The 128,416-nt window shown below is 41.4% G+C and overlaps 1 protein-coding gene across 3 annotated transcripts; it reads right to left on the bottom strand.

The window, feature by feature from the left end:
• Nucleotides 1–16,452: 16,452 nt before the first annotated feature.
• LOC122550650 (interleukin-1 receptor type 1-like) lies at nt 16,453–77,079 on the bottom strand. Of its 3 annotated transcripts, none has more exons than XM_043691723.2 (11): nt 77,069–77,079; nt 60,703–60,788; nt 52,285–52,540; nt 42,584–42,767; nt 32,286–32,457; nt 31,395–31,460; nt 27,751–27,877; nt 27,497–27,642; nt 24,731–24,874; nt 24,466–24,627; nt 16,453–17,260 (listed from the first exon to the last, which is right to left on the bottom strand). In XM_043691723.2, exons 2-11 carry the CDS (start codon nt 60,782–60,784, stop codon nt 16,935–16,937), a joined length of 1,665 nt encoding a protein of 554 aa, XP_043547658.1. In that variant the 5' UTR covers nt 60,785–60,788; nt 77,069–77,079; the 3' UTR covers nt 16,453–16,934. The 3 variants fall into 3 exon arrangements, with proteins under 3 accessions (XP_043547658.1, XP_087844243.1, XP_043547663.1); XM_043691728.2 differs by having other exon boundaries at nt 17,095–17,260; nt 24,731–24,810; XM_087988117.1 differs by lacking the exon at nt 27,497–27,642 and having other exon boundaries at nt 24,731–24,810.
• Between the last annotated feature and the right edge of the window lie 51,337 nt (nt 77,080–128,416).

Below are 128,416 nucleotides of genomic sequence, written 5' to 3'. Positions count from 1 at the left end.
GTGATGGAACTAGTCCTCCTGGGAGCAGATACGGCAGAGGCAGAGAAATCGGGAATACGGGATGGCATTTTTGCAAGAGGTAGGGTGGGAAGAGGTGTAATCCAGGTCGCTGTGGGAGTCGGTGGGTTTGTAAAAAATGTCAGTGTCAAGTCGGTCGTCATTAATGGAGATCGAGAGGTCCAGGAAGGGGAGGGAAGTGTCGGAGATGATCCAGGTAAATTTAAGGTCAGGGTGGATTGTGTTGGTGAAGTTGATGAATTGCTCAACCTCCTCGCGGGAGCACAAGGCCGCCGCTCCCTCACCACCAGACATCTGGAGGAAGAACGCCTCATCTTCCGCCTCGGAACACTTCAGCCCCAGGGCATTAATGTGGACTTCAACAGTTTCCTCATTTCCCCTTCCCCCACCTCACCCTAGTTCCAAACTTCCAGCTCAGCACTGTCCCCATGACTTGTCCTACCTGCCTATCTTCTTTTCCACCTATCCACTCCACCCTCCTCCCTGATCTATCAACTTCATCCCTTCCCCCACTCACCTATTGTACTCTATGCTACTTTCTCCCCATCCCCACCCTCCTCTAGCTTATCTCTCCACGCTTCAGGCTCTCTGCCTTTATTCCTGATGAAGGGCTTTTGCCCGAAACATCAATTTTACTGCTCCTCGGATGCTGCCTGAACTGCAGTGCTCTTCCAGCACCACTAATCCAGAATCTGGTTTCCAGCATCTGCAGTCATTGTTTTTACCAGCCTGTGACCAGTGGAGTGCCCCAAGGATTGATGCTGGGTCCATTACTTTTCGTCATTTATGTAATTGATTTGGACATGAGCATAAGAGATATAGTTAGTAAGTTTGCAGATGACACCAAAATTGGTGGTGTAGTGGACAGCGAAGAAGGTGACCTCAGAATACAATGGGATCTAAATCAGATGGACCAATGGGCTGAGGAGTGGCAGATGGAGTTTAACTTAGATAAATGCGAGATACTGCATTCAGTAAAAGCAAATCTGAGCAGGACTTATACATTTAATGGTAAGGTCCTAGGGAGTGTTGCTGAAAAATAGTCCTTGGAGTGCAGGTTCATAGTTCCTTGAAAGTAGTGTCACAGGTAGATAGGACATTGAAGATGGCGTTTGGTATGCTTTCCTTTATTGGTCAGAGTATTGAGTCCAGGAGTTGGGAGGTCATGTTGTGGCTGTATACAAGACATTGTTTAGGCCACTTTTGGAATATTGCATGCAATTCTGGTCTCCTTCCTATCGGAAAGATGTTGTTAAACTTGAAAGGGCTCAGAAAAGATTTACAAGGATGTTGCCAGAGTAGGAGGATTTGAGCTACAGCGAGAGGCTGAACAGGCTGGGGCTGTTTTCCCTGGAGCGTCGGAGGCTGAGGGGTGACCTCATAGAGTTTTATAAAATCATGAGATGAATGGATAGGATAGACAAGGTCTTTTCCCTGGGTTGGAGAGCCCAGACTAAAGGGCATAGGTTGAGGGTGAGAGGGTAATGAATTAAAAGGGACCTAATGGACAACTTTTTCATGCAGAGGGTGGTGCGTGTATGGAATGAGCTGCCAGAGGAAGTGGTGAAGGCTGGTACAATTGCAACATTTAAAAGGCATCTGGATGGGTATATGAATAGGAAGGGTTTGGAGGGATATGGGCCAAGTGCTGGCAAGTGGGACTAGAGTAATTTGGGAGATCTGGTCGACATGGACGAGTTGGAATGAAGCATCTGTTTCTGTGCTGTACATCTCCAAGATTCTAGTACTCTATTCTAAGTACAAAACTGGCATTTTCAGAGCAGCAGTGGCTCTATTCACAATATATAAATCGCTTCAATAAACTGAATGAACTTCTTACATTAGCCTACATGCAGGATTCATTAACTGACAGATGGTACAATAATGGGTTAGAACCCCAAAATACTACTGGGTTTTCAGTCCACATTTGCAAAATATGTTTTTTTATTGAAAGAGAACTGTCACAAGCCAAGATAACTGCAATGAGGCCATTCTAGACAGTGGAAAAGTACATCTGTCGAGAGTATCAGTATCTCTGCAAAGCAATCCTGCTTGCAACGAGTGCAATGCACAAAAGAGTAAAGCAGCTAAGAATGGAAGTACCAGCTAAAAGAGATTACATGCATCTAACCCCATCACTATGCTACTAATCTTTTATCCATCATATTATGCTCTTAACCTTGAAATCTAAAGCCACTATCTGGAGATCATCCTGTTTATCAGTGGCAAATGTTTTTCCCCGTAACGATTTAGTTTATAAAGTGTGTGTACCGCCTTATATAGTATAGAGGTGAGATGAGAGAGTCTGTCCTTGACACCAAGGCAGCATTTGACTGAGTGTGGCTTCAAGGAACCTTAGAAAAACTGGAGAAACTAGGAATCATAGAATCATACAGCACAGAAACAGACCCTTCAGTACAACTTGTCTACACTGACCAGACACCCTAATTTGATCTAGTCCCACCTGCCAGCATTTGGCCCTAATCTCTCTAAATCCTTTCTATTCATATACCCATCCAGACGCCTTTTAAATGTTGTAATTAGACCCATTTCCTCTGCCAGCTCATCCCATACCTGGACCCCTTAGGTTGTTCTAAATTTTCCCCCCCTCACCTTAAACTTATGCCCTCTAGTTTTGGACTGGGAGAAGAGGAGAAGGCCAAGATGTAGCATTTGTCTTGCATTTCTGGATAGAGATGGATGAAAATGCTCCAGTTTTGACTTTTGCATTGATGTGGTGGGCTACATCATTAGTAATGAGGTATTTGAGAAACCTCCACTTAATTGCTTTATTGTTTCCCATCATTCATGACTAGATGGAACATGATTAGTCTAAACATTATGGCACAAACAGGGAACACAGGGGGCTAACACATTGAACATATTATCTGGCTGACACCAATTGTTACAGTTAACCTGAGAATGTAACTTTTAAAAAGTTCTGTGATTTACATATGAAAGAAATGAAACTATCATGGTCAGTCTAACAGATGAAAGACTCAACAAACAATCAAGGTATTTTTCAATTTATAATTTCAGTTACATCACACCATAAACTTTTGCTATAAATTCTGTGTCTTACAATTGTGTACTCCACAACCACCTGATGAAGGAGCGACGCTCCAGAAGCTAGTGCTTCCAATTAAACCTGTTGGACTACAACCTGGTGTTGTGTGATTTTTAACTTAAATAAAAAAGAAATCCAGCAAGGGATGTAGAGTGCTACAAATGTGCAAAATTGTCTATTTTACACATCCCACCATTTTGAAAGATTGGATAAGAAAGGGAGAAATCTTTAAAGTGACAGCAAATTCAAGAGCTCGTAAAACTGCAAGATCAGGAGAAATAAATTGGGGCAAAATAATCATTCCAAAGATAAATATTGGAGTGCCAAACTGGAAGTGAACAGACACTCGATACATTTTAAACGAGGTTCAGGAACTGGATTGTCAGCATTATCAGATCAATTTAAATGACTTAAACAATTAAAATTATAGCCATGAAGTTGCCAAGTCCTGGAGAAATATCATTAAAAGGAAAAGGTCAATTTGAGATGAAACTCAGGAAAAAGGAAAGAGAAACCAGTAAGACAGAATCCACAGGAGCTAAAAATGTAGCTATGTCATCCTCACCAAACTATATGCTCACATAAACAGTGGGAATAAGCACCACACAGTTGTTGTGGAGACCAAGCCCCCCCCCCACCACATTGGTGATACTCTTTATTGTATTGAGTAGCAACACCTCTGTGCTAATTGGGATAACTGTTGAACAGATCGAGCAAATCAAGACTGGGATAACATGGTGCCTAAGTGGTTAGCACTGCTACCTCACAGCACTAGGGACCTGGGTTTGATTCCAGCCTTGGGTGATTTTTGTTTGGAGTTTGCACATTCTCCCTGGGTTTCCTCTGGGTGCTCCAATTCCATCCCACAGTCCAAAGATGTGCAAGTTAGGTGAATTGGACATGCTAAATTGCCCATACCATAGTGTTCAGAGATGTGTAGCTTAGGTACATTAGTTGGGGTAAAAGTAGAGTAATGGGTTTGGGTGGGATACTCTTCGCTGGGTTGGTGTGGACCTGCTGGGCTGAAGGGCCTGTTTCCACACTATTGGGATTCTATGAGGTGCTGTCAGCTATCAGCAGCTGTAGTATTGCATTCAACCAAAATTTGCAATCTCAGATTGCTCCCAGCATATCAGTGGAAAGCTCGTGCAGAAGCTTTTGCAAGCAATATCAGTCAGAAGTTCTGCATGGACAATTCATTTTATCCTCCTCCTGAGATCCCCTGCATCACAGATGTCAGCCTTCAACCATTTTCATTGATTCAACGTGATAGCACAGAATCTCCATTCAGCCCTTACTGTCTGCAATAGTTCTCTGAGCATTTAAACTTAGTGCCAATCTTCCATCTTTTCCCCATAACCCCGCACATTGTTTCACACTTACTGTATTATCTGATGTCTTATGGAATACCTTATTTGAACCTGCCTCCATCACACTTCTCAGCAGGTATGTCAGACCGTAAGTATTTGTTCTGTAATAGCTATCAATAGCTGAAGGCACTGAACCCTCCAAAGGCTATGGGCCCTGATAATATTTCAGCAATAGTGCTGAAGACTTGTGCTCTTGCCATGCCCATAGCCAGGCAGTTCCAGTAAAGGTAAAATGTTGACATCCACTTGGCAATGTGGAAAATTGCCCAGTAGCGTTAACAGTATGATGGAAGGTATCGTCAACAGTGCAGTCAAGTGGCACTTACTCAATATTAACCTACTCACTGATGCTTATTTTGGGTTCTTCCAGGCCCACTCAGTTCCTGACCTCATTACAGACTTGTTTCAAGCAAGGACAAAAGCTCTAAAACCAAGTGGGGAGTGAGTATGACTGTAGCTAACATCAAGTCAATATTTAACAGAGTGCAGTATGAAAGAGCACAAGCAAAACTGAAGTCAATCAGAATCCGAGGTAAATATCTCCATTGTTTGGACTTTTTTTCCTATAGAAAGGAAGATGGTTGTGGTTGTTGGAGCTCAAACATTTCAGCCACAGTCAACAAGCGTGGCGTTAGAAAAGCAGCATTTGGCACCACACATTTTGACTCTGACGTCCAGCATCTGCAGTCCTCACTCTTTCCTAATTTCATCCTCAGAACATCACAGCAGGCATTCATCAGGATTGAGTCCAGAACCCAACTGTCTCAAAAAGGAGAGAATCCAAAACATTATCCTTTGACATTCAATGCTTTCCTATTGCTGAATCCTCCACGATCAAATCCAGGGGATTATCATTGACTAGAATTTGAACTGGATTGGCCATATAAATACAATGGCTACAAGTGCAAGTCAGAGGTTAGGACCACTTTGGCAAGTAGCTACTCCTGAATCATCAAAGCCTATCTACCAAGAATATAAGGCATTGTAATGGAATATTCTGCATTTGTGCAGATGAGTGTAGTTGCAACAGTACTCAAGAAGTGCAAAACCATCCAGGAAAAACCCCTTCAACAGTCACTCCCTCTTATCTACTAAGCAGCAGAACATGTTTAAAGCTAAATTAAACTGTGAGATTGATAAGACTGCAAATACATTGCCAATTTTAAAAAGTGTTGTCAGACTTAGCTAAATTGAAAACAGAATATCACATCAGCCTACAGGAGAATCAATCTGTTTATACGTGATGAGCAAAGTGGCTCACCCTCTCTTGAACAAAGTTAAGAAGAATTTAAGAAGATAAGGAAAGGAGTAATTTTATAGGTTACAATGGCAAGTAGATGGTGTTCAGATTGGTTACAATTTGAGAAGAATCTCAAACCCGTGAATTAGCTCAGTCAACCAAATGTGGGTCTGGTTAGATTCACCCAATGGCCTCAGAGATGAAAATCTAGCAAAACTAGCCAAGAGTGCCCTATTCACTAAGCTGCATCTTAATAATGGACTTGGGTACTTTCTTCCAGCTGAAAATTCAAAGATGTTAACTATTTTTAATACACCTTATCTTTCAGAAAGGCAACCATTGCAGATTCTTTTCAGATAACAATTCCCGCATATTGGTAGGACTTAACAGGGCAATATGCCACATGGATTTTATTGATACTTGGATATACAAAAGAAGAGCACGACCAAAGAGTCAGAACAGTGAGGAAAGTCTTACAGGATGCAAATCACTCAATAGAATCTGCTCAACGCTTAGGATTCTTGACTTTGCATTATCAGATAACAGTTCACAGTTTACAAAAGGATAGTTTAAAACATTCACAGGTGAATATGATCTCAATTAAGATACTGGTTCATCTTACTATCCTCAAGGAAATAGAGAAGCTAAGCTACAAAATCAAACCATGAAAGCTTCATTGTAGAAAAATCAAGATTTGATTTTCCACTTTATGCTACTGACTTTCACTACAAAGAATGTATTATCAATATTAATCACTGACAACACAACTTATATCTTTCTTTTAGATGTTGAAATCTCACATTACTGAGAATGACCACAAGAATGAAACAACTTCAGGAGGAGCAAAGGGTCAAACAGGTGTGACCATTTAGGAAAACATGTAAAACATAAGAGTTACCAGAGTTGCCGTCTGTGTCAATAGAATTAGAATTAAATTTTATTGTCATGTGTACTCAAGCACAAAAATGCAGAAATTCAAAGCAAAACAACTTGTAACAGGATGATTTAAAATGGGGATTTATACTGCCTTTCTCAATTATTATCTGCTTCATAAATACTGCTATTCTGATGCTATTGCTCTTTTATATAGTGACCTTTACTCAAGTCATCAGTTTACATGTACTAATGGGATTAAGGGAGGTAACTGTTAGGCTGATTGGTCGCACCAATCCTTCACTATTCAAAAACAAAAACAGAAATAGCTGGAGAACCAAGAAGGTCTGGTAGTATCTCTAGAACATAGAACATTTTAGCAAAATACAGGCCCTTCGGACCTCAATAATGTGCCAACCTGTGGAACCAATCTGAAGCCCATCTATCCAACACTATTCCATTTTCATCCGTATGTTTATCCAATGACCATTTAAATGCCCTTAAAGTTGGTGAGTCTATTACTGTTACAGACAATGTGCTCCATATCTGTATTACTCTCTGTGTAAAGAAAGTACCTCTGGCATCTGCCCTATATCTATCAATCTGTGGAGAGAAAGCAGAGGCAGTGGCCCCTTTGAAAACTCAGTATTCACATACTGTGGAATAAGGTCAGGGCTGCATTACCAGATAGCTGACCTGCATCCTTAAAATAATGCCTAAAGGTATGTATTTTTCAGCTTACTTATTTGATTCTAATCTGCCTTCTATTTATCAAAACCTTTTTCAAATCTTTGCAATTAAAATAAATATTCCCCACGCATTTCCACAATTACCACCCACATTTCTTGCATAGTTATTTGTTGTTTCTATATTAAAATGTTGTAGTTTACTTCCATCAATATCAATTGGGATATATTTTTCAATATGTTTGGAATACTCAAAAAAAAAGTTTAAAATTCAGGATGTCGGCATCACTAGCTTAAACATTTATTGTTTGTCTGTAATTGCCCTTGAGATATTGATGAGCGACCCTTTTTAACCATTGTAGTCTATGTAATGCTACAGAATTGTAAAGAAAGGAGTTTCAGAATTTTGTATTCATGGCAATGAAGAAACAGATATAGTTCCAAGTCAGGATGACGCATGGCTTGCAGAGGAGCTTTCAGGTGTTGGTGCATCATGCGTCTGCTGTCCTTATCCTTCTAGAAGTTTTGGAAGGCACTGCCTTGGTGCTGTACGCCTTGTCGATTGTACATATCGGTCTAACTATGTATTAGTAATGGAGAGAGTGAATATTTATGATGGTGGATGCTGTGTTAATCAAGTGGCCTGCTTTGTCCTCAAGGCCATCTAAGGTCATATCCACGGTAACCTACATCTAAAACGAAGCCACTGAAGAAAAAGACATCTGATACTGATTAAAAGAATGATATTCTGATTGTGACTTTAGATTTCAAATTTAAAAGCTGCATTATCAGCATTATGCTGAATGTATGATCAACAGCAAGATAATGAGATTAGATTTTTTTTAAGCAAATGTTTTGCAATTTTTTTACATTACTCTAGTTGCAAAGTGGATTGGTTTCTAGAGAAACGGAAGCTCTAGACAGATGTACTTTTCCACTGTCCAGATCTTACTGCAAGGGAATTACCTATCTTTGTGACATTGCTTCGCGGTAAGTTTTCTGTGTTTATATATAGCCCAGTTTACTGTCAATAATTAAAACTGAATGATGCAATATCTACTTTAATAACAAGTGTTTATAATAGTTCACGTCTGTCAATTACAGACACTTTTCTTTTACAACTGCCTTTTCTTTTGAGATTCCATGATAGTTCAAAGAAGCAAATACTTCCTTCTGTGGGTTGTTACAATGCATCTTATGGATGGTACACATTGCTGCCACTGTGTGTCCATGCTGAAAGGAAATCAATGTTGAGTGCGATGGGTGGGATGCAATCGAGTGGGATGACATCAATCAACGATGTCATCCGTTGTGATTGTTGTTGGAACTACACTCATCAACACACATGCCGCAGTATTCTAATGCATTTCTATCTTGTGCCTTATCAATGGTGGCTAGGTAATGGGGAGACAGATGAGTTGCTTGCCATAGAATTCCCAATCGCTAACCTGCTCTTGTAACCATAGTATTTGTATGGCTAGTCCAGTTTAATTTTACATCAGTCGTGTCCCCCAGGTTGTAGATAGTGAGAGAATTCAGTATTGGTAATGCCATTGAATGTTCAAGAGGCAATTGTTGGATTCTTTGAGGAGAAAGTGAGGTCTGCAGATGCTGGAGATCAGAGCTGAAAATGTGTTGCTGGAAAAACACAGCAGGTCAGGCAGCATCCAGGGAACAGGAGAATCGACGTTTCGGGCATAAGCCCTTCTTCAGGAATCCTGAAGGGCTTATGCCCGAAACGTCGATTCTCCTGTTCCCTGGATGCTGCCTGACCTGCTGCGCTTTTCCAGCAACACATTTTCAGCTCAATTGTTGGATTCTGTCTTGTCACAGTTATTGTTTGCTATTTGCATGGTGTGAATGTTACCTTGCCATACCTTCATCAAGGAAGCTTTTTTTCTGAGAATGTAGCTTGCCAAGCATCATTCTGGTATTGTTCAAATCTTACTGCACATAGACATGGACTGCTTCAGTATCTTTGGAGTCCTGAATGATATTAAACATTGTGCAATCATCAGTGAAAGTCCCCCTTCTGACCTTATGATGGAGGGAAGGTTATTGTTGAAGCATCCGAAGGTGGTTGGCCTCGGACACTACCCTGAGGACCTCCTGCAGAGAGGTCCTAGAGCTAATATAGCAGACCTTCAATAACCACTCTGTGCTAGGTATGACACAAATCAACAAAGAACTTCTTCCCTTCAATTCTCACAGTAAACAAACATCATGTGTTTCAACCAAACAACCCTCAACTATCAGGGTCACGAATGCTCCCATATATGACACATTTCTATCACTGTATCCCTGGACATTCTCAATCAGTGGCAGGAATGTGCCTCACTTTTCTGCAGGTCAAGAGACAATCCAATTACTACTTTGACATTCAATGGTGCTATCATCACTGAAGTTCCCTACTATCAATATCCCGGGGGATGCCATTGATCAGAAACTGATCTGAACTAGCCATAAAACTTCTGTTTTATAAATGCAAAATACTGGCTCCAAGGCACAAGATGTTTGCCTGTGCACAAATTGGACAGGCAGCAGCAGTACACTGTAAAGTGAGTGAGTTGAGGGATATATGGACAGTGTGGGAATAGTGAAGCAGGCTTATGGGGCTAAATGGCTTAGTCCAGCTACAATTATTTATGTCCCTAAATATTTAGAACTATGAAATATTCCTATGAAACTACCTGGGCAAACACCTTTCCTCTATCTACCCAGTTGACCCCTGCGAGAATATTCTAAGTTTGAAATATCATCTTTTGTCAGGACAGCTGCAGAGGCCATGATTTAGGCATGGACAACAGCGAACACATAACACTCGAAGCTCCTGACAAGCACCCAGCACACAGTTTCTCAGGAGATAAACCATTTTATTTCATGTGTTCCACATTTCAAGTAGAGGTCTATTTTGTACCTCTGCCTTCTCACTTACATGTAGTATCCATTTTCCGTTTGCTGTTCACTAATTATGATGGTGAATATTGATTAATTTAAATCTAATGTGATGCCATGTCATATATTTTGAATGAAGAGTCACTTTGTAATTCTGCACTTTGTTTTCTTCTCTTCCCAGGGCAGCTTAAGGCAACTGCATTAGTTCAGATGCAGCTTTGGCTGAGAGAGGTTAGTACAATTAAGTAATGCATTCCCCATGATGTTAATCTTTATATCACATGTTCAGTAGATAACTTTTTTTCCTGACTGAGTTACTACATTTTTTCACAGACTTAGTGGTTTTGTACGTTACTTTTCAAGAAAGATACTTGATTCTATTTGCACAATTTAATCCTTTTGATAAACTTCACATGACACCAAAATTAGAGCTGCTGTTCATCTCTATGATCATTACAAAGATTAAAGCAAATAAAATCAGCTTTTGGGCATTATGACTCTATTCAAAATGCATAAAAAGGGCATTGGATCAGATCTGAATCAAGCTCAATTGTTAAGTTTCCAAGCTATTAATTCCAATTAGTATCTACCTATCCTAGCAAAACTAACTTATTTATCTATATTCCAACACTACTTTTCTTAAATGATAAAAGCTTATAAAATCATGAGGGGCATGGATAGGGTAAATAACCAAGGTCTTTTTTTTCCCTGGGTAGGGGATTGTAATCTGATTTTACTCACAATAATCTTCCAGCCTTTTGGTAATCTAGAATTTATCTACCTCTGTCTTACAAACTATTTAGAGGCTCTGCATCCACTACGTGTTCAGAAAGAGAATTCCAAAGCATCTTAACCCCTAGGAGAAAAATAAAGTTTCCCATTTGATTTAAATGGATACCCCCTTATTTTTAAATGGTGGCCACTAATTCTAGATTCTCCCACGACAATATTTCTTTGAATATCCCACCAAGTCAAGTCCCCTTGGATTATATGTATCAGTTAAATCACTCTGGACTCTTCTAAACTCCTGAGGATGCAGGCCAAGCCTGCTTCGCCTTTCTTCACAAGCATTCCTGGTACTGGTTTATAAACCTTCTCTGTACATTTTCCCAATGCATTAACATTCTTCTGTAAGTATGGTGACCAGTACTGCACATAGCACACTGATACCGGACGGTGGTTCTTACAGTGGATATTAAAGTATAAACTCAACACAGTCTGTTTACATAAAAATACAAGTTTATTTTACATGCATAGAGGAAATACGTGTATTCTAGTCAGCCCCTGCTGAGCTCTCCATCTTCATTCTTCACAAATAACAAGTTTGTACAGTTTTTATACAATTACTTAGCCCATTTTGGCTAGACATTTCTTGGATCATACTGCTATAAAGTCGGAAGGTCTTACTGTAATGTTCAAAGTCCTGGAGACCACGTCTGGAGAACGGAGACTAATTTTGGTCCCTTTATTTAAGGAAAGATATAATTTCATTGGTGGCACTTTGAAGAAAGTTAACTAGGATGATACCTGGTATGGAGAGGTATATGGGTTGGGACTTTCTTCACTGGAACTTAGAAAAATGAGAGGTAATCAGGTAGGATTCTTAAGGGGCTTGATGGGCAAATGCTGAAACATTTCTCCTCTTAGGAGAGTGTAGGACCAGAAGGCATAGTCTCAGAATAAAGGGGTGTCAATTTAATGAACTTCAACTTTCAAGAGGTTTGAGAATCTTTGGAGCTCCTTGCCACGGGGGGGGGGGGGGGGGGGGGGGGGGGGGGCAGAGTCCTCATGTATATCTAAGGAGGAGATAGATTCCTAATCAATAGGGGAATCAAAGGTTATGGGAAAAGGGCAGGAAAGTGAATGCGAGGAATGTTGGATCAGCGATGAACCTACTGAATGATGGAACAGGCTCAAGGGGCAAATGGCCTAATTCTGTTCCTGTTTTCTATTGTCTTACACAATTTATTTTTGGTGGACACACTCCCCAACATGTCCCAGATCACATACGTGCACATATCAGATCATATTCCTTTAATTGCTGAGCACTGCAATTTCTAGCAGAAGTGTTGCAATATTCCCCCAACATTGCTTCTACCAATGCTCATTCTAACTACAGCCTTGAAAATGTGACCTTTCATGTTTACTCTAGCGAACAAATAGTCAGTTTATTAACCCAAACACACTAATGCTATCCTTTAATCCTTACAGTCTGAATTTGTAGTTTGGCACATCTGCCCCACTTCACCCTGATCAACATATTTATTTTTACAAGCTCACCAGTACCACTAGCAGGTTTGTTAAGGTATATACGAATAAATTTTACTGTTGCCATGTTTCCAATGCAGGTGTGTCAGTCAATGTGCAAAATGTATTGAATACAGGAACAGCTGTATTGAACTATTCAATAACTATATCAATGTGGATAATACAACACTACAAGGAAACAAATCTGCATTCTGAAGTCTTTTACCTAGAGTATATATTTGGTATGAATAGACAATATGCATGTGATATCAGAGAGAATCTGACTGATTGACTATGTACACCAAATGAATACTTTCTTCATAACAAATTAACTTGGAGGGCATAAGTAAAAATGATTTTGTTTTATTACTGTCACACGTACCAAGGTACAGTGAAAATGCTGTCTTACATGCTTTACAGGCAGATCATACTATATAAGGGCATCAGGGTAACAGAACAGAGACTAGACACAATGTTACAGCTACTGAGAAGATGCAGAGATCAACATGAATATTAAAGACATCCAATCAAAAGTCTGATAACAGTGGGGAAGAAGCGGTTCTTAAATCTGTTTGCACTTGTACACAAACTTTTATATCTTTGTGGAAGATAGAGTATAACTGGAAGAGAGTATAACTGGAGTGGAAGGGATCTTTGATTAGGTTTGTTGCTTTCCCAATGTACCAAGAAGCATAGATGGAGTCAATGGATGGGTTTGCATTATGGACTGGTACTGTTAAATTAGATGGTAAATGGAAAATATCTCCACTTGAAAAATGAAGAACTGCTATAATACTGTTTTGTTTGAAGTACTACATATACAGTAGTTAATTTGTATTAAAACACCAAGTATTGTAATCAAGAATGCAATTCCACATTATAAAGCTGCCATAGACCCAGAGGATTGCTCTCTTATTAGAGAGACAACTGGTGGTAGTTTAACCAGAGGGTGATCACACCTCAGACAAGGGGCAGGGTTAAGAAGGTGGGACCTTCATGATAACCTCAGCTGATGCAAGAATTGCTCTGCACTACAAACCATTGCTCAGCCAATGACAGTTTGTGTGTGTGTGTGTTTGGGGGGTGGGGGGTTACCTCAATTGACTAGATGGCTGGTTTGTGATGCAGAGTGATGCCATCAACACAGATTCATTTCTCACACTGGCTGAGGTCACCATGAAGATCCCACCTTCTCAATTTTGCTCATCACATGAGATGTAGGAGAAAGTGAGGACTGCAGATGCTGGAGATCAGAGTCACAAAGTGTGGTGCTGGAAAAGCACAGCCAGTCACGCAGCATCCAAGGAGCAGGAGAATTAATGTTTCAAGCCCTTCATCAGGAATGAGATGTAGTGACCCTTAGGTTAAACCATCACCAGGGGTCTCACTCTAATGAGAGGGGAGCTCTATGGTCTTCTGGAAATTTTTATCTTCTAACAGCTAAAAACTGAACAACCCTACCAAACTGCACATTACACGATAACAATTTGAAACTAGTAATGAATAGTAAAGTTGCTGAGCTAAAATTCTGTGCATAGCCTGCCAGTGACATCCTAGTGTCACATCAGTATGACTGAACCTTGGAATACCACTAGACATTTCAGTTGGAAGTGTTGTGTAGGCTGCCTAGTCAGAGTCAACTATTGGGACCATCCCTTAAATATGCTATGACAATGGTGAAATAGGCAGAGATCTAAAAAGAAATTCATATACATATTACAACTCAAAGTCAGGATCTCAAGACCAAAAGATGAGTCATATTGGATTCAAAAGATTAACTCAATTTCATCACAGATGTTGGCAGACTTGCTGAGTTTCTTCAATACCGCTTTTATTCATCAGACGGGCACCTTTCTAACCTCTACAACAGTCAGTTTATCTCCTTTCAATGTGTACACCATGCTCTATATCTGGAAACTACAACCACACATGAGTAATGATCTTGTTTGGTTACCACTTCAGCACTTTACTTCCGCTGAATTCAGAAGTCAGTGAAACATCATGTAATGTTCCTGACATAATTCCTAAGAGACAAACAGAAGCGTATCAGAAGGATGGCACATAGGACTCCGCTTATTCTAGTTCCTATTTATGCTAGAACAATTTAGTAAAAAATTAATAAAAGGAGCCACAAAATAAGAAGTGCAGAGGTATCTAGAAGACATGATGTACAGTTATTAAACACAGTTTCATCCCATTACATCATCCAGATTCACTTTCAAGGCTTTGATACATTTTAAAAACATTTTTATTAAGCACGTTTACTTTAGATTTATACTAAGTAGGGATCCATTCAAATAAAAGCAGAGTAATCATCAAAACAACTAAATCTCCAGGAAACTTTTCTTAATCCATAAGTCATCATCTTATTTCACATAAATTGTCACTACTTTGTGCTTTGTCATAGTTAACTTTTAACAGTTAAGCTGAGCATTTTTAGGATTTGGGTAGGATTTTAATTCCATAATAATGTCTCAAAAACATCAAATAATCAAGGGAAAAGGGGGAGATGATATAAATACAATAACGCACCGTGGCAAAAAAGTACTAGAGAAGCTAACAGGACTGAAAGCCAATAAGTCCTCTGGACCTGATGAGACGCATCCTAGGATATTAAAGTAGCTATAGAGACAGTGGATGTGTGGTAGCAATCTTCCAAGAATTCATAACAGCCTTAGTTAAAAAGCAGGCCTGTTGTTGGGACAATGTTAGGGTCTATTATAAACGATGTAACAGTACAGCATTTAAAAATGCATGAGTTAATCAAGCACAGTCAGCGTGGCTTCACAAAGGAGGAATCATATCTGACAAATTTTCTGGAATTTTCAAAGAGGTAATATGGAAGATAGATGATAGAACCAGTAGTTGTAATATGTTTTGATTTCCAGAAGACATTTGAAAAGGTACCACACATTATGCCACATAAGAAGAACCCATGTTGTTTCACATAATATACTGGCACAAATAGAGGATTGGCTAACTAATAGAAGTGTTGGGATTGGGGGGGCATTTTCAGGGTGCCAACCTGTAACTAGTGGAGTGCCACAATAATCATTGCTGAAGTCGCAATTATTTACTGTGTATGTTAAATAACTTGTATGAGGAAAATGAATGCACTGTATTTAAATTTGCAGATGACAATAAGAGGTAGGTAGGCAACTTTTTAAAATTACAGCATCTGCCCCAGGGATATACTCAGTTAAATGAGTAGCAAAAACTTGGCAGATGGAATATAATGTCACAACATGTAAGGTTTTACACTTTGACAGGAAGAATGGAGGAACTTAATATTAGCTAAATGGAGAAAGACTGCAGCACAGCATGATTTAGGAGTCTTCATGCATAAATCATAAAAAGCTAGCATACAGGTTCAGCAGGGAATGTTAACTTTATTCAAAAGGGAATGGAGTATAAAAGTAGGGATATTTTGTTAAAACTGTACAAGGCACTTGTCAGACCACACTTAGAATACTGTGTGCAGTTCTGCACTCTTTTTCTGAGGAAAGCTATACTGGCATTGGAGGTAATGCAGAGAAAGTTCACTCAGTTATGGAGTCCCGGGTATGGAGAGATTGCTTTCTGAGAGATTGAGTCAGTTGGTGCTATACTCACTGAAGTTTAGAAGAATGAGAGGCGACCTGATTGAAACATAAGATTCTCAAGGAGGTTGACAAGGTAGATGCTGAGAGGTTGTTTCTCCTTGTCAGAAAATTTAAGACCAGATAACATAATCTCAAAGTTAGGGGTTGCCAGTTATAACAGAGAAGGAATTTCTTCTCCTGGAGTGTAGTGAAATTCCTTACCATTGACAACTGCCAAGGCAGGGTCATTAAGTATATTCAAGGCTGAGATTGAAAGCTTTTTAATCAGCAAGGGTATCAAGGGTTACAGCGAAAAGATACGTGAGTGGATTTGAGGACTATCAAATCAGCCATGATCTCATTGAAGGCAGAGCAGACTCAACAGCCTGAATTGTCTACTTCTGCCATTACATTTTATGGTCCTGAAGTTCTTCATTTTATAAATAATTGCACAGAACAAACAAAACTTCCAACAGAGGATTATTTACTTCAACTTTATTTAAAATAAATTGAACATTGTATTATTTTATAAATCTATTTTTGGAATGCATTACCTTACAAAATTGTATTACCTTTATGTTTATATGTGTTTACGAATCATTTGTGGATAATCCTGTATGCATTACACAGTTGTAAACTAGCATAAGGAAGCACCAGTTTAAAATAAACCACTTTTAAATCTGCATTGCAAATAATTAAAAGAAAGACTTTGGCTTCCTTAACAGGTTAATGGGGTTGGTTACCTTGAGGCTATTAAGATTGCAAACAGATTTCCATGAGCTTTCAAAGTTACAATGGGAAAGGACCTGAAGAAATTCATCCAGTGTTCAAAAACACCCCGGCTGCAGTTTACACTATTACCCAATGTACGATACCCAAATATCTGCACTTTCTTGAAAGATGAAATGCTATTTAATGCATTTCTAACGTCTGGTAATACTCAGTTTTACAACAAGATCACGAAGACCTTCGTGGCATTTTGTATCGCACTTGTTTCCAGAATTTTGAGTTTAATGATGGCGATTCTTTTTTCCATTCACTGCTTGTCCACTTAATCGCTCCTTTCTTTTGTATAATATGTCTAAGTGATTCTGGAAGGTCACTGTAATTATCGTGATAATCCAACTCAATCAGAATCACTTCTATTTGATTAGATATCAATGCATCATGCAATCCAACTTGCTGTTCAAACATGGTGCACAGTTGTTTATCAACGGATTTTGCCATCAAAATAATCAGTCTTCTACTGTCTTTGATGTTTGATTTTACTTTTTCAATGTAATCTAAAAAGAACAAAAAAAATGGAGAAAACATAAGATGAACAAATCAAAACAGCTGAAAAATTGCATTCTGGGATGCCAATGATACACTTGGCTTTTTGCCTCCCACAATAATGGTGATCAGACTGCATAGGTTGGGGAGACATTAATTGCATGGGCTAAGCGGACACCACTGCATTGCAGATAAAATATAGGCAGTCACCAGACTATAGAAAGAAATCCATTGATCTTTCCTTGCTCCATTCCCCTTCACATTCTATTGCATAACCAAATTTAAAATCTTTAAAAACTTGCAGGTAACCATTATCCACCTTATAAATACTATGGCTACAAGAGGAGGTCGGATACTGGTTATTCTGCAGTGAGTGAATCACATTCCGCCTTACCAAAGTCATTCTGCGCCCTGCAAGATACAAGTCATGGAATACACTCCATTGGCCTGAATGACTGCCAATCCAACAACACAAAATATCCAATACCATTTAAGAAGCAGCAACCTCTCTGATAAGCGTGCCTTATACATTTGTTCCTTTTCCATTAGGTGCATGGCAGGAGCAGTGCTACAAGATTCATCACAATATCTCAACATTAATTTCTTTGGTGGTACCTTCCAAACCTGAATTTGTTATGACTTAGAAGCACCAGGGTAGCTGGCATTTGCAAGCCCAATCACCTCCAAGCCCACCTCTGAAGTTACACATTATCCTGACATGCAAGTATAGCCCCATTCTTCTGTGACCACCAGCTCAAATTCCTGAAGTTCCTTACCAAACAGCTGTTCAGGCCAGCCTAAACCAAACAGATCACAGCAAGTAAAAATGCAAGGTCCACATCACTCTTCACAAGGCCATTGACTGATGATTAATTACTCACCTTATTAGCAATGCCCATACTCAACAGAGCAACTTAATTCTAAGTCTGGATACTGTATGGGTGAGCATGTGTCTCATGGATGAGACAAGTTTGAAGTGTCAGCAGGTGAGTTACTTGTCACTGAGATCCCAGCCTCTGACATAACCTAAAAAAATGCTCTCTCATATTTTATTTTCCTCTAAAAGAAAGTGAGCACTGCAGATGCTGGAATCAGAGTCAAAGAGTGTGGTGCAGGAAAAGCACAGCCAGTCAGGCAGCATCCGAGGAGCAGGAGAATCAACATTTCAGGCATAAGCCCTTCATCAGGAATGAGGTTTGTGAGCCAAGACAGCTGGGAGATAAACGGGAAAGGGGTGGGGCTGGGTCAAGGTAGCTGGGAATGTGATAGAACATAGAACATAGAAGAATACAGCGCAGTACAGGCCCTTTGGCCCTCGATGTTGCGCCGATGCAAGCCCACCTAACCTATACTAACCCACTATCCTCCATATACCTATCCAATGCCCGCTTAAATGCCCATAAAGAGGGAGAGTCCACCACTGCTACTGGCAGGGCATTCCATGAACTTACGACTCGCTGAGTGAAGAACCTACCCCTAACTTCAGTCCTATATCTACCCCCCCTTAATTTAAAGCTATGCCCCCTTGTAATACCCGACTCCATACGCGGGAAAAGGTTCACACTGTCAACCCTATCTAACCCCCTAATCATCTTGTACACCTCAATCAAGTCACCCCTAAACCTTCCTTTCTCTAATGAAAACAGCCCCAAGTGTCTCAGTCTTTCCTCATACGATCTTCCTTCCATACCAGGCAACATCCTGGTAAACCTCCTCTGCACCCGTTCCAGTGCCTCCACATCCTTCCTATAGTATGGCGACCAAAACTGCACACAATATTCCAGATGCGGCCGCACCAGAGTCTTATACAACTGCATCATGACCTCAGGACTCCGGAACTCAATTCCTCTACCAATAAAAGCCAGTACGCCATATGCCTTCCTCACCACACTATTTACCTGGGTGGCAACTTTCAGAGATCTGTGTACATGGACACCAAGATCCCTCTGCTCATCCACACTACCAAGTATCCGACCATTAGCCCAGTACCCCATCTTTTTGTTATTCTTCCCAAAGTGAATCACCTCACACTTAGCTACATTGAATTCCATTTGCCACCTTTCTGCCCAGCTCTGCAGCTTCTCTATATCCTGCTGTAACCTGCCACATCCTTCCTCACTGTCAACAACTCCTCCGACTTTCGTATCATCCGCAAACTTGCTCACCCAACCTTCTAACCCCTCTTCCAGGTCATTTATAAAAATGACAAACAGCAATGGTCCCAAAACAGATCCTTGCGGAACACCGCTAGTGACGGCACTCCATGAAGAAACTTTGCCATCAACTACTACCCCCTGTCTTCTTCCATCCAGCCAATTCCTAATCCAAACCTCCAACTCACCCTCAATGCCATATCTCCGTATTTTCTGCAGTAGCCTACCATGGGGAACCTTATCAAACGCCTTACTAAAATCCATATATACCACATCTACCGCTTTCCCCTCATCAACCTCCTTCGTCACCTTTTCAAAGAATTCAATAAGGTTTGTGAGGCACGACCTGCCCTTCACAAAACCATGCTGACTATCCTTGATCACATTATTCCTATCCAGATGTGCATAAATCCTATCCCTTACAATTCTCTCTAAGACTTTGCCCACAACAGAAGTGAGACTCACCGGCCTATAGTTACTAGGGTTATCCCTACTCCCCTTTTTGAACAATGGGGGGGGTGTGGGGGGATGGGGGGGATGGGGGGTGTGTGGGGGGGGTGTGGGGGGTGGGTGGGGGTGTGTGGGGGGGGTGGGGGGGTGGGGGTTGGGGGGGTGGAGGTGGGGGGGGTGGGGGTGGGGGGGGGGGGTGGGTGGGTGAAGGGGGGGGTGGGGGGGGACCCAGGGAGATAGTGAGGAAAGAGATCGATCTGAGATGGGTACAGCTGAGAACAGAAGTGAGTCAAACAGTCAGGGCAGGCAGGGACAAGGTGGACTAACAAATTAAAGTGCATTTATTTCAATGCAAGGGGCCTAACAGGGAAGGCAGATGAACCCAGGGCATGGTTAGGAACATGGGACTGGGATATCATAGCAATTACAGAAACATGGCTCAGGGACGGGCAGGACTGGCAGCTTAATGTTCCAGGATACAAATGTTACAGGAAGGATAGAAAGGGAGGCAAAAGAGGAGGGGGAGTGGCATTTTTGATAGTATTACAGCTGTGCTGAGGGAGGATATTCCCGGAAATACATCAGGGAAGTTATGTGGGTGGAACCAAGAAATAAGAAAGGGATGATCACCTTATTGGGATTGTACCATTGACCCCCGAATAGTCAGAGGGAAATTGAGAAACAAATTTGTAAGGAGATCTCAGCTATCTGTAAGAATAATAGGGTAGTTATGGTAGGGGATTTTAACTTTCCAAACATCGACTGGGACTGTCATAGTGTTAAAGGTTTAGATGGAGAGGAATTTGTTAAGTGTGTACAAGACAACTTCCTGATTCAGTATGTGGACGTACCTACTAGAGAAGGTGCAAAACTTGACCCACTTCTTGGGGAATAAGGCAGGGCAGGTGACTGAGGTGTCAGTGGGGGAGCACTTTGGGGACAGCGACCATAATTCTATTCGTTTTAAAATAGTGATAGAAAAGGATACACCAGATCTAAAAGTTGAAGTTCTAAATTGGAGAAAGGCCAATTTTGACAGTATTAGGCAAGAACTTTCGAAAGCTGATTGGAAGCAGATGTTCGCAGGGATGGCTGGAAAATGGGAAGCCTTCAGAAATGAGATAACAAGAATCCAGAGAAAGTATATTCCTGTCAGGGTGAAAGGGAAGGCTGGTAGGTATCGCGAATGCTGGATGACTAAAGAAATAGAGGGTTTGGTTAAGAAAAAGAAGGAAGCATATGTCAGGTATAGACATGATAGATCGAGTGAATCCTTAGAAGAGTATAAAGGAAGTAGGAGTACACTTAAGAGGGAAATCACGAGGGCAAAGTGGGGACATGAGAGAGCTTTGGCAAATAGAATTAAGGAGAATCCAAAGGGTTTTTACAAATAAATTAAGGACAAAAGGGTAACGAGGGAGAGAATAAGGCCCCACAAAGATGGCCTTTGTGTGGAGCCATAGAAAATGGGGGAGATATTAAATTAATATTTTGCATCAGTATTTACTGTGGAAAAGGATATGGAAGAAATAGACTGTAGGGAAATAGATGGTGACATCTTGCAAAATGTCCAGATTACAGAGGAGGAAGTGCTGGATGTCTTGAAACGGTTAAAGATGGATAAATCCCCAAGACCTGATCAGGTGTACCCGAGAACTCTGTGGGAAGCTAGAGAAGTGATTGCTGGGCCTCTTGCTGAGATATTTGTATCATCGATAGTCACAGGTGAGGTGCCGGAAGACTGGAGGTTGTCAAATGTGGTTTAAGAAGGGCAGTAAAGACAAGCCAGGGAACTATAAACCAGTGAGCCTGACCTCAGTGGTGGGCAAGTTGTTGGAGGGAATCCTGAGGGACAGGATATACATGTATTTAGAAAGGCAAGGACTGATTAAGGATAGTCAACATAGCTTTGTGCGTGGGAAATCATGTCTCACAAACTTGATTGAGTTTTTTGAATTAGTAACAAAGAAGATTGATGAGGGCAGAGCAGTAGATGTGATCTTTATAGACTTCAGTAAGGCGTTCGACAAGGTTCCCCATGGGAGACTGATTAGCAAGGTTAGATCTCATGGAATACAGGGAGAACTAGCCATTTGGATACAGAACTGGCTCAAAGGTAGATGACAGAGGGGGTAGTGGAGCGTTGTTTTTTTAGACTGGAGGCCTGTGACGAATGGAGTGCCACAAGGATCGGTGCAGGGCCCTCTACTTTTTGTCAATTACATAAATGATTTGGATGCGAGCATAAGAGATACAGTTAGTAAGTTTGCAGATGACACCAAAATTGGAGGTATAGTGGACAGCAAAGAGGGTTACCTCAGATTACAACAGGATCTGGACCAGATGGGCCAATGGGCTGAGAAGTGGCAGATGGAGTTTAATTCAGATAAATGTGAGGTGCTGCAGCTTGGGAAAACAAATCTTAGCAGGACTTATACACTTCATGGTAAGGTCTTAGGGAGTGTTGCTGAACAAAGAGACCTTGGAGTGCAGGTTCATAGCTCCTTGAAAGTGGAGTCGCAGGTAGATAGGATAGTGAAGAAGGCATTTGGTATGCTTTCCTTTATTGGTCAGAGTATTGAGTACAGGAGTTGGGAGATCATGTAGCAGCTGTATAGGACATTGGTTAGGCCATTGTTGGAATACTGCGTGCAATTCTGGTCTCCTTCATATCGGAAAGATGTTGTGAAACTTGAAAGGGTTCAGAAAAGATTTACAAGGATGTTGCCAGGGTTGGAGGATTTGAGCTACAGGGAGAGGTTGAACAGGCTGGGGCTGTTTTCCCTGTAGCGTTGAAGGCTGACCTTATAGAGGTTTACAAAATTATGAGGGGCATGGATAGAATAAATAGACAAATTCTTTTCCCTGAGGTCGGGGAGTCCAGAATTAGAGGGCATAGGTTTAGGGTGAGAGGAGAAAGATATAAAAGAGACCTAAGGGGCAACCTTTTCATGCAGAGGGTGGTAAGTGTATGGAATGAGCTGCCATAGGAAGTGGTGGAGGCTGGTACAATTGCAACATTTAAGAGGCATGGGATGGGTATATGAATAGGAAGGGTTTGGAGGGATATGGGCCGGGTGCTGGCAGGTGGGACTAGATTGGGTTGGGATATCTGGTTGGCGTGGACAGATTGGACCGAAGGGTCTGTTTCCATGCTGTACATCTCTATAACTGGTCATCCCCCAGAATAGAAGTACAGCTAATGTTAACAATATTGTTTCTTTTTTACCCCCCAAACATGTGTCTGGTATTGGTTCATCAAAGTAATTGCAGCTCAACCTACATTGCTGCTGCCTTCCACCTGTTGCAGGTACTTTGACGGAAGGAAGTGAATGATTTTGACTCAGCAGTCATAAGGGAAGAGCAACTTAGTTCTAAGTCTGGATACTGTGTGGCTGAACGTGTGTCTCATGGATGAGACAGGTTTGATGTGTCACTTGTCACCGAGATCCCAGCCTCTGACATACCCTTGTTGTCACAGTGTTTATATTACTTGTCCAGGTCAGTTATGAGTCATTGATAATTCTGAGTGTGTTGAGAGTGAAAGCATTCAGTGATTGCCATTGAATATCAAAGGGAGATGGTTGGGTGTTCTCTTAGCGGAGATGGTTATTGATTAACACTTCAGTGACAAATAATATTTATGCTGATGTTGACCACATCTTGCTGCATATGAATATTGAATGCTTCCATTTCTAAGCAAATACAAATGGCACTGAACAATCATTAGCGACCATGCAAAATTCTGACCTCTTGATGGAAGTGAGGTTATTGACAAAGCCGCTGAAGATGGTTAGGCCTAGGACACTAACCTAAGCATTGCCTGCAGTAATACCCTGGGACTGTGATGACTGAACTCCAAAAACCAAAGTCATCTTTTGTGTTTGGCATGACTCTAAATAATGGGGAATTTCCCCCAATTTCTATTGAATTCAGTTTGACTAGGACACTTGAAGTCATACTTGGTTAAATGTTATGTTAATGGCAATGGCTCTGACTCTGACTCACTCCACTCTGGAGTTAAGCTCTGCTGTCAATGTTTGGACCAAAGTTATAATGAGATTAGGAGCTGAATGATCTTGGCCAAAGAGAAGTTGAGTGTCAAGGAGCAGGGAGTTCCTTTGTTTCTTGATAGTGTCGTTGACTACCCCTTTCCATCATTTTGAAGATGTTCAAGAGTAGACTCATAGGGTATTAAATTGGCTAAGTTGGTGTTCTTGTGGCCAGAACATAACTGGACAATTTCCACTATTGCTGGACGGTGTCAATGTTATGGCTGAAATGAAACAGCTTGGCTAGTGGCATGGCTGGTTCTGGAACAGAAGTCTTCAGTACCATATAGTTCTGAAGAAATCATATTAGACTCAAACGTTAACTCTGTTTTTCTCTCTACAGAGGTCCTGCTGAGTTTCTCCAGCAGTCTGCAAGTTTGTTTCAATACTATTGCTGGAATGGTGTCAGAACCTATGACCTTTGCTGCAACCAGTGCCAGCCATTTTTTGATCTCATACAGTGATTGGAATTGGCTGAAACAGTCCTATATATTTACTTTCTTTGCAAATGTGAGAATTGAGGACCACTGAGCCTTATGAGTCACACTTCAACACTCTCACCTTCTCCAGGTAGATCATCTCTTCCAGGTATAAACAATTTATATCCACACTGGCATTCCAAAACTTGAGGAAGTAAATCCATAACAAAGACAAGGATATTGGTACAGTATGATGAACACGAGCTTTGTGGATAGATGATATAAGCATCGTAACTCTTACCATCTACAAAAGAACAAAGCATTAGTATAATTTACAGAATATAACAATTCATTTGGAAAATGTTTCACTCAATTTTCTCTAAGCTTTCATTTGAATGTGCACTTACCATTTTGAGAGTATTTTGCAGGAAAGGTATCACGGTACCAGAGCACAATAGTAATCTTGAAAAACTTGTAAATGCATCCGCTGATGAATAAAACACACGCAAAAATGCCAAATACAACTACTATCTCCTTTGTGAAATCTGGAGCTGAACATACATAAAACATACTTTTATTTAGAAATTCCTAATAAGGATATGCATTTGCACCATTCTAGGAGTATTATTACAAAAACAAAACTGGACATTAATTTCACCCCATCATCATACAAAGTGCAGAGAAAAACAACAATGGTGATAATTTAATAGGCCAACAAACTTATATCTTTGCTGTGACATTTGAAGATTTATTCAATGCTTTTTAATCCATCAGAAATAGATATTGTAAAGCTGTTTCATTTCCAGTCATGACTAAAACAGAATTTTCACTGTAAGAGATACAGGATTGGTATATTATTACAAGGAGAATTAAGTATAAAAATAGGAGATGATGCAGCTGCAGTAGTAGGTACAGTATTGGTCAACCTGTTAAAGGAAGGATGTGAACATATGGGAAGTAGTTCAGGGAAGGTTTACCAGACTAATGCTGAGATTGACAGAGTTGTTTAATCAAGGAAGGTTGAAGAGGCTAGGCTTCTCCTGCTGGAGTTTCGAAGAGTAAAAGATTGTCGGCAGGGTACATGTGAAGAGAATGTTTCCTCTTATGATGGGAGAAACCTAGAACTAGAGGTCTATGTTAAAAATAAGGAGGCACCCATTTAAATTAGAGATGAGGCAATTTTGTTTTGCCCCAGAGGGTCATGAGTCTTTGAAGCCCTCTTCCTGAAATGGCAGTGAAAGCACAGTCTTTGAATATTTTAAAGGCAGAAATGGACAAACATTAGTCACAAAGATGTACGGCATGGAAACGGGCCTTTTGGTTCAACTTGTCCATGCTGAACAGAAATCCTAAATTAATCTAGTCCCATTTGCCAGCATTTGGCCCATATCCCTCTTAACCTTTCATTTTCATGAACCCATTCAGATGCCTTTTCAATGTTGGAATTGTACCAGCCTCCACCACTTCCTCTGGCAGCTCATTCTAGATACCCACAATCCTTTGCATGAAAAAGTTGCCCCTTAGGTCCCTTTTAAGTCTTTCCCCTCTCACATTAAACCTGTGCTCTCTGATTTTGGTCTCCCATACCCTGAGAAAAAGACCTTGGCTATTTACCCTATTTATGCCTCAGGATTTTATAAACTCTAAAGGTCACCTCTCAGCCTCCAACGTTCCAGGAAAAATAGCCCCAGCCTATTCAGCCTCTCCCTATAGTTCAAACTCTCCAACCCCAGCAACATCCTTATAAATCTTTTCTGCACCCTTTCAAGTTTAACAATATCTTTCCTAGAGTAGGGAGACCAGAATTAAAAACAGTATTCCAAAAGCGGCCTAACCAATTTCCTGTATAGATGCAACATGACATCACAATTCCTATACTCAATGCACTGACCAATAAAGGCAAGTGTACCAAACACCACCTTCACTACCCTGTGTGGGATCGTGTTCAAAATCAGTCAGTGGCGAAAATAGCCTCTTTTATTCAGCAATCACAGGACAAGTTCGAGGCAGCAACAGAATCCCAAAATACAGTTCTTACAAGCACCCCTTTATACTGTACACAGTTCTTATTAAAATTCCATTACTATGGTGTTACATTTTTATCTATAGTATAAAAAGGTTTGAAGGGCTTCTGTCCTGGGAGACAGGAGATGAGTTAAAACATGTGCTAAGTGCTGGCTGTTACCGATGAGATTAAGGGTGCCTATCCGGTCTGCTTTCATAATTAAGAGGTGTTTAAGTTAGTAAATGTTGGCTAAAAATACTAGACCTATATGCTCTAAATAAGTTATAAATTGTACCTAATAAAAGAATAAAGGACATTAAACTAATTACCTCAGCTGTGTTGTGAGATTTATTTACTATTTGTCGGTGTGAGTTTCATTCATTCACGCAATTTTACATAAGCGTTGCTTTGACAGTTTATTAAAGGGATAACAGCCCAGTTAAAAGGTATTTAGCAAGTACATATCAGATTAACTCAATATGCTTCAAGATAATGAAATGCTGATAATGAAAACAGAATTTCGGGGTACAACAGGGTTAGGCAGAAATGCATTTAAATTATGCCTTTAACAATCTCGAGGATGTCATGAAAGAAATAACAGACACTGTGCCAGAGCAATCCGGAGGTCCAAATAAACATTTAATCAAAGTGGTGGATTTTATGAAAGATTTTAAAGATGATATAATGATTGAGGGCAGGAATTCCAGTAAGAGGAGCCAAGACATTTAAAATACAAACACTAATTGTGGCAATAAGCAATCCAGAGGAATGAAGATATTAAGTGACTTGGTGACCTTTGGAACATGTTACATGTCCCTTTCAGTGGCATCAGATAAACACACACAATCAGTTTATATCCCACAGTTGTTAAGGCCTTTTTCTTCTAAAATGTTCACTGAGTAACTCACTTGCACTAGTCCAACATTATCAAAAAAAGTGATAATCACAAATAATTTTACAGTTAGGGTAGCTGACAGACAAATCTGATTATTGTATCATGGTTGCCAACTATAAATCAATCTTCAATATTGATTAGTAAAAAAGCAAGGCAAGTTCGTCAATAAAAAAATCATACATGCAAGTTACCAGAAGTCCTGTATCAGGAACAGAAAGATCCCAAAGACTGAAGACAATTGCCATTTCTATAATGTTATAATGAATTACTTGCCTGATTTTCTAAATTGAACTGTTGCTATTTGATACCCCAAACCATTTCTGGCAACACATGTAAGTGCTTCATTATAATACTCTTCCTTGAAATTAGGAAGAACTATGTTTGAGATATGATAGTTGCCTTGATCTTTGCTCTTCTGACTAGAAATAAAAAGTACATGCATTAGCCAAACGAAACAAGTTGTTGTTAGTATGTTTTCATGAAAATTATACGCTCATGTAAATCCTGATAAAATAACAACTGCATACCTGTATTCAACATGATAGTCACTGAAATAGTCTTCAATAAACGTATTATTTATTAGCCAATAAATTAATGTTATGGAAGGATCACAATATCCCGTATACGCTGTGCAAGATAAGTTCAATTTTGATCCTGCACAAACAAAACACAAACATTCTTATTCACCACAATGAAAAGTTGGAACTGCATCAATGTCAAAAACATCTTGACCTGAACAAAGTTGGACAAAATTATCTCAGAGAAAAATCTACATTCTATTAAATAGAGGACATTGCAACTCATGAATAGAGTAAAGTTTGGAATTCTAATGAGGAAGAGATTGAAATATGGTTACAGGTTATAACACTAACGTTTGCATACATCTCCTTCACATAAAATGTTGATCATTTGCTCCACAAGATACATATACATATGATATACAAAGACGTATGCAGCTGGAGGCTTTCCAGAAATCAAATGAAATGTTACATTGTAATTGTGGACAAAGTGATCGCGCTCTTGCCTTCATAATTTGCTCTTAGCTATAGCTGTAAGCATGTTTGTTTTCAAGGTACCCATAAATCTCTTGACCTTAGTTGGTCAGCAAGGGAGTTTAATATTTTAATGAGTCCAGCCCAGGTTGTTTGCCCATTTACTGAACGTAGCATTGCTGAACGGGGATCCACTGACACCTCTCACTTTATGAAGGATTCAAGCAAGTTAGAAATCTGGTGGAGCTACATGTTTACTGCTTTCATTGAAACAAACATAACTATTTCCACCACATCTGCTCTAGTCATTTGTGACAACTGGCAGGTCTTCACTAGTGGGCAAATCTGCAGATTCAATTCCAACTTCATAAGAACATAAGAACTTGGAGCAGAAATTGACAATTCAGCCCTTTGAGCCTGCTCTATCATTTAATACAATCACGGTTGATCTCATCTTCGCCTCAAGATCACTTTCCTGTCCGATCTCCATAAGAGCATGGTGGCTCAGTGGTTAGCACTGCTGCCTCACAGCGCCAGAGACCCGGGTTCAATTCCTGCCTCAAGCGATTGACTGTGTGGAGTTTGCACATTCTCCTGGGTGCTCTGGTTTCCTTCCACAGTCCAAAGAAAATGTGCAGGTGAGGTGAATTGGCTATGCTAAATTGCCCGTAGTGTTAGGTGTAGGGGAATGGGTCTGGGTAGGTTGCATTTTGGCTGGTCGGTATGGACTTGTTGGGCCGAAGGGCCTATTTCCACATTGTAAGTAATCTAATCTAATCTAACCCCATTGCTAATCTGTCTGTCTAAATTTATTCAGTGTCCCAGCTTCCACTGTACGGTGGGGTACTGAGTCCCACAAATTTATATCCCTTTGAGAGAATCAATTTCTCCTCATCTGTTTTAAATCTGCTACTCCTTATCTTCAAACTATGACCTCTCATTTCCCCATATGTAAAAACATCCTTTCTACATCTACTTTGTCAATCCCTTTAACATCTTGTATACCTCAATTAGATCTCTTCTCAATTTTCTAAACTCTAGACAGTACAGACCTAAACTGTTCAATCTCTCTTCATAAAACAAACCCCTTATCTGTGTAATATATGGACTGAACCTCACAACTTTTATCCATTCTCCTAGAAATAGCTCAGACTTTATGAGATGATCACAAAGATTTGATATTGCGATTGTTTGACATCAAACACTCAATTTTGTACTATTGGTTTTGACATTTCCTAGTGATCTCTATGTGCTAAATCAACAACCTGTCCCCTCACATAATTTCCAGTTTTGTGATTTCACAGCTGTCTTACACAGTTGTAACATTAAGTCTTATTTTCTTGACTGGATATCAGCCAGTGTTGCAGCTTGGGCACCACATTTAGAGTTGGATTGTTAAGATCTTGTTTGGCAATCTTTTCCTCATGGCTACTAAAACTGGCTATTGGCAACAGATGTCAAAAAGACAATTTCACTGAGTTCATGATTTAGAGATGCTGGTGTTGGACTGGGGTGTACAAAGTTAAAAATCACACAACACCAGGTTATAGTCCAACAGGTTTACTTGAAAATTTGCTTCCAATTAAACCTGTTGGACTGTAACCTGGTGTTGTGTGATTTTTCACTGAGTTCAGTTTGCCTGGCCAATATTCAGCAAACAGCAGGCACAGCTGACTCCCTCTGCTGCCTGTGTGTGGTAGTCTGAAGCAAAGAAGTACAATGCAATTTTTAAAAAATACAGTTGTAGTTGGTAATGTTTGTAATCAACTGGGGTGGGGGTAGGGGAAGGGTGGTGGAGAATGTGCCTTCACAAAGAGGAAGAGCGGTCATCAATTTGTAGGGTATAAGCTGTGTTATTTGCTGCTTTAAAGGATTTCAGACCAATATGTGGGTTTTTTTGTTCGAAGTCTGGTTTCAATGCGAGTGCTTCATTTACTGTCAGTTGGTGGTACTCTTTGAGAGGGCTGCTTCCCCAAAGGAAATTCAACATGTTATAGCACAGCAAGCTATTTGACTCACATTGGTCTCAACATCCCAGAAACAATCCTCATGGTATTTGTTCATTGTATCAACTATATGTTAATCATGAAAGAATACAATTACTTCATATGAACCCCTGTTAAAGTAAATTTTCCACCTTAAAAACATGCAAACTCATGCTGTGAATAAGGTGATGGAATGCAAAAACCATGTTCCTGATCCAAACAGAAAAACACAAAAAAATGCAATGTATCTTGAATCCCAGAACATTTAATTCACTAGGGTCTGAGACATGATATAATAATGTGGTTGTGATAACTGAGGTATTCACCAATTTTTTTTAGTGAACAATTTCCTGACATTCTAGAAAATAGATGTGATTACAATGATGCAAACAAAAAAGCAAAGTCTTTAGGTTCTCAACAATTAGCATCATCTCACAAATATTCACCCCCTCCATCAGCACCGCTAGTAACAGTGTGTACCATCTACAAGATGCACTGTAGAAATTCAATAAAGCTCCTCAGATAGCATCTTCCAAATACACAACCACTACCATCTATAATAACACACAATCCTGACTTTGAAATGTATTGCCATTTCTTTGATGTTGCTGGGTCAAAATTCTGGAACACTCTCAGTAACAGCATTGTTGGTCTATCTACAGCAAATGAACTGCAGCAGTTCAATAAGGTGACTCATAGCCACCTTCTCAACAGTGACTAGAGATGGGCAATGAGTAATCAACCAGACAGCAATGCCCATACCCCATGCATAAATAGAAAAACATCAATTCAAGCTACCTGGCAAAGTTATTGGAAGAGATGTTGCACAACACCTCCAAACATTACCTTAAAAGACATTAACTTCTTCAACTCCGATCAATCAGGGTACAGGACACCAACATGCATCTAAAACACTTTGCTCTATCAAACTAAAATAATGAACATCTATGGTTTTACCAGTCATGGGAAAATCTTTTGACAAGTCACCCCCAGAATTTTCCTGATAATCAGCCACTCCTGGACTATGGTCATGATCAGCAGGAATTTTAAGTCATAGACGATTATAATAATAAGTATTCAATCCAGGCTTTCACTGGGAGTAAGAGAAAGGCATGAGGAAGGAGCTAGATGAGGAGTAGATAGCCATGATGTGTGACAAAAAGTAGCTTTGTCTATTTCTCAAAAAGTACTTACCAGGTTCAAGCTCAATTGTACCATTTTTTGGTTGTATAATATTTGGGCCAATACCAGCTTTACAGCCTGTAGAAACAACAACATCCTTTTAGCAAAAGGATCAAGGAAAACAATTTGGTAGAACTATGTTTGATTGGTAATCAGCATATATAAGCAGCAGCAAAAAGCTTTATTTTACACTTTTCTGTGGACATAAATGAAAAGTACATCTTTGAATATTCCACTATGCTGTAACAAGAATGTCAGAAAGTATGAATTGGTGATAAATAGCTAATCTATTCCACTAGATGGTGTTATTGTTTTTGTTAAACAAAGAGTCTGGAGTCCATCATTTGTTATCCAATGATTAACTTCTTATTTAACAGGTTTTCAAAAGCGTTTGTAATCCATTAAATTGTTTGGGCTTTCTAGAATTTTAAATATTTGTGAAAGAGATCAGAGAGCTTTTCTCGGATAAGAACATGTACGTTTTTCTTCTGATTTAACAATCATTTGTGACCTTCAATAAAGAACAAATGAAACGCTGAAGTATCTAGTCTTGGGAATGAGAAAAAAAAATGTAGTTGTTAGTGTTGCCATCTTTGCAATTTCCTAGCAGAGCAATTTTTAGAGGCACACCAAAGGTATGTGTAGGATTTGAAGGGTACCGTCATGCTGATGTAGTTGGCAGCCATGCAAAAATGCTGTTGTGTGCAACTGATACTTGGTTTGGTAATGCTTATAATTTGCTTTGCAAGTAATCAAGATGAATTCTAAAAGAATGAGAGGCTAAAAATATTTGAATGTTTACAGCCAATATACCATCAAATCATAACAACATAATACTTTCACTCAGAAATTTCACATGACTTATCCAAGACAAGCAGGTATTGCCTTGGAACACAAGCTTACCTTTAATATCAAAATCAATAGTTCTTGCTGTTTTGTACTGTAAACCATTATGCACAAACTGCAGTTCACAGACGTAGATTCCTCCATCCAAGGGCTGCACATTTGTTATAGTAAGGTACTGGTCATTTTTATGGAACTTATATTTTTCTCCATTTGAAAGAGGTTTACAATCCTAAAAATAGAATCATTCACAATTACAATGACACAGTCAAAGCTCACAAATCCAGATGCCCTGCGGTGACAGACACACTGTGTGGATAAACGGCAGGCCAAAATGTGCGCCTCCCTTTTGTTAATCTCGAATTGATCTGAAATCCTAGCCATTAAGTGGTTGTTCTTGTTAGGGTGGATATTGTTTCCCTTTAAAAGTAACACAGCAGGAATTGTAAAATGCACATGCTCTGAGAAAAGCTTAGCCGAAGTCACTTGAACAATTTATATAAACAACTCATATTTGTAAAGTATCTTTAAAGCAATGAAACATTCTGAAGTGCTTCACAAGACTATTAAGTATGCCACTGAGTTACGTAAGCAGTTATTAAAAGCTTAAACAAAGTGCTCGGTTTTCAGGAGTTCACTGAAGTAGGAAAGAAAAGCAGTGAGTTGAATTGAGGCAAGTCCCAGAGCTCGGGGCTCTCACAACTGAAGGCACAGCCACCCAAAATTTAAGAAATTATAAAGAGGACAAAATCTGAGGAGTGCAGATGTCTCAGAGGATTGCAGATCAAGAGTAGATCACAGAGAGTGGGCAGCAAAAGGCTACGAATGGATTTGAGAAGCAGGATGAGAATTTTCAACTTAAGATGTGTTTGACCGGTAGCTAATGCACAGATGAAATAGGAGAATGGAAATGTGACCCGCTGAGAGTTAAGATGCGATAGCAGATTTTTTTGATGACTACATGTTTGATTTAAGTCTAGATCTAAGAAAGGCTTGAATAAAGGTTTCAACAGCAGATGAACTCAGAAGAGTGAAGTCAGGCAATATTCAGGTGCTAGAAATTTAAGACAAAGCAACACCCACATGCAAAGGTGTGACAATGGAATTTTTTTGTTAATGCAAGTAAAGGGGGAAATCAATATTTTGGCACAATGAAGCTGCAGAGACAGCAACACAGCAAGCAGGCAGGCCAGTTCCAATTCCATCGCAACAACTGTGCCACAACAAATTCCATGACCTCACCAGCTCTCATAAGATGAAAAGGGACCAAGCATGTCTTTCAAATAGACGGTGAACTTCTTTTTCCCATTGTTGTGCATACATGTTTTACAGTTCACCACAATGTTCCACAGGCTGAAATTGTTTTTGTAACTTCCAATAATCCACCCAACGCCTCCGTCATTTCTTTTTCTGTGTTCACGCCACTAATACTCTCATGTAATATGGAATGGTTTAGTTCATTCTCCCTTTATTATATGGTGTTCATGTCATTTCCTAGGTTTGACTGCTATCCACATCAACCAAAGTCAATATCAACAGAGAAAGATTGGCCACAAAGAAATGATGCCCCAAACTTTAACCCACTCATGCAGAAGCAGCCTTGGAGTTCTTGGGTGGAGAAACTATAAAAGAGGGGGAAGTAAGAACCATGACATCAGCTGAAGGTCAGTTAGAATAGTCTTCACCTCACTCATATCCAGTTGAGACCCCAAAAGTCCACAAACCATTCAGTGGCATGTACTTATAAAACAGGCCCTTGGCTATTTATGGATTTTAAATTTTAGACTAGATGGAGTTTGGAAATTGTGCTGTCTATTCTTTAACAATAACTGAATTGCAGGATGGTCAATCAGTGATCGCACCAACACAAAGCTCAAATGGCTGGTCCTGGCTGGAATATTTCAGAGGAATGGTTGAGAAGGTGCTGCCACACAGCACACATCATGGCTTGCATTGTGGCATAGTAGTGAGTACTGCTGCCTTGCAGCACTAAGGACGCAGGTTCGATTTCAGCCTTGGGCAACTGTACAGAGTTTGCACATTCTTCCTGTGCAAAGGTTGCTCCAGTTTCCTCCCACAACCACTGCACTGTTGGGAACGAAGCCCTTAACAGGGCAGGGGGGAGGGGTGAAGAGACAAAGGGAAGCTGAAGGAGAAGACAATGCAGATGAACTAGCAATATGAAAAGAACATTTTGCAGCACTAGGAGCTGCTTTTAATGCTTTCCCCATTGTACAAAAGTCATTCCTGCAAAGTTTTCCAAGTACTCCTCTGCAGACATTAATAAATAGCCCTCCCATTCCACCTAATGGAAGTGGCTGCAAAGGGAACTAAGAGATGTAGGCTACCATTGAAGGATGAAACAAAGGGATTTAACTCAGGGGCTCCTATTACTTCAGCTTTTCTTCTGTGAAACACATCTCATTGTGTAACAAACTCCTTTTTGCATATTTAAGTGGTCTCTCACCTTTCTTAGATTAGATTACTAACAGTGTGGAAACAGGTCCTTCGGTCCAACAAGTCCACACCGACCCGCCGAAACATAACCCACCCAGACCCATTCCCCTATGTTTACCCCTTCACCTAACACTATGGGCAATTTAGCGTGGCCAATTCACCTAACTTGCACATTTTTGGATTGTGGGAGGAAACCGGAGCACCCGGAGGAAACCCACGTAGACACGGGGAGAACGTGCAAACTCCACACAGAGAGTCGCCTGAGGCAGGAATTGAACCCGGGTCTCTGGCGCTGCGAGGTAGCAGTGCTAGCCACCGTGCCATCCATAAACCTTTGATTGGGATTACTGCTCACTTGTTTCAGTCCTCATTTAAAATTGTGGCTGTAACAGGCTGCTCCTTTTTGAGGTATTTTAGGTGTTGGATGTAATTTCCTCGAATTCGAGGAGCAGCAATTACTGTTTTATATGCTTTTGCATTGTTTTGGAACTTTGGAGAAAAAAGTCAAAAAACAGCACTTTAAAAAGGGGGAAGGATAGACAATAGGCAGCACACGGTCAGAGGGAGAGAGAGAGATAAAACCCACACTGCTAACAGACACAGCAGTGAATCTGCGCAGGTATTGACTTTGGTGTTTGAATTCATGCATCTCTGGATATCGGACTGCGTCTAGGAAATATTAAAAAATTCACAGCTGACCTTGGAGGAACCTGTATGGAAGAGGTCATAGCACAGAAACAGATAAATGCATAGTCTTTAAGTGTAGCCTTGCTGTAAATCTACAATAGTGTGTAGAGTGGGTTCTTTCTTGATTACATGTTTTATTGAGATCTGTCTCTTGATTAAATTTTAAAAATATAAGCCATAAGTATTAAGTTATTAAAATACTGGAGTGGTGTTTTAACACGGCACTATTTTCTGAGTCTTTAGATTGTGAAGGAGTAAAAATGGCCTTCAATAGAGTGATATGCTCTTCTTGTTGGGATGTGAGAGTTTAGACTTTACTGAGGATTGTCTGCAATGAAAGTCTTTCATACCCTATCAGATTGAATGGATCAGTTGAGTGACAGAGGCAATGAGTGATTTACAAGAGCAAGGGAATGTGATTGATGGAAGTTACAAAATGGGAGAAAAGCTGCAGATACAGTCAGGCAGATGGGTTAATTCCAGGAAAGGTAGGCAGGTACTGCAGGAGTTTTCTGTGTCTAGATGTGAGTGGTGCTGAAAAAGCACAGCAGGTCAGGCAGCAATGAGGAGCAGGAAAATCGATGTTTTAGGCAAAAGCCCTTATCAGGGATGAAGGCAGGGAGCCTCCAGGTTCGAGAGATGAATGGGAGGGGTGTGGGGCTGGGGAGAAAGTAGCAAAGAGTACAGTAGGTGGATGGGGTGGGGATGAAGGTGATAGGTCAGAGAGGAGGGTGGAACGGATATGTGGGAAGGAAGGCTGGCAGGTAGGACAGGTCATGAGGATGGTATTGAGCTGGAAGGTTGGAACTAGGGTAAGGTGGGGGGAGAAGAATTGAGGGAACTGGTGAAGTCCACATTGATGCCCTGGGGTTGAAGTGCTCCGAGGCAGAAGATGAGGCATTCTTCCTCCAGGCGTCGGTTAGTGAGGGAGCAGTGGTGGAGGAGGCCCAGGACCTGCATGTCCTCAGCAGAGTGGGATTAGGAGTTGAAATATTGGGCCACGGGGCGGTGGGGAGATTTCAGTTATCTGTAAGAATAATATGGTGGTTATGTTAGGGGATTTTAATTTTGGGACTACCATAGTATTAGTGGTTTAGTTAGAGAGCGACCATAAATCTATTAGTTTTAAAACAGTGACAGGAAAGGATTGACCAGATCTAAAAGTTGAAGTTCTAAATTGGAGAAAGGCTAATGTTGACGGTATTAGGCAAGAACTTTCAAAAGCTGATTGGGGGCAGATGTTCACAGGTAAAGGGATGGCTGGAAAATGGAAAGCCTTCAGAAGTGAAATAACGAGAGTCCAGAGACAGTATATTCCTGTTAGGGTGAAAGAAAAGGCTGGTAGGTGTAGGGAATGCTGGATGATGAGAGAAATTGGGGTTTTGGTTAAAAATAAGAAGGAAGCATATGTCAGGTATAGACATCAGAGATTGAGTGAATCCTTAGAGGAGTATAAAGACAATTGGAGCATACTTAAGAGGGAAATCAGGAGGGCAAAAAGGGGACAGGTCAGAGTTTGGCAAACAGGGTTAAGGAAAAAGCAAAGGGATTCTACAAATACATTAAGGATGACAGGGTAACTCGAGAGAGAGAATAGGGTCTCTTAAAGATCAGCAAGGCCACCTATGTGTGGAAGGGAAGATACTAAGCTAGTATTTTGCATCAGTGTTTACTGTGGAGAAGGATATGGAAGATAGAGAACATGGGGAAATAAATAGTGACATCTTGGAAAATGTCCATAGGTAGCAGAGGTAGTGCTAGATGTCTTGAAATGCATAAAGGTAGATAAATCCCCAGGACCTGGTCAGGTGTATCCTAAAACTCTGTGGCAAGCTAGGGAAATGATTGCTGGGCCCCTTGCTGAGATATTTGTATCATCGATTGTCACAAGTGAGGTACCAGAAGACTGGAGGTTGGCTAACATGGTAACATTATCTAAGAAAGGTGGTAAGGAAAAGCCAGGGAATTACAGACTAGTGAACCTGACATTGGTGATAGGCACTTTTCTGGAGGGAATCCTGAGGGACAGGATTTACATGTATTTGGTAAGGCAAGAACTGATTAGGGATAGTCAGCATGGCTTTGTGCATGGGAAATCAAGTTTCACGAACTTGGTTGAGTTTTTTGAAGTAACAAAGAGGATTGATGAGGGCAGAGCAGTAGTTGAGATCTATTCATTCGACAAGGTTAGCAAGGTTAGATCTCATGGAATACAGGGAGAACTAACCATTTAGATACAGAACTGGTTCAATGTTGGAAGATAAAGGGTGGTGGCGGAGGGTTGCTTTTCAGACTGGAGGCCTGTGACCAGTGGAGTGCCACAAGGATTGAAAATGGGGCCATTGCTTTTTGTCATTTATATAAATGGTTTAGATGTGAGTTTAAGAGGTGTAGTTAGCAAGTTTGCAGATGACACCAAAATCGGAGGTGTTGTGGACAGCGAAGGTTATCTCAGATTACAACGGAATCTTGATCAGATGGGCCAATGTGCTGAGGAGTGGCAGATGGAGCTTAATTTAGATAAATGCAAGATGCTGCATTTTGGCAAAGCAAATCAGAGCAGGACTTATACACTTAATAGTAAGGCCCTGGGGGTATTGCTGAATAAAGTGACCTTGGAGTGCAGGTTCATAGTTCCTTGGAAGTGGAGTTGCAGGTAGATAGGATACTGAAGAAGGCGTTTGGTATGCTTTCCTTTATTGGTCAGAGTATTGAGTACAGGAGTTGGTAGGTCATGTTGCGACTGCACAGGACATTGGTTCGGCCACTTTTGAAATACTCATGCAATTCTGGTCTCCCTCTTATTGGAAGAATGTTGTGAAACTCGAAAGGGTTCAGAAAAGATTTACAAGGATGTTGCCAGAGTTGGAAGATTTGAGCTATAGAGAGAGGTTGAATAGGCTGAGACTGTTTTCCCTGGATCGTCAGAGGCTGAGGGGTGACCTTATAGAGGTTTACAAAATCATGAGGCATAGGATCAACAGACAAAGTCTTTTCGCTGGGGTGGGGGTGTCCAGAACTAGAGGGCACAGGTTTAGGATGAGAGAGGAAAGATATAAAAGGGACCTAAGGGGCTAAGTTTCATTCAGAGGGTGGTACCTGTATGGAACGAGCTGACAAAGGAAGTGGGAGGCTGGTACAATTGCAGCATTATAAGGCATCTAGACAGGTATATGAATAAGAAGGGTTAAGGGATAGAACATAGAAAAGTACAGCACAGAACAGGCCCTTGGCCCACGATGTTGTGCTGAGGTTTAATCCTAATGTAAAATATAATAACTTGACCTACGCACCCCTCAACTCACTGCTATCCCTGTGCATGTCCAGCAGTCGCTTAAATGTCCCTAATGACTCTGTTTCCACCGCCACCGCTGGCAACACAATCCATGCATTCACAACTCTCTGCGTAAAGAACCTACCTCTGACGTCTCCTTTATACCTTTCCCCTAATATCTTAAAACTATGACCCCTTGTACCTGTCAATCCTGCCCTGGGGAAGAATCTCTGGCTATTGACTCTATCCATTCCTCTCACTATCTTGTATACCTCGATCAGGTCTTCTCACTTCCTCCTTCTCTCCAGAGAGAAAAGTCTAAGCTTTTTCAACCTTTCTTCATAAGGCACGCCCTCCAGTCCAGGCAGCATCCTGGTAAACCTTCTTTGCACCCCTTTCCAAAGCCTCTGTATCTTTCCTATAGTAGGGTGACCAGAATTGGACACAATATTCCAAGTGTGGTCTCAGCAGGGACTTGTAGACCTGTAGCAAAACCTCGCAGCTCTTAAACTCTAGGCCCCTGTTCACGAAAGCCAAAACACCATATGCTTTCTTAACAACCCTATCCACTTGGGTGGCAACTTTGAGGGATATATGTACTTGCGCACCCAGATCCCTCTGTTCCTCCACACTTTCAAGAATCCTGTCTTTTAATCCTATATTCATCATTCAAGTTTGACCTTCCGAAATGCATTTATCCAGATTGAACTCCATCTGCCATTTCTCAGCCCAGCTCTGCATCCTGTCTATGTCATGCTGCAGCCTGCAATAGCCCTTGATACTATCGACGGCACTATCTCCTCATCCAAGTCATTTATAAAAACTACAAAGAGCAGAGGCCCAAGAACAAGATATGGGCCAAATGCTGGCAGGCTGACAAGTGGCAGATGGAGTTTAATTTAAATCAATGTGAGGTGCTGCGCTTTGGGAAAGCAAATCTTAGCAGGACTTATACACTTAATGGTAAGATCCTCGGGAGTGTTGCTGAACAAAGAGACCTGGGACTTCAGGTTCATAGCTCCTTGAAAGTGGAGTCGCAGGTAGATAGGATAATGAAGGAAGCGTTTGGTATGCTTTCCTTCATTGGTCAGAGGATTGAATACAGGAGTTGGGAGGTCATGTAGTGGTTGTACAGGACATTAGTTAGGCCACTGTTGGAATATTGCGTGCAATTCTGGTCTCCTTCCTATTGGAAAGATGTTGTGAAATTTGAAAGGGTTCAGAAAAGATTTACAAGGATGTTGCCAGGGTTGGAGGATTTGAGCTATAGGGAGATATTGAATAGGCTAGGACTGTTTTCCCTGGAGCATTGAAGGATGACGGGTGACCTTATAGAGATTTACAAAATCATGAGGGGCATGGATAGGGTAAATGGGCAAGGTCTTCCCTGGGGTGGGGGAGTCCAGAACTAGAGGGCATAGGTTTAGGGTGAGAGGGGAAAGATATTAAAGAGACCTAAGGGGCAACTTTCTCATGCAGACGGTGGTACGTGTATGGAATGAGCTGCCATAGGAAGTGGTGGAGGCTGGTACAATTGCAACATTTAAAAGGCATCTGGATGGGTATATGAATAGGAAGGGTTTGGAGGGATATGGGCTGAGTGTTGGCAGGTGGGACTAGATTGGATTGGGATATCCGGTTGGCACGGAGTTGGACCGAAGGGTCTGTTTCTGTGCTGTACATCTCTATGACTCTGGAAGCATTCTGTGTCCACTTTAGAGTCATTTTTCTTTGCATCATCCTTTTGGTCCTCTATTTTGAATGCCAGAGTTTAATGTTGCTGTTTGATTGTTTTTTTAAATCAGACTAAATGACAAGAAACACAATAAAGACCATTTTCTCACACATGTTATGTACTTCCTTGTGCCAGCCCAAACAGGGACTTTCCACATGCGAAAATGGGAATATGTCCATTGTAAGTCGAAGCAGTGTACTTGTCCCAGTTCTGTTTCAGTGTATTCTCAGCACAGCTATAAAGGTATGCTTCCTTGTTGAAAAAAAATATAGGTTTGAACATTTTTAGTGTAACTGGCACTTATTGCCCACTCCTAACTGCCTTTCAGAAGTTCATGATAAGCTGCCTTCTGAACCACCACAGTCAATTCTGACAACCTGAGGAGAGTTAGGGATGGAGATGCTCGGAGTTTGACTCAGCAATAGTGACAGAAGAAATACAAGCCTTTATGTTTTTTTGTTGTGAATTTTTTGAGGAGATTTCAGGAACGATTTAAAATGGCAGAGAGGACCCAGACTTGGAAGTCGTACCACCAAGTCAGACAGTTCCTAGTAATGGGAAGGGGGCAGTCAGAACAGACAAATGCAAGAAACCCAAACTCAGCAGGGCTATTTCACGGCAGTGTGGAGTTGAACCAGAACTAACATTTGCTGTAGTAGAGATCTTATCTCATTATGTGCATGTTACTATCTTTTACAGCAGAAATCAATGCTCATAAATGGCAGATATAGGCTGTAGAACAACCAAGCTTGATATGCTAATTTTTTTAAATTAAAAGATAATCTGCCTGAGTCTGATTTGTAAAGAAATCTGTGCTTTTGGTTTCAATAGCTGTACGTTTATATAACTCTTTGAATAAGATTGTAGTATTATTGCTACATGAGGGCTTTCCACACAAACCAACTATCACAATGGGTTCAGAGTTTGACTAACAGCTTTAAGGGTTATTAAAAAGTTAGCAATCTTTTGTGCGGGTTATGAATCCAAATGCTTAGGTTTTTTTAAGCAGATTAAGTACTTCAGGGGATCGAAATGCATTGAAGGAGATTTTCTAATGAAAAGTTAGTTTTAAAAAAATATACAGATGTCTGTAATAAATATGTAGAGCTTTATTGTATTTCAGCATAGCTCCTGAGATCTGCCACATTAGATTCTGGGTGACTTAACATGACGGACATGTGGTGGGACAGGGGTGGTGCACAGGATACAAGTAAGAGAGGTGTTTTATTATTCTTTATTACTTCATGACTCGCGTGTGTCACCAAGACAGCATATTGTTAACTATCCTTGAGGTGAATGACTTGAAGGGCCATTTCAGAGGGTCATCAAGAGTCAACTACATCACTACAACTAGGTTTAGAGTCATACGGAGATCAGGTCAGACAAGGATGATAGATTTCCTGTCCTGTAAGGCATTAGTAAACCAAGAGCACATTTATGATAATCAAAGAGAGTTTCACTGAAACAACTGAAATGAATCATTGATTCAATTCCTTAATTAAATTCAAGTTCTACCAGCTGCCGTGGTCAGATTTGAACCTACGTCCCCATAGCTGTTCCAGTGACATCACCACAATGCCATGATGTGGGGCTGTGAATCAATGTGAGGACTGAGGCCTATAGGACCAAGTATTTAACAAAATAACTTAGGCAATGTCCCCAAGAACTGAGGCAGCCTTTTTAAAGCAATCTGCCTCATCATGTGGCAGATTTTGTGGCCACCACCAATCTGCAGCCAGGAATGACGAGCCTGACCCCAACCTGCTCTCCCCTCCCTGGGACAGTGCTCCTGCTGAGATTTTCTAGCTCTGAGGAGCTGCCTCAAGAGCAGAAACCCAGGCCTTAGTTCAAAAGCAGGACTGTATGCAGTTTGGAGGAGACCTTGTGAGCAGCGACATTCCCCGTCACCTCTTCTTGATGAGAGACATCCAATTTGCAAGGTTTTGTTGGAAGAGTGTTAGTGCATCTTGTAGACTGGCACACACTGCGAGCATCATTCAATGGTGGTGGAGGGAGTGAAAAGTTAAAGAGGGTGATCAAGCAGGTTGCTAACTCCCAGAAGGATGAGCTGCACTCATCCAGGCAAGTGGTGAGTAATCCAGCTCACTCTTGACTCGTGCCGAAATTGCTTTAGGTGATGCAGCACCTTACATCAGTAAACTAGAAAATATTAAGCATAAAGGTACTACATTATAGTTTCTTTACCTTGTACCAAGTTAGTTCAAATCCATCTGAGGTTATATAATTGCTGATCTCTGGACAAGCAAGTCTTCTAGAAATCCTCGAAAATGAAGTCCTCGCGTAGGAAAATCTATTCTGGAAGCACGATGCACTGGTAGAGTTAGTGACTGTTAATGAAACAGCTATTTTGACACAAGATGTTTGATACCTGCAAGTAAAGTGAATGAAGTGTTAGAATGGTTTTAATACCTGAAATTATTAACATTTTGGTGGGTTGTTTATACTAAAAACAAAGGCAAAGTTGCTAAAGTCTCAGAGGACCATAGGACTACTCCCTCATTAGACAACAAGACTGGTGGTGAATTAACCAGAGGGTTACCATGCCTCAGGTGAGGGGTGAGGTCAAGAACATGGGACTTTATTGGTAATCTCAGCCAGTACAGAAATTAACCCCACGTTGTCACCATTAATCTGCATTGCAAACCAGCCATGAAGCCAACTGAGCTAACCAGCCCCTTTTCAACACAAAATATTTTACTTGAATTGCTAAAGGAGAAAGTATATAAAACATGCACTTATTTTTCAACAATACGTTCCGGAAAGAAGTGATAAAACACAATCGTATTTCACAGCAGTTGAAGGGCTCTAATTCTAAGCATCAACCTTGCACGATAGCGAGGATCACAGTACCTTTGCCTGGAAACAGGACCCAAGTAATGATTTTGCGCCTGCCTGGCATTTCCAGGCGGGAGCTGGAGATTTTGTAACATCTCGCTGTCCACTGTTGCATAAGATAGATCACTGAGAGACTCCATTCAACAGACAGCAGACCAGATTTCACTCTTCCTTACCAGAAGCAAGCAAGGGTGCATGATTCCAGGTCTCTACATGGGGAAACTCACTGCATACACATCACGTTGCAACATCATAGGACAAGTTTTCCAGTTAATGAAACAAAAAGGGACTTCCATTGTTCGTTCATGGATGCAGCACGGCTGGTTAAGCAAGTATTTATTGCTCATCCCTGATTGCCCTTGATGAGGTGAACTGTTGGAGTCTTTGCAGCATGAGGACACACTCAGTGCCTTTAGAGAGGGAGTTCTAGGATTTAAACCCAGCAAACAATTAATCAGTGATATTGTGCCAGGTTAGGATTGTGTGTTTGGGTTTGCACGGTGACTCAGTGGTTAGCACTGCTGCCTCACAGCATCAGGGACCCGGATACTCTGAAAGTCGATGTGGACATGTTGGGCTGAAGGACCGGTCCCCACACTGTAGAGGTTCCCATAGATCAACAGCCATACGGAACAGGCATACAGAAGCCGACCCTTCAGTCCCTCTCGATCATGCTGACCAAGTTTCCCAAACTAAACTCGGCCCACTTACCTGCATTTGGCCCATATCCCTCTAAACCTCTCCTATCCTTGTACGTGTCCAAGTATCTTTTAAATGTTGTAACTGTACCTTCATCTACCCCTTCCTCTGGCAATTAATTCCACGTACAAACTACCCTATGTAGAACAGGTGCCCCTCAGGTCCCTTTTAAATTCTTCTCCTTTCACTTTCAAAACTAGGGGGCATAATTTTAACTCACCCACTTTACTATTCACCTTATCGATGCCCCACATCATGGCGTATAAACCTTTATAAGGCAATCCCTCAACTTCTTATGCGCCAGAGTCACCTCATAATACAACCCCTTCCACAATCCACCCCCATCCCAACAATTTCCTGGTAAATCTTATAAATCCTCTCCAATTTAATAATATTCTTCCTATAGCATGACGACCAGAACTATACACAGTACTCCAGAAGTGCCCTCACCAATGTCATTTACAACTTCAACATGGCATCCCAACTCTTATACTCAATGGTCTGAGCAATGAAGGCAAGCGTGCTAAACACCTTCTTAACAACCTTGTCTACCTATGACCCAACTTTCAAAGAATTATGTACCTGAACCCCAAGTCTCTCTGTTCAACATACTACCCAGGGCCCTGCCATTAACTGTGTAAGTTCTGCTCTTGTTTGTTTTACCAAAATGCAATATCTTGTATTTATTCAAATTAAACTCCAACTGCCACTCCTCAATCCATTGGTCCAATTAATCAAGATCCCTTTGCAATCTTAGATTACCTTCTTCAATATTAATTATACCACCAAGTTTGGGGTCATCCACAAACTTACTAACAATGCCTCCTAAATTCTCATCCAAGTCATTCATATAAATAACAAACAAGTGAACACAACACCAATCCCTATGGTGCACCACTGGACACAGGTCTCCAGTCAGAAAAACAACTCTCCACCATCACCCTCTGTCTCCTAACATCAAGCTAAATTTGTATCTATTGATGTGCTCTCCCTGAATCCCATGTGACCAAATTTTACTAATCACACTACATGTGCAATCTTGTCAAAGGCTTTACTGAAGTCCATATAAATAATGTCTACCACTCTGCCCTCAGTCTTTTTAGTTACGTCCTCAAAAGAATCTGCCCTCACCTATCTAGGAGGTGAAGGTTGTGGAATTGGAAGGTGCTTGTAAGAAGCCTTGTTGAGTTTCTGCAGTATACTTTGTACACGATATGTCAATCGTAGAAGTAGTGAACATTCGAGGCAGTGGCAATCATGCAGCTTGCTTTGTCCTGGATGGTGTCAAGCTTCCTCAGTCTTTTTGGAGATGTATTCATCTAGGCAAATGCAGAGTATTCGATCTCACTCATAGAGTCATAGAGATGTACAGCATGGAAAAAGATCCTTCGGTCCAACTTGTCCATGCAGACCAGATATCCCAACCCAATCTAGTCCCACCTGCCAGCACCCGGCCCATATTCCTCCAAACCCATCCTATTCGTATACACATCCAAATGCCTCTTAAATGCTGCAATTGTACCAGCCTCCACCACTTCCTATGGCAGCTCATTCCATACATATACCACCCTCTGCATGAAAAAGTTGCCCCTTAGGTCTCTTTTATATCTTTCCCCTCTCACCCTAAATCTATGCCCTCTAGTTCTGGACTCCCCGACCCCAGGGAAAATACTTTGTCTATTTATCCTATCCATGCCCCTCATAATTTTGTAAATCTCTATAAGGTCACCCCTCAACCTCCGAAGCTCCAAGGAAAACAGCCCCAGCCTGTTCAGCCTCTCCCTGTAGCTCAAATCCTCCAACCCTGGCAACATCCTTGTAAATCTTTTCTGAACCCTTTCAAGTTTCACAACATCTTTCCATTAGGAAGGAGACCAGAATTGCACACAATATTCCAACAGTGGCCTAACCAATGTCCTGTACAGCTGCAACATGACCTCCCAACTCCTGTACTCAATACTCTGACCAATAAAGGAAAGCATACCAAACGCCTTCTTCACTATCCTATCTACCTGCGACTCCACTTTCAAGGAGCTATGAACCTGCACTTCAAGGTCTCTTTGTTCAGCAACACTCCCTAGGACCTTACCATTAAGTGTATAAGTCCTGCTAAGATTTGCTTTCCCAAAATGCAGCACCTCACTTTTATCTGAATTAAACTCCTTCTGCCACTTCTCAGCCTATTGGCCCATCTGTCCAGATCCTTTTGTAATCTGAGATAGTCCTCTTCGCTGTCCACTGCACCTCCAATTTTGGTGTCTTCTGCAAACTTAACTGTACCTCTTATCCTCGCATCCAAATCTTTTAAGTAAATGACAAAAAGTAGAGGATCCAGCACCTATCCTTGTGGCACTCCACTGGTCACAGGCCTCTAGTCTGAAAAACAACCCTCCACCACCACCCTCTGTCTTCTACCTTTGAGCCAGTTCTGTATCCAAATGGCTAGTTCTCTGTATTCCATGAGATCTAACCTTGCTAATCAGTCTCCCATGACTTCTGACTATATCTTGTTGATAGTGGATAGACATTGGGAAGATAAAAGGAGAGTTACTGCAGAATTCAGAGTCTCTGGCCTCCTTTTCTGGCCACAGTACTCACCTGGCCAATTGGGTTCATTTTCTACTCAGTGGTAACTCCCAGGACGTTGGCAGTGGGACATTCACCAATGGTAATGCTACTGATCATCAAGGGGAGATGATTAGATTCTCTATTAGAGATGGTCACTTGACCTATGCAAATGTCACTTGCCACTTATCAGACCCGAGCCTGAATTTTGTCTAGGTCTTGATGCATATGGACACGAACTGCAAGTATATGTGGGACTTCGTATGTTGCTGAACGTGGTGCAATCATGTGTGAACATCCCAACTTCTGAGCTAATGATGAATGCCATTAATGAAACAGTGGTAGATCACTGTGCCTAGAATTATCCTCAGTAATGCCTGAGAGCTCTTGTGGTACTGTGGTAGTGCCCCTACTCTCAACCAGGAGGGCCTAGTTCAAGCCCCATTTGTTCTTGAGGCGTGTAATAACATCTCTGAACAGGATGATCAGAATATTTCTCTGGGATGCGTGCTAGCTTTTGTGTTGGAGTGGCAGTGTCCCTAGCTCAGAGCCAGGAAGCCTGGGTTCAAATCCAAACTGTTCCAGTGGTGTGCATGATACCGCTGTACAGATTGATTAAAAAAACGTCCTCAGGACCTCCTGCAGAGATGTAAGGCATGACTCCAACCAGGAGAAAGTGAGGACTGGAGATCAGAGTCAATGAGTGTGGTGCTGGAAAAGCACAGCAGATCAGGCAGCATCCGAGAAGCAGGAGAATTGACATTTCGAGCATAAACCTTACATCAGGAATGAGTTCCAACCAGCAGAGAGTTTTCCCCCCAATTTACAGTGATTCCAGTTTTGCTAGAACTCCGTTATGTCATACTCAGTCAAATGCTGCGTTGATGTCTCAAGTATTACTCTTACTTATGGAGTTTGGCTCTTTTGTTCACATTTGGACCAAGGCTGCACTAAAAGTAGGGTTGTAGAATCACAGAATCCCTATCATCATGTTAAGAGAGGCCATTCAATGCATTGAATCTGCATTACCCTTCCCTAGCTCCGTAACCTCACATTTCCTATTGCTAATCTGCCTAACCGGCACATCCTTGGACACTATGGACAATTTAGCACAGCCAATCCACCTAACCTACATGAAGTGATACAGCATGGAAATAAATCTTTCAGTTCAACTAGTCCATATTGAACATAATCCCAAACGAAACAAGTCTGCGCCTGGCCCATTTCAAAACCAAACCTTTCCTATTCACATATTTATCCAAATGTCTTTTAAACTTTGAATTGTACCCACATCCACCACTTTCTCAGGAAGTTCATTCCAATAGTGAAGCACCTTCTATGTAAAAAATTTGCCCCCCCGTGTCTTTTTTTTTAATCTCTCTCCTCTCACCTAGTCTTGAAATCCCCCATCCTAGGAAAAAGACAACTACCATCTACACCTCTCATTATTTTATAAACTTCTCGCCTCTCAACCTCCTATGCTCCAGTGAAAAATGTCCCAGTCTTTCTTTATAACTCAAACTTCCCATACCTGGCAACATCCTGGTAAATCTCTTCTGAACCCTTGCCAGCTTGACTGAGAGGGGAAACTGGAGCCCAGGATAGAAATCCATGCAAACTCCACACAGATAGTCATCCAATGCTGGAATTTGAACCCAGATCCCAGGTGCTGTGAGGCAACAGTGGGGAGCTAATAGCCTCGTGGTATTACGACTGAACTGTAATCCAAGGACCCAAGTAAGGTTCAGAGTACTTGGGATTAAATCCCACCATGATAGATGGTGGAATTTTAATTTAATAAAAACCTGGAATTAAGAGTCTGATGATGACCATGAAACCATTGTTGATTATTGGAAAAATCCATCTGGTTCATTAATGCCCTATAGGGAGAAAAACTGCAATCTTTATCTGGTTTGGCCTAAATGTGACTCTAGCAATGTGGCTGACTCTTAGCCCTCTGGGCAACTAGGGATGAGCCATAAATGCTGTCCTAACCAGTGATGCTCTCATCCTGTGAATGAATAAAAAAAAATGCTAACCACTGAGCCATCATGCCACCCAACAGCTAAGAATATTGGCAGAACCCATCATGAGCATCTCTAAGTATTCCTTTGCACATTCCTTTGCAAATGCCACTTGTCATTGACCCTTTCCATCATTTTGGCTCTGCTCCAGAGTAGACTGATAGGGGCAGCACGGTGGCTAGCACTGCTGCCTCACAGTGCCAGAGACCCGGGTTCAATTCCCGCCTCAGGCATCGGTCTGTGTGGAGTTTGCACATTCTCCCCCGTGTCTGCGTGGGTTTCCTCCCACAGTCCAAAAATGTGTCGGTTAGGTGAATTGGTCATGCTAAATTGCCCGTAGTGTTAGGTGAAGGGGTAATGTAGGGGAAGGGGTCTGGGTGGGTTGCTCTTCGGAGGGTCAGTGTGGACTTGTTGGGCCGAAGGGCCTGTCTCCACACTAAGTAATCTAAACAACTATTCCTACCTGACCAATTACTGCCCTAGATTTATGTCCAGGATATAACTAGTAATTTTTCACATTATCAGTTAGTTAGATTTTTTTTCCAGGAAAAAGATAGACACAGCTCCTAGGGCTAAAAAGATTAAGGAACATGGGGCAGAGCAGGATTAGGTACTGAGCTCAATGATCAACCATGACATAATGAATGGTGAAGCAGACTTGAGGGGTTGAATGGCCTGTGCCTGCTCCTAAGTTTCTTTGCCAGAGTTGTAGCTGTACTGGAACCATCTCACTATTGCCAAACTTTTGACAGGACCCATAGCCTTAGCAGCATCCAATGTCTTGAGCCATTTCTTGATATCCCATGGTATGAATTGAAATGGCTGAAGCCTGGCATCTATGATGCTGGGGATCCCCATAGAAGCTGAGATGGATCATCCATTCCACACTTGTGGTTGAAAATGGATGCGAATGTCCTTAATATTGATGTGCTGGATTCTCCTATCATTGGGGATGGAGGTAGTTGTTGTGCCTCCACCTCTGGTTTGTTGCTTAATTGTCTATCACCATTCACGACGGCTGAGCTGAGATCTCATTCGTTGGTTGAGAGATTACTTAGCTTTATCTACAGTATGCGCTTCTCCCATTTGGCATACAAGTCACCCTGTGTTATAGCTTCATCAGATTGTCATCTCAACTTTACCTAGGCCTGGTGCAGCTCCGAGCATATCCTCCTGCAACCTCTGTTGAACCAAGGTGATCATGCAGGTTGATGGAGTGGGAAACATGCTGAGTCATGAGGGTACAGATTGTGGTTGAATTTAATTCTACTGCTGCTGATGGACCACACTGCCTGTGGATGCTCAGTTTTGAATTTCTAAATCAAGTTGAAGTCTGTCCCATTTAGTGTGTGATGACTGAGGTGGCCTCAATTTGAAAATTAGACTTTAGCTCCACAACCTGCAGTTGGTTACTCCTACTCATGCTGTCATAGATGCCTCCACAACAGGCACACTGGTAAGGACAGGGTCAAGTAGGTTTTTTCCCTCTAGTTAGTTTCCTCACCACCTGCTGCTGACCCAGTGGAGCAGCTATGTCATTTCAGATTAAGCCAACTTGGTCAGTTGTGGAGTTACCAAACCAGTGTTCCTGTTGGACATTGAAATGCTCCATTCTGCATTCTACTCGTCAGCTTCAGTGCTATCTCCAAGTGGTTGCCAACATGGAGGAGCACTGATTCATCAACAGATGGTGGCAGTAACTAGGTAATCAGCAGGAGGCTTCCTTATCCTTGCTAGACTTGATGCCATGAGACTTCATGAGGTCCAGAGTCAACATTGAGGACTTCAAGGCAACTCCTCCACAAGTGTATACCAGATCTGCTTTCAAACCAGACCAAGTAAGGTTGGCAGATTTTGGTTCCTAAAAGGATGTTAGTGAACCAGAAAAACCAATAGATGACAGCAATTACATGTTCACTTTTAGGCCCAGCTTTTAATTCCAGGTTTTAAAGCATTCAAATTTCACCATCTACCACGGTGAGAATCAAACACTTGCCACCAAAACATTAGTCTAGGTTGGTGGTTTACTATTGCTGTTACATTATCTTCCACTCTATGTTCAGCTGGTATGTAACCATAGCCAGTGACTAATGCAGTTCAATGCTCAGTATCCTGGCAACAGTCTGGATGGCAGCAGATAATGCTGCAATTGCATTTGAATCAACATGACAAACCTGAAAGGGGCTACAGAGCAGCTAGGACTACCTGCTGACAATGTAGTGGAGGGTTTCAGTGCAAAACACGCATGGGTATGGCATAACGAATGCCAGAAAAAAATGGGAGTCAATGGGAATCAGAAGAAAAACCTTCCAATGGTGGGAGTCAATCCTGGCACATCGGAAAATGGTTGTGACTGTTGCAGACTGATCAACTTATCCTCAGGACATCTCTGCAGGAGTTCGTCAGGATAGTGTCCTAGGCACAACCACCTTCGGCAGTTTCAACAATTACCTTCCCTCCATTATAAGGTCAGATGTGGGGATATTCTCCAACAATTACAAAGTCCAGCACTATTCACGATTTCTCTGATACTGAGGCAGTATGTGTCCAATTGCAGGAAGACTGAACGATATCCAGTCCTGGGCTGATAAGTGGTAAGTAATAGTCATGCTACACAAGTGTCAGGCAATGACCGTTTCCAACAAAAGAGATTCCAAAGATATCTTGACATTCAAAGGCATTTCCATTGCTAAATCCCCCACTATCAATATCCTGGAGGTTACCCTTGACCAGAAAAGGAAATCGACTGACTGCATAAATACAATTGTTACAAAAGCAGGCTAGATGCTCACAATTGTACGTCAAGTAACTCATGTCCCAAAGTCTTCTCACCTCAGGACTGTGATGGAATACTCTCCACAGCTTAGGTGAGTGCAGCTTCAACAACACAAGATGCTTGACACCATTTGGAGAATGCAGTCTGCTGATTAGCACCACATCTAATGCCTTTCATTTTCACTCTCTCCACCAATGCACAGTGGAAGCAGTGTGTGCTATCTACAAGATGCACAGTAGAAATTCACCAAAGATCTTTAGTCAGCACCTTCCAAACCCACGAATATTTCCATCTAGCATATCAAGGGCTGCAGATACATGGGAACAGCACCGCCTGCAAGTTCCCCTCTACTTCACTCAGCATGCTGACTTAGAACTATATCAGCATGTCAAAATACAAACTCCCCACCGGAACAGATGAAACAATACCATCTGGGTGACAATGGTTCAAGATGGCAGTTAACCAGGTTAGGAGTAGGACATAATTGCTGCCCTACAACAATACCACATCCCATGAATGAATCAAATAGAAAACTTGCCATAAACAATGCGACTAAGCAGATTGCTGGAATGCTGGAAGATTAGTTTCACTATACTTGCAGGTATGTTACAGTACTTGGCAGAGTAGATGTCAAAGCTTGTGGTGGTCTGTTCCACACTGCACAATCATACCATCATAAGGACAGTATCTTCAGTATAAGCTCTACAGTGTGTACATGGCCACAAAGACAAGTTAGAAAAACTTTTCTCTCACACAAAACATTTTAAGCCAAAAGTGTAAGGTAAATACTGTCTTTAGTTTACAAGAGCACTAAATCACTTCTGAGCACTCCCTTGCTGCTCTTACCTGCCTTAGTGCTCCTTCACAATGCTATCCGAGTGGCTGGCAACTAGAGATGGTCTTAGAGGATAAGCCAGAGAAAAGAATTGGCCAAGAAGGCACAGCTGTACTATCGCAGCACATAAAAGAGAATGATGGAAGCTTACCTCACAACACAGACATAGGAGCCATTGTCTTCCAACGATACTGGGAGGAACCAAAGCAAACCATCCTCTACATGTATCCTTTCCTTTCTGTCTGCTGTAATTACTTCAAATGTTTTGTTATTGTACCACATCACACTGTAGTTCTGTGGTGTAGTCTCGGATATATCCAATTCCAATTCAGGGCAGTTAATGACAACTCCTTCTGTTTCCAGAACAAACTGGCGATTTAAATCAATACCCTTGTCTAAGCATGGTTCTACAAACAAAAATAAAGATGGTGCAACAAGAGTCAAATGTACTGGAAAACAGACGTATTATTTATTGTAAGACATAGTAACTGCTTAATCACTTTTTGTATTCATCTAAAAACAAAAAGAAAATAATCTCCAAGTCAGTAAAGCTCTGAAAAAAGGTGAAAGTAAACGGATACAAACTGCATGGATTGCAAAACTACATGTAGTTCTAATGAGGAGGGAGAACTGTACACTTACAATTCCCATTGGCAAAATTCTGATGGAATTTTCCCCAGCAATTTATGGCAGTTAGAGATTCATTTCAGCATTGTGCCATCAAATGTTGGCCACTAACTTTCTTGAAGTTTCTCTTCATTGTAAATGTAAGAAAAATCAACTGAAATTAATTTACTAAAAGAAGGCAAGAAACCGGAAAGGGTTCAGAAAAGAGTTACATGGATGTTGCCAGGGTTGGAGGATTTGAGCTATAGGGAGAGGCTGCATAGGCCGGGGTTATTTTCCTTGGAGCATTGGAGGCTGAGGGGTGACCTTATAGAGGTTTATAAAATCATAGGATAAATAGTCAAAGTCTTTTCCCTGGGGTGGGGGAGTCCAGAACTAGAGGGCATAGATTTGGGGTGAGAAGAAAAAGATATAAAAGGGACCTATAGGGCAACTTTTTGATGCCAGAGGAACAGGTGGAAGCTGTTACAATTGCAGCATTTAAAAGGCATCTGGATGACTACAAGAATAGGAACGGTTGAGAGGGATATGGGCCAAGTGCTGTCAACTGGGACTAGATTGGGTTGTGATACCTGGTTGGCATGGACGAGTTGGACTGAAGGGTCTGTTTCCATGCTGTACATCTCTATGTACCTGACAAACACATCCATTTTCTGAAGTTCTTATAATAAAATGGAAGCTTTCCTATACAACAGTTTTGATACAAAGAGAGGCAGACAGCAAGGCATACAAAGATAGATTTAAACTTCAAACATGATGGATCCACTTGGCACTTCTGACTGAAGATAACTGCACATGCTTCAGCCTCATCTTTCGTACTGGAATGCTGTGCTCCCCAATTGTTGAGGATGGTGATATTTGTGAAGCCTCTACCTCCTGGTAGTTGTTTAATTGTGCACCACCATTCATGATTAGATGTAGCAGAGCTGCAAACTTAGATATGATCTGTTGTTTGTGGGTTTGCTTAGCTGTCATTCAAATGCTGCTTCTACTAGGTGGCATCCAAGTAGTCCTGTGTTGTAGCTTCACCAGGATGACATCTCAGTTTTAGATGTGACTGATCTGTACCTGTAATGCTCTCCTACACTCTTCATTGAACAAGGGTGGTTTTCCCAGCTTGATGGTAGAGTTGGGAATATGCTGGGCCATGAGGTTACAGATTAAAATTGAAAGAAATGCTACTGCTAGCTGCAGGAATATCTAGTCTTGAGTTCTTGGGTGTATTTCAAATCTATTTAGCATTTTGGCAGTGCCACATCAAACAACAGCGGATATCCTCAAAGTGAATATCAGTTTTTGACTCTAAGTACAGGACTCCAACTCTACAATCATCCCTCGCAATGATACAGAGATCAACAGATGCATCTACAACAAGCAGATTGGTAAGTCTATCCCTCTTTTTGGCTCTCTCATCATCTGCCACAGACTCAATCTCTAAGTTATGTCATTTGGGAATTGACCAGTTTGATCAGCAGCGGTATTGCCAAATCATTCCTGATGGTAAACTTTGAAATTCACTACATGTGTGATGTGACAAAATGTTCAAACAGCAACTTAGTTGAATGGGTGAGTGGGGAGAAAGAGAGAAGGGTGTGGCACTAGATATTGCATGGATGCCATTGCGACAATCCAACAACAGTGATCAGACTGGAAGCCATGCACAACAGGGACATTTGCTAGCTCAAATAAAAGTACAATACTGAAGATGTTAGAAATCAGCAACAAAATGCGTAAAATGTTTGAAACAGTATATAAATAGCCCAATAAGGAAAAGAGCTATACTAGGCCATGTATTTGGGAATAAGCCTGGCCAGATGATTGAAGTTTTCAGGAGGGAACATTTTGGGAAAATGATCATAATTCTCTAAGTTTTAAGACAGTTATGAACAAGGATAAGACTGGTCCTTCACTGCAAGTGCTAAATTAGGGGAAGGCTATTTACAACATTACTAGGCAAGAACTGGAGAAATTAGATTAGGGCAACCATCTGACATGTGGAGTTTTTTTAAAGGCCAGCTGATCAGAATTCAGGCCCTGTTCCTGTGAGGACAAAAGAAGGATGGCAAAATTTGGAAATCCTAGATGACTAGAGCTATTGAAAGTTTAATCAAAAAGAAAAAGGAAGCATATGTAAAGTCTAGGAAACGGAAGCCAGGCAAGGCCCTTGAGGAATATAAACGAAGCAGGAAATAAGACAAACAAGGAATTAGGAGACAAGAAGGGGCCATGAAATGTCCTTGACGAGTAGGATTAATGAGAATCCCAGGGTATTTTATATGTACATAAAGAACAAGAGGGTAACTATGGGAAGGGTACGTCCACTCAGGCAAAGGAGGGAATTTATAAGTGGAGCCAAAGAAAGTGGATAAAGTCCTTAAAGAGTACTTCGCTTCAGTATTCACCAAGGAGAAAGACATGGATGCTGGTAAGATTAAACAGTGGTACGTTGGACATTCTGGGGCATGTTGGCAATAAGGAGCTGGTGATGTTAGGTGTTTTGCAAAACATTAAGGTAGATAAATCCCCCGGTCCTGATGTGATCTATCCCAGGATACTGTGGGAGGTAAATTTCAGAGTAGCATGATCCCATTTTCATGATCACCAGTGATGGTAATACTGTACCACCGGTTGAATAGCCGAGCATTGTTCTCAGATTTTAAAGGAACTCTTCAGCGCCTCCATTAGCCACAATGGTTTGTTCCACATTCCCACCAAATACATCCATGGTTATCAGAAACATTGCAGTCTCCCATGACTAGTGATTGAAATTTGAAGTTGGCCCACCAAGCTAACAAACACACCAGCACTTACAGAGAGACACTCCGATTGCTAACTCCTTCAGACCGTGAACTGAAAACTACATTGTGGGATCCAGGGCTGACATTTAGGAAATCAATTTTCAAATCGTGCCTGCGCCTAAAACTGCCCAAAACTGCTCATGGAGCTAATACTGTTAAGTTTGGATCTCAAGTATGCAAGAGTTCTCTCATCAAAAAGCCAACATGTTCAACAATGGAGCATATCTTAAATACCGAAGAATCAGCTCAAAACATGAGCTCAGATTATGATGAACATTCAATCTAATGCTTCAAAGACATCAATGCTACAAACTAAACAACTAAAATTTGATTCAAAACATCAGGCAGGATTTCATGGATCCCCTTGAAAATCCAAAAGCATACTATGAATAAAACAGCATAACAAAATTTAATTTGAACTTCTGCAGATGTTTTTCTCAATTAACAGAAATGGATAGAACTCAGAGACAAGGAACATCACATTTATTCCATTAGACAAATTGTCTTCTTTTATGCTTTCAGATCAGTAATACAGAAGAAAGGACATGTCGAGATGTGAAAATAAATCTTAAGGCCTGGTAATTTATGTACTTGCATCTAAAGATGAATGATGAAAGCTGCTGCATTGCACAAAACTAAATTAGTTTCCTATTTTGCTAGTCTGATCGACATGATTCTAGTCCCACGCTTAATGCCTTTTGAAGTGGCCGAGCAAGCTATTCAGTGGGGAGTAATTATTAATGAAAGTCTACATCAGTTTCTCTGGGTATTTAAAATAAATTAAACTTTGCCAGAAATGTTCGCATCCCAACAATAAATTTGAAAAGATAATTCCTTGTGATCCAAATATAATCTAATGAGCATAGATACGTGGAATATGTAGTCTTGGTGAAATAACAAAACATTCATTATATGTAGAATTGGAATTCGTGCCTACATTATGTCTGCGGCTGATTAATATTATTCAGGCCCACAAAACTTTGGTTATTTTCAACATGCCACTGTTGAAATCCTTGGAAATGAAAACCAGGTGATTTCTGCAACCAGCAGTCCATTGGCAATGTCCGTTTTGGAACTGGGCAGAGTTGAAAATCTACTTCAAAGTCTTATACAGAAACAGACAATACAACTTGCTCACAAATCCGCAAGAAAGTAAGTCTGAATCCATCCACAAAACGTTATGCAAAACCGATAACCACATTTCTTGAAATAGCATGTTTTAAATATTTAAATAATACAAAGCTGACATTCTTCAACAATGTGTTTTGATTTGATTTATTTATTTACTGTCTCATATATTTTGTTACAAAATACAATGAAAAGTGTAGCAAAGTGTCGCCACTCTCCAGCACCATCTTAAAACACAGAAAAACAAACCAAAATATAGAATGTAATGGCAGAACAATAAAGATATAAAGAAACATGATGTCAGAGCAACAACTTAGACCTACACTTTTTTTTAATACAAGTGGAGTTTGCAAACTACACTTTGAGCTCTTGTGATTGAACCAACATAGCCAAGGGACTCAAATCTCCAATTATCAGAATATTATCTAAACTTTCATAATTAAATTTACATTAAAATAAATTGCAAATTTTTTGCTCAAATGTTCAGTTTATGAGTTGTGCACCATAGCTACTATATGACCAAAATTATCAAACTTGGAACAGACAACTTGCTTTGGTCTGAAATCAATCAATCAATCTAAAGAAAACTTCTTAATATGATGTGCAAGTAAATTTGTGTTGAACATGTTGCAAAGATTCAGGAATCCATTGCTTTAACTTATACATTTTGTCTAACTGTGAATGATAGCTTTTGATTTCTTATATTCTACACTGAATTAAGTGAGTAAGAGGGGTAGATCTGAGGCAACATACTCCCATCTCCTCTATGTTTTAATGTTAATCCATACAGTGACAGTGTAATGATTGGGACTAGGTTGACCTTGTTAACTCGCACATTTTTGATCACTCAACATTGCCCTTTGTCAGAAGGGTACTGCTTGTCACTGACCGCTCCGGTGTTTCCTTCCTTCCTGGTGGTGGAATATAAATAAAGATTTATGCACATTTTGTTCTTCATTGTGTCCTGCATCTGTACAAATAATACATGGGGGGGAAAAGAAGATGGAAAAAAAATATATATATATATATATATATATGAGAATCTCCTCATTGTTGACTGACTGTGAACTGGTTGGCCAGACTCAGTATACTGTGCACTGGTAAATAAAGGGTCAGCCTTGGAAATGGTCACAAAGACAAGAAGTAGCTTTCAGGGAAACGAAAAAGCAGCTATCATCATTTTAGGCATTGGCTCACTATGATCCCGAAGCAAAAGGTTGTGCTGACATTTAATGCCTCCCCTTTCAGTATCAGGGCAGCATTGGCTCACCGGTGGAACAACGGAGAGGAATGCCTGATAGCACACGCTTCCTGGACTTTGGCTGATGCTAAACTCAGTATGCCCAGACAGAGAAGGTAGGTTTGGGGGGCATTTTTGGTATGAGGAGGTTCCACCAATACTGTTACAGACAGCAATTTGTCATAGTTACAGATCACAAACCCCTGCTGGGGTTACTGAAGGAAGACAAAGCAGTGCCACTCATAGCTCCCAGTAGAATTCACTTTGGTGCCCCTATTCTTCGTGTGTACAAGTTAGAACGCCATCCCGAAAGCCAAGTACCTAATACCAATACCTTGAGCTACCTCCCACTGGCAGATACTCCATTGGTGGTGCTTTCCCTGGAAAAATCCATTTTGGTTGTAAACTTTCTGGACACCCTTTCAATCACCCCAGACAGTATCTGACCATGGGCACAAAAAGATCCTATCCTAGCAAAACGGAAGCAGCTGGTGATAACAAGCGAAACAGAGGGGCCATCGCAACCCAGATTAAAGGCTTTTCGGACCCAGCGATACCAGATCACCATAGAGGGCAGCATACTACTGTGTACAACAAAGGTAATTGTCCCAAGTAAAGGTCACTGCCGATACTGGCTGAACTCCACCAGGGTAATCTAGAGGTTTCTAAGATGAAGATGCTGGCAAGAAGTTATGTCTGGTGGCCAGGACTGGATGCCAACACAATTGCATTGGTGAGACGGTGCCTAGAGTGCCAACAAGGACAAATATTGCCACCAGCAACACTCCCCAGTTCACGGGAATGGCCAGGTAAATCCTAGACTCGGTTGCACATCGACTACATCAATCCTTTCACGAGCTCAATGGTCCTGGTCAAGTGGTTGGATGTGTATAAGATTCATTCAACAAACTCAGGGATGATGACTGAGAAGCTACAAGCATCGCTCACGATGCACAGACTCCTGGAAGTATTGGTCAAAGGCAATGGAACGTCATTTGGCCCAAAAGTCAAAAGGCATTCAGCACAAAGACAGTTCCATACCATCCGTCATCCAATAGTCTAGTGGAAAGAGCAGTCCAAACATTAAAGGAGCAGCAGCCTGCAGCACCAATTGAGACCAAATTGTCCTGGTTCCTGTTCGACTATAGAACCACTCCGCACACAACTACAGGGATAATTCTGGTTAGTTCCAATGGAGTTGCTGTTGGGGAGAAGACTTTGCATCAGGTTAAAAATGATATTTCCAGACCTGGGGTGTGTGTGTGTGGGGAGGACGGATGAAACAGCAGCTGGAATACCTCCTCTGAGCAAGACAGACAATTTAATTCAGGGGATGAAATTTGTGCTGGAACCATGGAAATGGCCCTTTAGGGGTACAAGGCAAGATTTGATGCGAGGTTAGGTTCCATGTCTTACAAAGTTCAGGTAAGTCTAGAACAAACATGTGGATCATCTGAAAGCTGTTACCTCAGAAACAGGGCAGAAGCAAAATGTACCTGGCCTCTCAGAACAGCCCACTGGCCCAACAGAAACCACAGGTGCTCCCCTCCATCCAGTGTCAAGGAAACCAGGTTGACCTCATTAACTATGAAATTCTTGATTGGGGTCAATAACCTGGGCCAATCGGGAAAGCTTTGGCTGTGCAGCGTTAGTGTCCCTGCCCCTGGACTGGGAGGTCTGGATTCAGAGGTGTGCAATAACATCTCTGAATGGTTGATTAGGAAAATAGGTTAATAAAAACAAAAAATATAGAATCTGATTAGAATCCCCTCAGTTATGGACTAACACCGAGCTGGCTGGCCACAGTCAATGTACTGTACACTAGTAAATAAAGGGTGACATGCTGAAAGGACCCGGCCGCTGTGCAGTTATTTCAGACAGCTAAATATCTGTATCTGCCTGCTGACTTCCATGCATAGTAGCTTGATTTTTTTTGTGCAGAAACTTGTGCATCCAGCCTATTAAGTGAAACAACTTGTGAACTGCCTTCAGAGTACCATCCAACTTGCTGCACAGTTATGTATATGTATAATTTAGAGGAAATTTTGATCAGACGTTACCTCATACATGGATCTGCATTAGGAATACCAGTCCAAATTTGATCATATTAAGACAGTTAAACAAGGCGTGTTATTGTTTAAGTTGCAAATTTTAAAAATAGAGCATCAATTGAAATTTGCTATATTCATGTGCTGGTAGTTGAAATGTAATAAATCTCAATATATTTTATTCACTGAGTCACACAATCTAACTAAATGTTATTTCCTCCACAATCCAAAGGAAAAGATAGGAAAACACACATGAATTCCATGAAGACTATGCTGTAACTTCAGTTCAATCCTGATAGAAACCACAAAACTGGGCACTTTGCATATACAAGCACAAACTCACTTCCTGAATCAAACAGAGGAAGAACGCTGACAGATTTTTTTAAAAACCAGCGAAGTCCAGAATCATAAATCATTTTTTGTGAACTTTATAACCATCCCACGACTATACTCTGGGTCACTGTTTAAAGATTCAGCACTAAGATTACAAATTACACTATTTCTTTTAAATTACACAATGGAAAATCTTATCTTTCAATTAACATCTCAGATATAAAAGACTGTAGGTGTACAAACCTTTCTTCTAGATATAGACAATGACTAATCCACTCACTGTAACTTGACTGTGACAGGAAAGTTTAGACCTAGATATTTCTGTGATTACTCTCTACAACATTGAAATTAAACGGAATAATATTTTAATAGATTTCTTACAACATTTTACTTACTTTCAGTGAGACTGAATTGTTGAGGTAGGGCTGAGACCAATGCAAAGAATCCAAAGAAGGTAACAAAAAATGAATGAGCCATTTTCCTGCAATTATAAGACAAAATGAATAGAAACGTGCATCAATTAAAAATGTGCAGATACTCATCAAACATACATCAACTTCCCACAGCTCCCCTACAATGTCACTGAGGTTTGGTTCAATTACAAGTTTTCAAATGGCCCCTGAATCTTTTTGATGCAATGACAGGCTTACAAACACTTCTAAAAATTTGATTGCTTCCCAACAAATCAGAAAATTAACTACAGCATTCCCAATCTATTTAACAAAAAATTTCTTTCTATTTTATAAAAATCATTTTGTTATTTGAAATGATGTTATTCACAGTGGCTTTTTCCACTAACACCAATATTGGCCTAAATGCAAACTGTATGTGTACAGAAGGAAAGCAGCAATGTCAACAAAATATGAGGTTGAAGTGTGAAAGTGAATCTCAACAATCTCTAAAATGTTGATGTCAGGGAAACAAATTAACTTTATACAAAATAAATCCCCAGGACCTGGTTAGGCATACACTAGATTTCTGTGGGAAGCTAGGTAAGTGATGGCTGGGCCCCTTGCTGAGGTATTTGGATCACCAATAGTCACAGGTGAGGTGCCAGAACACTGGAGGTTGGCTAACGTGGTGCCACTATTTAAGAAAGGTGGTTAGGAAAAGCCAGGGAACTATTAACCAGTGAGCCTGACATCAGTGGTGGGCAAGTTGTTGAAGAGGATCCTGAGGGACAGGAGTTCCATGTATTTGGATAGGTAAGGACAGTGATTAGGAATAGTCAACGTGGGAAATCATGTCTCAGCAACTTGATTGAGATTTTTGAAGAAGCAACCAAGAGGATTGAAGAGGGCAGAGCGGTGGAAGTGATCTATTGGACTTCAATAAAGTGTTCAACAAGGTTCTTCAAGGACTGTTTAGCAAGGTTAGCTCACATGGAATACAGGGAGAATGAGCTATTTGGATACAGAACTGGCTCGAAGGTAGAAGACAGAGGGTGGTGGAGGAGGGTTGCTTTTCAGACTGGGAGCCTGTGACCAGTGGACTGCCAGAAGGGTCCACTGTTTTTCATCATTTATATATATATATATATGATTTAGATGTGAATGTGGTTTGCAGATGACACCAATATTGGAGTGTAGTGGACAGTGAAGAAGGTTACCTCAGAGTACAACGGCATCCTGATCAGATGAATCAATGAGCCGAGGAGTGTAGATAGAGTTTAATTTAGATAAATGTGAGGTGCTGCATTTTGGAAAGGCAAATCAGGGCAGGACTTATACACTTTATGTTCAGGTCCTGGAAAATGTTGCTGAACAAAGAGACCTTGGAGTGCAGGTTCAGAGTTCCTTGAAAGTGGAGTTGGAGGTAGATGGGATACTGAAGGTGGTGTTTGGTATGCTTTCCTTTATTGGTCAGAGCATTGAGTACATGAGTTGGGAGGTCATGTTGTGGCTGTACAGGACATTGGTTCGGCCACTTTTGGAATATTTTGCATAATTCTGGTCTCTCTCCTATAGGAAAGATGTTGTAAAACTTGGAAGGGTTTAGAAAAGATTTGCAAGAATGTTGCCTGGTTTGGAGGGTTTGAGCTATAGCGAGACGCTGAATAGGCTGGGGCTAATTTTCCCTGGAGCAGCAGAGGCTGAGGGGTGACCCTATAGACATTTATAAAATCATGAGGGGCACAGATAGAGTAAATCAACAAGGTCTTTTCCCTGGGGTGGGGGGAGTCCAGAACTGGACAGCATAGGGTGAGAGGGGAAAGATTTAAAAGGGACCTAAGGCAAAACTTTTTCACGCAAAAGGTGGAATGTATATGGAAGAAGTTGCCACATGAAGTGGTGGAGACTGGTAAAATTACAACATTTAAAAAGCATCTGGTTGGGTAAATGAATGGAAGGGTTTAGAGGAATATGGGCCAAGTGCTGGCAAATGGGATTAGATTAGGTTGGGACATATGGTCTGCCTGGACGAGTTGAATCAAAGGGTCCGCTTCCGTACTATATATCTCTATGACTCTAATTGCTAAAATACAATATACATAGCACACCAGGCTATAAATTTACATTTCAGGTCACTTGAGTAATTTTCCTAGATTTTGCTAACTTAAGTTTATCTCTGTCCAGTTATGCGTTATGTTTACCAATATACAGAGATATGTGTATAATGTTGATACAAGTGGGTGAGAGCAGGACTAAGGAATAGAGTCAACTCAGTGAGCTTGAATTCCACCAGAGTTGTTGCATGTTGTACTCTTTCCCACCCATTCCCCTAGTACTGTAACTCACCAGTTACAATCTTCAGTACAATAAGCTGAAAAGATAGGAGTGAGTACAGAAGGTATTATGCAGTAATGTACCCGTTAATCATTACAATTGAACACAAGCCAGGATGCATTTGTAATCCAATATACTCTCCAGACCAAATACAGCAGTGGTCCTATGGGTCAGACAAGCTGGAACATCTTGGAATAGACAACCCTGCCACTGCTGCCATATTTAAAATGCATGTGCACACCTGGATAGATGCCTGCAGTCCAGAGCTGCGCTGCACAGTTTATGATATTTGCTCTGGACATGGCAGAGAAGACAAAATTGCTGCCATGCTTTGTGTACAGCAACCTGGAGGTCCTGCTGGATGGTGCACTTCCTGCAGACTCCCGGACAGTAAACATTCTTGAAAACTCTTACACCCGGAAAGGAACTACTTAACGCTGCATTGCTAAACATCAGCCAACAGACAACGCCGTACAATCTGATGGGAATAAGAATACCATTCTGAACTTACAATCTTTATCTTACTGTGGAACTATTATGCAATTTCTACTTGACATGGAAGTGAAAACATCCCTACACCCAAGACTGAGAGACGCCTTGACTGCAAACAAGAAAAAGATCGAAGTTGCCCAAGGGTGACATGCAGACAACGAAGTACTCAAACTAAACTAATGATAACAATGTTCAAGTATAACACCCAATTGATGACAGAATGCAATGGAAATAACTGCCATTTTCCCAGAGCTGAGATGATATCAAGCGCAAACACCGAATGGCATGACAATGCAATGAAACACATGACAAATCAGACCAAAACCAAACCACAGGTACCAAAATAACCATATTACTAGATAACATGACCTAAGACACAACTTGAACATAACAGCCAACTGACAAACACCATCATAATATATAGCAATATCAAACCAAGTTCAACGCAACTAAGGCACAGTGTACAAGTTAACTGCCAGTATATTCTAGAGAATTATAAACTAATTTTTTTGTTTGATAATATGTTCAAAACTGGTTTTTGATGTTTTGGAAAGAGATTTACTACTGTAAGGATAAATATTTAAATATAAAGAAGAGGGTTGTTGTGATATTCCTTTAAGGGATATATCCAAAATGGCTGTCCATCACTATCACCACAAGACAAGATGTGATGTATAATCCCATGTATTCTACAGGCAGAACTAAGCAGCAATCCTACAGGCCAGACATGTCTACTATTTACCAGCACACCTAGGTAGCCTTGTTTTCAAATACATAACCCAAATTATCGTTTTACCAATCCTTGCAAGTAAATTTGCAACAAACAGGAAAATACAAACCTTTATTGAACATATGAGAAATAAATTGTTAAGGAACAACTCAAATGTAGAATTCTGTAGAAATTCAATCAAAGAAACTTCTCAAAACAAGCACAATTTACACCTAGATCATCAGCTGCACTCAAAGCAGAACCTCTGCCCTAATGCATGTTGCTCTTTATTAAAAAAGCCACACTTACTGGTAATTTTTAATCATCAGTGCCTAGATGGAAATGTAGCAGGTGGGGGAGACAATGATCTGGAAAACAAAATCTAAATCAACCAAGTTTTCAACCATGAATGCTATCCTGAATGCTATCCAAAAAAAATTTTGAATAATTTGAAATAGGCAAGATCTGGCAGTTTCTGGGTTGTCACGAAACAAGGACAAGTGAACAAGCATCAAGAGAGTTCATGAGCCACATTTACCACGGATTGGTAATCTCACACAAACTGGCACTCTACTGCTTCTTTATGAAACAAGAGAATTCCGTATACCTGACAGCATTTCTTCAGAAAGCAGAGCTGCACATGTCCCTCATATTGTGGAGCAGTCAAGGGAAGGCAAATCACATCCTCTTTTTCAAAACAATCAGTTTTCCACAAATACAGACAACCAGTTTGACAGCTCTTATGAAAAAGTAAATTACTAAATTATGATTAGGATGCTAGAAGGGTAGCATGAGAGGTGGATAGGGGTTAAAGCATCAAGAGGGTGATTGATAGGATGCAAGGTGACAAGGGGACAGTGACGGTGGATTTCGAGGGGCAGGGGAGGTCAGGTCCAACAGTGCGGCAGGAGTTTCTGTACCGAAATGTGGGAAATAGGCTTTGGTGGCAACGAAGGAAGAGGGTCTCAGGGGAGTGGTGTCAGGTCTCAGGGGGAGGGGGTGGTGGCTGCAAGGGATAGAGGGAGTGCTCGGTTAGGATCTGGGAGAGGGGGTAGTTGAGGCCGGTGGGCTAAATGGTATGGTCAGCTGAATACTCAGTTGGGAGTTAGACTAAGTCTTTAATCGTCTAACTTCTGTTGAGCAACAACTGAACAGCAGCAAAACCTTCCAAATTCTCAATTTAAATGGTTACTTTTAAGGAGGTGTATGCACATGGGAATTACCTAGCAGAATCTTCAATTTCCGAGGTAATTCCTTTGTACTCTGCTACATTGGGGACTCTGCAGAGTCCCCAGGTGCAACTCCCATCTATTCTTCAGAAACTATTATTATCAGGCCATTGAAAAAATCCAGGCTCATATTTTGACATAAGTTTCAGAATTCAGTAGAGGAACCAAGGGGAGCGAAAGGAACTTCGGTACTTCCGACAACAACACATTCCTGTTTTTTTCCCATATTTGAATTGTTAAGCATTCCAAAGTAAGCAACTGATTATAAAACAAAGAACTGGATGCGGAGGATCAGAAACAAAAACAGAAATTGCTGGAGCATCTGTGAAGAGAAAGCAGACTTAATATTTTGAGTTCTGAAGTTTAGATAGTTCTCAAGCGTTAAATTACAAATATTAAATTGTGACAAATCATTTTAGGAAGCCAATGGCATTTATTTTTAAATTACAGTGAACTGTAATTGGCCAAGAATACAAAGCACAAATGGGTCTTTCAGTTCTTGTAAACAAACATTATCATTTGGCAAAACCAGTACAGACATACAGCCATATCCGGTGGGAAAGCAAATGGTTTCTGGCTTGCCTGAATAACTTATGAAACACATTCTTACATTAATTTAAATTTTTCCATCAAAATGAAAAATTAGTGTAAAATAAACATTGATGGTAGAATGGCAAAATATTATTCTGAAATGAAGTTGATTAATTAGTCTTCATGTAATATGCTAAGGAAGCACTGCAACGATTGAAGAAAACCTCAGACTAAAATAATGTACACACACATACAAAAATGTATCATCACATTGACAGTATTTTTGTTTAACCATTTGTGAAGAATCTGGATTATACTGCCATGATCATCAGCCCTTGGCACTAAGCATTCTACACATGTTAAATGGGTCTCACTCTGCCATCTGAAGTAAATGATGCTCAACTAACAGAATCAAATTACAATACCAGTTATATTTTATGTAAAGTTAGCAAAATATAACTCTGTGCATGCGTGGACACAAATAAATAGAGTTCCGAGGAGGGAGAACACAAATATGTTTCTTTAGGGAAGCTTATGTAGAGGTGTCAGCCTTATAACAGAATTTTAATCATTCAGGAAATGTTTTCAAAAAGCCCAGCAGGTCTAGTGTAGTTAGGCTCTGGATTGGAATGTACCATCTCACATGAACTATTAGTGCTGCAAGACTGACACTCAAACTGCTCTTCGCTTCAGATCGAAATGATTATCATTTGTTGTCACACTTCACCACCTGAAAACACAATTTAATCTAAAACGTCCATTTCTGAGACGACAAGAGATCAGAGGATTCAATTCCCTTCTGACCAGGCCAGCTGACAATGATCTCACCTTTCCTCAACAGCAAGCAAGAAATTCAACTCTGACTGATAATTGCCCAATGAGACATTTCCTCTATGGGAAGGATAGTTCTCAAAGCAAATTTGTGCATGAAACACATGGGCATGTCAACTGGAACAGACAAGGCAGAGATTCCGAAGTCCAACATCCTTTCCTGGAAACATGCTCCACTGAGGCACAACGCCCAGACCGTCCTTCAGGAAGGAATGTGCCAAATTAGGATCATACCAAAGTCCCATATAAATGCAACAATCCAACTCTGAGATGCCTGTGAAGCAGGAACTTTGAAACCTCCCCAATTTACTTGAACAACCAGGTGACCACTAAATTATCCTGACCTCCAATATATGCTCAACCAAAACATAGACTTCTATCAGTCAGTGCACTGAGCTGTCAGTACATTGATTTCTTTGTCTGAACCAAAGCAAAAAGAAAACTGCACACAAAAAGTGGACATGAGAATATTCTGAAATATGTATCACCCTATTTAACAAGGATCAAGTTAGAGTAACAAGATTACACAGCATCTTTAACAAGCCAAGGATCTTTGATCTACTAAAGGTAAAGAGGATTATAATGGACAAAGGATCTTTGTTCAAACACATTAAGAAGTTCATTATTAATACAGTACAATATAATTCAATGCCTATTCTTTAGCCAGGAGGGATGAAATGTTATCGCCTTTTTTACAACCCTTGCATAAGTAAAGTTTGGACACTCACTCAAGTTTCCAGTAAGTGCAATCCACAGCAAAAATAAATAACAAATTTTAGCAAAAATTTGAAATACTCAGGTAATTGTAATGACAGCAATTAAAATAGCTAGAAAATGTTACAACTGCAGTGCTTTAATTAACTTTGCACTGCTTAGTAATCACAAAGGTAAAACACATAGCCGTAACATAGATGAGAACAAGTCAAAATCAGCATCAACAGTTCAGTGGAAACAAGGCAAAGATTAAAACAAGATCAAAATTATATTTATTCACTCCATTCTTTCCACCAAGCTTTTCACTTAGTAGAGAATATAACAGAAGAATATTAATATTGGAAAGTGTGCAATATTTACAATATATCCAAGTACATCAAATGGATGTTTTTAAAAAAACGGCAATTAATACATTTACTAAATTGAAGTAATTTCCAACAACATCTCCTAACAAGTCAAAAAATGGATCAAATCTCAACTGTTTGGTTTCCTTCTTTACTGGTGAACTGTACTTTGGTTATTTATTTTTGATATATCAGTGCCCTTTTGTGATTATTCAACTTCGTTCAAATTAGTTAAAAACAAGATCATGAATAATAGTCTAAAAATCCAATGCAAGTTATACAATAGATCATTAAACTCTTCAGGGAAGATAAAGGCTAATTGGGTAGCACTGTGAAAACATAATAAACTGACAAAAACTCAGCAAATCATACTCCAGAGTTAGTAATAGTTGAAATAGATCTGAGAGTGGGGAAAAGAAGCAAAATCAGGGAAAGAGAAATAAGATTAAATTGACATGGTCTGTGTGTGTAGGGGACAGGTACTTGAGGGGAGTAGGAGAAGCAGATTAAAGCTGGGGAGTAACTTTAGTGGGTTTTTTTTATTAACTTCTATACTTTTGAGCTATAATTGAATACTATATCTATATTGTTCATGTATAATTGAGGTTCCTGTGGTAAAAGTGTAAAACAGTCCACATTAGTTGATGCTTATAATCTTAAAGCATTTATTGTAACCCATTTTCCCCAAAATGCTTTTTTCAAAATAGTCTCACTCAATTAGAAAGTTTAAAATCTTTGTTACTATTGAAGAATGCCAATAAAAATATCTGTTATCCAAATATTGTCACTGTCCCCATTAAGCATGGAGTCGATTAAATAGCTGAAGCAGATCAGAAAATAATTACTGAAGGTGATCATTTCGATCATACTGCAATTTAAATAAATCAAATAGTATGCAAAGCTCATCAAAAATCAAATGGTTCATTATCTGGCCTATCATTACCACTGCATAATTTTCAAAGTTATACGTGATGTGGATTTGGTGGAAAAAGATAAAACATCAGATTTAAATTTATGGTTTTAATATAAGCTTTGGGCATTACTACTGTCAGCGTAGTCTAAGAAATACAAAACAACTTGAAAACATTCTCAAAACAACATAATTAATTAACATCCTTCATTTGAGGGCATAGCCTTTCTTGTTGGCAAGGTCTGATTTGGACAAGTTAAATCGTGAACTTGCATATGAAATTGCACAAAATGTGTGCTTTTTTTTTAAAAAGCAGAGCTCACACATGATTTAAACACCCTGATCTTATCTGATAGTACAGCACAGCTTGGTCGGCTTCTGATGTAACAAGCAGTAACTCGACCTCTTAATTTACAGATAGGAAGGTGTGAATGAAATTAGCGAGCAGTTTCGCCAGATGAACCTGAAGAAGCAGTACTAACAACTGCTTCAGCTATATCGCCTGGGTTTTTAGTGAAAGAACAGGAGAAAGCTTTTGAAAATCCACGCAACATGATTGGCAATTTAACCTAAATTTCCTTGGCTGATGATTCCAAAATATGGGGTCATGCTTTCAGAAGAAAGGGACATGATGAACAGACATTCCTTTATTACCAAGGGTCGTAAATTATGAAATGCTCTCCCTCAGAGAACAGTGGATTCTCAGCCAGCGAACATTCAAGATAGTGGGCAATAAGATTTTTGTTTAAAATTCGACGTGAATAAAGACGCACATAGATCAGCCAGAAAAACAGAGTTGGGGTAGAAGATTGATTAAAAGGTGGGTCTTACTCCTGCTCTTAGTTCTTATGTTTTTATATTCTTAAAACATAAGAATGTAGCATTGTGTTCAATTGGCTACAGATGGAGAAATGAAAGTAATGCTTGAGGTTTGACATGATGACAAGTATATATCAGGATTACCCTCTAAATAGGTGGACAGGCAAACAGGAACAGAAAATATAATTTAAAGCAGAATTTGGCTCAAACAATAGACACTACTTGAATAGTTACAAATATAGGAAAGGATAACAAATTAAATGTTTACTTTTAACAGAGTAGACTTCAAGGATTAGATTAAATGTTAAAATATCAAGACAGGGTGCAGAAGGGTGTGATGGATGTTCATACTATGTTATTATTCTTCTTTGGAAACATGGTTTGAAGAAAATGAAAAAACATTACGCTGTTACCTCGCAGCAAGGCATCCTAAGGCAGAGAAACAATTGCTTTAGAAAGGCGAGATTTCCAGAAGGGTTGGAGGCTGAGGGGTGACCTTATAGAGGTTTACAAAATTATGAGGGGTATGGATAGAATAAGTAGGGAAAGTCTTTTCCCTGAGGTCGGGGAGTCCAGAACTAGAGGGCATAGGTTTAGGGTGAGAGGGGAAAGATATAAAAGGGACCTACGGGGCAACTTTTTCACACAGAGGGTGGTACGTGTATGGAATGAGTTGCCAGAGGAAGTGATGGAGGCTGGTACAATTGCAACATTTAAAAGGCATCTGGATGGGTATATGAATAGGATGGGTTTGGAGGAATATAGTCCGGGTGCTGGCAGGTGGAACTAGATTGGGTTGGGATATCTGGTCGGCGTGGATGAGTTGGACCGAAGAGTCTGTTTCCGTGTTGTACATCTCTATGGCTCTAAGTCAGTGCTCTTCAGCAGTCTTCAAACCAGTCAGGGACAGGAGAAGAAAAATGCCCTGAGTGGCTTAATATCCCTAAGAAGAAAACTCTGGAAATAGAAGATTGTGGAAGATGGATCCCATATTAAGGAAATAGTGAGGTTTGCTGGCTGTATAACACTATCATGAAGAGACATTAACTAAAGAAATAGCATTAAAAAGTGAATGCAAACATTTGCCAAAAAGAAATCACGTACAACCATGCCCATTGAACAAGGAACTTTCAAATGTAAACAGGAGACCCTTCACTGAGATTTGAGCATCTGTAATCTGGTTGATAAGAGCAGAAGAATTGAATTTTTACTTCCAATACTTGTAAGAAGACCATTTCAACTAGTTCTTATATTCTGTAAAACAGTTAATGTTTTTGTTTTTCTTTCTGTGTGTAATAAATTTGAAAATTATATTGTTAAATGTACATTTGCAGTGACTTGCAAGCATGTGTGATTGGCCCTCACAGTAAACAACCTGCAGAAGTAAAACTTAAGGTCTATCAGGCTAAGGCTGTATTATGGGATCTGACTTGTCCAGTATTAACATCAGCTGAGATCCAAACAGAACATAGTCAAAATGACAAAAGAAATCTGTTTATTCAACACTGTAGCAAACATTTAGCATGTTATTCCAAAACTGGGAGGAGAGAACAAAATATCCCACTTAAATGACAATCTGGAAAACTAAGCTGACTAACATGCACAGCTTACTCTCAGAAAAAAACTTCTATTCACATATAGCGTCTTCAACAACACATCCTAAAGCGCCTCATGGATCTGAATAAGACAGCAGTTAACCAAGTAAAGGAAGAATATACTGGAGAAACAAAATGATAGAGAAGCACAGCAGGTCTGTAATACGTACAGTGAGAAACAGAGTTGGCATTTCAAGTTCAACATGACTCTTCAGAACAGATGTTTCAAAGGGTCACATTAGACTCAAAACAAACACATTTTCTCCCCCCTCACATATGTTGCCAGAAACAAAAAAAACTACAGATGCTAGAATCCAAAGTGGGCTAACAGGAGCCTAGAAGAACACAGCAAACCAGGTAGCATCAGGAGGTGAAGAGGTCGACGTTTCGGTTCGGGACCTTGTCAATTGAGATGTCAACTTCCCCACCTCCTGATGCTGCCCCTGGCTTGCTGTGTTCCTTCTGTTTGTCTACATATGTTGCCAGACTTGCTGAATTTCTCCAACACTTTCAGCTTTTATTTCAGATCTCCAACAGCCACAATACTTTGTGTTTGCTTGACAGATGGCTTTTTAAAAATCATTTCTTCAAGGGATGTGGGCGTTGATTACAGGTCCAGCATCATTCTCCATTCCTAATTGCCCTTAATCTGAGTTCCTTTCTAAGCCATTTCAGAGGCTAATTAGGGATGGACCCATATAATTGTGTCTAGTGTCACATGTAAGCTTGACCTTGTAGGGACAACAGATTTCCTTCCCTAACAGATATTTTTGAACATCTTCATGGTCACCAGCAATGGGACAAGCTTTATATTGCTTACTTAATAATTGAATTTAAATCCACCAACCACTATGGTGAGATTTGAACCCATGTTCCCAGATTATTTAATACTGGATTATTAGTCCAGTGGCATTAGTGCTACACCAACATCTCCCCAAAGGTACAGTCAAAGCAACAGCATTAAAGAAGGCAGAAAACTTTAAAGCTGGGAGAGAATCCCAAGGCTTAGGCACTAAAATTTGAGGGGATAACTATAATTGTGGGGTGAAAACTTAGTGCAAATGCACTGGAATCCAGATTTATTTCAAAGACATTTATACAAGACAATTGATAAAAAGAAACACAAAATGACACTTGCCTTTTCAGAAGGCCAGAAAAACCAGTTTCCAAAAAAAAAAAGGGTGCCAGAGCAATCACTTTCATCTCTCCCAACTCAGTCCCATCAGTTTACAAGGGCTCAGTGCCCCTTCCAGTTCGAAGAAACTCTGGACTCAATTTAACTAACCAATCATTTTATGTAGATAGAATGCACTTAACTAACATCGCCCTGTTCGAAGTAGCACATTGCTACCAAACAAACCACAATTCTAGTTTCCCTTTCATCTCCAGCACATGCTGAAAATTTCTTCCTTTCTCTTCCCTTCTGTTAGCACTAATACAACTTCCTTCCCTCTCTTAAATGGTGCAATCTACTTCTTTGACCCTGTAATATGTCAAACTCAATTTCCTCCCTCTCTTCAGAGAGTATTGTTAAGAGCTCCTGAGCTCCCACAACATAAATGTTCCCACTTTCTTCATACTGTCTCCTTCCAAAGTCCTGTTTCCAGTTCCTCCCACAAACATATTGTTTACTTCCCTTCCTATCTTCAACCTTCCAACAGTAATCTTCTACCCAACCCAAAGGGAATGCTCCCAGCAACGTATCTCCAGCTTTGTGGTGTTCTTAGTTCTCTAAACTTTCTCAACATCCAAACCAGAGGTTCCTGCTCTTGCTGTGACATAATGGCTATAAAGATGGGTCGTAAGATTCCCAGCCATGCAAGATCCACAGCATGATGTACCATGTTACTTACACCAGAAGGCAGAAACTCAAACAGCTGGAGAAACCATGTCTTCCAAGCTGATTTTCCTCTGTTAGCACAGATACATGATGATGTCTTCAAAACAGTTGTAGTACATTTTGAATTATGAATAAGAGATAGTGCTAAGATTGAAATTAGGCATTAGGATTGAAATTAGGAGGGACTTCTTTACTCAGAGGTTGGTGAATTTTTTCTGCGCTCAAAAGGTTTAGGAAAATGCAATCACTGAGACTGTTCAAGCCAAAAACTGACAGATTTTGTGACACCAAAAATATTAAGAGAGATGAGGAAAGTGAAGAAAAATAATGCAACAGGTAAGTTATCAGCCCATGAACTGTTTAATTGGTGAAATACAATTGACAGGCTAAGTATTTCCTACGGTTTAAACAATAAAGACGATCAAACTGAAGTGATGTTATGCAAGAACAGTTATGCTTTAAAAATAGAAATAAAAATTCTTAATCAATTAAGAACTAATTAACCAATTAAGCAGCCAACTGTAAAGGAATTTTCTGCATACATGATTATTTTCTATTGAACCCAAAAGGTACACATAGCTCAACAGTCCTCTAATGGCTCAATCAAATTGCCACATAAGCTATATACAAGTCACAACACGAGTGCTCTGCCTGAAGGCAGGTCCTTGGCTCATTGCCTGTTCATGTTTCATCCTGAGCTGTTTTTTGGCAGGCATTTTTCCAGTGATGTCTTGCCATTGCGTTCTACTCTCAGGCCAGGAAAGTAGGCAGGTCTCAAGCAGGAATGAGAATCGAACCCATGTTGTTGATGTTATTCTGAACCATGCACTAGTCTCTAGCCAACAGAGCTAACCAGCCTTTTTAGAACATGCCATTACATCATTCTGCCTTGGAACAACTCAGTCCTTTTCTAGCTCTATATTTGTATCTACATTTTGGGGCTCATAAGCTAATGAATAGTAACAGCAACACCAACTGATTTTGCCTTTCTTTCCTCATTGAAATTGATTCTAACATCCCATTCATGTGATAAGGTAATTCTGCACAGAATGCAATCAACATCAGTCTTTCTGCTCTCTATGGGTGTTAAAATAATTTTGTCACCATAGGTACTTCCTTACATTCGATGGAAATAATAGCTTCATTAATCACTGGAAAGTAGCACACATTTACAGGAGTTATCATTTGTCTTCAATCCAAATGGACGATGGCAGGATCTGAATGTAGGCATTAAGCTGATTATAATGTGACCTGGATATTTATGCACATTGCATGTGCATTTCATTGTTCTCTCTGAAATGAGTTATTGCTGGAGAAAACAAGGCTTGGCTGGAATCTTCAAACTGCTTTATTCCACAGGAAGTGTTGTGTACAGACAAGAGTTATGACCAGACATACTCAATTCAATAGGCAAATCTTCTATTCCACACTAAGTTCCCTATTCCACTTCCATATTTGACAAAGAAAGTTGATTCCCCTGCATTCTGTCCCACAAACCAGGAAATAAACCCTAACCACCGCAGTCATCTACCTTTTTACTATCTCTCACCAGCTTGGTATCTGTGTTCAAAATCTCACTCTGCATCAAACCAGCCTCGTTATCATCAAAGGATTCTACATCACAACTACAAGAGATATCGGTTTGAATGCCCAGGCATCTTAACAAATCACTTTTCAGTTAAGTTTCGGGAGAAATAAGTTCCATTTAACTTGGTAACCAGTCATCAACATTATTTACAATGGTGGAAATATATTTTCATCTTAAAAGTACAGTATTAATTCTTCATCTGCATATTTTCATATTGAAAAATTGGCCAAAATAATCTCAAAACATGAGAATGGTTTACACGAAATGACTTTTTTTTTTAAAATGAAGCTCAATCTTTTGGAATATTTGCATTGTAAACTGTGTGTGTGTGGAGGGGGGAGTGGGGCTTTAATTCACTGTACATTAACATGACATTTTAGTCTGTGTGTGTAAAAGAAAAACTGTTTTGTCTGAAGCTAAAATCATACAGAAAATATACCTTAATTGCTGTCTCTGGCTTCTTTTCAGTCTCAGTGTTTATTTTCCTTCTGTGTCTCTCTATTCATAATGCATTAGTCTTCATTTCCTTCCCTACCCCCTTTCCGTCTGCTTTCATTTCTCTTTGTCCCTAATAATTAGTAATAGAGTTGGGATTACACTACAAGCAGTAGCTCGTCCAAGATTCAAGCAAGATCTAAAAACAACAATACCAGGGCCAAAAGGGCAGGTTAAAAACCCTCACTGCATCTGGGACACAGTGGGAAGGAACGTCAATGGCATTGTTTTATACAGAAGATGGTATTAAATAGTACCTTGGCTGGCAGCCACATAAAAAATGAATTATAGCCAACCTCAAGCTTGGCTTTTGTAATCACAGTCAGTTAGTAGCTCCACTGCAATTGGTTGTTCTACTTCTATTTTGGGAAAGAACCACTGTTCAATAAATAAAGAAGTCAGCACGATTCAGAAAATACCTGAAACATTCACTCGTAGAAACAGCTGAACAGCCATGCTTCACCTAATGAAGGAGCAATCCTCCGAAAGCTTGCAATTCCAAATTCAGTGGTGACCCCGGAATCCGAATACCCTGTTGTTCGAACAACTTGGAATCCGAACAATTATTTCGAGAAAATTTTGCCCTAAAATCCGAACACATTTTCAGAATCCAAACATGACGCACTGTTCAGGTCGCACATTGTTTGTTCAGTTCGTCCCGGGAAGTAGTTGTGAAAGCATCTCTCGTGTGTCCATCACTAGTTTACCTCATGTTTTCACCTTGATTTGTGCTGTGTTTTTTTTTTTAATTATCACCCTTGTGCATTCACCATGGCACCCAAGAACAGCAGTGAAGTAAATAAGTGCATTCGCCATTAGCACTCCTCACTAAGGTAAATGAGGTTATTTTCATGTTAGTACATTTACTTCTTGCTTTTATTATTACTTGACATTTAGGTCATTTACTCATCTTATTTTACCTTAACCATGTGTATTTGCAGTTAAAAGTGTGTTGAAAATGTTTTTGTTTTGGGTCCAGAAACGGATTAATTCACTTTCCATTATTTCTTTTGGGGAAAATAGTTTCGGAATCTGAACCATTCGCAATCCGAACAGCCTCCTGGAACAAATTAAAGTCGCATTCCGAGGCACCACTGTAAACCTGTTGGACTATAACCTGGTGTCATCTGATTTCTGACCTTGTCCACCCCAGTCCAGCGCCTCCAGATCATGAATAGTATCTTTCTAATCATCTTTGGTTTACTGATACTTTAGGAAGGTAAACACAGCAACTCTATTAAATATTAATACTGCTTTTAATTAATGTATGTTTTTTATGATTTTGGAGAATGCATTTTGGCGTGACCATAAGAGAGACTATCCATGTGTTTGAGTAATGATTTTAAATTTAGTGCCAAGAGTGTTTGAATGCCAAATATTGTTATAATTTCAATGCTAAATATTATGTGCTAATTACTAATGAAGAAATAGCTAAGCATTTTGCATCAACAACTTCACTTGACATTTCTTAATGAATATTTCAATAACTCATTTGTCCATATTTTCCTTCATATATTCTCTAACAAAATTCAAACATTTCACGTGGAATAAGCACTGAGGGTAGCAGGAGTACAAAATAATTTACTAGGTAGAAGATATAGAGATAATAGAGACAGAGACAACCAAGAACGGCCAGGTTCTGACTGAAGTGTCTGCCAAATAGGGCCGGCAACAGATGAGGAGAGAAGTTACAAGACAGGAAAACTTACTTCATCACATCCTCACTCATCTACCCTTAGTACATGCATCAGTACTGGTGGCACTGACCAACACTGTCTTTGTAGAGATGAAGTTTTGAATTTATTCTGAGAATATGCTGCATAGTGCCACTCTGCTAAATGAGATATAAACTGAACAGACAGACCAGCTGAAAATCGGACATCTATTAACCACTATGAGCAATCAGCAACAAAATTATATCCAAAGACGATATTTTACCTCAAGGCCAGAATTATTGCCAGAATCAGCAGCATCAAGCCAGGGGTTCACTCCTGATGCAATACTCTCCTGTACACCTCTTGGCAGGGGCATCACCAATCATATCTGAAAATGAAGAATAAACCTATTGAAGCCTCAATGCACGACTATATATGCCTTAAATAGCAGAAGCAGCATCCAATAGACAAAGCAGAATAATCCCACAATCAACAGATCAGATCAAACTCTAAAATCCTGCCATATCCAACTATGAATGATGGTAGATAATTAAAAAACTAACAAGAACAGAAGACTCTGCAAACATCCTCATCCACAATAAAGGGGTGTGTGGGGTGGAAAGAGAGGAAGCGGGGGAGTTCAGCACAACAGTGCAAAAGGCAAGGCTGAAGCATTCACAACCATCTTCACTAGAATTCTGAATGGATCCTCCATCCATAGGGCTGCACAGTGGCTCAGTGGTTAGCTTTGTTGCCTTACAGTACCAGTGACCCAGGTTCGATTCCACACTTGGGTGACTCCGTGTGGAGTTTGCACATTCCCTGTGCGTCAATGTGGGTTTCCTCTGGGTAGTCCGGTTTCCTTCCACAGTCCAAAGATGTACAGGTTAGATGGACTGGCCGTATTACATTGCCCATAATGTCCAGGAATGTGCAAGCTGGGTGATTAGTCATGAGAAACAAAAAGTTAGAGTGATTAGATAGGTCTGTGTGGGATGCTATTTGGACGGTTGGCTTGGATAATTGGGCTGAATGGCCTGCTTCCACACTTTAGGGATTCTATCCCAACCTCCTCCCAAGCAACACAAATGCTGAATATTCGACAATTTTCATTCACTTCAATAGATATCAAGAAAGACATTGAATAAAGCAAAGGCTATGTACTCAGTCAAGACCCTAGATGTATGAAAGATTGGTGGTCCAAAGATCACCATGTCCCTAACCAAGCTTTTTCAGTACAGCTGCAAGCCTGACAAACACCCAGAAATGTAGAAAACTGTAAAACTCTGTCTCACCTACAAAAAGCAGAATTCAACCTAAAGAAATTACCATCCCCTCAATCAAAGCAACAGAAGATGACACTGACAGCACTACCAAGCATTAGTTACATAATAACCTGTTCACCAACGCTCAGCTTGGTTTTTATTATGACACCAGATCATATTGCAGTCTTAGTGCAAAAATGGACAAGAGTTGAATTCAAGGGGTCAGGTAAGTGTGACTGCCCTCAGCATCAAGGCAGTATTTAAGTATATGTGGAATCAGGGTGGCTGAGCAAAACTAATTTGAATGGTAGTCAGGAAAATCTTTCCAATAGTTGGAGCCCTGCCTAGCTCAAAAGAAAAATGGCTGTGATTGCTAGCTGGCAATCATCTCAGCACTAGTAGTGCACGAAAAGAACAATGCAATTCCTTAAGGTAGTGTCCAAGGCATGACCATTTTCAGCTGCATCACCATGACCTTCCATCCATTATAGGACAGAGGGACAGATATTCACTGATGATTGCAATGTGCAGTATCATTCCTGAAATCCTGAAATAGTTCTTAACTCATGCAAGAGGACCTCAATAATGTTCATACTTGACTGATAAGTGACAGGCAACTTAATATCAGAAGTGCTAGACAATGACCATTCCAGCAGAATAATCTCCCTCTCCCTTTGACATTAAATAGCATTCTCAAATAACCTAAAATCAACATCCTGAGGATAACCATTAACCAGAAACATATAAATACTGTGAGTACAAAAGCAAGGCAAAGGCAGAAATGCTGCAAGTAATTCAACGTTCATCCCTCCTGCCCCCCAAATAAAGCGCACAGGCCAGGACTCTCCACTTGCCTAGGTGTCTTCAGCTCCAACAACACAAAACAATTTATTACACTATTTAGGAAAAAGCAGCCCACTTATTTGGCACCATTCCACACAATAATTCCCACAGACATTAACACAAAAGCGACAATAATGTTTTGCTTCTGGTAGGTGTGCTGCAATAACTAAATGTCACCACACGTCCTCCTCTGAAGTAGGTTACAATGAAATGAGGAAAGGTAAAAAGAAAATTACTAAGTAAAAACTGAAAGAACTGTGAATGCTGTACATCAGAAACAAAACCTGAAATTGCTGGAAAAGTCAGGCTGCATTTGTGAAGAGAAACCAGAGTTGACAATTTGGGTCTGGTGACCCTTCCTCTGAATTCTGAAAACTGGACCTGAAACGTTAACACGGATTTCTTTTCTCAGATGCTGCCAGACCTGTTCCAGCAATTTCTGTTGTTGTTTGTGTAAAAAGAAACCAAGGTACCATATTTTTTGCCGCCACACAAATGGACAAGAATTTGCCTTCAACGCATTTGTCCTTCCATGTGGCTGTGGATTAGAGTCTCAAATCAACAACCACTTTACTCCATAGCATCAGAATTCCCCACCAGTGACTATAATCGAGATGACCCACAATTTTAAACACAGTTCGGCATTTTGCATTACACCAATGTATGAACAGAATAGACATATCACACTGTGGGCACTATTCAATATAAGGAGCTCATTTTACAGTACCCCTTTAGAAAATATATCACGTCATTTTCCATTTCGACAAAGCAAAAGCAGCGAGAATGATGGAGAAATTCAGCAGGTCATGTAGCCTTTACGGAGAGAGAAACAGAGTGTGTGTGTTCAGTCCAGTACGCCTTTTTCCAGACCAGACTCGAAACAGGGTTGACTTTCAATGCGCCCATAATGAGTAAAGTCGAGAGCGCGGGATATTTCCAGGCGTAGAAAACAATCGTGCTTTCTTCACCATTTAAATCTATGAGCGAGGAGAATCAGGTGACTTCTTATTTCCCATTCCTTCAACACTAAAATCTCGAAGCTATAAGAAACTCGTCCAAGTTTGTGTGATTGAACACTAATGCCGCGGCGCTTTATTTGCAGGAGAATGGGCTCCCACAAGGAGTCAGAAACATTCCTGCCGTAAACACGAACTAAAACTGTTCCCAGCAGTTTACAACGTTCTGAAAATGACGAATTTGACCAATGTCCTTGTGGGAACACTGCGACTTGCAACATGCTGATGAGTGAAACTCAAGTGTTTCCCGATTTATTCCTACAAAATTGAAACGCAGCAATTTTCTAATTCCCATCTTATTCTGTGGCTGTTCCATTCCCGTCCCTCGGCATCAGTAAAACTTCACTTACCATCAGAAGGGAGGAAAGCAGCGCCCGCTCCTCCAGCGGAACTTTCCTCCTCCAACTCTCTCTGAGTGAACTCCACTTTCGCAACTTTCTTCCCAAGACGTCAGCGGGGGCGGCTCGGCCACGTGATCCGGAGAGCAGGAGAAGGAGCCAGGTCAGACTGACAGACAGTCAGTCAGCCCAGTATCCATCAGACAGACAGTGCCTAACTACTGCTGTCAGACTCAGACAGACAGCACAGCACAGCACTGACAGCCAGCCAGTTATCCATCAGACAGACACTTCTACAGACAGACAGTGCCTAACTACTGGCTGTCAGACTCAGACAGCCTAGTATCCATCAGACAGACACTCCTACAGACAGTGCCTAACTACTGGCTGTCAGACTCAGACAGACAACACAGCACAGCACTCTGACAGCCAACCAGTTATCCATCAGACAGACAGACACTCCTACAGACAGATACTCATAAAGACAGGCGAAAGTGAGGACTGCAGATGCTGGAGATCAGAATTAAGATTGGAGTGGTGCTGGAAAATCAACGTTTCGGTCCTGATGAAGGGATCCTGCTCCTCGGATGCTGCCTGACCTGCTGTGCTTTTCCAGCACCACTCTAGCCTTGACTCCTACAGACAGACAGTGCCTAATCACTGGCTGTCAGACTCAGACAGATAGCCCAGCATTCTGACAGACACTTTGACAGTCAGGAGGAAAAAAATACTGCAGATGCTGGAATCTTTACTGAAAACAACAAATAGTGGAGATCACAGCGGATCACACAGCATCTGTGGAGAGAGGGCAAGCTAACGTTTTGAGTCTAGATGACTTCATCAGAGCTGAAGTGAAGTATAGAGGGACAGCATTTATAATATAGTTAGGGGAGGGTAGTGGTTGTGATGGGGGTAAGTGAGTGTAGGGTGCTGGTGGAGACAAGATGTCAGTGGTTTACATTAAGTGATTGGAATGTGAGAATAGCAGAACAATGGTGTGTCTCCTGCCAGAGTTGAAAGGACAGTAAATGGAATGGGGAGGAAAGGGAGGACATGATAACAAGCTAAAAGGAAGGGAAGCAATGGTTCACAATTTAAAGTTGTTGCAGACAGTGCCTAGCCACTGTCCTTCAGACACAGACAACCCAGCATTCTGACTGACTGACACTCTTCCTCAGCCACTTCCACCCTAACTGATGTCACTCTCCGGAACACCGTCGACGAACACGCAGCCACTTGGACATCTTCCTCTCCTTCCTGAACATCTCAATTTCTGGCATTGCAAACATCACACGGAACGTCACTTCTGCCTCCACAGATGCCACTGAATGTACTGCTTCCACTCCCTTGACCCCCATGGTATGCATCACTTCCTTTGGTGATGTCACCCACGATATCATGACCACACCCACTCCAGAAACAGTCTCTGCCCCCCCACTCCCAACTCCAGCTCGACACCAGATCCTAGTCCCCAACCCTGCCATGTTTTTACCAGCCCTCAGACATCTCCCTCACTGAGAATGAACAATCAATCCTCAGTAAAGGCCTGACCTTCATCTCACTATGCTCCCAGATCAACAAATTCAACACGTGTCACAAACATCAAATTTTTCTTCTGTCACCTCCACCTCCGTACTTAATTTTTCTATCAAGACTCCCTCCCACTCACCCTCCAAGGACCTCTTTGCCTGCCTCCAACATACTCCATTCACTTGGACATTCCATGATGGTCTGTTACCTACCCTCGACCTCCTTATCTCCAACTGCTACTGTGACATTGACTGCATCTACCTGTCCACACCCCCCACCCACTCCAACCTCTCACTCTTGCAACACGCAGCCCTCCACCCCAACCCCAACATCACCATCAAACCATCAGACAAGGGGGGACGCAGTGGTAGTTTGGTGCATCGACCTGTATACAGCTGCAGCCTGGCACCAACTCACGGATACCTCCTCCTATTGCCCCCTCGACCACAACCTTACCTCCCATTACCAAACTATCATCTCCCAGACCACCCACAACCTCAGGGAATCCACCATCCACAGCCTCCAACCTCATAGTCTGGCAACCCCACACCGCCCAGTTCAATCTCTTACCCAAACTTTACAAACCTGACTGCCCCAGTCAACCTATTGTCTATGCCTGCTCCTTCCCCACACAACCTATCTCGATATACCTTGACACCGTCTTGTCCCCCTTGGTCCAGTATCCCCCCACATACAACACCGCCCACGCACTCCACCACCTCCATCTCATTCGGTTCCCCAGCCCCCAGTGCCACATCTTCACCATAGACATCCAATCCCTGTATACATCCATCTGCTATGACAAAGGCCTCTAAGCCCTCCATTTCTTCCTCTCCCACCAACCTAACCATACCCTTTCACTGGCACACTCATTCAATCGACTGAACTGGTCCTCAACCTCAACAATTTCTCCTTCAAATCTTTCCACTTCCTTCAAACCAAAGGGGTAGTCATGGGCATCTGCATGGACCCCAGCGATGCCTGCCTCTTCATCAGCTACGTAGAACAGTCCATCTTCCATAGTTACACCAGCACTATTCCTCACCTTTTCCCCACTACATCAAAGACTATATGCACGCCACTTTGTGCTCCCACAAGGAGGTTGAACAGTCCATCAACTTCACAAACACCTTCCACCCTAACCTCAAGTTCATCTCGACCATCTTGGACATCTTCCTCTCCTTCCTGAACATCTCAATTTCTGGCGACCAACTCAATACGGACATCTACTTCAAACCCAATGACTCCCATAGTTTCCTGGACTATACCTCCTCCCACCCCACCTCCTGTAAAAATGCTATTCACATTCCTGATGAAGAGCTCATGCTCAAAGCATTGACTCTCCTGTTCCTTGGATGCTGCCTGACCAGCTGTGCTTTTCTAGCGGTACGCTTTTTGAGACAGATAGTTCCCAGCCACGGCCTACTGAACAGTCCCAGTCCTCACTACTCAGACAATGAGACAAACCACCAACACTAGAATAGACAGTCTCCAGCAGCAGGAACTCAAGTCAGATAGATATTTCCTGACACTCAGACAGTACCCAGCAGGAACTCAGTTGGACAGTCCCCACCACTCAGATAGATAGAATTCTGAGATGGTGAGATGACGCTGCTCCATTGACAAGGCTATTCTGTCCGTGGTTTTTCTTTTCAGAGGAATCATAAATGCAGAGGTTCCAATGTGTTTGGTTTGTATGGGTTTTAGGACCAATTTCCCCAGGCCAACACCTGCACATCTTGATTATAGCTAACAGATAGTGCCTCAGGCAAAAGGTTTTCAAGTTTTTAAACGAAACACGTGTACAATAAAAAAAGAAGTGGCCAGTTCTCCCAGCTCAGCTTATCTCTAGTTTGTTTTGGTTTTAGCAGTCTGGCTGTTCTGTAGCTGTTGGTCAAGTTTTAGCTGGGAACCCAAAGAAGCTGCTCGACCCAAAGAATCAGCTCCACACTGATCTTCTCTCTATCTCTCTCTGACATCTCACCCTTGTAAGAACCTGTATTTGATTTTACCTTTTTTGCCAAGAGGGTGTACATGGGGATGACACAAGTATTTGGAATCATTAAGTTGTGATAGAGTCAATCTGGTTTTCAGATAAGGTATGTTATTCTACACTCTTTTGTTCGTGTGTAAATAAATTCTGTTTTGTTTAACACTGAGTGGTTGGGCCAGCTGCATCATTCCTGGTCCATACACTTTTCACCTGCTTAAAACAACTGGAAATTTTGGGTCAGGGCTACCAGCTCAGAGGTTAGCACTGCTTCCTCACAGCACCAGGGACCCAGGTTCGATTCTAGCCTCAGGTGACTGTCTGTGTGGAGTTTGCACATTCTTCCCATGTCTGCGTGGGTTTCCTCTGGGTGCTCTGATTTCCCCCCACAATCCACAAATGCACAGGTTAGGTGAATTGGCCATGCTAAATTGCCCATAGTGTTAGGTGCATTAGTCAGAGGGAAATGGGTCTGGGCGGGTTTAATCTTCGGAGGGTTGGTGTGGACTTGCTGAGCCGAAGAGCCTGTTTACACAATGTAGGGAATCTAATCTAAACAAGTTCTTGAAATGTTTTGAGGCGGTCTGGCCTGGTCCATAACAGATGGACTGTCCTTGGTAGCCACCATTCAGACGGACAGTTCCTGACAGCAGGTTGACTGATTGACTGATTGTCCCAGCACTCAGGTAATTTCCCCGGAAGCAGATGACAGACAGAATCCTCAGCACCAGCCAGTCAGATTGACAGATGATCCCATGCGGCAGCTTAGACAGACATGCTGATGCTATGGCTTTTGAGAGGTTATTTCGTCTGATTTTTTGAAGAGAGGTTTGAAGGCAGAGGTACCCAAGAATCTACCAGCACTACTAAAGTAAACTCTAGCTTGTTAGGCCTTGGATTTTTTTAATTTAAAAGTTGGAGCAATAGAATGAATGGATGCGATCAAACACCCACAGAACCTGATCTTCAGTTTAACTTTCAGCAGTTGCTACTGGGGTCTTGAAGAAATGGAAGCTATTTTTTTGTCCCTCTCTCAACTAAAGCCAAAAGCTGGGGTTATCTGCCCGATACAGAAACTGCATGTGAAACAATCTTTGTTCTGAATTCGACTTTTGACAAGGGTGTGTTTATGGGACGTTTCTATATTGGAACAATTAGTTAGTAATAGTTACTGTACCTATTATTCTGTTAAGCTTTCCAACAGAATTAAGTTATTCCAATTCCTTCTTTCTTTTGTTATATTTTAACTATGGTGGAGGAATAAAGTGTGTTTTGCTTTAAATCCAGTAGTTTATCCAATCAAAATGCATCTGGAATGCAACACCTTATATTTACCTTTAAAATAAGACTAAATTAGGGTCTAGACTATCTTCTGAATATTTTGAGATGTTTTGGTCTAGTCCAGAACACTGACAGAGGATCCACTGAAGCAGCTAGTCAGACTAACGGAGGATCCCCTGCACTAGCAGCTATTTCTCAGAATGCATTGCCATTCAGCTTTCAGTTCCTATAAAGGGAAATATGTTTCCAAAGTATTGGACCTCCTCAGCAACTGGAGATGAAGTAATGTTTCATATTATTTTCTGGGCAGGAAGTAGATTTTCGAATACAAGCAAACACAGATGGTGGAAATTTAAAAAAAAAAGAAAGCGCACGAGAAACTCAGCAGGTCACAAAGCATCTAAAAAGGAAACAACAGATTATTGAAAGTGGTTTGACTGTCGTGACCACATGTTCTTTCTGTGCCCATCCTATAAATGATATATTTTCCAGTGATATATCACACATTCTGTTTAATGAAACCACATGTTTTCAAGCTGTACAGGTTAGTCCCATCAACCCAGCACATCACCTTGTTTGAGTAATTTGGGGAAGTGTTAAAGGCCAAATGCACAACTGGAAATACTTTGGGTTTTCAGGAGTTTATAGTCATAGAGTTTTTACAGCATGGAGAAAACCAATCAGCCAATCACGTCTGTATCGTTCATCATGTAAGCATCTATTCTAATTTACTGCATAGCAGCAACATGAAATTATTCACTTAAACAATAATTCCAAGTTTTGATATCATTTGCCTCTCGAGAATAAATTGAGGTTAGCCTTTCAGTTCTGAAAGTGGCAGTCTTTGGCCCATTTGCAAGTTTATGCAATACACACAATGATCTGTTAGGACAGCCATTAGCCAACTGGATAGCTTTAACGCCCACCATTTCTTTCTCAAGCTTGCAAGATGAGCAAATGGCTGGTGCCATATTTAATAGATTGCTGATGAGGGGAATGTTATAATCGGTGAAGCTACACAAATCCCAATTTGTATCTTGGCAGTAGTGAAAAACCGATTAGCAGATTTTCTAATCACTTCCAGTGCAAAACAGTCCCATTTTACTGTACCCATTCCCTCAGCTAGCCAATAGAATCATATCAATCCCCAGATTTCAACTGCCCATAGCCTCAATACCTATGGAGAGGCCCTACAAACCCCACCCCTGAAACTCCCCTGTTTATGTACAATTTACTCCCAATTGACTATGGGACATCCTCCATATAGATTTTTCAATATATCCCAAACTGAATGACCAGCAGTGGTTTTGCTCAACCTCCAGATTAGAACTATGGCACACAGTTCAAAAATAAGAGATTTCCCTTTTAAGGGACATGAGAAGAATTTCTTTCTCCCAGAGAGTGATTTATCTGGCATTCTTGTCCACAGGAAACAGTGGAGGATAGGTCACTGAACTTATTCAAGACATCGCAACAGATTGTTGCTAAACCAGGAAGTCAAGGCTTGATGGGAAGAGGGAAGATGACAGGAAAGTAGAGATCAGAGTACAATGAGATCATCCTTGATTTTATTGAATGGTGGAACAGACTCAAAATAATTGAATAGCCGACTCCTGCTAAATAACAAGTTAAATGTCTTATCTCATCTACGACTCAAATCTATTAACTGATAAATCCGAGGTTACGTACTGAGTCAAGCATTTTCAACAAAATTTCCTTAATAGTCAATGACTAAAAGGAATTGATTATGACTCATATAACCACAGTACATAAATAAATAATAATTCAACAGGGTAAAGCAAGAAGAACTGCTGTGTTGGGGAAGGATCACTACTAAAAGAGAATTGACAGCTTAGTTCCCTTAGCAGTGTTCTAGCATCTGACACAAAGTAGTTCATTCATATTCCATTCCAGGAACAGAACATGTAAATTTGATTGAATTATCAAAGGAATACTATGTAGCTTTTTAGATCAGACAGGGATAAAATATCCCATAGAACACTTTAAAAAAATTGTTTTCCATGTGCCTTGGCCAACATAGGTTCCTTAGTCAACACTTATGGACGTAAATTGGTCATTAATTTCACCTACTGCTTTTGAGACTATGCTTTGCATTAGCTGATTTCTGCAATGGTACAACACTGTTTGAAAACTAAACAAAAAACCCAAAAGATGCGGATGCTGGAAATCAGAAACAAAAGCAGAAACTGCAGTCTTCAGAACTGAAGAAGTTACTGCACCCAAAACAGTAACAGGTGTTGCCAGACCTGCTGTGTTTTCCAGCAATTTCTGTTTTTGTTTCTGTTTGAAAACTGTTTTAATAATTTTAAAATATATATTGAGAAATTCAGTCATCAGCGAAAATAGACATGTTTCCAAAGGCTTTCTTCTGGCATACATTAGGATAGAATCACAAGAATACTACATTTCAAAATAAACAGCAATTCATTCAGCATGAAAAAGAATGTAATGGCTGCTTTCATTTAAATTCACATCATCCCAGCTGACTCTGATTAATCAAGGCAGTTCCAAACACAACACACTAGAGAATGGCAATGTTCCAAGCTAAACAATATGCATAGCATGGACATGCTCCTCCTGTTTGCAAAGCAAGAGGATCCTCCATGTGTATACATAGAGCTTCAATTTATTAACAAAGACTGAAATAGTCCCTTTTTATTGCTTGCCTGAATTATGACATTTTGACTGTTTTATCTTTTGTTTGTTACTTTGCTGAGAATGACTGAAGTTCATTTGGATCAGCATGCAATAGCAGTATTAGCTGTACATGCAAGTTACCCATACTGCACAAACTGACTAATAATCTTCAAATAGTTGTTACAATAATTCTTAGCACGTTCAGGATTATTTAGTTAGTGTTTTCCAATTACAAAATCACACCTAATGTTAGATACTATAGATATTAGCCTAAAATTTGATGGGCTAGCTAAAATGAAGTTAAATTAAATTGAAAGAAATGAGAAGAAGAAAACATACAAACTCTGGTGATGACCCAATATTAGAACGGTCACTGACTTTAAAGTGTTCTATGATTTACTGAAGGAATGGGTATGTTTAGATTGAAGCATTGTAATCAATGGTAATGGACAAAACTGTCAGAGTAACTCTGGAAAATTGAGGTTTTGTTTACAACAGACACAGTGGATCAAAGTTGATAATGTGTATTATTTATCAGCTAAATTTATGATTGCCATATTCTTCACACAGCAGAATTCTGTATGTTTGATTGGATTTCATAAAAGTGGTGAAACGCGAAAGCAGGCTAAATGCTGACGTCAGAATTTGTTAAAAGAAAGAGAGAGATAAGCCTCTTTCCAGGGAGAGACAAACAAGTTCTAACAAATTAATTGATTAAACCGATTGTGATAGATAGTTCTTCTGTGATATTTGCTAGTGGTGAATCTAATCATTTTTTGGAGATTGGATAGTGTAAAACTTTTGGAACTGCAACTTGTTTTGGGTGAAAACAGTATAAAAAAATCCTTTCCTCTGCTAAGGAGGATGTCTGATCAACATCTGAAAGTTGATATGATCACCTGTTCTGGACTAATCCTCAGACAAGTCCACATAAAAATATTCACTTGTGATCGTAAGCATTGTATGGGCAACATTTTTGCAGTATTTGTTTTTAAGGGTGTATTTTGCTTTAACAAAGAACATTGGGTTCTGTTGTTAGAAATACCTTGAGTAAACCAGACAGACTGGGGAAAGTGGGAATAAAAGCCTTCAGGACTACATTCCGAGTCTTGTAAGCACAGGCCTTTTCTGTACAGTTGGAAAGATGTGCTTTGTCTTACAATCCACCTGCCGAAAAATATACAGAGCATGGACATAGATTTCCTGTTTGCAAAGGAACAGGAACCCTCATGTGAATACACATAGCTTCTTATCAATGAAGACTGAAATGGGAAGCCACTATATTCCTAAAAATCTGACATCACAACAGCACTAAGATTCAGATACCATATTACTCATTTATGTAGTGGGCACAAGGTGGAATCTTATAGTGATCTGAGTAGCATGAGCCAAATGGTAATGTGCCAGAATCGAATGATGTTAAAAGTCATACAACACCAGGTTATAGTCCAACAGGTTTATTTGGAAGCACTAGCTTTCCTTTATCAGATAGTTGTGGAGTAGAAGATCGTAAGACACAGACTTTATAACAAAAATTTACAGTGTGATGTAACTGAAATTTTATATTGAAAAAGACTTGGATTGTTTGTTAGGTCTCTCATCTTTTAGAATGATCATGTAGGTTTCAGTTCTTTCATATGTAAATTGCAAGACTTTTTAAAAAAGTTACATTCTCAAGTGAACTTTAACAATTGGTGTCACGCGTGCATGTGGGTGTGTGCGTGTGTGGGAGGGGTGGCAGGGGTTATATGACTGTCTGTGAGACAGTGTGTGTATGTGTGTGAGTGTGAGTGTGAGTGTAAAGGGGTAGAAGTCTGTGAGAGGTGCATGTGAGAGTGTGGGAGTGTATGTGTGAGCATATGAGAGAGGGTCTGCGTGAGTGTATGGATCTATAGGAGTGTGTATGTGTTTGTGCATGTGTGTAGGAGTGAGTGTATAGTTCAATGGGGTCACCCAAGGTCCCAGTTGAGGCCATCCTCATGGGTACCGTACTTGGCTATCAGCCTCTGCTTGGCCACTTTTTGTTGTTACCTGTCCTGAAGTCTGCCTTGGTGAACAGTCACCTGAAGGTCTGAGGTCGAACATCTCAGACCGCTGAAGTGTTCTCTGACTGAGAGGGTACACTCCTGTCTGTTGATTGTTGTGTGTTGTCCATTCATCCGTTGACGTAGCCTCTGCTCAGTCTCACCAATGTACCATGCCTCAGGGCATCCTGGCCTGCAGTGTATGAGATAGACAACATTGGCTGAGTTGCACGAATACCTGCCACGTACGTGACGGGTGGGGTCCCCACCCGTAATGGTGGTATCTGTGTCAACATTCTGATATGTCTTGCAGCGTCTATTGTGAAAGCCAGGCAGTTTGTATAAATAATGACCTGTTTGAGGTTTGGTGGTTGTTTAAAGACGAGAAGTGGAGGCTCACACCTCAAATGCATTATCTGGGCCGACGTGACACCAATTGTTAAAGTTCACTTGAGAATGTAACTTTAGAAAATGTTTTGCGATTTACATATGAAAGAACTGAAACCAATATGTTCATTCTAACAAATGAGAGACTTAACAAATAATCCAGGTCTTTTTCAACATATACAGTCACATCACACTGTAAACTTTTCTATAAATTCTATGTCTTATGATCTTCTACTCCACAACCACCTGATGAAGGAGCAGCGCTCTGAAAGCTAGTGCTTCCAAATAAACTTGTTGAACTATAACCTGGCATTGTGTGATTTTTAACTTTGTACACCCCAGTCCAATACCAGCATCTCCAAATCAGAATCGAATGAGACATCCAGCAAGGCTGATCTCAATGTTGGGAGCATCTCACTCTATCTCTTATCTTTTATGCAAGTGGCATGGTTAATTATGGAGATTATTGCTTGTTAAACACCTTGGGGAAAGGCCACAATACTATTCAGTTTCCTTTCTGCTCAAACTTGCCAGACAAACTAGATGTTGAGACAACTCAACATGGAATTTGGTAATTTCAGATTGTGCTTACTCTGAAGGAATGCCATGTTGGACACAAGGCACCAACATCTTGGGGCACACTTCATGGGCACAAGGCACATGCATCCCACGGCCACAGAGATTGGAACCAATATGTGTGCCAGCCTCTAATAAGCCTCATGGCAGATCCTTGATTCAAGCACAGAATGCTTCTGCATTTCACTGCTGCACTAGAAACTACCACTACTAATGCTGCAGCAAGTACACTGTGCACTCAGGAACATGCACATATCTCATGGGGTAAAACAGGCTGCATCTCTGAGCTCTTGGCTCACTGTCACAGAGCACAGTCATTCCAAGCCTACCTGGATACTCTCGACTTCACACAGCAATCAGTGTTTTTTACTACCAACTGCACCACTATTCTCAATGCTTTACATTGTGTCATCTTGGGTTTTGCACTTTTTCCCCTCAGCCAGAGATATGAGACAGAGAATAGCCATCTTGCTGTTTAGCGCATATACAAAAGAAGGAACTTTGTCATAGCTGTCAGGAAGACTCAACCAAATCAAGCCGGATAGCCTTTGGTCACGGAATCTTGGTACAGTAAACCAAGGTTAAACTTGGAGGAATAGTAAACAGAATATAGAACATAGAACATAACAGTGCAGTAGAGGCCCTTCAGTCCTTGATGTTGCGCCAACCTTGCAACCTTGAAACCTTATTTCTGAGCTCACTACTCTCAACCTCCTGGACACTGGAACTACAGTTTAGATCCCCCTGCTGAATTAGTTTAAACCCTCTTGAAGAGCATTAGCCCCCCAGGATATTGGTACCCCTTTAGTTCAAGTGTAGACCATTCTGTTTGCATAGGTCCCACCTACCCCAGAATGAGCCCCAATTATCCAGGTGTCCGAAACCCTTCTTCCTGCACTATCCCTGTAACCACATGCTTAACTCCTCTCTCTCCCTATTCCTCACCTCACTAGCACGTGGCATGGGTAACAAACTAGAGATAACAACTCTGTTTGTTCTAGCTCTAAGCTTCCAACTTTGCTCCCTGAATTTCTGCCTTAAATCCCCACCCCTTTTCCTGCCTATGTCGTCAGTGCCTATGTGGAGCACGACTTGGGGCTGCTCCCCTCCCTCATAAGGATCCTGAAAACACAATCCAACACTTCATGAAGCCTGGCATCCGGGATGCAACACACCATAGCAAACTGTGAGTCTCTCTCGTTCTCACAGAACCTCCTATCTGTCCCCCTAACTATGGAGTCCCCAATGACTAATGTTCTGCTCTTCTCTCCCCTTCCCTTCTGAGCAACAGGGATAGACTCTGTTCCAGAGACCTGTAGCCCATGGCTTACACCTGGTATGTTCCCCACCCTCAACTGTATCAAAAACAGTATACTTGTTATTGAGGGGCACAGCCACAGGGGATCCCTGCACTATCTGCCAGTTCCCTTTCCGTTCCCTGATTGTAACCCATCTGTCTTTTTCTTGCATCTGAGGTGTGACTACGTCCCTGCAACCCCTCTCAATAACCCCCTCCGCCTCCCAAATGATCCAAAGTAAATCCAGCTCCAGTTCCCTAATGTGGTTTTTGAGGAGCTGAAGTTGGGGACTCTTCCCACAGATGAAGTCAGCAGGGACACGAGGGGTGACACTTACCTCCCACATTCTGCAGGAGGAATGTTCAACTGCCCTAACCTCCATTCTCACTGTTCTAAACTCCCAAGGAGACTGTAGAAAAATAAAGAATTAAAAAAAACCTTACCAATCCAGCACACAGAACTCTTTTTTTTTGGTTAGAGGAGGAGGATGGGTAGGAGACACCACCTAAGTAGTGTTTCATGTAACGCAACCGCCCAAATATATAACTTCATTTACTCAGCAGTCCCGTGTCCACTCCTGCTCAGCGTGGGCGACACATATTCATGAGGTAAGTTTTTAAATCAGTAATTCGCCTTCCCAGCAGCCCTCGGTCATCGCTCCAGAAAGGTGAGTCGCTGAGCATCAGGGCCCTCCATTTTGTATTGAACAATATCAGTATTCTTGTTGGTTCATAAAGAATTATACCGTGAATGTAATTGTTTAACAAAATCATCATAAAATAACTATTCACTTTGTTGTGAATTACATAATGTGTTTCCAATAAATATGTGGCAGCATGTACTTACCAACAGAAAATGAGAGAAAGATAGAGTGGATAAATGGATCTTAATGGAAAAACTCTTGATGCACTAAATTCTTCCCTGAAACCAGGATAATTCACAACTAACTTCCTGAGCCCTTGGAGCGCAGTACAACAGCATGTAAACACTGTTTTTCTTCCCAGTCAAAACTAACTGCAAACTTGATTGAGGTGGAGGACTGACCAGGAGCCAATACTGATAAATGACAATAAAGCTAGCGAACATGTCTTTGCACAATCACTGATGTCAATGCTGATGACCAATGGAAGCTCAGAAAAGAAAACAGAAGAATGGGACAAAATGGGAGAAAGCATGCTCCAAACATTTTCGAACATTGTTCCTCAAGAAGAGATCAATCTGAGACTGGTAGAGTTGAGAACAAAGACGAGTCAAACAGTCAGGGCAGGCAGAGACAAAGCAGAGAACAAGGTAGGACTGATAAATTAAACTGCATTTATTTCACTGCAAGAGGCCTAACAGGGAAGGCAGATGAACTCAGGGCATAGTTAGGAACATGGAGCTGGGATATCATAGGAACTACAGAAACATGGCTCAGGGATGGACAGGACTGGCAGCTTAATGTTCCAGGATACAAGTGCTACAGAAAGGATAGAAAGGGAGGCAAGAGAGGAGGGAGTGTGGTGTTTTTGATAAGGGATAGCGTTACAGGTGGACTGAGGGAGGATATTCCCGGAAATACATCCAGGGAAGTTATTTGGGTGGAACTGAGAAACAAGAAAGGAATGATCACCTTATTGGGATTGTCCAAAGGGAAATTGAGAAGCAAATTTGTAAGGAGATCTCAGTTATCTGGGAGAATAATAGGGTGGTTATGGTAGGGGATTTTAACTTTCCAAACATAGACTGGGACTGCCATAGTGTTAAGGGTTTGGATGGAGAGGAATTTGTTAAGTGTGTACAAGAAAATGTTCTGATTCAGTGTGTGGGTGTACCTACTAGAGAAGGTGCAAAACTTGACCTACTCTTGGGAAATAAGGCAGGGGAGGTGACTGAGGTGTCAGTGGGGGAGCACTTTGGGGCCAGCGACCATAATTCTATTCGTTTTAAAATAGTGATGGAAAAGGATAGACCAGATCTAAAAGTTGAAGTTCTAAATTGGAGAAAGGCTAATTTTTAACTTTTAAGTATTAGGCAAGAACTTTCAAAAGCTGATTGGAGGCAGATGTTTGGAGTAAAGGGACGCTGGAAAATGGAAAGCCTTCAGAAATGAGATAACAAGAATCCAGAGAAAGTGTATTCCTGTTAGGGTGAAAGGAAAGGCTGGTAGGTACAGGGAATGCTGGATGACTAAAGAAATTGAGGGTATGGTTAAGAAAAAGAAGGAAGAAAATGTCAGGTATAGACAGGATAGATTGAGTGAATCGTTAGAAGAGTAATAAAGGCAGTAGGAGTATACTTAAGAGGGAAATCAGGAGGGCAAAACAGGGACATGAGATAGCTTTGGCAAATAGAATTAAGGAGAATCCAAAAGGGTTTTTACAAATACATTAAGGACAAAAGGGTAACTTGGGAGAGAATAGGGCCCCTCAAAGATCAGCAAGGCGGCCTTTGCTTGGAGCTGCAGGAGATGGGGAGATACTAAATAAGCATTTTGCATCAGTATTTACTGTCGAAAAGGACATGGAAGATATACAATGTAAGGAAATAGATGGTGACATCTTGAAAAATGTCCATATTACAGAGGAGGAAGTGCTGGATATCTTGAAACGCATAAATGTGGATAAATTGCCAGAACCTGATCAGGTGTACTTAGATTTCTTTGGGAAGCTAGGGAAGTGATTGCTGGGCCTCTTGCTGAGATATTTGTATCATCGTTAGTCACTGGTGAGGTGTCAGAAGACTGGAGGTTGGCTAACGTGGTACCACTGTTTAAGAAAGGTGGTAAGGATAAGCCAGGGAACTATAGACTGGTGAGCCTGACATCGGTGGTGGGCAAGTTGTTGGAGGGAATCTTGAGGGACGGGATGTACATGTATTTGGAAAGGCAAGGACTGATTAGTGATAGTCAACATGGCTTTGTGCATGGGAAATCATGTCGCACAAATTTGATTGAGTTTTTTGAAGAAGTAACAAAGAGGATTGATGAGGGCAGACTGGTAGATGTGGCACAGTGGTTAGCACTGCTGCCTCACAGCGCTAAAGACCCGGGTTCAATTCCCGCCTCAGGCAACTGTCTGTGTGGAGATTGGACGTGGGTGGCACGGTGGCACAGTGGTTAGCACTGCTGCTCACAGCGCCAAAGACCCGTGTTCAATTCCCGCCTCAGGCAACTGTCTGTGTGGAATTGCACATTCTCCCCATGTCAGCATGGGTTTCCTCCAGGTGCTCCGGTTTCCTCCCACAGTCCAAAAATGTGCAGTTTAAGTGAATTGGCCGTGGTGTTAGGTGAAGGTAAATATAGAGGATGGGTTGCTCTTCGGAGGGTCGGTGTGGACTTGTTGGGCCAAAGGGCCTGTTTCCACACTGTAAGTAATCTAATCTATATGGACTTCAGTAAGGCGTTCGACAAGGTTCCCCACGGGAGACTGATTAGCAAGGTTAGATCTCATGGAACACATGGGAGAACTAGCCATTTGGATATAGAACTGGCTCAAAGGTAGAAGACAGAGAGTGGTGGTGGAGGATTGTTTTTCAGACTGGAAGCCTGTGACCAGTGGAGTGCCACAAGGATCGGTGCTGAGTCCACTACTTTTCATCATTTATATAAATGATTTGGATGTGAGTATAAGAGGTATAGTTAGTAAGTTTGCAGATTACACCAAAATTGGAGGTGTAGTGGACAGCAAAGAAGGTTACCTCAGAATACAACGGGATCTTGATCAGACGGGCCAATGGGTTGAGAAGTGGCAGATGGAGTTTTATTCAGATAAATGCGAGGTGTTGCATTTTGGAAAAGCAAATCTTAGCAGGACTTATACACTTAATGGTCGGGTCCTGGGGAGTGACAAAGAGACTTTGGAGTACAGTTTCTTAGCTCCTTGAAATTGGAGTCTCAGGTGGATAGGATAGTGAAGAAGGCGTGTGGTATGCTTTCCTTTATTGGTCAGTGTATTGAGTACAGAAGTTGGGAGGTCATGTTGCGGTTGTACAGGACATTGGTTAGGCCACTGTTGGAATATTGCATTCAGAAAGATGTTGTGAAACTTGAAAAAGTTCAGAAAAGATTTACAAGAATGCTGCCAGGGTTGGAGGATTTGACCTATTTGGAGAGGTCTAATAGGCTAGGGCTGTTTTCCCTACAGCGTGGAGGCTAAGGGGTGACCTTTTAGAAGTTTATAAAATCATGAGGGGCATGGATAGGATAAATAGGCAAAGTCTTTTCCCTGGGGTGGAGGAGCCCAGAACTAGAGGGCATAGGTTTAGGGTGAGAGGGGAAAGATATAAAAGAGACCTAAGGGGTAACCTTTTCATGCAGAGGGTAGTGCGTGTATGGAATGAGCTGCCAGAGGAAGTGATGGAGGGTCATACAATTACAACATTTAAAAGGCATCTGGATGGGTATATGAATAGGAAGGAAATTGAGGGATGTGGGCCAAGTGCTGGCAGGTGGGACTAGATTGGGTTGGGATGTCTGGTCGGCATGGACGGGTTGGACCAAAGGGTCTGTTTCCATGCTGTACATCTCTATGATTCTATGACTCTATGAACTCATCAACAAAGGCCTTGTACTCTCAGGTAGATAGGAGGCACTCTAGACAAAAGATCAGAAGGCAGAGGAAGCAGTTAGCCATTGGGATTAATACCAGAAGTCAAATCCCCAAAAAAGCAATGGACAGAGGGCCCAAAAATTAAGAGACCATTGTTTTATGCCACTAATTGCACAATTATTCTCATGTACTACTCAAGACACCACAGTCCAATCTCTTACCCAGCAACAATCTCTACTAATCAAAATCATAGCTGACATTCATATGCTACACCTCACCATTGCACATCTAGTAATTCTGCACGTCTGTGGCCCACTTCTCACATCATGCACACTATTCAGTAATGACAGGCTGAGGGAGCTGTGGAAATTTTCAATCTTTCTCATCCTTGGCTTACTAAGGTCCTTAAGTGGTCATTTGAAGCCCTTCAGTGACCAAATGACCACTTAAGGTTTGCATCAAACTGCTAATAGTTTTTTACCTCCCTTGGTAGAGACCCAGACCCTCAGAAGTTTTAGTTGTGAGGACTGCTGTGATGTAGGAGGGGTCTTGCTATGAGGGAACTATCTTGACCCAGGAGAGACACATCTAGTTAGGTCATGCCCTGACACCCACTTAACTTTCTCTCCATGCCCCGCACCAATCCTCTTGAACTTGGACCTACCTAAGCTGTTCACTGTGGTGGTACTACGTGAAGTCCCATGTGACAGTGCTGAAATGACCAAATAGCCTGCCATCTATTTGACTGGCTGCATTTAAGGCTGGATTTCACCCAGAGATAGGGCTGAAATCTTGCCTAAATGGAATTAATTCTGTTCCTGGGGTTAAACTGTTACAGGACAACCATTAAGATTCATGGGTGTGCTCCTCACTGATTTTTTAGCTGCATAGTTGCATGGACTATAGAAGCTTGTAAAATTGAACCCATGGTTACAAAGTGACCAAACTCAGGAAATAAATATTCCAGGACACAAAAAATGTCAAATAAATAGATAAAATAAAAATAGCTTAATTATATTAGGGAGAAACGATCTTGGCTCAAGTGACCAGGACTTAGAATCAGTACAGGAACAGATTCGGAATAACGAGTCAGAAAATGTTAATGGAAGTAGGTTTTTGGTATAGTAACAATAGTTTTGTAGTAAGACAGCACATTAAAAAGAAATTATTGAGATTATATTGATGCCATTGTGGGCACTTTAATCATCATATTGACTGGGCAGGTCAATTCAGCAAAGTTGCTTTGAAAGGTGAACTTCAAGAATACTTTTGAGACAGTTTTTTACAGCAATAGTTTAGGGGACTAACTCAGAAATAAGGACATTTTAGATCTAGCATTGTGCAATAAGGCAAGGCTAACTGGTATAGTAATTTTATAGTAAAATACCTACTGGGAAATAATGATCATAATACAATTAATTTTGTCATATTTTACCACATCAACATTTTCATACTGGGATAGCAGAGCACAAATTTGTGGAAGTTTTTTAATCCAGTGAATTGTAATTATCTGAAACTATTTAACAATGAGGGAGGTAGAAAACAAGCTAATCAACAGTTTCAAATCCAATGGACCCTTGAGGGAAATGAACTTGCAAGATCACTGCATTAGAAGAGGGGAACAGGGCTGGCCGAAATACTTGACATAGAGTAGTTCATGGAGTCAATGGACTATTATTCCCATTTGTGTTGTAACAAATTTATGACTTAGCTGCTGAACTGAGATAGGATCACTTCATCTGAAAGGACTGATTAAGCATTAAAGTAGGCAGCAGCCTGATAGTAGCTTGCTATTCACTGCAGCCACAAAGCTGTGGGTCAGATTTCAGATTGTTTTGTCGCACTTCAATTTTATTTTCTCCCCTGATTGCTTTAATCCGCAAATTCTGCAATGGGAATTAAACAGCATATATCTCTGTGGTGACTGACTACCCTGTAAACCTTGCCCTCTTCTTCTGAATAATACATGCAACATTCCCAAAGGAAAGACTATAACTCTCTTAAAAAGAATGTGGGAATCAGCACAGCAGAAAACTCAAATCCAAATGATGAAATAGTTGTTGGTGGGCAAAAGCATAACCAAAATAAGTGATCATTTGCCAGTAGCTATTGCAAGCCTGATCTACAGGGGCGGCACAGTGGCTCAGTGGTTAGCACTGCTGCCTCACAGCGCCAGGGACCCAGGTTCAATTCACACCTTGGGCAACTGTCTGTGTGGAGTTTGCACATTCTCCCAGTGCCTGCGTGGGTTTCCTTTGGGTGCTCCGGTTTCCTCTCAGAGTCCAAAGATGTGCAGGTAAGGGGAATTGGCCATGCTAAATTGCCCATAGTGTTAGGTGTATTAGTCAAGGGTGAATGTAGGGACATGGGTCTGGGTGGGCTGCTCTTCAGAGGGTCGGTGTGGATTTGTTGGGCCGAAGGGCCTGTTTCCACACTGTAGGGAATCTCATCTAATCTAATCTACAATCCAAGCTGCTGCTTAACAACATTGAACTGCTGTTTTACATAAATGTGATCAATGTCTGGTGTGAGTGTGGTAATGACAGGAAATCTTTGCCCGTTTAAAAATGTCCACACAAATTTTGTGGGCATCTTCAACATTTAAAATTACAACACAAATTGATGTAAATATGGATAGCTATCATTTCTTGCTCAAGTTTCCATATCAACCTCATACAATAACACATTAATTGTCCATATTACAGCAAGACATTTTACAAAAAAGTTAAGTATGTCAGATGCAAAGTATGTTTTATCGACAGAGTAAGAGCAACAGCACTGGAAACAATAAGAGCAAACCTAGCCCTGTTGACCCAGTAACAGTCCTCCTTACTAACTTTCAGTCCAGGAACTCCCCACACACATTCGGGACATCACCCACACACTCCACCTCCTCCATTACTTTCACTTCCCCGGCCCCAAAGTCTCATCTTCACCAAAGACATCCAGTCCCTGTATGAGTCCAACTGCTATGATGAAGGCCTCCAAGTTCTCCGTTTCATCCTCTCCTGTTGACCAAACCAGTACCCTTCTACTGACACACTCATTCAATTGGTAGAACTGGTCCTCATCCACAACAACTTCTCTTTCGAATCCTCCCACTTCCTTCAAACCAAATGGGTTGCCATGGGCAACTGCAATTGGCCTCCCTCTTTGTTGGCTACATGGAAGAGTCCATCTTCCGCAGTTAGATTGACACCATTCATCACTTTTCCTCTGCTACTTTGATGACTGTACTGGCGCCACCTCATGCTCCCACAACGAGGTTGAGAGGTTCAAGAACTTCACAAACATCTTACACCCTGACCTCAAGTTCACCTGGATCATCTCAGACACCTTCCTCCCCTTCCTGGACCCCTCCAACTCTATCTCCGGTGGCCAATTCAACTTCAAACCCACCGACTCCCACAAGTCCCTGAACTACACCTGTTCCCACCCCTCCTCTGTAAAAATGTTATCCCTTACTCCTAATTCCTCTGCCTCTGCCGTAGCAGCACCCAGGAGGAGCATTTCCATCCCTGGTGGCCTCCTATTTCAAGGACTGTAATTTCCCCTCCTATATGGTCAAAGATGCCCTCCAGTGCATCTCCTCCACTTCCCACACCTCTGCCCTTGAACCCCACCCCTCCAACCACAACAAAGATAGAACACCCCCTGGTCCTCACCTTCCATCCCAATAATCTCCGTTAAACAGTGCATTATCCTCCACCATTTCTGTCACCTATAATCAGACTCCATCACCGGAGATATATTGCCCTCCCCAACCCTATCAGTATTCCGCAGGGACCATCCCTCAGCGACTCCCTCGTTAGGTCCACACCCCCCCAAACCCCAACCCACCCTCCACTCCCGGCCCCTTTCCTTGCCACCGCAAACTATGTAAAACCTGTGCCCACACCTCCATCCAAGGCCCCAAAGGATCTTACCACATCTAGCAGAGATTTTCCTGCACATCCAAACACCTCACCTACCGTGTCTGTTGCTCTTGATGTCGTCTCCTCTACATTGGAGAGACAGGATGCCAACTCATGGAATGTTTCAGGGAACATCTCTGGGATACGTGCACCAAACAACCCCACCGCCCTGTGGCCAACTACTTCAACTTACCCTCCCACTTCGCCAAGGACTTGCAAGTCCTGGGTCGCCTCCACTGCCAAATCCAAGCCACCGGATGCCTGGAGGAAGAACACCTCATCTGCCAACTTGGCAACCTCCAACCATACGGCATCAATGTCGATCTCACCAGTTTCGTCATCTCCTCTCCCCCAACCTCATCCCAGATCCAACCCTACAACTTGACACCTTCCTCTTGAACTATCCGGTTTGTCCATCTTCCGTCCCACCTACCCACTCCACCCTCCCGTCTGATCTAGCACTATCACTATTTACTATAAACCGACCGACTCCCACAGCTACCTAGACTACACCTCCTCCCACCCAGCCCCCTGTAAAAACGCCATCCCATATTCCCAATTCCTTCGTCTCTGCCGCATCTGCTCCCAGGAGGACCAGTTCCAATATCGTACAACCCAGATGGCCTCCTTCTTCAAAGACCGTAATTTCCCCCCAGACGTGATCGACGATGCCCTCCATCGCATCTCCTCCACTTCCCGCTCCTCCGCACTTGAGCCCCACCCCTCCAACTGCCACCAGGACAGAACCCCACTGGTCCTCACCTACCACCCCACCAACCTCCATATACAGCGTATCATCCGTCGTCATTTCCGCCACCTCCAAACGGACCCCACCACCAGGGATATATTTCCCTCCCTTTCCCTATCAGCGTTCCGAAAAGACCACTCCCTCCGTGACTCCCTCGTCAGGTCCACACCCCCCATCAACCCAACCTCCACTCCTGGCACCTTCCCCTGCAACTGCAAGAAATGCAAAACTTGCGCCCACACCTCCCCCCTTACTTCCCGCCAAGGACCCAAGGGATCCTTCCATATCCGCCACAAATTCACCTGCACCTCCACACACATCATTTATTGCATCCACTGTACCCGATGTGGCCTCCTCTATATTGGGGAGACAGGCCGCCTACTTGCGGAACGTTTCAGAGAACACCTCTGGGACACCCGCACCAACCAACCCAACCACCCCGTGGTTCAACACTTCAACTCCCCCTCCCACTCCACCAAGGACATGCAGGTCCTCGGACTCCTCCATCGCCAGACCATAGCAACACGACAGTTGGAGGAAGAGCGCCTCATCTTCCGCCGAGGAACCCTCCAACCACAAGGGATGAACTCAGATTTCTCCAGTTTCCTCATTTCCCCTCCCCCCACCTTGTCTCTGTCAAATCCCTCGAACTCAGCACCGCCTTCCTAACCTGCAATCTTCTTCCTGACCTCTCCGCCTCCACCCCCACTCTGGCCTATCACCCTCACCTTGACCTCCTTCCACCTATCGCATTTCCAACACCCCTCCCCCAAGTCCCTCCTCCCTACCTTTTATCTTAGCCTGCTGGACACACTTTCCTCATTCCTGAAGAAGGGCTCATACCCGAAACGTCGATTCTCCTGCTCCTTGGATGCTGCCTGACCTGCTGCGCTTTTCCAGCAACACATTTTCAGCTCTGATCTCCAGCATCTGCAGTCCTCACTTTCTCCTCCTAGCACAATCACTGCCCATCTGCATCTACCTATCACCTTCTCAGCTACCTTCCCCCTAGCCCTGCCCCTACCCTCCTATTTATCTCTCAGTCCCCGTCCCACTTTCGCTCCCCTCCCCTCCCCGCCAACCCCCCTACATTCCTGATGGAGGGCTTATGCCTGAAACATCGATTCTCCTGCTTATCGGATGCTGCCTGATCTGCTGTACTTTTCCAGTGCCATACTTTTTGACTCTGACCTCCAGCATCTGCAGTCCTCATTTCTTCTGTACCACAGCCTAGCCAAAAAACCATTCAGACAGTTTTACTTGAAGAACTGCACATTACAGATAAGGTTCCAGGCACGATCATCTCCAACCCTGGGAACATCATGTTCCACCAGACTAACCAGGATGTGGCAACACAGTGGTATCTTATAGAATTAGAATTACTGTGGAAGGTAGTTAACTGGGGTGTTTGTAACTTTAACTTTGGGCCCCATTAAGTCTTGTGACATCAGGTCAAACATTAGCAAAGAAACCACTTCCTGATTAAAACCTATTGCTCCCACTCATCCCCACCCCACCCCAATCAATGAATCAATACTCTTCCATATTGAAAACTATTTGGAAGAAAAATATAAAGTACTGTGGGTAGAAAACTTCCATGTCTATCACCAAGAGTGACTCAGCAACGTCACTATTGACCAAGATGGCCAAGTTGAAACTTTATTGCTGGAACAGCACAGCAGGTCAGGCAGCATCCAGGGAACAGGAGATTCAACGTTTCGGGCACAGGCCCTTCTTCAGGAATGAGCAGAGAGTGTTCAGCAGGAGAAGATAAAAGGTTGGGAGGAGGGACTTGGAGGAGGGGCGTTGGAAATGTGATAGGTGGAAAGAGGTCAAGGTGAGGGTGATAGGTCGGAGTAGGATGGAGGCGGAGAGGTCAAGAAGAAGACTGCAGGTCAGGAAGGCGGTGCCGGGCTGGAGGGATTCGGCTGAGACAAGGTGGGGGGAGGGGGAATGAAGAAACTGGTGAAGTCCAAGTTCATCCCCTGTGGTTGGAGGGTTCAGAGGAGATGACCTGGGGTGTGCAGTGAGAGAGGGACTCACTGAAATCTTTGTAGAGAGAGGCAGAGAGCTTCTTCAAGGAAGGCATCCTTGTAAGAGGATTCGCAGTAGGTTGAAATCTTCGAGGAGAAAGTGAGGTCTGCAGATGCTGGAGATCAAAGTTGAAACTTTATTGCTGGAACAGCACAGCAGGTCAGGCAGCATCCAGGGAACAGGAGATTCGACGTTTCGGGCACAGGCCCTGCTTCAGGAATGAGCAGAGAGTGTTCAGCAGGAGAAGATAAAAGGTAGGGAGGAGGGACTTGGAGGAGGGGCGTTGGAAATGTGATAGGTGGAAAGAGGTCAAGGTGAGGGTGATAGGTCGGAGTAGGATGGAGGCGGAGAGGTCAAGAAGAAGACTGCAGGTCAGGAAGGCGGTGCCGGGCTGGAGGGATTCGGCTGAGACAAGGTGGGGGGAGGGGGGGATGAAGAAACTGGTGAAGTCCAAGTTCATCCTCTGTGGTTGGAGGGTTCAGAGGAGATGACCTGGGGTGTGCAGTGAGAGAGGGACTCACTGAAATCTTTGTAGAGAGAGGCAGAGAGCTTCTTCAAGGAAGGCATCCTTGTAAGAGGATTCGCAGTAGGTTGAAATCTTTGAGGAGAAAGTGAGGTCTGCAGATGCTGGAGATCAAAGTTGAAACTTTATTGCTGGAACAGCACAGCAGGTCAGGCAGCATCCAGGGAACAGGAGATTTGACGTTTCGGGCACAGGCCCTTCTTCAGGAATGAGCAGAGAGTGTTCAGCAGGAGAAGATAAAAGGTAGGGAGGAGGGACTTGGAGGAGGGGCGTTGGAAATGTGATAGGTGGAAAGAGGTCAAGGTGAGGGTGATAGGTCGGAGTAGGATGGAGGCGGAGAGGTCAAGAAGAAGACTGCAGGTCAGGAAGGCGGTGCCGGGCTGGAGGCATTCAGCTGAGACAAGGTGGGGGGAGGGGGGATGAAGAAACTGGTGAAGTCCAGTTTCTTCATCCCCCCTCCCTCCACCTTGTCTCAGCCGAATGCCTCCAGCCCGGCACCGCCTTCCTGACCTGCAGTCTTCTTCTTGACCTCTCCGCCTCCATCCTACTCCGACCTATCACCCTCACCTTGACCTCTTTCCACCTATCACATTTCCAACGCCCCTCCTCCAAGTCCCTCCTCCCTACCTTTTATCTTCTCCTGCTGAACACTCTCTGCTCATTCCTGAAGAAGGGCCTGTGCCCGAAACGTCAAATCTCCTGTTCCCTGGATGCTGCCTGACCTGCTGTGCTGTTCCAGCAATAAAGTTTCAACTTTGATCTCCAGCATCTGCAGACCTCACTTTCTTCAAGATGGCCAAGCCCTAGAGAACATTGCTCCAACATTGGGTTCGTGGAAGGTGGTGAGGGAGCCAGCAAAAAGGAAAAAAAATCTATTTAACCTCATCCACACCAATTTATCTGCTACAAATTCATCTGTCCATGACAGTATTGGTAAGGGTGACCACTGCACAATCCTATGGAGAAAAAGTCTCAAATATTAAGAATATCCTTCATTGTATTGCATGGCATTATCATCATATTAAATAGGACAGGATTTGAACAAACTTTGAATTTTCTTTTGCAAGGGAAATAATGTCTCACAAACTTATTATGTTTCCTGAGGAAGTAACCAAAAAGGCTAATGAGACTACAGCAGTAGACATTGTTTACTTAGACTTTAGTAAACCCTTTATCAAGAATCTCCGTGGTCACATAATTAGGTAACTTAGACCACATGGGATCCAGGGTGAGCTTACCAATTGGATACAAAATTGGCTTAACAGCAGGAGACACAGCGATGGTGGATGGTTGTTTTTTGGACTGGAGGCCTGTTACCAGCAGCGTTCCACAACATTCAGAACTACGCCACTTTTGTTTGTCACTTATATAAATGATTTAATGAGAATTTAGAAGGAATGGTTAGTAAATTTATGGATGACACCAAGATTAGCGATATAGCGGACAGTGAAGAAGGATTCCAAGATTGCAAAGAGATCTTGATCAATTGGGTCAAATAGCTGAGGAGTGGCATATAGAGTTCAATTTGGATAAATATAAGGTACAGGTCGTTCTGCTATATGTTTCGTCAAAATGAATTCGCTGTAATGTGATTAATGAATTGGGGACGTTTCTATCGTGCAAACTTTTAAAACGTGTGTTGACTGTAACGCGATTACATCGCTAACACTTTAAACTCTGTTTCTAAAGCACAAATTTTCTATAATGTGGGGTTGCACAAGAACACATTTGAGTAAAACAAATAAGGACAAGACTTATTCAATTAAAGGCAGGACCTTGGGCCGTGCTGCAGAATTGAGAGACCGAGGGTTCATTTACATAAATCTTTGAAGTTTGCATCATACGGGGTGGTTAAGAAGGTGTTTAGCATGTTGGCCTTCATAGTTCCGACCTTTGAGTATAGGAGTTGGGACATCATGTTGAGGTTGTACAAGATGTTGTTGAGGCCTCTTCTGGAGTACTGTGTGCAGTTTTGATCACCCTGTTTTAAGAAGAAGAGTATTACCTAGAGTGGGTTCAGCAAAGATTTACCAGGATGTTGCTGAGAATGGGGGGTTTGAGTCAGAAGGAAAGGTCAGATAGGCTGGGACTTATTTCACTGGAATGTAGAAGTTGAAGGGTGACCTTATCATGGTTTATAAAATCATGAGGGGTATAAATAAGATGAATGGCAGGTGTGTTTTCCCTAGTGTGGGGGATTTCAAGACTAGTGGGCATGTTTTAAGAGAGGACAAAGATTTAAAAGGCACGAGGGGCAACTTTTTTTTTTACACAGTTATCATGTACGGACTAAACTTCAGAGAAAGTAGTGGATGTGGGTACAATTGCAACATTTAAAAGACATTTGGATAAGTACATGAAAAAGAAATGTATGGAAGGATATGGATAAATGCAGGCAGGTGGAAGTAGTTTAATTTGGGATTACGGACAGTATGGATCGGTTGCACCAAAGGGTCTGGTTCCATGCTGCATGACTCTATGATTCTGTAAAATCAAAACTGAGCAAGCATGAAGCATCAGCAGTAGCAGAAATGTATTCACCTTAACCTGCAGTATCACTGCCTGGCATAACCCTCACCTACTATAACGAATGTACCAGGGAATGAGCCCTATTTCAATGAAGGGAGCAGGAGGACACACCAGGAACAGCAGCAGACATGGCCAAACATGAGGTACTGACCAAGTGAAAGTACAACATAGGCCAACTTGCTTGTCGAATTGAAAAAGTAGCATTTAATAGACAGGGCTAAGCAATCCTACAACCAACAGATCAGATCTAAGCTTTGCAGACCTGCCATGCCCAGCCATGTTTGTGGTGAACGACTAAATAACTTACAGGAGGCATAGGCTCCTCAAATATCCTCATCCTTAACATTGGGGTACCCAGCACTGTGCAAAAAACAAGGTTAAAACATTTGCAACAGTCTTTAGCCAGACGTGCTGATTTGATAATCCATCTGGGCCTCCTTCTAAGGTCCTCAGCATCACAGAAATATGTCCACAGTCACAAAAACAGAAATTGCTGGAAAAGCTCAGTAAGTTTGGCAGCATCTTGGGAGAGAAATCAGTATTAACATTTTGGGTCGTGTGACCTCTCCTCAGAGCTTTTTCAGCAATTTCAGTTTTTATTTCTGATTTACTGCAGTTCTTGCAGTTTTCATCCAGTCTACAGTCAATTTGATCCAGTCTACAGTCAATTTGATTCAGTCAACTTGATATAAATAAATGGCAAATGGCATAGCATACTTAAATGTGATCCACGATGACGTTCCAACAATAGTTCTGAATATTTTTACTCCAGAATTAGCTGTGGCCCTGGCCAAAATCTCCTATCTGCTATAGACATGGCATCCTTAAGCCCAGCAATTTGAAAGTTGTCCAAGGTGTCCAAAATCAGAAAAAAATCCAGTCCAGTCAATTACTGTCCCATCAGTCAATTCACGACCCTCAACCAAGTGATGGGGAAGTGATTATTGACAGTGCAATCAAATGACACTTGTAAAGCAATAATCTTGTCACTGTTGTTCAGTTTATGTTCCGCCAAGGCACAATGAGGTGTCACCAACATGTCCTTCTTTCTTTCCCTCCCGGTAAATCTCTGTACAATCCTGGTGTCTGCAACTGGGGTGGAGGGAGCCTGCCTGACAGTGGAGCTTGGCATTTTGGTCAGGTGACTCCAGGGGCTTTTGTGGCTGCCACATGCTGCCTCCTCAGCCTGAGCTCCCACAGGACGGGGAGCAGGAAGGAAGGAATCAGATGGGTCAAGCACTTCTGGACTCACCTGAAAAGAGCTTTCTAAGTCTCCTCTGCATGGTTCGTCCTCTTGCTGGGTGCCTACTCTATTTTGAGGAAGCGACACCTAGAGTGAAGTCAAGGTCCCCTGTCCCTCTTATCACCTTGTCACTGGCACTGAATACTAGCGGCTAGAGCAATGGAGTGCAGGTCTGTGCATGCCTCCAGACACATTTAATGTGCTGGCAACCAAAAAACTGTCCATGGAGGCAGATGCTCACCTGCTAGAGGCAACATGATTTAAAAAGGCATTGGAGTAGTCCTCTGATCTTCCAAGTCAGTTTGCGCAGTGACTCAGACAAACCTGTTTGCTGCTCCTGTGTCTGCTTGTGCATTTTCTTGAAGTTGCTAATTGCTGATACCATGGGGTCCTCTCCTGCCCAAGACCGAGTATGTACCTAGACTCTGGCAGGCCTCGGAGTGCCCAGCAACCTCGGGTTAATTGGTCAGCTGCAGAGACATGGCAGTGACATGGTCACCAGAATGTTGTTCCAACTCGAACCAAGGGTACCCAGTAATTACTTTAATCTAACCAAGGTACCCAGTAATTACTCTAATTTAACTAAAGTACCCAGTAATTACTTGAATATAGCTAAGGTGTCAGAATGTAAGATCTCTGAGAGATCTGTGCCTTCTTCCTTAGATGCGGAACAGGAGATATTTTGTGGGGCTGCTATCTTGACCATAGAGAGCATGTAGATACCACTGGTACATAAAGGAGAAAGTATCACTAAAAACGAGTAGAGGTTTGGGCATGTCAAACACAGGGACAGTAATGGGAGAGCAGAACAGCAATAACCAAAAACGCTTACTTGGACGCTGGGACACGGAGGTCTCAGCAACACCTCACGAGGGACTGCAGTCCTCACCAATTCAGACCTTGAATCCTCTGCTCACATGGGATGAAGATATAAATAATCAGGCACCCCATCAACCATCCTGACCCTCTCTGGCCTACTGTGGGTCTTTTTCACCTAGAGCAAGACAGAGAGGGATTGATTGAGATGAAAGTGGCTGGCACGGCTGATAGTGCCAGAGGTGGTGGAGGTAGGGGAATGATGGTGAGATGTTACAAGTGAATGAACGGGCATTCAGGATTAGTAGAGTGAAAGGATTGTGTGTGTGAAAGCAGGTGAGGGAAGATGATGCGTGCAATAGCAAGAATGCTTGAGCATGAGCTTTGATGGGAAGGTGGATGCATTAATAGTGATCGAGTGAGTGAGTGGAAGGCGGGAGAGAGAAAGGAGGTGGCATTTACCCTCACAGAACAGAGAAAGTCATTGACCCTCAACCAGCAGTGCTGTGTTCACACCACATGGGCCTAGGTGGCAACCTTAGAACAAGTTAGAGACAAAACAAAAACCGCAGATGCTGGAATCCAAAGTAGACATGCAGGAGGCTGGAAGAACACAGCAAGCCAGGCAGCATCAGGAGGTGGGGAAGTTGACATTTCGGGTGGAACCCTTCTTCAGGACTGGGGGCGGGTGTAGGGGGAGCAGCAGATAAAGGGGGAGGCGGGGGTGGGGTAATGAAGTGGGGATAATTAAAGACAGTTAGAGGGTACGACCTGATTAGTCAATGGGAGAAATGAATCTAGTAGGTGGCAGGGAGCAGTGGAGGGGAGGGGGAGGTGGAGGGGAGGGGGAGTGGAAGGGGAAGGGGCTGAGAAGGGAGGTTATTTGAAATTGGAGAACTCAATATTGAGTCCTCCAGGCTAGAGGCTGCCCAGGCGGAATGTGAGGTTGGCAGCACCTGGTGTCATGGTGTCCTCTGCATCACTGTGTCCTCCAGATCCCTGCCAGCCAAGTGGAGTGCCAATTTCTCTCTGTCTGACATGTCAGGGGCAAGTCACATGAATTGTGCAGGACAATTATTGACTGAAAGTAATTAGTTCACTTGCTCATTTATCATGTTTGAATTAATAATGCTTTCCCTGATGATTGAATAGTTTTATTCAGGTTAAGTTTGCTCACTTAGCTGGTAGATTTGTTCTCAGATGTTTTATCTCTTGCTTGATAGCATCATCAACGAGCCTTTCATTGAAGCACTGGTGTTCTGTCCTGCTTGCTATTTATGCATCTTGATCTGTTTGGGTGGGTGATATAATTTCTAGTTCTTTTTCTCAGAAGTTGGTAAATGGGGTCCAAATCGATATGTTTATTGATGGAGTTCTGGTTTGAATGCCAGGCCTCTAGGAATTCCTATGAGTGTCTCTGTTTAGCCTGTCCCGGGATGGATGTGTTGTCCCAGTCGAAGTGATGACCTTCTTCGTCTGTGTGCAAGGATTCTGGTGATAGTTGATCATGCTCTTCAGTGGCTATTGCTGCTCATGTATCCTGGTGGCTAGTTTTCTGCCTGTCTATCGGGGTGTAGTGTTTGTTGCAGTGTTTGCAGAGTATATTGTAAATGACAATCAATTTGTTGGTCGTTGGTACAGGGTCCTTTAGGTTCATCAGTAGCTGTTTCAGTGTGTTGGTAGGTTTGTGGACTACCATGATGCCAAAAGGTCGGAGTAATCTGGTAGTCATCTCTTTGATGTATGGCAGTGTGGTTAGAGTGTCTGGGCGTGTTGTGTCTTCTTGTTTGGGTTTGTTGTTTAAGAATCAACAGACTGTTTTTATCGGGTACCCATTGTTCTTAAATATGCTGCATAGGTATTTTTCTTCTGCTGCTCGTAGTTCCTGGGTGCTGCAGTGTGTTATCGTCCATTTAAATAATGTCCTGATGCAGCTCCATTTGTGGGTGTTGGGATGATTGCTCTTGTAGTTGAGTATCTGGTCTGTGAGTGTTGCTTTCCTATAGACACTGGTCTGCAGTACTCCATTAACTGTTCATTCCACTGTGACATCTAGGAAGGGGAGTCCGTTGTTGTTCTCTTCCTCTTTGCCAGTAAGGATGTTGTTAATGATATTGTAGGTTTCCGTTTTGTGATGACAAACGTATAGTCCACATAATGGACCCAAAGTTTGGGTTGTATTGTGGGGAAGGCTGTTCATTCTAGTTTCTGCATCACTGCCTCTGCTAAGAATCCTGATATTGCTGATCCCATGGGTGTCCTGTTGATTTGTTTGTAGGTCTTGTTATTGAAAGTGAAGTGGGTAGTGAGGCACAGGTCTACTAGCTTGAGGATGCTGTCCTTGCTGATGGAATTGGTGCTGTCTGGTGTTTGTGTCCTTGGAACCTCTAGTGGTGAGGTCAGTGTTCCTTTGGCCAGGCTGATGTTAATTGATGTGAATAGGGCTGTTACATTGAAAGAGACCATGACTTCGTCCTCTTCTATCTTGGTGTCTTTGATGGTGTTCAGGAATTCTTGGGTGGAGTGAATAAAGTGGCATGAATCTTATACTAGTTTCAGTTTCATTATTGATGATTACTATAGGGTACGAGATAAAAAACAAACAACTTATGAAGGTAGCTGTTTTTCTGAAACCAGCAGATATTTAAGCCTTAAATAACGTATCGCTTCTTCAGTTGGGTCTGTCTAATGTTGTTTTGTCCCATATATTACGTTCCAGCTTGTAAGCTCCAAGGTTGGTTTTCAAATTTTTTAAAATCTAAATATGGGATGTGTATTTTGTTCGTTCTCTTTTGGCTGTAGAGTATTGCCTTTGGTATACAGGAATCCTTCACTTTAATCACTGACTGACCCAGTGAAGTTGAACTTTGATAACTATGTTCTCAATGTCAGGGATGGAGAACTCTCCAAGACCTCCCAATATTGCAAATCGATCTCAGATGTGTTCGATGTACTTATTAAAATGGTGGTAGGTTGTCCAAGGCTCACACTCAAAGAAATGATATAAGGACCACTGACTTGGTGGATCATGATCTTTATCCTGAGAGAAACTCCAAAGTCTGAGGTTGAGCCTGCAGAATGCTGAACTTGCTTTTCACGTGGCTATGATTTATTTCATCAACCTATAACTTCAGGTATAACATTTAAAATCATAGAATCCCTAATGCGTGGAAGTAGGCCATTAAGCCCACACCAACCCTCCAAAGAGCATCCCACCCAAATCCATCCCCCTACCCTATAACCACACATTTCTCATGTCTGACCCACCTAACCTGCACATCCCTGGACGCTATGGGCAATTTAGCATGGCCAATCCAACTAACCTGCACATCTTTTGATTGTGGGAGGAAACTGGAGCACTCTGAGGAAATCCACACAGGGAGAATGTGCAAACTCCACAGAGAGAGTATGGTAGGGTCCTGAGGAATGTTGCTGCAATAGTGATTATTGCTATAACATGACATGATTGCAGATGTATCTTTAAACCCGGTTTCAAGATTAGAATGGTGCTGGAAACGTACAGCAGTTCAGGCAGCAAACGAGGAGTAGGAAAATCGACGTTTTGGCAAAAGTCCTTCATCAGGAAATTAAAACCTGGTTTGCCTGTTTGAACAGAATTCAGAACTGACACAATGTTAATTCGTTTATCCAATACACCATGTGTTGCTTATTTTAGTTGATTGGGATCCTTGGTTATGTAACAAACTAACAAATAAAACTTCTTTTACATAGTTCAATAGCATTGCAATGAGATGCACTTCAGATTGACTTCTTATGGATTCAAGATCCATTTCATGGAGCACTGGCATCAGTATTGGGACAGGAAAGAACTGTACCATTGAGATGGCTCCATTTGAATTAATCTGGGACCAGAATCTGAGCAGAAAGGTGGTCACAATGACTTTAGGACAGAGAGCATGGAACTGGTCAGGAATCCAACTTCAAGCTCAGTAGGTAAGGGGACAACTATGAAAAGGCAGGACCGAGAGGGTTGTTGTCAAATGCGTGCAGTATATCAAAGAAAATTAAATGAGCTAGTAGTGCAGATTGAATTTAGCAGGTATGATGTTGTGGGTATCACAGAGACATGACTGCAAGGGGATCAAGACTGGGAACTAAATATCTAAGCATGCACATCCTTTTGAAAGGACGCAGATGGGCAGAGGGACACAGGTTTGCCTTGTTGGTAAGAAATTAAATAGATAGTAAGAAGTGATACAGGGTCAGAAGGCATAGAACCTGTGTGGGTAAAGTTGAGGGGCTGCAAAGGAAAAATATACACTGATGGGAGCTGTGTTCAGGACCCCCAGCAGTAGACAGATTGTGGGGCAGAAAATAAATCAAGAAATACAAAAGGTATGTGAGAAAGGCATTGTTACAATAACCACGGGAGACTTCAATATGCAGGGGGGATGGGAAGATTATTTTGGTAGCGGATCCTAAGAAAAGGAATTTGTGAAATGTCTATGAAATGCTTTTTGGGAGCAGCTTGTGGTAGACCCCGCCAGGGAACAGGCAATCCAAATTCTGTGATGTGCAATGAGGCAGACTTGATTAGGGAGCTTAAGATGAAAGAAGCCCTAGGGGGAGGTGACCATAATATGATAAAATTCAACCTACAGTTTGAGAGGGAGAAGCTGAATCAGCTGTAACATTATTATAATTGAGTAAATTGTAATTGAGTAAAGGTAACTACAAAGACGTGAGGGAGGAGCTAGCCAGAGTTGATTCGAAGGGGAACTTATCAGAAAAGGTGGTAGAATAGCAATGGCAGGAGTTGGAGGGTAATTCGGCAGACACAGCAGAAATTCATCACAAGGAAGCAGAAATGATCTAAAGGGAGATGTGGCAAACATGTCTGACAAAAGAAATCGGAAACAGCATAAAAGCAAAAGACAAAATGTACAAAGTGCTGAAAATTACCAGGATGCCAGAAGATTGGGAAGCCTTAAAAACCAGCAGAAGGCAATAAGGAGGGGAAAGATGAGGGGAAGCTAGCTAGTATTTTTTACTTTCTCAAAAAGAAATTTTGGAAAACATTAAGATTGATAAGTCTTCTGGGCCAGACCAGGCTGCTCCAGGAAGCGAGAAAGAAGGTTGCTAAGCCACTGGCAAGGATATTTGCCTCCTCACTCTCCACAGGAGTCATACCGGAGGATTGGAAGGAGGCGAATGTTGTTCTACTTTTCAAGAAGGGTAATAGGGAAATCCCTGGCTATTAGAGATCAGTCAGTCTTACGTCTGTGGTCAGCAAAGTTGTGGAAAGAATTCTGAGGGATAGAATTTATGACTATTTGGCAAAGCATAGTGTGATTAAAGGCAGTCAGCATGGCTTTGAGGGGGGCAGGTCATGCCTCACAAATCTTATTGAGTTCTTTGAGGAGGTGCCAAGACAGGTCGATGAAGGTCGAGCAGTGGATGTGATGTATATAAATTTCAGCAAGGCATTTGATAGGGTTCCCCATGGTAGGCTCATTCATAAAGTCAGGAAGTATGGGATACAGGGAGATTTGGCTATCTGGATTCAGAATTGGCTGGCTGACAGAAGGCAGAGAGTGATTATAGATGGAAAAGATTCTGCCTGGAGGACAGTGTTGAGTGGGGTCCCACAGGGCTCTGTTCTTGGGCCTCTGCTCTTCGTAGTTTTTATAAATGACTTGGATGAGGAGGTCAAGGGGTGGGTTAGTAAATTTGCAGATGACACAAAGGTTGGAGGTGTCATCGATAGTATAGAGGGCTACGGCAGGCTGCAGCGCAACATAGACAGGATGTAGAGCTGGGCTGAGAAATGGCAGATGGAGTTCATCCTGGATAAATGCAAAGTGATGCATTTTGGAAGGTCAAACTCGAATGCTGAATATAGGATTAAAGACGGATTCTTGGCAGAGTGGAGGAACAGAAGGATCTGGGTGTGCAAGTACATAGATCCCTCAAAGTTGCCAGCCAAGTGGATAGGGTTGTTAAGAAAGCATATGGTGTTTTGGCTTTCATTAACAGGGGTATCGAGTTTAAGAGCTGTGAGGTTTTGCTGCAGCTCTACAAGTCCCTGGTGAGACCACACTTGGAATATTATGTCCAGTTCTGGTCACCCTACTATAGGAAAGATACAGAGGCTTTGGAAAGGGTGCAAAAAAGGTTTATCAGGATGCTGTCTGGACCGGAGGATTTGCCGTAAGAAGAAAGGTTGAATAAGCTCGGATTTTTCTCTCTGGAGAGGAGGAGGAAGAGAGGAGACCTGATCGAGGTGTACAAAATAATGAGTGGAATAGATAGAGTCAATAGCCAGAGACTTTTCCCCAGGGAAGAATTGACTCATACGAGAAGTTGTAGTTTGAAGATATTAGGAAGAAGTTATAAAGGAGACATCAGAGATAGGTTCTTTACGCGAGAGTTGTGAATGCATAGAATGTATTGCCAGTTGAGGCGGTGGAAGCGAAGTCATTGGGGACATTTAAGCGACTGCTGGACATGTACCTGGATAGCAGTGAGTTGAGGGGTGCATAGGTTAAGTTACTATATTTTACATTAGGATTAAGTCTCGGCACAACATCATGGGCCTAAGGACCTTTTCTGTGCTGTACTCTTCTATGTTTTATGAAAATTGCAAATTTTTTTAGATAAATAAAAGATGAGAGAGAGGGAAGAGTGGACACTGGACCATTGGAAAATGAGGCTGACAAAGTAGCAATGGGGAAATGGCTGAGGAACTGAATTGGTACTTTACATCAGTTTGCACAGTAGAAGACACCAAAACTTCAAGAGAGTCAGGGGTCAGCGGTGACTCTAGCAGCCATCACTAAGGAGGTGGTGTTGGGCAAGTTGAAAGATCCGAAGGTGGATAAATCACTCAGACCAGATGCACTACATTGCAGAGTTCTGGTGCAGTTAGCTAGGAGATTTTGAAGGCATTAGCAGTGATCTTTCAGGAATCAATGGAATCAGGGAGGGTCCCAGAGGCTAATGTAACACCTCTGTTTAAGAAGGGAAGGAGGCAGAAGACAGGAGCTTAAAGATCAAATTGTTGGCAAGATTTTAGAGTCCATTATTAAGGATGAGATTACAGAATACTTGAAAGTGCATAGTAAAACAGAACTAAGTCAACATGGCTTCATCAAGGGGACGTCATTCCTGCCACATTTGTTAGAATTCTTTGAGGGGGCAATGAGTGAATAAGACAAAGGACAGCCATAGCCGTGATCTATTTGGATTTTCAGAAGGCTTTTGACAAGGTGTTACACATGAGGCTGCTAAATCACACAAGAGCCCAAGGCGTTAGGGGCAAGCTACTGGCACGAATGGAGAATTAGCTGACTGGTAGAAGGCAGCGAGTGGTGACAAAAGGGTCTTTTTCAGGGTGGCACCCAGTAACAAGTGGAGTTCCACAGGGGTCAGTGTTGGGACCACAACAATTCACATTGTACATTACCAATATAAACAAAGGAATTGTTGTTAAGTTTGCAGATGACACAAAGATAGGGGAGGGACAGGTAGTGTCGAGGAAGCAGTGAGGGTGTACCAGGTTTTGGACGGACTACAGAAATAAGCAAAGAAGTGGCAGATAGAATGCAATGTGGGAAAATGTGAGGTTGGACACTTTCATAGGAAGAATGGAGGCATAGACAATGTTCTAAATGGGCAAAGGCTTTAAAAATTTTAAGAACAAAGGGAGCTGGGAGTCCTAGTTCAGGATTCTCTTAATTTGCAATTCAGAAGGCCAATGCAATTTTAGCATTCATTTTGAGAGGGCTAGAGTACAAGAGCGGGGATGTACTGCTGAGGCTGTATAAGGTTCTGGTCAGACTGCATTTGGTAAAACCTAAGAAGTCTTGGGCCCTGGATCTAAGGAAGGATGTAATGGCCTTAGAGGGGTCCAAAGGAGGTTTACAAAAATGAGCCCAGGGATGAAGTACTTGTGATATGAGGAGTGGTTGACGCCTCTGGATCTGTACTCAATGGAATTTAGAAGGATAATGGGGGATCTCAGTGAAACATACAGAACATTGAGAAGCCTGGATCGAGTGGACACGGACAAGAAGTTTTCACTAGTAGGAAAGAGTAGCACCTAAAAGCCCAGCCGAGAAGGGATAACCCTTTAGAACTGAGATGAGGAGGAATTTCTTCAGTCAGAGGCTGGTGAATCCACAGAAGGCTGTGGAGGTCAAGTCATTGAATATATTTAAGATAGTTAGATTCTTAATTAGTAAGGTGACCACAGGTTATGGGTAGAAGACAGGATAATGGGGTTTAGAACATTTGAGTCATGATCAACTAGTGGAGCAGAGTTTGATGAGCCAAATGGCCAAATCCTCCGCCTATATCTTACACTGTTATTTAAATAAGTAAACTGCAAAATAAATTGCGCGTGACAAATCTGATTAGTAATTTATTGGCTTCTCCATCTCTTCAGACAAAGCTGCAGTCACTAATATAAAAAAATCTGTAATTCATTTATGTGAGCTAAATGTGGAAGCTCTAACAACTTGATCTGTGAAGTTGTGGAAAGTCTATTGGGTAAGATTTCCTCTTTCCCTCACTTGACCTGAATACATGTGAAATAGTTTACAACTGACATAAGTGAGAATAGCAACTTTGGAAACTTGTATGAATTGTAACATCAAGTCGTTTGGTAAGCCACAGCTGTTATAAATCTTTACAATGGCACAGGTCTAGTTGGACAGCAACATCCAATTTCAATATTTAATTGCACATGTGGATTCAAGAGGTTGCAGTTCAATTTACTTCATAATAACTCTGATTTTAATTCTTAGTGTTATTGCAGTAATGTCCCTACCTCTAGGCCAGGAGGCCCAGGTTCAAGTCTCATCTACTCCAGTGGTGCTTCCAATGTTCTAACTACTTTTCTGTGTGGGAACCTCCAACATCTCTGTATGACAGCTACTTCCATAATGAGAAATTTAGAACCTCTGTTTGGCCTAGTGGCCATACAGCTCAAAGAAAACATGGGGTGCAATGTAACATGTCTGAAAAAAATTGATTGAAAATATCTATTCTTAACACAGAATTGGGTCTATTGATATTAAATTATAAGGACAGTAATGTTTTGTGTGAAACAGTAATGTTTTAGGGCGGCACGGTGGCTCAGTGGTTCACAATGCTGCCGCACAGCACCAGGGACCTGGGTTCGATTCTAGTCTTGGGCGACTGCCTGTGTGGAATTCGCACATTCTCCCTGTGGGTTTCCTCCAGGCGCTCTGATTTCCTGCCACAATCACAAAGATGTGCAGGTAGGTGAATTGGCCATACTAAATTGCCCATAGTGTTAGGTGCATTAGTTAGAGGGAAATGGGTCTGGGTGAGTTACTCTTTGGAGGGTCTGTGTGGACTTGTAGGACCAAAGGGCATGTTTCCACACTGTAGGGAATCTAATCTAATCAAATCTAAAAAAAATTCCATGAGCTATTATTTGGTGATTTTTAATGAATGAATTTGGCAGAGTACATGTTAAATTAATTTGATCAAGAATGTATCAATTTTGCACAAGTTGCATTAGACAATTTCATTCTATGTCAACTCTGATGCTCCTTGGTTAGCTTGCTATAGACTGACAAAATTTGCACAGGAAATGATCTTGCAACAGTAGCTGACAAAGGCAATGCTAACTCAGATAGAATTCATAACAATTACTGGAAATTCTATGCTGAGGAAAACAGTCCTGTTATAGAACAGAAATTCATGCCAAAATTTAGTCAAGCAGTTATCAATACTGTAGGAATCATAACAGATTTTTGGCGGAATCGCAAGAGAAAAATATCCATAATGTAAGCATCTGATTCTGAGCATCCCAGCTGAGGGAATGTTGAGCTAAGGTTCCTCCCAGCTCAATGAAGGGAAATAATTATACTAAGCTAAACACAGATGTTCCTGGTAAGATAGTGACACAGAGAGGAAAAGAGAGACAAATCAAAAATAAAGTGTGTTTATTGTTGCTGTCGTGCATCATTGCAGCTATTTAATGCAGTCAGTCTCACACGCGTTCCTTTAGGAATTACAATTCCATGACAGAAGGCATTACAGTACATCATAAAATCATTACGGATGTATTTATTTAGACACATTGGAAAAACTGGGACAATCAAGATCGGACAAGCAATTTATTAGTTGAGCTGATCCACTAGTTGAGGCCGGAACCCTTCTCTTCTGAAGCAGTGTAGATGAATACAGAAATCCACAAAATCAGGAGCAGAGATGATCAGCATGAAAACTCTCTCTCTCCACCCATCTTTTCAGCCTTCAATGCTATTCTAGAGATTTAAAGACCCCACAGCCATTTTAAAAGCTTCTAAGGGAATGAAAGAGGACAAATATGTGGAGATAGGGTGCGAGGTACGAGAAGGGTAGAATATCAGATGGGAAAGTGGGCTACGGTTTCAGGTAAGTGTTTGAAGGCATAGGGTGGATCAAGAGCCAGTTTGGGGGTTAGTTGGGGCCACAGAGTCAGGTGAGGGGTGGTTTGTCATGTTTGGAGGTTGGGTTGGATAAGGAGGCGGCCAATCTGGCAAAGTCAGTTCAGATAGTGGGGAGACAGATCAGGGATAGGGCTGCGAGGTCAGGGGTGAGGATTGTCACATTGGGAAGTGGGAGATGGGTCAAGTAGTGTCAGTTTGGGGTAAGGAGATTCAATTTAAACATCATCCAGGAGTTCGAGCAATGTTTAATCTTCAAAACCTTCGTGGGCATTTATTCCATTTCACTGAGTTGGATCCCTCTGAAATTTCTGACTGCCACTCAGAGTTGGGTCTTTTTTTACTCAGATGCTGGGTATATACCCAAGGAAATTTCAACTTTCCGGCCAATTCAGAGAGTCACCTGCATTAGAAATTCTGCATCAATTTCTGGCATGCCACTTTAATCAGAAACAACTATCTCCCCAAGAAAAAAATTAAGGTCATTACTCGGTTTTCTGATTCTCTCAGTTTTCATCCTTTGAAATAAATATAGGTCAGCAGAAAGGTTTCATCTTTCTTGCATTTCATTGGTGTGTCCTCTAGATGACATCTAAAACAAAATGAGTGGAGGAACTACAAGAATTAACCATGTCCGAAACTAATATGCAGAGTCAGGGCCAAAAGAAACACTTAGTAACTAAAATCCTCCAGCCATAGCACAGCACAAGTCAAACAACAAAGAAGGACACCTCACCATTACTTAGTTCTTCTGTTGGCAATCCATAATTCAAGTAGATAGAAAATCCCTGTGTAACATAGTAAGTTATACACCCGTCAAAATGAACATGTGGTCATGAATGACAGAAAAAAGCTTTAAAAATCAGAGAAAATGGAATTTACTGCATTCACAAGTCAATTGGTTTTCAAAATGACATCCAATGGAAGTCAATATCTTCAAAATGGGTGAATGTAATTATGACATTCTATCTATGACACAAATATCAATCTCAACAATTTAAAAGGGTCAAAGTTGAACGCGTTTGTTAAATTAAGCTTGAATTATAAACGGAAGTGGTTTGAGATTGTTATCAGTTAAGTCACAACAGCATCTTTAAAGCACATTGTAATAATGTTAACAGTTAGACTTTCAAAGCAAAATTTCCACAGACAAAAATCAGATTTTGACATGAAACATAATTTGCGAAATATTTAAAATACACTTGTAATCTGCTTTGTTTTCTGAAAGTTCAGTGTAAACTTATCCCTTAAATTTATTCTAGCCATATTTAGCAGAATGTGGAATTTGTTCTTTATTGTGCAGTAAAATAAACTCAAAAACTATTTACATTTGCTGCAGATACAGCAAATTCAAAAATATCAAACTGGTTGAGCTCATATGCACACTGTTTAATCTCTTGACCAGGAAAAGCATTTCAGAAATCTTGTAATAACTGCAAGTAAAACAGAATCTTTCAGAAATTCACTGAATCAATATAGCGCAGAAGGTAGCCATCTCACTCATGTCTGCATCAGCTCTCCAAATGAACATTATTACTTAACCCCATTATCCTGTGCATTGTTTTTGTCCAATTACTCATTTAATGTCCTTTTGAATACCTCAATTGGCCCTACCTTCCTCCTTCCAGAAAGTGCAATCCACACCCTAACAACACACTGAGGAAACTCTTTTCATCATATCGGATTGTTTGCAAATTATTTTAAATCATTCATTCTCCCTTTCAATCTCCATCCTTTTATGAGTGAGAACAGTTTCTCTATCTACTTTTGCTAAACTTCTTTTGTACAAGGTTCCGTCAAAGGATGAATATCCAATCTTACTGGATGCTTTGCATTTTCAGATGCTAACAGTTGTGCTGTGCATTCCTAACACATCCTTCCCATTTTTAGACTTCTGACATTTTGCATTTTATATGTTTTGCTTTACCTACACAAAGTTTGAAAACCAAACCAAAATGCTTCTCCTTTGCAGAGATTTTCTGACTAGTATTCCTCTACTTACCTGAGAATTGAACTTTTTGAATGATTAATAATTCATCCCTTCTTTTATTATGGTTATAGCTCTTGTTTTGGACCAACTAGCAAAGTTTGGAAAATTCAAAAGTCAAGCTACAGCCTTCACCCAAGTAAATTCCTTGCAGATTGTTGCAATTATCCAATATTGTTGACAGGAAGCTGCTAACTTTTACACAAACTTTGTTTGTCATTTTTATTACAATGATCAATAATAAGACCCAGTTTTTTTTCACTTTCCAATCTTTGCTAGAATGACCTATTTATTGTTTCCTGTGTAAGTCACTACTTATTTGCATATATTTCACTTGAAAATGTATCAGCAACTAGCCAGTTTTTTCCAAACCTGTTTAACAGGTACAGTTCTTTCTCACAACATATCATCTTAACTTGGTGTTATCTGAAAATGTTATTCTGTTTTTGAGTTCTGCACTACCCCAATGTATTTCATGATCAATAAATTACATATGAAATTTTAAAATGCAGTCTCTTGTTTTTAGGCAAATGTGTTAGCCAACGTACATCCTTTAGTGTCTAATGTGTGATATAAATGGCCAGTTAACCATATTGATGCTGTTGGTCAAGTGAAAATGGTGGTGCTTATCAAGGCGATAATGTTGACCAAGATACCAGAAGAAATCCCCTACTGTTTTTGAATAATATCACACAAACGTCAACACATGCTCATCATGCAGATGGAAACTTGGTTCAATTTGAAAGATCTCTGAAACATCAAAAGCATCAAGTAGCATTAGGATGCACTGCAGAAATTTACCAAGGCTTCATAGACCGCACCTTCCAAGCCCATGACTTCTATCTGGAAGGAATGGCAGATTCATGAAAACATCACTGCCTATTAGTTCACCTCTTATCCACTCATTATCCTGACTTGGAAACATATGCCATTCCTTCAGTGCCACTGCATCAAAATCCTGGAATTCCCTCTCTAATGATATTGTTGGTCTACAGCACATGGACTCCAGCAGTTCAAGAAGGCAGCTGAGCATCATCTTCTCAAGAGCAGCCAGGAATAGGCAATAAATGCTGGCCCAGCTAGTGACACCCACATCCCATGAATTACTTTTTAAAGACACATTATGGGGATTTAACGTACCAAGCTTAAGAGAACAAAAGTAGGTTTCAGAGTAACCAAGATGCAGTAACAATGATTGGGATCAATTCTGTTCAAACATAAAGTATGTTCCAGTCACACTAAAAGTCAGAGAACAATACGGCTGGCTGCTAAGGGATTATTTTAAGAAGATTCAGTGTACTAATGGGACACTGCAGTAAATAGAAATGAATACTTTATTGTCTTTACTTCTATATCTTCTCTCCTTCGGATCTACCATCATCAACCCTCTCCTCAAAAAAGACAGCGGACTCCAAAGCCTTGTAATTTACCATACCATCTCCAACTTTGTTTTCCTCTTGTAAGCCCTTGAATACGGTGCTTCCTAAATCCATTCTTATCTTTCTTAAGAGTCCACTTTGAAATACTCTGATCAAGTTTCCTCTCCTGCCACTGGACTGAAACAGCACTTATCAAAGTCACAAATGACATCCTGAGAGAGTGAGAAAAAAAGATAAACATTCCTTCCTTAACCTGCTTCCTTTGACATGTTTGACCATAACATCATCTCCAACATCTTGTCCAGCTGGCTGGGACAGCTCTCAACTGGTTATATTTTGAATCTAATTATTGCAGGGAACCATTTGCAATGGCATCTCTTCTTACCCCCACACTGTTAACTCCGGTACCTCCCATGATTTATTCTTGGATCTTTCCAATTTCTTGTCTATCTGCTTCTCCTCAGCATGATCCAAAAAATGCAATGTTATTTGCACAAATATGCTGGCAACATCCTGCTTGACGTCACCAACATCTCCATTGTGGATAACTCCTGCAAGACTCCTCTTAGCTGACATCCAGTAATGGGTGAGCAGAAAACTTCTTCTGAATATTGGTAATGGTGCAATATTGGTTTGTCTCCGTTCTGTTCCCTAGTTTCTATCCTCACCATAGCAACCCCCTGAAAGTCACAGTCCATTCACAACCTTGCTATCACATTCAATGATCAGCTTAGCTCTGATGTCAAGTATACACAAAACCTAATCCTAACTAAATCAGTTAGGATTATTTTCACCCTAATAATATCACTCAAATTTACTTGCAGCTCATCTGCTCCTGAAATCCTGATTTATGCCTCTGTTACTTCTAGATTTAACTACTACAATGCACTTTCAGCAGGTCTCACATATTCTACCTTCTATAAACTTGAACTTAACCAAAATAGTGAAGCTTATGCCTTATTTCACACTATTCTGGATTAGTGGTGCTGGAAGAGCACCACACAGCCAGGCGAACTCGATAAGATTGGAGAAGAACTCTTTGGGTTTGACTATAAGCCTCATCAATATTATTTTATAATGTCCTGCACCCTTTCAAGTTATCAATGCTCTTATTCTAGCCTCTTAAGTAATCCTGATTTTAACCACTCCACCATTCATGCCTTCAATATCTATGCTCTAAACTCTGGGATACCCTTCCCATACTTCTCTGCCTCATTTTCCTTTGTTTAAGACACTGTTTAAAACCTCAGGATGGGACCATTCGCCAACAGATTCACCGCCGCCGTTTAGCCACTGCCGTTTGACCACCGAGGACGCTTAGCCACCGCCCATTGGCCACTGAAGACGATTCGCCACCGCAAGGAAGTCATATATTTTGAATATTGGTGGTATAAAAAAATTGTCATTATATTGGTTAAGGTAGTGTTTGCGTTGTTTCAATAACAACTTATTTTCATTACAGGAGAGTTTTTTTAAGCTTGTATTTTTGGAACAGGAATTTTTAGTATGGAAACAGAAATTATTAGTAAACGTGGAAATAAGAAGTTTTACCACGATGGTTTTATATATATTTTTGATAAACTATCCAAGAGTGATTCAAGTATTAAGTTTTGGTGATGTGAACAAAGGGGCCACCACAAATAAAGCTAAAAAAAGTATCGTGATGCAGACGATAGAATAAAAAAAATTGTTCTTGAATACAGCGAAGGAGATTGTTTGGAATATCTTAGAGGAATAGCGCATAACTATCAAATGAACTGAAATTTCATTGTTTAATATTAATGTGAGGTTTTACTGCCATTATAAAAAATTTTAAAATATATTTCCTTTTTCTGGTTAAAGTTTGTAACTCATTTTTATATATAAACCAATAAAATGATATTTATTTTACCTTTTTTTTAATCAATATGTAGTATTAAGTTGTATTAATAAAGGGGACTGAGAAGTATGAAAGAACAGGCGGGAGGGAAAACAATCAGTACATATAGATATTTCTGGTGGTGAATATTCTCCAAAGGTCAAACGACCCCAGTAGAGAAACGCTGGTGGCGGTGGCTAATCAACGGCGGCGAATCTGCCGTGGCGAATCGTCACCAACCCTTAAAACCTACCTCTGACTAGATATTTGCTCATCTGACTTAAAACTCTCCATATTTAGGTCAGTGTCATATTCGTTTTCATAACCCTGAGAGGCATCTTAGCAAGTTTGATTATGTTAAAAGCTCTTTATAAATATAGATTTTTGTTGCATAGAATGTGGTCAGTAATCAATAACGCAATGCACAGACAGCATTGAAGTTAACATTCAAAGGAGATGAAAATTAATTTTTGAAAAGAATTAGGAATCTTAAATAGAAATCAAATTGAATTGTTTGTCCAAATGGAAATTGATCAAAGGTTGGTTAACAAAATGATGGCTACACTAAATGAGTCCTTATCCACATATTCAACAGTGTGCTAACATTGGCAGTGACCAGAGGGAAGTGAATGCTGTACAAATACTTAAAAAGCAAAACCAGAACGAAGAAATGATTTGTGCATTGGCTAGGAAATGTTAGAAGGGTACATTGGAATGTTGATATAACCATCATGACAAGAAAGAAAGATGAAAGGGATGTGTAAAATGTCTGCAGGAAATAGAGGTCTTGGCTTACAAACTTCATGTAATTCTTTGAGAGGTTTCTCAATTTGTTGGATGGAGGTAGCGTAGTAGATAAACTAGATTTGCACTTTAAGATAGATTAATAGCGTCCCTCACAATGGTTTATTACACGTGATAGGGCTCTTTGGTGGTCAGATTCTGGGTTGGATAAGGAGATGACTGCTTTCTCACAGACAGAAGATTATTATTGATCACAATGGTTCCACGGAGAAACTAATCATTAGAGCAGTCCTGCAGGAATTGATTTTAGGGTCAGCACTGTTTTACAATGTACATTATTGATCTTGATGAAGGCATGAGATATTGCCTTCAAATTAGCAGATTACATGAACATTTGCACTGGTGTAAAGATCTTTGAATAAAATACTACATCTGATCCAATGTTGTATATTTTGATTGGCTTTTAAATTAAAATCTGTTGAGAAGGCAAGAGGCTCGTGTGATAAAAGTATTCAAATCTCTAAAGGTTTATGGCCAGCATCAAATAATTACTGTTAAAGCAAATAGTACATCAGAATATATATAGGTAAGATATGTCATCCCAAAATACTGCGCAGACAATATTTTTAACATTTGTTTCCAAATTGTTTATTAAAATAGGGGTGATACAGTCACATGGCTGTGGATGTAACTTAAGTCGTTATCAGTAGAGCAGTGTTGGGGGAGGAGGGGAGAGAGAGTGAGAGAGAAGGGGAGAGAGGAGACCCTTGAGAATGTTACACCTATGCATGCAAAGGGAACTTCAAACAACAGTCCTTCAAAGATGGCAAAAAGCAAGTCAGAATAGACTGATCTCGAGACTTCAAAAGTAATGAGGGACTGATGACCTCCCAAGCCAATCTCGACAGATCACACCTGCAACTACAGAAAAGGTTTCTGTTGTACACTTTGATGAATACATAAGCATAGGGGTTAAAAGGCCAGTTTTAAATCTACTGGAATTTGCTAGTGGGATTGAAGATTCTCAATCATACCAGCCTTGCACCAGCTTGCTATAAAAGTCACAAAGAAGAAACCTTTAGTCATCCCTGTAATGCAGGTAATGGGAATACCTCGCTCAGAGTGACAAAAGCCAGTTAATTAGCATTCAGACAAAGGAAACAGGACACCAAAAGGACTCTCACTCCTCATATTGGAGTTCAATATTTTTTTAAATGAATCAGAACAACAGAATCTCAATCTTTCTGCAAAGCCAAAGATTGTGAAAGCAAGTGTTCAACTATGAAGTCAATGCTACCAGTAACAGTATTGTGTCAGCTATAATGTACAATTATCTGTTCTTCACAAATAATTCAGAGTGATCGATATATCATTTATTCAACTTTTATCTTTTGAACTTTCATCCTACTTCTATTCTTTGGAAGTGTGTTATGTACTTATTCTTTGCATGTTTATTAATTAATTCAGTCACCCTTTGTTAATTTAGGGAAGCCGAGCAAAATTGGACTTTAAGACAGAGGTTAATTTAGATCTAGGGAAAGGTATCTGCAAGGGAAGTTAATCCCTCCTAATCCAAAAGCTGAGTATTTTGAGGTATTCCATCTGGAACCATAACAAATTGGGGAACTTCACAGAGGGTCTGGGTGTAACAGATGCTCCAGTACCAAAACATATGCATTGTGCATGTGCAAGATTATCCCCAAAATGATGATGGTGTTCAGCTTTGCTCTCCTATATGGTGGGAATTATTGAGGTCTCAGAAAAGTTTCTGAGGAGCAGTACTAGATTAATACTTAAATTAAAAACTCACAGCTCTTATGCTAGGTTGAGGCAAATTGATTCATTTCACTCTAGAAAACTGAATATTTTAGCAAAATTTGATTGAAATATCTAAAATGATGTAAAGTCCAGCCTGTTCACATATGGACAGATCTTTTGATAATTAGGGAAAACAAGTGGTTATACATACACCTTTTGCCACACATGCGTAAAATTTAAGTTTATCAGGAGATGTCTCCCCACCCAGATGATTATCAGTTTTTGGTTAGGTTACTCCCTCATGCAGTAGGTACAGACTTGTTGTAAATATTCACAAAGAAATTGACCACATTCCAGAGGAAAGATGATATTGCTACATACAGAAGACATGGGGAGATTGGATCATTTACCCCATGGTCATTTTTTTCTCCTGAAGTTCATTTTTCATTGCGTTTGGGATTGAAGGGAGACTTTTCTAAAGTGAATTATTGTTTTCTTTTTCTCTCTCGCCCAGGAGATTTTAAGCTGAATTAGAATAGTAGGATTATTTATTTGCAGAATTTCTGAATAGCAGAGGGTTTAGATTAGATTCTGTTGGCCAAGCTGGGAATTTGTGTTGCAGACGTTTCGTCCCCTGTCTAGGTGACATGCTCAATGCTTGGGAGCCTCCTGTGAAGCGCTTCTGTGATGTTTCCTCTGGCATTTATAGTTGGAACTGGACAACCGGAAGTGGCAGGTACAAATCACTATAAATGCCGGAGGAAACATTACAGAAGCGCTTCACAGGAGGATACCAAGCACTGAGGATGTCACCTAGACAGGGGACGAAACGTCTGCAACACAAATTCCCAGCTCAGCGAACAGAACCACAACAATGAGCACCCGAGCTACAAATCTTCTCCCAGATTAGATTCTCTACAGTGTGGAAGCAAGCCCTTCGGCCCAACACGTCCACACCCACCCTCTGAAGGGTATCCCACCCAGACCCATTTCCCTCTAACACTGTGGGCAATTTAGCATGGCCAATTCACCTGACCTGCACATCTTTGGACTGTGGGAGGAAACCGGAGCACCTGGAGGAAACCCACGCAGACATGGGGAGAATGCAATCTCCACGCAGACAGTTGCCTGAGGCTGGAATCGAACCTGGGACCCTGGTGCTGTGAGGCAGCAGCGCTAACCACTGAGCCACCTTGCCACCCACAAAGGAACCAATTCCTGTCCATCATTTTGGTCTTTTCATATGCAGCACTCGCTCGGTACTCCACTCAATGTCAGCCTTCATGGGTCCTGAGCTTATCTACAACCACTTCATTCTTGGCATTAGTCCCTTACAATAGGGATGACATCTGTAGCTACTGCAGTCACAGTAACAGCAGTAAGCAATGTAAGTAGTGCATAAACTTAAAGACGTGTGTCAATAACAATTGGACCAAAATATAAAATCAAAACAAAATTGATTGAGAGAGTCAGAGTCATAGAAATGTACAGCACAAAAACGGACCCTTTGGTCCAACTTGTCTATCTTGACCAAATATCCCAACCTAATCTAGTCCCACTTACCAGCACTTGGACCATATCCCTCTAAACCCTTCCTATTCACATACCCATCCTTTTAAATGTTGCATTTGTACCGGGTTCCATCACTTCCTCTGGCAGCTCATTCCATGCATGCACCATCCTCTGTATGAAAAGATTGCCCCATAGGTCTCTTTTATATCTTTCCCCTCTCACCCTAAACCTATGACCTCTAGTTCTGGGCTCCTCCACCCTAATGAAAAGACTTTGTCTATTTATCCTATCCATGCCCCTCATGATGTTATAAACTTCTAAAAGGTCACCCCTCAGCCTCCACGCTGCAGGGGAAACAACCCTAGCCTATTCGATCTCTCCCTATAGCTCAAATCCTCCAATCCTGGCAACATTCTTGTAAACCTTT

The sequence above is a fragment of the Chiloscyllium plagiosum genome, unplaced genomic scaffold (assembly GCF_037043375.1).
Source record: "Chiloscyllium plagiosum isolate Xiang-an unplaced genomic scaffold, Cpla_swu_hap1 HiC_scaffold_6, whole genome shotgun sequence".
In the NCBI taxonomy this organism is placed as follows: Eukaryota; Metazoa; Chordata; class Chondrichthyes; order Orectolobiformes; family Hemiscylliidae; genus Chiloscyllium; species Chiloscyllium plagiosum.
This window is presented reverse-complemented; position numbering and strand designations above follow the sequence as displayed.

What these genes read in the sequence shown, in the direction of transcription:
- LOC122550650 (XM_043691723.2), bottom strand. Translation starts at nt 60,784, where the DNA reads ATGGCTCATTCATTTTTTGTTACCTTCTTTGGATTCTTTGCATTGGTC. An exon ending in ACAATTCAGTCTCACTGAAA is followed by an intron (nt 52,541 to 60,702) that starts GTAAGTAAAATG and finishes TTTTGTTTGTAG; the next exon opens with AACCATGCTTAGACAAGGGT. An exon ending in GACTATCATGTTGAATACAG is followed by an intron (nt 27,643 to 27,750) that starts GTATGCAGTTGT and finishes TTTTATTTCTAG; the next exon opens with TCAGAAGAGCAAAGATCAAG.